General features: G+C 43.9%; 3 protein-coding genes and 1 non-coding gene across 32 annotated transcripts; all 4 read right to left on the reverse strand.

The window, feature by feature from the left end:
* Window positions 1–53,331: 53,331 nt before the first annotated feature.
* On the reverse strand, window positions 53,332–63,536 carry NOC4L (nucleolar complex associated 4 homolog). Its single transcript, XM_065646018.1, has 15 exons — window positions 63,437–63,536; window positions 63,213–63,333; window positions 62,998–63,104; window positions 62,202–62,309; window positions 61,549–61,698; window positions 60,840–60,939; window positions 60,504–60,538; window positions 60,350–60,400; window positions 59,803–59,914; window positions 59,118–59,178; window positions 58,501–58,611; window positions 57,095–57,258; window positions 56,274–56,356; window positions 55,551–55,664; window positions 53,332–55,248 (listed from the first exon to the last, which is right to left on the reverse strand). Exons 1-15 carry the CDS (start codon window positions 63,527–63,529, stop codon window positions 55,132–55,134), a joined length of 1,527 nt encoding a protein of 508 aa, XP_065502090.1. The 5' UTR covers window positions 63,530–63,536; the 3' UTR covers window positions 53,332–55,131.
* A 410-nt stretch (window positions 63,537–63,946) lies between these two features.
* On the reverse strand, window positions 63,947–110,894 carry EP400 (E1A binding protein p400). Of its 12 annotated transcripts, XR_010607075.1 has the most exons (55): window positions 110,818–110,894; window positions 107,638–108,991; window positions 101,511–101,598; window positions 100,985–101,092; window positions 99,910–100,289; window positions 99,358–99,657; window positions 98,420–98,605; window positions 96,894–97,034; window positions 96,724–96,802; window positions 96,390–96,442; window positions 94,899–94,956; window positions 94,136–94,225; window positions 92,840–92,947; window positions 91,894–92,087; window positions 91,537–91,714; window positions 90,774–90,910; window positions 90,217–90,386; window positions 89,571–89,745; window positions 89,030–89,166; window positions 88,353–88,539; window positions 87,206–87,372; window positions 86,211–86,365; window positions 85,446–85,679; window positions 84,207–84,371; window positions 83,208–83,375; window positions 82,560–82,651; window positions 82,116–82,396; window positions 81,171–81,373; window positions 80,900–81,069; window positions 80,514–80,710; window positions 79,926–80,037; window positions 79,110–79,253; window positions 78,689–78,847; window positions 78,350–78,433; window positions 77,635–77,766; window positions 77,470–77,514; window positions 77,209–77,362; window positions 76,545–76,786; window positions 75,844–76,017; window positions 75,554–75,601; window positions 74,422–74,558; window positions 73,808–73,864; window positions 73,612–73,690; window positions 72,858–73,028; window positions 71,721–71,766; window positions 71,519–71,628; window positions 70,686–70,890; window positions 70,021–70,184; window positions 69,555–69,761; window positions 69,058–69,253; window positions 68,331–68,461; window positions 67,533–67,694; window positions 66,729–66,806; window positions 65,605–66,445; window positions 63,947–64,049 (listed from the first exon to the last, which is right to left on the reverse strand). XR_010607075.1 is itself a non-coding variant. In XM_065646168.1 (54 exons), exons 2-54 carry the CDS (start codon window positions 108,958–108,960, stop codon window positions 66,173–66,175), a joined length of 9,228 nt encoding a protein of 3,075 aa, XP_065502240.1. In that variant the 5' UTR covers window positions 108,961–108,991; window positions 110,818–110,894; the 3' UTR covers window positions 65,224–66,172. The 12 variants fall into 12 exon arrangements, 11 of the variants coding, with proteins under 11 accessions (XP_065502240.1, XP_065502242.1, XP_065502244.1 ...); XM_065646168.1 differs by lacking the exon at window positions 63,947–64,049 and having other exon boundaries at window positions 65,224–66,445; window positions 76,545–76,780; XM_065646170.1 differs by lacking the exon at window positions 63,947–64,049 and having other exon boundaries at window positions 65,224–66,445; window positions 69,058–69,232.
* A 190-nt stretch (window positions 110,895–111,084) lies between these two features.
* Window positions 111,085–121,686, reverse strand: LOC135995444 (E1A-binding protein p400-like). 18 transcript variants are annotated; one of them, XM_065646754.1, is made up of 17 exons: window positions 121,358–121,686; window positions 119,901–120,070; window positions 119,419–119,579; window positions 118,395–118,675; window positions 117,432–117,906; window positions 116,238–116,433; window positions 115,657–115,768; window positions 115,154–115,246; window positions 114,601–114,673; window positions 114,125–114,253; window positions 113,648–113,692; window positions 113,357–113,510; window positions 112,613–112,846; window positions 112,281–112,451; window positions 111,694–111,824; window positions 111,508–111,568; window positions 111,085–111,288 (listed from the first exon to the last, which is right to left on the reverse strand). In XM_065646754.1, the coding sequence occupies exons 13-17, from the start codon at window positions 112,811–112,813 to the stop codon at window positions 111,247–111,249; spliced, it is 606 nt and encodes a 201-aa protein (XP_065502826.1). In that variant the 5' UTR covers window positions 112,814–112,846; window positions 113,357–113,510; window positions 113,648–113,692; window positions 114,125–114,253; window positions 114,601–114,673; window positions 115,154–115,246; window positions 115,657–115,768; window positions 116,238–116,433; window positions 117,432–117,906; window positions 118,395–118,675; window positions 119,419–119,579; window positions 119,901–120,070; window positions 121,358–121,686; the 3' UTR covers window positions 111,085–111,246. The 18 variants fall into 18 exon arrangements, 14 of the variants coding, with proteins under 14 accessions (XP_065502826.1, XP_065502829.1, XP_065502823.1 ...); XM_065646757.1 differs by having other exon boundaries at window positions 117,432–118,675; window positions 119,419–119,575; XM_065646751.1 differs by having other exon boundaries at window positions 117,432–118,675.
* LOC135995469 (small nucleolar RNA SNORA49) lies at window positions 116,918–117,056 on the reverse strand. Its single transcript, XR_010607122.1, has one exon. It is a non-coding gene; the product is annotated as a small nucleolar RNA SNORA49 (small nucleolar RNA).
* Window positions 121,687–121,896: the final 210 nt, after the last annotated feature.

Consider the following 121,896-nt stretch of genomic DNA (forward strand, 5'->3'; position numbering starts at 1 on the left):
CAGCAAGTGGAGGATCAGACTGAGATGTCCCACTTACCAGCTCCCTCCATGCGAGTGGAGACAACTTGTAGACAGCTCCGGTATTTTCCCATCCAGCATTCTAGCATTAAACATGAGCCATTTGACAGCAGGACGATACAGCATACACACAAGGGGCAGTCTCATGTCAGCTCTGGAGGATGCTTTTTCTTTCTAACTCACATGAGGGACACTTAGGGTGAAGAAACAGTCATATCACCACTTGAACCTTAGAAATCCTGTGTTCACTGAAGCCTCTGGAAACCGCCTGGCTCTGTGTTTTCCCCAGACCACATTAATCTTTTTCTTACACAGAACTGGCGAGAAATCGGTGCAATTGTCATGTCCAGGACCCAGGGGATGGCTTTCCAGGCTTGGCTGGCTGGTGCAAGCCATTTGGTGCATGGACAGGAGGAGAACAGGGCCTGTGGCTTTGCCTGTGCTGTTATGTTTCCACCATGCAAGCTCTGTCCCCCAAAAAGACCTCAGAGTTGGATCTTGGGACCCTGTGGTTGACTCTTTACACAGGGAGGATTTCAGTCTGTGTTGGCACGGGTTTTATGTCACGTTACATTTCCCGAGCTTTGCAGCAGGAGCATTGTATTTTGTTTTCAGAACACTGGGGCTGGCAGGTAATGCATGGTTGAGGTTACCGCCAGCTAGAGTCTGATGGAGGAAATGGTGGTGACAAGTGAGCGACCTGGAAATGCTGCTCTTTACAGTTCAGTGTGGAAATGAGCTCTCACCTTGAGTACCAGAGGCCCGTTGTCTCTGCACACATAGCATGCAGGTGATGAGAAGATGTTTAGAGGGAAGTTTGGGATGTTTGGGGTGCACACAGCAACTGCTGAAGGACAATATACATCAGATTTATGATGCAAGATTTTGCAGTCATCTTGCTGGCCCCTAGCTTGCTTTTCCTCCTCTATATATGGAAGGAGCAGCAGAGAAAGAATGTGTTGCATCTGTGAACCCTGTTAAGCCTTGAGTGTAGTGCGTGAATAAGACTTGATGTGAGGAAGCTGCTTTTTCTCAAGCCCGGTTTCAGTGCTCCTGGGGAAGGGCTGAGTTCAGGTTCTTGGTTCCTTCCCACCTGAGAAGTTATGGGACTGGCAGGTTCAAAAGGGGAAACTTAGTGGCCGTTTTCTTGGAAATAGCACTTTTAAAACCTTGTAGCTCTTTCAGAGTGCCCCAGAAGCACACAACGGTGTAACCAGGGACTCTATGAAATATTGAATCTTCCCCTTTTCCTGCTCGCTTGGCATGTGGAAGCACTAGGTGTGCTTGCCAGTAAAGAACCCCTCTGGAAGAAATCATTTAACAAGGGATGAAAAAGTGATAAATGTTTTATAATCGAGGTCCCATAAGAAAAAGTGAGTGTGAGGCAGCTCTTATCTGAGTGGGGACTGCCCGGAAGTTTTTAGTAGTCACTTGGCACTGGATTTCTCTGGGTTTGATGTAAGAGATTTCTTCTAGTAGGCTCGTTTTTACAGGAGTTCATCTCTGCAGCTGTTTCTGCTATAATTTATACAGATGCTATTATTCCTAAGCAGTCCTGTCCGCAATACTTCTGATGTTAAAATCTTTGTTGTTATATTCTGAATCAAAGCATCTATTTTTGCAAAGTACAGGTAATTCATGCGGTTTCACTTATCTGCATGTTGATGCAAGGAGCCTCATCTAATTAAAAAGCTGTTATCAAAAGTCTCTTCACCCCACAGACAGGAGATAAAGTTGGTTTACCGGCTTCATTTCTAAACTGAGGGCTAATTAATATAATTCTACTGATGAGGGATTTCTGTATGATTCCCCATGTGAACTGCGTATATAATCTAATGGAGGACTAGCTGAGCTTGCAATGACAGGCAAGTCATTTTTCATACTGGAGCAAGCCAGTATCCTTCAAATCAAATTGTTACTCTCTATTAATTACTGCAACATATTTATCTGAAACATAATAACTGGAGTGACAGTGCTTATTAACAGCTAGGCACTTGTAAGTATGGTGGGAAGATCATAAATGAGAATTGTGAGGAACACTAATGAGAGACGGGGGATATTCAGTGATGTGAAGCAAGGACTTTCAGTCTCTGGGTCCCTGGCTGCTGACACCAACATCTGGCCACAGCTGTAGCAATGTGTCAGCTCACGGTGCGTCTGTGGAGGCCTCCTGCCAGTTACGTATCAAGCAGGCTACTACAACACAGACGTTAAATTTGCCTTCTCGTGCCAGGACGCTGAGGGCAGGGCTGCTGAAGGCATTCTCCTGCTTACAGGAAAGAAAAAGATTTCAGGAGACGTGCAGCAGCTGGGGAGAGCTGCGGGTGCCAGGGTGTGTGTAGAGTTGTGCTCACATCCAGAGATGGGACGCAGGGGAGAACGTGTCGCTTGTGGAGATGCAGTAGACTTGCTGCTCTGACCTTAGGAAAAAGATGAAGCTGCTTTAATCTAATGATAACTAGATGAAAACTTGACTTGGGACATGACATGAACACAAATAGAAGACTTTATTTTTTTCTCTAGAAGAAACTTGAGGCTCATAAAAAGACGTTTTCTTCCAAACGCTCAAAAGGGCAGAACTTTAGCAGGCTGACCAGCCTCACTGTTGTTCTAAGGAAGTCCTCCTTTTTGGAAAATGTGTTAAGTTTTGAGGGGAAAGAAAAACTATCCACAGTGCTTCCCAGTCCAGGAGTGCATCACGATTTTCCTGGTGCTTCATTATTCAAAGGTCCACTGAAATCTAATCACCTAACCCACCTCTTCTACTTTCTAATCAGAAAATCAGCATGGTCATGAGCTCTAATCTGCTCGCTCCTTATTTCCCATGGCTAATGTCTACAGAAATTGCTACTGCCGTTGAACAGTTAGCAGACTTATCTGAACTAGAGTTTGTTCCATTACTACAGCTGTGAAATATCTTGGATGAAGGAAGAAAAGAATTATTCTCTCAGCAGTTAAATGCTGCACCACACGGCTATTCAGTCAGGTCACAGAGACCAGAATAACTTTTCAAAAACCAAATGGTTACAAACCACCATAAAATCTGCATGTGTTCAAATGTCAAAGGCAGCACCTTTTTGAAAAGTCAAGTTAATTAATACCTGTGATTTTTGTAGGAAATTAAATGCAGGAAGCATTTCTTTATACCTTGCTCCTGACTGAATGGCTGGAACTACAGTAATTGCCTTGTATCAGGAATGTCATTTTTCATTTCCAGCAGGTCTTGTTTAACCAGACAGCTTCTTAAATTACTGTTCATTGTCCGCTCTGTAGCGAAGCAAACCTTTCGGTACAGTTTTTCACACGTGGAAGCCTGAATCCAGAAGCTGGCTGGTGCCGGCTTTGGCCAGCGCTGGCCGGCGGTGCGGCTCCGGCGTTGTGGGGTTGTCTGTCCGCCACAGCGGGCTGCTGTGTGTCCGTCTGACTGACCGCAGGGCAGACAAGAACAGGAAAAACAGCCCCGCTTAACAGGCTTCAGAGGCGTTGGAGGTTCTGGTTTGACCCATCGCTTGGGCCCGTCAATAATTTTGTGATTGGGGTAAAGAGGGGAGAAATCACTAATATTCACCTTATGCGATAGATTAAGTCTCTAGAGCTTTTGGTGTTGTGTGGTTTGATTTTTTTTTTTAATTTTTTTTTTTGGTGTGTGTAGTTTTCTTTTTTTTTTTCCCCAGAACCAGGGTCATTCAGCTGTTAACTGACTAATGAAGGATATTTTTTAGGGACCTACAATTACCAGGAAGCAAATCCAGAGAAACTGGGGAAAAAGTACAATAGGCCCAATTCTAAGGCCAGCATAATTCCTTGACCACGATCGAGTTGCTTTTTCCTGAAAAGTAATTCTTACATTTCCATTTCGGCTGAACCCAGCACTAACCCATGTCCAGACGTACCCAGCCTTAGGCACATGGGATTTCCATGGGACTGGAAATGAGGTGTGGGCTGGTCTCCCTGAAGAAAGATTATTTCTTCCCCTCTTTCCAGTCTGAATAAATCAAATGTATTTCCCTGTATTACTTTTTATTATTTCTTTCTTTGATCCTTATGTTCTTCATATCCTGTGAATAGTTTGTAGACCATGTATATTTTTCTTCGCCATTGCTGAGGTAAGTTCTGCAGTATAGTTCATACATTTAAAACTCCTTAATCTGCATGCAAAAGATGTCCCCTTACTCCCTGCATATGTTCCAAGGTTGGGGGTTTTATTATTATTAAAGTCTAACATAATTCGCATGAAAATGTAAAATTCTGCTAATGCAGATGACTAGTGTGTGACAAATTTTCATCAAATACACTTTATTCATTTACAGATGTTTAAAGGAATGATGTGCTAAGAGCACTGAACTGCTTCAGTCCAGTGCTAAGCCCTCTGACAACAATGCGAATGTATAATTCTTGTGGTTGAGAGCTCAGCAGAAAAGTGTTCCCGTTAATATCTGGTCCCTGGCATCAGTGGGGCTTAAGAAATAGGAAACTGGCATATTTATTCACCACCTAAATTTTTAAACAGCAAACATTTTTAAAGCACTTGCTAAAATATTTAAGTCAGGCAAATAACAAGAAGATGATGGATGACAGGGAGAACAAATGCCTTGATTTATTGAAGAAAAGCGAATTTAAGAACTTGGTGTGAAGAATTTTCTCGTTAAACTGACTGATGATAATTCTCTAATTGAATTGTTCATAGTAGGTTATTGAATTTGAGAATCTTTAACGGAGTTCCAGCCCAAGGTTGTAATCTAAACCATCTAACCCTTGCAAATGTCCTTCAGTTGCTGAGATTGGTCTAGAAAGGTTTACAGAGCTGTCAGCAAGTTCATTCAAAATCAGCTGCTTCACAAGAGTGGATTAAGAAGAGATTTTAAAGTGCTAACGCTGCAACCTACAGTCTCCTTCGCTTTCTGCTGGGAGTGTGAGAGGGAAGTTGGGTTTCAGGCTTGTGACCTGTCAGGCTCCCAGCTCTCTGTCAAAAGGAGTTCAGCACCTGCATTTTTCAGTTAAAGCTCTTCAGTCCATCTCCCCCACACCCCCTGCCCCTTTTCACAAGAAGGATGCTAGCTTGAGATAAGTGCGTTGAATTCTCCTGGGAGGGAAGACGTATCTGTTTGTGAGGAACCCCAAGGAGCTGTCGGCTGGCTGACCCCAAAGAGCACTGAAACGGTTGCGTTTCTCCTGCTGCTCAGCATCACGCTGCAGCTGATGAGAAGGAGGCTTTAGTGAATTTGGGAATAATCCAGCAAAATTCAGGTTGGTTCTTTATGTTGCAATGTCAAGCTGTGCTTGGAATAGGTCATAAGGCTGGTGGCAAGTTAATGACATTCCAGGATCTAATAATAGAGGCGAACTGGAGAGGAACTAGGAGACAATGGAATTTTTGATTCAATGATTTGGAAATAATTAGGCAGATGACTTGATATTTTTGTGACAGAAACTATGACCCCATACGCTCACATGAGTATTCACATGAAGGTGGAGGGGCTTGCTTTGTGACCTTCCTTAGAGTGTAAAATACTTTATCTCTGGAGTGATGTTAGTCCTGCATATTTGGGAGAAAGTAAATCAGATATGACACGTATTTCGTAGGCTGTAAGCCAGCAGTTCAGTTTCTAATTGGCAAATTACATTACTTAAGGTACTTAGAAAAATCTTCCTACCAGAGTTATGACCTGTCCTCTTTTGCAATGAGACGCAGAAGTCACCGTGTTCATTGCCGATCTCCCCATAAGACGTGTCTCCAGTAAACAAGCAAATGGAGGAGCTTGGAAAGCAAGAGCATAACACCCGAATGGTTTAATACTTATCAGCTATTGACCCTGAATATCACCGTGTTGTCTTTTCAAGTGCATGACTGCACTAACCTTGCTGTGTCAGGAAAGTTTGTGTCCAATCCTGTAATGCATAAAGATGTCCTGGCAGGAGAAAGGCAATAGAGTTTCCTTGCTGCACTCCAAGTACAGCCTGTCATTATTTATTAAAGAGCAAGCAGCTGAAAATTCAACCATTCTTGACACTTCACCCTCTCCCAGCCTCATTGTGCATGTGGTAAATAGTCATTTGCAGAGAAAGACATCACCAGTCACTCCGAGGGAGCTGAAATAATGCCATTTTCCTTATTTGGGAAGGACACATCTTTTTATTCTTGTGTAAAAGGTGGGACAATGTGGTCATATTCCCCTAATGTTTGCAGGTCTCATTTCAGCATACCTGAAAAGGGAAAGTCCCAGCAGAAGTCTCTGGAGCGAGCTGTAGTTAATTGAGGCGAGCAGATGGCCCCGGCTCCGTGCGCCTGAGCAAAGTGACAGCGCCTCGTGGAGGGGCCGGGACAGCGGGATGCTTGTGCCTCTGCAGCTGCTCAAGCAGCGTCTTTATTCAGGCAAATGTTCTCTCGCCACTCATTGAATTATCTGTCTCGAATGGCCTTGGATAAGCTGTAAGGGAAGGAGAAAGATGAATCAAGATTTACATTTATAGTCAAGAAAGTGTAGAATAAGGTGGAAAGTTTGAATGTCAAACCGTTTAACTGGTCCTGATTGCCTCTGTGGGTGGTTGCTCTTATTTTGGAAGAGGAAAGGCTTTTCTGAATAAGTCTGTCTTCTAAAGGGATTAAGCAAATTCAATTAAAAATTTGAAATTGTTAAAGGATGAGTACAATCGCATATGGAATCAGTGTCCAGAGTAATTTCTGGCAGAAATATGACCTTACAAAGGCAAACGAGCAGGGTTGTTTCTCTTGTGTTTCGTGTACTCTGATTCAGTATACACATTCCTGATGCTGGAAATCAAATGCTTGGTTTGATTTTAATTGCTCATATGTGAGCTTATGTAGGAAGTGTTTCTCATTCTCTGAAAATTTTCCAGATCTTAAAATTGTCAAGAAAAAACGGTATTCTCATTTTTTCAAACAAGCAAAATTAAAAGGATAAGAAAGAGGAAGTTTGGGTCAGCAAAAACATTTCTATATTTCATCTCTTTCTTAGTATGAATTTAGTTCCTATTATCAGGAAAAAATCTGTTGCTGCTTTTTCTTTGTTCCATGGTTTCTCTATTTAAGTTGCCTCACAGTGGTTCCTTTTCACGTGTTTATCAATTTTTAACAATTTCCTATCACCATATTCATTTTTAAAACTTGCAGAATATTGCCGATAGAAGCACTGGCTGCACTCTTTCTAGCCTACCTGAAGAAACAGTGAAAACAAGTGTTATTTTTACAGTGGTGCATCACTTTGAGTCAATGGTGATCCAAAGCCAGTCGTTACATGCTGACACCTTCATGATTTAAAGGAGTCTAAACTAATTCTCACTTTGTAGCCCAAAACCTAAAGGGGGTTTTTTGGCGAAGGGTTAGTATCAAATACCAAACATTACTGTCCTTGGAGACCTTGTCTGCAAAAGTTCTGACTTGAGAGAATGGCCAGAGCTGAGTTACAGCCCAGAGCTCCCTCCTGCTCTGGAAATCAGAGCTGACCTGCCCTGGAAATGCTGACAGACCTGCACTGCACCTGCGATGGTGGGAGTCATGCTATAATAAAACACACCTCAGTCAAGCACATACAAACAGGATTCAATTCAGAACCTGATGCTTAACTCTGCATCACCAGTATTCTTTTTCTGTATTAATCGGACCAAAATACATACTGTTTGCATCTGTTAATACTCCAGAGCCTGTTGGATGACAGAATGCAGCTGAAAGCTCTTAATTCATGATTTGTATTTTGGTTTTTTGGGGAGGAGGGATTGGGCTGCTTCTTTTAACACACGGCAGTGAACACAGTAAAGCTCGATGCTGTGAGCTGGCCTGTTCTCCACTGGTTTGCTCAAAACAGAAAACCAATTTGGAAGAGCGGGCTCTACTCGAGAGCTTGTTAAATAGAGTTCGAGTGGATTGACAATCATTTGAGGCTGGTATCTGTTAAAAAAGTACCCTCAGTGAGTATTTATGAAATACTCATTTTCAATAAACAAGGAAATTGGAAATATACAGATGCTAATGAATGGGATTTCAGCTCTGTCAATTAATTAGTCAAATTCACCCCTGCTGTGTAATGCCTAATATTTTACAAAATGTGAAGCTCTCTGGGCCCTTCTAGGTGAGAGATCTGTTGTGCAGAGCACTGCAGCCCTGCTGGGTTTACTGGAGTTGTGCTGATCTACAGCAGCTATGAACCTTGTCCTACTGTAACACAGGAAAGGGGGGCGATAGGTGGGAAAGTATGACACGATGGGCTGAAGGTCCAAATCACAAAGCCAGGCAGCAAATGCACAAGTTGGCCCAAAGCCAACCTTCATGTGGGCTCCAGGTACCTTCATCCCGACGCTTTACCTGCGAGGTCACTGCCAGACTGCAGTTTGCAAGGTCGTTGGTGCTGCGGATGCTGACGGCGCAGTTCTGCTCCGGACCCTTGTACCCGCTGCTCTTTTCTAGGCAACACTCGTCAAACACCCTGGATTTTGCGGAGTTTGCAGGGTTTCGGGTCTCAGCCTAACCTGTGTCTCCCTTAGCTGGCTCAGGGTTGCTGCAGCTGTGCTGGAGATGGGGCTGTGTCCTGAGGTGGGGATGGGGAGCGATGCTGCAGGTCACCCCGGGGGACAAGCAGGGAGTTTAGGAGGTGTCAGCTGGGGAAAGAGAGAAACATGCTGAAGATGCAGCAGGAGAGAGGGTTTGCCTGGCACAGCCGCTGTTGTAGCTGATTTCCATGGTTCCTCTGGCAAATGCAGAAACGCTTTGGACAATTAGGAAGGATGAGGCTGCTCTGTTGCCATAGAAGAAGGGGATTTCCGTAAAGAAAGATCTGGCAGTTCTGCACAGCAGAGAAGGTTTTCTCAGCTGTAAAATTCCTCTGTTTCCCTGATAGCTGGCTCCCCTCCAGCTGAATTCTATGGGCAAACCAAGCACTCTCCCCATCTATGGGAGTTCCTGTGCTTCACCTGGTGCTAAATCATAACATCGATGATTTTTTTCTTTTTTTTTCTTTTTTTTTTTTTTTTCCCCCAGACTGAAATGCTGCAGCCTTCAGAAGAGAAGTGGTTGCTGTGGGGCAGGACACCTTCTGCAAAGCCTCCTCTGTTAATTGTGGCTGTGGTTCCTGTCTGAGAACACAACTGGAGCAGAAATCCCATCTGTGCACAGCAGGACCACGCCAGGGATGAGGAAATCTAGTTATGCTAAAATTTCTCTTGTTTATCTGTCTTCTGACCTTTGGTGGTATCTGCCGGCTCATTTGTCTTGCAGCGCTAACAGAAATGTAAGGAAGCAAAAGAAAAGCTGAGCACTCACAAAATTAAATACAGACTATTATTAGACTACCAAACCTGATTTTTCTTGCTGAGATGTCTCTTATCACTCTTTTACTCACTGAGGCAGGTCAAAACTTTTCAAACTAGGAAAATATTTTTTTTTATTGTCTGTTGAACCCAGTCAAGCCACAACTCAATTAACTGGATTGAGAGGGATGCTGGTGAGTTATTTGTGCACCTGGCAGTGTGTGCAGAATACTGATAGTCTGGGTAATGTTCTCAAAAATTCTTGATCAGCAGCATCTGGAGCAATTTTTTTTGCTTTGATGAGTAGGGAAAAAGAAGAAATCTATTTCAGTGCAGTGACAGTAGTATATTTACATTACAAAACCACGACTGCTAGGCATTACTGGAATTCAGCTGCCAGCATAAAGGCAGTGGCGTTCATTTAGTTTCATTTCCAATTATAAGAGATCCTGTTGTTGTTGGGTTTTTTCCTCCAGAATAAAAACCTTGCAGGCCTATCTTAATTGCAAAACCACATGGGCTACTCCCCACCTTGTCTGTCTATGGATGCTGTCATCTGTCATCCCAAGGATGCTGAGCTCGCTCTGTTTTGGGGAGAGGAAAGGCGGCTTTTGGTCCTCTACAACTTCATTTCCCAGCTGAGCGTGGAGGCGTGAGGCTGCTGGGAGGGCAGCTCGCCGTGGTACATCGAGAACATCCCTTCCCTCGCCGTGGGAGCCGAGCCTTTGGCGAGCAGCTCCTCTTGCTCGTGTAAACAGTGACATTTGCTAAGTGCTTCCAAACCGGCGCTTTGTGAATTTTCCATACACCTACCCAGCGTCTGATCCAGTTGTCACCGAAGCGAAGTCAGCGGGAGCCTTTCTACAAACGTCAGTGCACCAGCGCAGGTCTCCGGCTGTGTGGTCTGTACAAGCAGAAAGGTGACTGGGAGCTGGGGAATTTCTTAGGGCAGCAGGGAAGGCTGGTGCGGACAGACCTTGCAGGGCAGCCGGCCGGTCTGGTCAGTACGTTGCCTGCAGCTCCCGGTTCAGAAGAGGCCCAGTAACAAACATTATTCAAGGAAATTTGATGGGAACAGGTATCTTAAAAAATGAAGCATGCTAGAACAGATCCTGCTGTCAGCACAAGAGTGATTTTATTGAAAACACAGGGTGCAGTGAATCTTTCTTTTCAAGTTCTGCTCCAAACCCCTTACTGAGGCTCTCTCGGGCTGAGGAGCGATAACCCGACCCCTGCCTGAGCCCCCAGCCCTTTGATCCCCTGCAGAGGGTTTGGAGAGCAAAGGAAGCTCTGACACTGCAACGGGCACAAATCTCCTGCACAGGGCCCGGGTATCCTCTTCATTCGCAGCAGGAATGGAATATTTCAGCTGTGCTGCAAAGCTGCTGTTTGCTGAGCAGAGCAATGCAAGGATTGGGTTTGACACTATTAAGAAACTTCTGAATGTGGTAGCTCTGATATCTCTTCGGGCTCTGGCTACTATACAATGAAGTACGTGATTAAAACCAGCAAATGCCAACTTAGAATCTCTCTGGTTTGTGTAGGTCCTTTTAAATAGCAGAGTTGCCACTTGCTGAACATTTGGTGGGTATTGGTTGTGTTTCAATTCGCAAGAAAAATTAATTCTATTCAGACCTAGTACAAGCAAATTTTATTGTGCATGCAGCTGTTCAAGATTAATTATTTTATGAACCTTTGGAGGCATTGAATTTTAGATGAAGCATATGCATATTTTTATTATGCATACTTTTTTCTTGATCAGTTTTCTCTTCATTTGGTCACTCGTTTACGTGGAAGCAATGCGCAAAATCTGCATATTTCACTCTTTAGAAAGAAAATTTCATTTTAGATAGCCGTAATGCTTTTAGCCCACACATCCGTCAGTGCATTTTCAAACCCACTGATCCATTATACTCCACAACTTCAACTAACAAGTCACCTCAGAAAGAGCAAGGTTAGACCCCGAGCTGGGCTCACCCGTCTCTGCTCTTTTGAGCTCACCTAGAACTGTTTCACCTTCGGTGGAGCAGGGGCAGCTTGCAGGGGATCATGATCCAGGTCTCATCAGATGCTGTTCTCCCTGCTCTTTTGTTGTTTAGAAAAGGTTACAAATCAAAAGCTTTCTCTTTTTATTTTGTTCTTTTCAGGTGGCTAAAAGCTCTTTGTGTTAAAACTGATTTCTGAAAATTAAAAAAAAAAAAAGACAAAAAGGAGAAAAGCAATTCTGAAACAATGAGCAAAAGGGAACGTTTTTGAGAAGAGCAAGGTGATTGAGCCTTTTATATACTTTGCAGTCTGTATTAACTACAGTATACACGCACAGCTGGTCCAACCTTAGCAAAACCAGCAGGAGTTTTGGGTTTCAGACCAAATCCATTCTTAAGGGGACACCCCAATTTTGGCTCCAGATGACAAGGAACGACATTTCGTGCCACCATGAGCGCTCACCTGAGCCCAGAGACTTTACCCTGAGGCGTTACATGCCGAGGCTGTTCCAGTAAAGGCTGAACATGTTATTATTTGGTCTTTATACCAGATCCAAGCACTTACAAGGCTGTACAGCGACACAGATTTTAACCAAATCAGGCATGGACACAATCGCATCTCTAGTGAATTAGCTAAAACAGAAGATAAGGAGCGCCTGTCTGTTTTCTGGTAGCTGTTGATGTGGGACCTCAGAAAATGTTGGAGTGCCGCAGACAGACGGTACGCGATCCAGCATGAAGTCTGCCAGTGAGAAGTTAACCTGTCAACGTTTATTTTCATTTTTAACAAATCTGAATCAGCAGAGCAAATTTATACTGGATCAGTGCTTTGTGTCTCACAGCTGCAGCAGTTTTGATCTAAGTTGGATTTATTGTATCGGTGAACCATAATGTGAGTGTGCAGAAGATATGAATACAGCTCAGGGAACTGTATTTCTGTCAGGAAAACACACCCCTACGATACCTCACCCTGAAGCTCTTTGGCTATGTTGCTTTTAAGCTGATATCTGAGTCTTTTTCCATGACTGCCCTTCCTCCAAGTGAAGCGTCCACAGCACAGTGCTGTGCTACACAGAAATATTAGCTCTCCCTACAAATGGGATTATATAGCAAGAAAGAACTGTGTATCTATGTCAATATAGATTCTGTATAAATAAATAGACACAGGTACAAAGCTGTATCAAACAGCTCTGCTCTATTCTTTTGCAATAGCACAGATTGTTGCCGGCACCATCCAGCTGCTGTGTGATCCTGGCTGTGATGTTATGAAAAACCTGATATTGATCAAAACAAAGCATGTGGAAAAAAATGTGTCTTTGCAATCCTGTGCATGTCAGTATTCTGTATTTAAAAAAAAAAAAACAGTTCTGCATCACAAGACAAAATATCACAGTGAAATGTTTTGACTCCTTGTCATGGCTTTTTTTTAGCAGAGTTAAAGTCCAGGAAGTTGTACAAAATAATACCATGGTGTCCCTACGCCGGTATTTCTCCTTCTGCACCTCTAGAAGCATGAAGGAAAAAAACAAACAAAACCAAAACCACAAAGCAACTTGTCCCCGGCCCAGCGCTGCTGCGCGGGCTGATGCAAAACGCCCATTTGGGAGCCGCCGCGCTCAGCAGCGCTCAGCAGCGCCGCGGGCAGCTGGAGCGGAGTAAGGCCGTGTTCACAGGGACTTCTGCGGTACAGGTTTCAAGAGAGACGCATCTAAAGCTTTGCTTTCTGACATTCGAAGCTTCTGTTTTCTTACTATCAAAACTCTGCTTTTATCTATGAGGTGTGCATGAAAGAAAACTTTCAAACAATGACTTTTATGGCATCTGCCAATATTTTCATTTTAGCTTAACGGGGGATTTAAATTATTCTTGAGTCTTATTTTCTGAAGAGAACAAATGCACAGAAATTTGATTATATTGAGCCTCTAACTGCATAAACACAATACTAGCCCCAATGGACTAATTCCATTAAGACCTGGACTATCCATCTTGGAAGTTGCTCATGAATACAAACTGCCAAAGCTTCTGGCATTGCTGGGCTTGCAAAACAACTTGTACATTTTTGTGTCAGATAATAAAAGCTAGCTTTGTTTAGAGAGATATTAAAATAAACAGGTTTAATAATATCTTTAAAAACCTCATTGTTACTCTTGTGTTGTTTCTCTCTGCTTGAATGGTATTGTTTATTACAGCTGTATATTACCTTCAAAATGCCTCTTGCTCTGAACCTTGCAAGGTGCTGAATCTGTAAATACATAATCTGTAGCACAGGCAGGTGGAGAATTTGAATTCTTGCAATAGAAAAATCCATTTCAGTATTTTGCCTGTCCAAACTGCGCTCTGGCTTGCCAGTTCTTTAATTCTACCCATCTTTTAGATAACTCTTTCCTATCTAAGTAACGTATTACTGCTGAGGTTTGGGAGTCATTAGGGAAGATCTGCCCAATTAGCATGTTAATTGGGACCTACCCAATTTGGGCATAGGGAGGTGATTGTTTTATTAGCATTCTGTGAGATGAAAGAAAGATTAATGACTGTGCATGCACCCCTTGAGGGGTATAGAAGTAACACTTCTTTTTTGAGCTGTCTGCTGTGAGAGGAGGTGTTTGAAAGGCTGGGCTTACTAAGGGAGCTGCCTGCTGATTAGTTACGCCTGGAGCAGAGAAAAGTATAATTGAGTTTGTTTCTTGATGAGGAGGAAGTGATATACAAAGCAAACACAACAGAGCAAGGACGTCTGCTGCTATAAATACGTGAAGCCCCCTTGATAGATTGATATCAACTAAAGCTTTGGTCCCTTGACTTGGGTGACCTTACCGGTGGGCTGGCAGGACAAGATTCACGAATGGTATGTGCGCTATAGGCATCTGTATGTACTTGGGTGCCTCGCTGCTATGAGCGGGAAAGGCCGGGCTATAACCAGCAGGACTGAACCTCTGCCCGGTGCTGTGGTTTGTCGTGGCCACATCCTCCCAGCCACGGAGTCTGACCCACAGATCAATCCAACGGGTTGTGCTCAGGGCATTAAAATTCAAAGGGCCTGAAATAAAGTCATCTGGGAAAAAAGAATGAAATACCGTAGGCAGGAATCGTATTGAAATGGAAAAATAAATAATTATCGTAATAAATAAAAAAGAGCTCTGGGCAACATTATCTGAGACAAACGTGTAATCTTTCTTATAACTTTATGATCACCGTCCCTTCCCACAGCATTTCGCATTAAACTAATGAATTCTGCTGCAAGTGAAAATACTATGTGCTCATAATATGCTGAAGAAAGAAGCAAAGTGATGTTGTCATTGATCTGTCAAACTGTTCAATCGTTTCTGTCTAGTGCTGGATTTAAGACTTGTCCTGTCCTGCTGAGGTCTGAAGCAGCCCATGGCAGGTCACTCCAGCTGCGTTCTGCCAGGTCTTCTGCATCTGGTAACAAATGCTGGCCATCCTTTAAACCTTTGTTCTGCTGTTCTGTCTGGTCCTCACACACACATCTCCATTCGTATTTACTCAGGCCAATATTAAAATTCATGTTATAAATTGATGCAGTTCCAGGAATACTTGCTAGAAACAATACTACGACATCTGTGTGTCTGTTGGCCATGGATGTCTCCACTGTTAGATGACCATGAAGTACCACTTGACACAGTAAATTCCTGATATGAGTTTCCATTGCACAAATACAGACCTTAAGCTTTAAACATTTTACTTTGTTTTAATGATAGGATATTTAAAATAGGTAAATGTGCAGCGGATTACTTTAGTCATAGATTTTATTTTCATTTGTGATGCTATGTCATCCTTATCCATGTGAATGTTTCTGGATCAAGATTGTAAATTAATCTTTGGCTGAATTTTAATTTGTGGTATGAGCAGCTTATTCACCACGCAGAAAATGCAGAAAACAAGATACGTGTCTCTGTGCTTGCGTGAGTTCCAGCCAGACTGTTCAATAAAAACTCCGTACAGCAATGGTACGTGATAGTGACGTGGTTTTTAAAGTCACCCTGAGATGGAGTTTGCTATTTGTCAAACAACAGGTTTTTGATACTGGTAAAACCTGCATACATTATCTTTCGATACAACTAACAGTACCTGCGGGACACCACAGTTCTGTATAAAACAATTGATTCTACAGATATAAGCAAATTAAGTTTTTTGTGACACAGGGAGGGGTTTTCCTTTTAGTCTAAAATGCTCCCTGTTGAGAACTCCCACCAGGTGTGCTGCGCTTTCTGAAGTCATTAATGTAGATCAAAGAATAATTAGGCTTTGGCAAGCATAAGGGGGTTTGATTAATCAGACTGAACATCCTTTTATCTCATAATACCAACTGCCTGTTGATTGAGCATGGTGTGACCAGGTTTTAAGGAAGTACTTTCGTTATTATTTTCTTGTTGTACAAAATCACAGCGTTAAGACCAAGCAGAATCCATCCTTTTGTTTCTTACCCTTCCCAAAACTGAGGACTAGGAACAAGCGTTTATAGCGAATAGCAGGTCCCAGTGGAAATGGCGAAAGGCTGGCAGGAATTTGAAGCTGGTCTGGACTGGTGGCTGACACGTTCCTGCTCTCCAGGAGACAGCAGGATTTTTTCTTGGTTTTGCGGAGAGCGGCAGATGGTTAGTGACAAACGCTGGGCTCCAGTGGAGTCAAATGCATGAATCTAGCAGGGGGCAAATCTTTGCACTTATGGGATGGAATCACCAAGACTTTCACCAGTTAAGGTTTGCAGAAGTTTTTAGTATGTTTTGTGTCTGGTTTCCATGGAAAAGAAGAGGATTTCCTTGGAGTTCGAGTCCATGAGCCCAAGGAAGGTGGGAATTTGTACCTGTGTGAAGATTGACCTTGCAGTACAGTCAGATGGAAAAAATACCAGAAACATTTGTAAAGGGAATATTCTTGGGTTGGTCTCAGAAGAAAAACATCTACGTTTGTTGCTTTCTCTAAAAGGAGCCTCAGAATGGTTTAATGCCTCACTGCTTTCCACTAGTGGCAGCTCCCATGCCAGACAAGTTCCTATCACAGCATCCGTCCTTGTGCAGTGCACACGGAGCGCTGGCTTCCTTCAGCTCCCGGGGTAGTTTTGAGTTTAAATAAAAACAACGGGAATGATTCTTGCGAGCGTGAAGATGCCTTACGCAGAGAATGCTGCCAAGTGATGTAGCTGGATGCGCACAGCTTTGCTTGTTGGATACGTTTGCAGGAATTCGGGTTTCTTCTGCAAAACGGAGGCTCTGGGCTTTGCTCGGGGGGAGATGTTTGGCACAGGTGGGCGAGAGAGGCACTTTCAGAAATTTCTTCCCCTTCAACATGTTAGGAAAAGAATTGCCTTCAGAGACAGGGCAGAGAGAGAAGGGAAAAGCTCTTCTCTTTCTGCACTTTGTTCTGGAGCGACCGCTGCTGCCAAAGCACCGCGCTGCGGGGCTGGGGCCGCGGGGAGCGGCAGGTGTCAGCCCCGCCGGCCAGAGCTCCTTCCTGGGGCGCAAGGAAAGGAAATGGCACAGCAAGTCGACAGCCTTTTCCTAGCAATACTACATTGTTTGTCTTCTTCACTTGTATCAATATTTCAGTGAGGAATCAACAAAGTGTTTCCTTCCACTGAGTGCTGAAAGGTCTCTGCAATAAAACAGGGGAAGTAATGCCTTTATTACCAAAGTGCTTCCTTTGTCCTATTTGTTTCTAAATCATATTCACACTAGCTGTTTTACCCATTTTCTGCATCTCTGTCTGTGTGAAAGAAACTTGGGGAGAAATTACCTCGATAATGTCTTTCTAATCTTCCTTGTTTACAGCACACTTTTTGTTCAAAGTCATTATGACAGTCATGGAAGGTTCTGAGTATGATGCAGTTATTGAATTTTAAATGAAAACTAAATTGGCTGTGGTAGAGGGGAAAAATATTTCATAACACTGTAATTTTTCCTCAGGGTACAGTTACTACATTTTATTAGAAATAAGCAATTTTCACTATGTCTCCAAAATGTATAGAGCAGATAAACGTGAGATATTAATCTAAGGGAAAAAGGCTTTTACAGGTATTTAACACCAAATAGTGGTTTAAAGTTTGCATGTTTTCTACATTTTTCTGGTGTGCTGGAGAAGCCATTTACTCATTTCACTGAAAGAAAACATATCTTAGCTTTCTGCATTGGTCAAAAGGCTCCCGTGGTGTCAGAGAGATGAGGTTTAATTGAGCCATTTGGAGGTTTTTTCTGCTTGATTTGTGCATTTGGGAAGTGAGGAACATTATCTATATGTGGAAGGTATTCAGATGCCCACGTGGCGGCCAAACAAAACCACCTGCTGTAGGGGCTTCGCTCGGTACCCGCAGCGACCCCCGGGCATGTCCCACGCGCTGCCCCCCACGCAGGGACGGACACCCCGAGGTTGTCTCCGGGTGGTTCTGCTGGCAAGGCCAAGGGGAGGCATTTGAGGAGATAAATACAGGGATGAAATAAATGCGTCTTCATCCCGGAGCTGCAGGCGGTTGGCAGGTATTAATTTTGCAGCAGAGCTCTGTGAGCTGGCAGATGGCTGCGGGAATCGCATCGGGCACGGCACGGCCCGGGGGCTGCGGGGGGAGTGGGACCAGCCCCCCGCTGAGCCCCCGCGAACAGCCTGGTTCCAGCAGCATCGTTCAGCCGTCCCTCTCGAAGCAAACAGCCCTGCTGCCCTGGTTTCGTGTTCATTAGATTTGCTTCATTCCTTCGGCAGCTCTCAAGCTCTAAGTAGGCTGCAAATGAGAGCAATATTCAAATCAGCGCTCGGTGAATTCTCATTGACTGGTATTAGAGCTTGTTCAGCTTCGGCTCCAATTATAGTTTGTGTCAAACTGGAAGTAGATATGAATTAATTGTAGCAGAGGAAGGGGCGTGTTTTATGTATTTGCAAAGTATACAAATTAGTATGGAAAATGCATCCAGACATGGTTAGCGGAGTCCACAGTGTCACGGTTTAACTTGGCTCGGCTCAGAGCTGCAGCTCTAACCAGCCCGTAACATTGACATCGTTCTCGTCCTTTGCATGCATCTGCCTTTCTGCTACAGAGAAGCCAAACGCTGTGCAGCCTCTGTCAGGTTAACGAGCATGTCGTTTTCTCTGGTATCTTCCAAAACATGGACGGGGAGCAGAGCCGCCACAAGCAGTCGTGCTCCTGAGCAGCCCCACACAGCTCTGCCTGCTCCCGCCCTCGTGTGCCCGCTCGTGCTCTCCATGGGCTTTGGTGGCGCTGGCACGTCAGTGTCCCCTGCTTGCGCCTCCTATTCCCTTCGTGGCTGTAGATCCCATTGCAAGTCTAAATGCACAGAGAAGGGTAAATGTGGCAAGCAGGCACGGAAAAGGTTCCGCTGGAGCAGAGCCTGTGGGCTTGCAGTGAGACGCGGTTATGGAGGAATCACGGTTTGCTTGGCCTCAGGTTGCTTTGTGCTTTGGGAAGTAAAACCTGCATAGGCACTGAATGTAAAATGAGCGTCGGAGGCACATCCAGAGGCGTTTTGTTAGATCCTCACAGATCGGGTCTATTTTGAAGAAACCTGGGCTGGGGTTGGATTTTTCACACTTGCGCTAGGATGCTAAAATAGAAATTCAGGGGAGGTTTACAAGGCAGCTCCCAGCAAGCCTCACGCTAAGGAAGCTAATTCAATTTATCAGCACTTATTGGATGCTAGGATGAGAGACTATTTAGAACTGAATATGTTAATGTAAATCTCTCTCCAGACTAATCACAAGCAGTTATACTTTTATGATTTAGCCATGTTGTTTATGACTAATATTTACAGAAGATTACCAGTAGATTTTTCAATAAAAGCTTTTCAGCTAAAACTAAGATTATAACAATTTTAGAGATAATTGGACAACCGTTGAATTCAAAAGCTGATAAATATAGGGAGTTTTTCAAAACAGTATATTGCATGCTGACATAATGGCAGGTTAGACTTCCAGATGCATCGCTATATGATGAATGTATAGTTTGCTATAATGTTGTTGTTTATCGGTTGAAATATGCCCTGGCCTGTGAGCAAATGAAAGGGGTGTCCTCCATTTCAAATCAAATCAGTTGTTAAAAGCATTTTCTAATTAACAAGTCTCTTCAATTTAGAGCAAACAGCAAAATCCCTGATAGTATATTTTTCCCTCTCCTGTTTTTCCTCTTTGTAAATACGCCAGCACATTCTCTCCAGTTGCTTTGCTTCCCATGCAGCCTGTGTGGGCTTCACAAACTGAAATGGGGCAGAGATGTTTATTAAGAAGAACTAAGAAATTGTGATTGCAAAAACTTGGAGGAAAGCTTATGGTTCACATGTAAATTCTGAAAAAACCTTTTGTTCCTCCTTTCATGCTAGCATGTCATCCGTGGGTACCAGTGTCCCTCGGAGGCTCTGGACCCACGATCAGAAATGATCAGATTCTCTGGGTTAAATGAGAGGCTGGGTAGCGGCGACCAGGGTAACCATGAGCTGGATTCAGCCACCACACGGGATAGCGGTTTACCTTGAGAGGAACCGAGAGGTGATCTATGAGCTATGTAGAAAGGCAGAAAAGAGAGGTAAGCTTATGGTCATCATGCTTAAATAGTTTCACAGCAATCTGCATCAGCCTTGAAAAATATTTATAGTAAACGGGTTGAAAAAAGGTTGAAAATTTCTAGTCCAGGGGAAAACTTTAGCCCCTCTCCCTCTCAAACTGGGATTTTATAGCCTTTATATTTTGCTATCAGATTTGCTGTAAAAGCGCTTGAATTTTAGCACAGCTGCTGTTTCCATTAACTACACACAAAACCAAACTCTTCAGAATTTTCCTGCCCGTGTCCAGGTGCGTGTCTGCTCAGACAGTGTTCTGTAAGACTATCCTCCATTTAATGACATTTTAACTAACTGTTTCCTTGTTTTCAGCATGGTTTTGGCTGCCACCCGTTCAATCTTAGTTTTATATTTTGGACAAACCTCGCTGTAAATAGTGATTCAGCATCTACACAGAGAATGTAAATGTTGTTCTAATTTCTAGCATCATTCAAATGCCCACATAACAGTTATCCTTGTGAAAGCAAATTGGATCTGTCACGTCATCTTCTATGGAAGTCTAATTCTTGGTAACAAAAGAGATTGCAGCTGACAGATGGAGCAGCACACTACATAATTAAGTCTCCGGTGTGTGTCAACTGTGGCCTTTCAGACACAATTAGACTCCGACCAGTTCACCTATTAGGTACTTCAAAATAAAAAAAATCCCTTAGGTAGATGCAGAGGTTTCTCTGAAAAATGAACTCCAAAATGCACTAAACAGAAGAAAATAAGGTCGTCTTCATCGCCAGACCTTCCGGTGATAAAATTTGGTACAGCTCTTTAAATCCTCACTTCACCTCCTTTTCTGTTGCATTTGTTATGTCCTGAGTGTAGCTAACCATAAACTCTCCTCAGTAGGGAGGCTCATGGAGTCAGTGGATGGAAAATACATTTTCTTTAGAAAACTAGCTTCAGGAACCCCCAGCTGGGCAGGAGATACAATTGTGTTAGGTTTGTAACAGTAGATTGTAAAAGTTAGGGAAAACTACAAAACAACAGAAAACTTTCAGGAAAAAAAAAAGGTAGCTGGTGGTGTGTGATGCGTCCAGAACTGGAGGTGAGCCTGACGCACAGCCTTGTGATCCAGGTCTCCGTATCTGCCATGCTGGGGGATCTCTGCGTTTAGAATTTTTCTTCATAGAGTCACAAAGACAAATACAGAAGAGGCTTTAGGTAATCTCTTCCACTGCTCTCTGGATACATGGTTACACACCTTGCAGTATCACTTCTGAATACATGAGCAATACCAGATCTCAGGTTTTTCCTGTTATACCTGTATTTTTAACTTCCAAAGATAATTCCATAATTTCTAATATGCACTCCTTTGTTCAGTCTTTCCTTCTTCTCTAGAACGCACACAGCAATTGCCTGGTAATCATTATAACGATGCACCAACAGCAGCAAAAGCAGCTCTCAGAGTACAACTGGTTTTTTCACACTTGCTTTCCAGGTACGCTTTATTTCATCGAAGAGAAGTTCCATGCTGCTTTTCCTACCCTGGCTACTAATGAACATAGGCACAGTTCAGAAGTTTTAATTAAATAACTTTGAGAGGGACCCGCTTGACACAAAACTGTGTTGTGTGTCTGACTGTACGGAGTCCCCGGCGCTGCAGCCCTCCTGAGACCAGTCGCGTCGGACGCCTGTGTTTTGAATTGGCGTTGCCAGGAGGCACCAGGACAGCGCGCGCAGAGCAGAAGCACCCGCGCGTAGGGCTGCAACCACCAAAAAAGTCTCTTAGCCTTCTGTAAGCACGTCAGCCGACATCTCGGGTGTAAACACCCAGCCAGAAACGGAACGTGACGGTGCCGAGCATTTCGGTGCGCTGCGGTGTCCATCCCGGGCACGGCAGCTCCAGAGGAACTCTGAACCAGACGGAGAAAGACTGGTTGCCAAGAAGCAAGCCAGTCAAGTTTTCCTACACAACCGTCTTAAAAAGGGTTGGACTGCCTCATGGTTGACTCTAGACAAAAGCCTATTGAATGATTAGCTCAGGCTGGAGAGGCATTTTTAGTAGTTTAAATTAGGACTGGAGTGGGATTTATCCGCCCTTCTTGAGCAAGAAATCTCCAGAAGGGGTATACACTTCTGTGGCAGATCTGCATTTGGAAGGAAGCTAGGTCCTAGAGCTTGGTTTAGCTTTATGGTTTATACCAGGCAGAATTGATTTTAAGAAAAAAAAACACCTTTCCTTGAGGAAAAAAAATAAATAACTAACCTGTCCAGTTCTGGGAACTGCACTTGATGGTAAATTTGCCCTCTGACCTGCCTCTTTTGTGCTGCCCACCCCGATCTGACATAGATTTACAAAACCGATTTAAAGGCTCAGCCTTCTCATCCCATTTCCATGCTTTCCCCCCAAAGTAACCAAGTTACTATGCTTTCCTCAGGCAAAAAGCATTATCAGGAATGCCCGTCACTCAGTAAAGCACGGGTGGGAGGAAGCGGTTTTCCTTGTAGGCGTCTAAAGAATAGAAAAAGATGGAGAAAGGGTCTTGGTTTGGCCTGCTTGGCGACACCCTGTTCGCTCCCCCTCGGGCCCGTGCGTCTGGGATCGGCACCCGGCTTGGCCCATCCAGCCCTGGCCCCGGCGGGCTGTGCTGCCGGGACCTGGTCCGGATCCTGCACGCTGGTGTAAGGCAGGAGGAACCCCACAAGCAGCGTCCGGGCACCGCAAATCCAACCGAAAGCCGTAATAGCCACAATACATCAGGCAGAAGACCTGGAGAGAGAAAATGCTCTTATCTCAAGCATTGAATTTACAGTAATTAACAATTGTAAATGCAATTGCAATATTTTATAGGCTGTACTTCCTATGATAGCGGAGAACAGAAGTTAATGGAAATACACTTGATAATACTTGTTGGCTGAAGGTCTCACATTAGCTGATCTAGTACCTCCAAATGCACACTTAGGTAATAATGCAGTAGATGAATCAGGGAGGAATGAGATTATTTTTTGAGAAATAATAAACATGTTTCTCACTAGGCTCAGCTGGGATATTACTGCTGTTCATACAGCCAAGTGGTTCGTTGGAGAGATGAAGTGCTGCGAATAAACTTGTTCATTACCAGAAACCTGACAAATACTGAGCTGATATCATGTCAACAACCAGCTGGGGATAATGCATTTCCTCTCCTTCTAATAGATTTTTCCTTACATATAATCATAAACAATACTAAAAAATTACAACGGAAAAAACCAGCCCCTGGAAGATGTCAGTTCTCTGGGATCTGCAGTTATTTTGATTTGAAGTATCAGGGGCAGAGAGGATGAAAATAATTTGGTTTGGGGATTATCTACATGCAGAAAGAAACTCGATAATCACTTGAGTGAGGAGCTGCTGCATTTGTTTGCTGCCCTCTTGCCGAGTGATCATCGTTCAGTTCGGTCTAACGATTGTTTCCAGGGCTGTGGGGTGAAGGAGTGTTCATTAAAGTGCCTCTGCTCCCCTGTTTCAAAAGTGTCCGCATCCCCTTAGCAGGGCTTGCATGCTTAAAAGGCTTCTTAGGCAGATCTACAATATTCACTGACCAACTCATAGTGTTATTTTTCCTTACAGGAACACAAACATGTTAACAGGAAGGTTTAATACACAGACTAGCTTAGTCCTCAGAAAAGGCTTAGTGCGTCTTCAACACAACATAGCACTTAATGGCACATGTACAATTATGTTTTATAAAGATTTTATAAGAATAGCCTGAATAATATTAATGACGTGTGAACATAGGTGGCAAGACTAGATTTATGTTTTAGGCAATTACATTTTATAAGCTGAAGTAGGGAACAGAGGTAATTAACAAGAATAATGAAAGCACTACCTTGCCATAAATCACTGTTAAAAAGGAGTAAATAATAGAAGACAAAGGGATTATGAGTCAAGTTCAGTCGTTATTCATCAATTTTAGAGCAGGAGGGTGGGTTTAATTAGTGAAATAGCATAGCGCTTGTTTGGTGCTTTTCAAACAATCTTGATGCTCTTTTATCAGGGGAACAAACATCTGATTGAATACAAATGACAGTGATTGCCTTCTCCACGTTTCTAATCAGTGCAGGAAATTTCATTTCACCTTCCTTTTAATGAAGCAAAGGGAGCAATTAGTAGGCACGCTGGACTGGGGAACTCAGCAGTCCTGATTGCAGACAAGGGGAAATGTCTCCCTAATCTGCCAAAGGAAAACAGCACCCACTTCTCCAGCAGTTTCAGTTCTTTATGACTTGTTTAGTTCCAGTTTTTAATTTGCAGTGCTTCGTGGATCAGAAAGCAAATCAGCCTCCACTGGGAAGACCCTTATCTATTAATTACTTTTTTCCTCTTCTTATCCTAGGAGAAGATATTTCTCATGCGGAGCCACAGAAGCCGGTCCTGGATTGCAATAGCAGCAGATGTTATTAGGACGCTACCAGAAATCTGAGGCGAATGGTCTCAATGTGAGCAGCTCCGTGAAGAACACAGCATCTTCTCCACGTGTTTTCTCTGCAAGTCTTGAGCAAGCAGCTCACCTTCAGCTGAGTTTACTCTTTCTCCTCATTCTGTTTAATCTTGTGAGAGGAGCAGCTGGATCTCTGCCCTGCAATGGAATTTTGCGGAGCAGAAGTGTTTGACCTTTGCGATGTGTGAGATTGCAGAAATGACATATGTGTAAGATACGGCTCTAGTGAAGCTTCGCAGAGGGATCTCTGGGGAAGCCACATGCCACAGTGTAAATATGGATTTTCCCAGGGCTAAACAAAACATTTAGCAAAGTTTGTAAACATCTTGTCTTAATATTGTAGCTGTTTCTTGGAAAGTTGTTTTGTATCCTGGTTATTCCTCTCAGGGCTGAGCAAATATGGGCTGCAAACCTGGCTGACCGGAGAGAGGGCTTTGTCATCCTGATCAGCTTGGGCTGTGCGTGTGACTGACTTTACAGGCTGAGGGATAAGAGAGCTGCTACTTGTAAACGCATCTGATCTCTCTTTGCTAAGAGGTCATGCTGCTGTTCTGATAAGGAAAAGCAACACCAAGTTGTTTCTCCATTCACAGAACACAAATCTGTTTTTGCAAGCGGTTTGCCAGAGTGTGATATAAATCAATATAGCCTCTTTACCCATCCCTAGCTAGGGACATTTCGTTTGCACTGGCTGGCTGTGCAGTCTAGTCCGAGGTGAGCGGGGGATCTCTTTGCAGTGCTGAAGATTTACTACAAGGCATCATGAGGGACGAGTGTTCCACTGCTGGGCAAAAAATCCGAAATATATGTGGTATGTTTTGCAGAGCATTTTGTAGAGCATCCTTTGACTGAAAAGTAATGAGAAATGGCCTCTTAACTGTTATTCATTATTGCATATGCAAAGCTTGTGAGCCAAGTTTAATTAAATTTTGTAAAGGCATATGCAATAAAAATGAACAATTAGTAGCAGTGAAGGATTCTGATCTGAATCCGTAAAGACTTCCCTCATCCCTGTAGCATAGCGAGAAACAAAGAGACTGTGTAATCTCAACTCCAACATCTATAGAAAGGGAAACATCTATGTTTCCCATATTGCAAGTGGGTAAATTCAGTTTACCTGTGTTTGCCCTTGATTACACGTTGCTTTCTGTCTGCCTGTAGACCTCAGCATGAATGTCTGGTCACCTCCAGATACTGACAAAATGCTGCATGTCACATAGAGCATGTCTACTAATGCAAATCTGCTAAGCACTTACAGAAGATTTGTTAATCTGTATGAAGAGTTGTATTGCAGCATGGTCCACCCTGCGGGCCATGAGGAGAGAGGCGAAGGATGGAGGGATGGAGAGCTGAGCTGAGGGGAATGGTACCCGTTCAACCCTGCAGATTGCCTGTGCTGTATCATCAGCTCTGGTGATGCTGGGATGAGAGTAACAGTGTAGATCCATTGCCAAAAGGCTCAATGTTTCCCTGTGCGCTCAGTCTGGGAAAAATCTCAGTGGTTCACAAGCTGCATTGTTTGATCAGAATCATGTTGGAGCCTCAAGAAATCAGACTTTCCAAACCTTTCTAGACCTAACTGAACAGAAACTCAGCCTGAAAAAAGTATTTTGTGATGGTTGAATTCAAAACAAGCAAACAAAACCAAATAAAAACACAAAGATGAAAAGACAGAAAGTATTCTCATCATTAGAGAAAGTCAAATAAAACTCTGCACATCCCTTAACTCTTCACGGCACAAAACTGAGGTGCAAGTTTTGATATTGGGCTTCCCACGTGTCCTCGGCTGGCGTGCAGTGCTATATTCAAAAAGGAAAATATAGACAGTTAGCTGTGCTTCTCAGAGTCTGGTCTAGGCCAGAGATTTTTGTGAGCTTGGTGTTTCTTGCAAAGGGATGAGTGCAGCTCTGCCACTACAGCACTGAGGGAGCGTCTGTCCTGCAGCTCGAACCCTCCAACATACACTTGGTGCAAACCCGAACTGCTTCGGGTGCTGCTGCAGTGCAATGGTCCAGAGACAGCCCAATACACCGGAGCAGCTCCGGAGGGTGTCCTGCCTGCTCTAGCACATCGTTAGAGCTGATCGAAACTGGCCAAGAGAAGCGGTTCCTCTGGCAAAACACTGATTCACTGAAAGCAAAGCGCTTCATGAAAAATGCTTTGGTTTTGAAGGGCAATAACTTTCAGTTCTAAGCTTCTTGGAAAAAAACAGAATAATTTTTTCTTTGAAAAAATGTTATTTGTTTTTAGTATTCGTACTTATGCAGTATGTATGTGCATGTATAGTGCACAATGTTCAGAAGTTGTTCAATTTCAATGACGGATTTTTTCTTTATCGAAACACAGTGTTTCAGCTGTCTGAAAATAAATCTCAAATATTTTAAATTGAGGCAAATATATTTCTTTAAAAACCCTAGAGCAAAAGAAGATGAAAAAGTGGCAGTTTCATGTAAAACACAAAGTCTGATTTCAGTTCAGCTTTACAGATAGCACTGCCCATGTATCTGTAGCTTCAGAAAATATCTTCATGTGAAAAATACTCATGCAAAACTGATGTTGTTGCATTCCTACCTCTATAGACCTGAACCTCTGGATATAGGTGCATTGACTACTTTGAATTTCAGAACTAATGGATAAAGGTATAATAAGAATTTTCCTGGAAATCCTTGGGTTTTTCATTTTGTTGGAGGCATATTCTTGTTCCTCATGGTGGCCTCCCTGTCTTTGTATCCAGCCTTGGTGAGTAAATCAGAGCTATAAAACCTTTCAAGGATGCCACTGAAAATCAAGAGGAGAGGGGAAATCTTCAGAGTTTAATTGTGGGCATTTTTAATGGGATTCAATGGAGCTGGGAGCTGGTTTAGTTAAGACTGGTGCAAAGATCCTCTGTATTGACAATTCACTGTATGAGCCATAAACTCTTCAGTCTATGCATATAGAAGATGAAAGGACCAATTACTTATTGAGGCATTAAACACCCAGGGGACAAAGATGCCTGTCTGGCAATAGTAAACATATTGACTGAAACCTATTTGAATTTTAAATTGCCAAATGTCCCAATTTTTGAAAAGCTTCCTATGATAACCAAGGTCTGGAAAGTCAATTGAAACTTAATTCTCCTGGATACCTCATGGGGGAAAAGTACATGAATCCGGGTAGATTCAATTATTTAATTTTAATGAAAAAATAGATAGCTGCTGCATAATTTCCTTATAGAGTGCTAGAAGGGAATTCAGCTCCTTTTTCTAAGATGTTATCCTAGGAAAAATGACAATAGAGGTCTGCCAAACGTGTGTTGCCAAGAGGTTTGTGTCCACGGATTTTCTGCTGCTTCTCCCTAGATGTTTTTCCTCCATCTGGGACCAGGTCTTTCCGACATGCCAGCCGAGGCTGGACTGGCGTTTGCTCCCTGGCCGCAGATGGTGTTTATAAAGCATTACACAGGGGATCTGTCAGCGGTGCTGTACATCCACCCGTTGCAGAAGGACGTGTTTGCTGTCTCATCCATCAGAAAGACTCTCATGGAGCAAATCAGCCACGGGTCGGTGCTGCTGCTGTCAGTGTTGGGCCAGTAAGGTGTCCTGGGACTGTCGTGAGGACAAAGTGAGTCCTGAGAGCAAATGGGGAAGAAATCTGCTCGCGTCTGCCCAGTATCCTCACTCTGACCATCTTCTTGGGGTGTTCTTGGGGCAAGCCAGGGACTTGCCATGGTCTCAAGACCATCAGCGATTTGCTGCAAGGCAGCTGCTCTGGTTGAATGAGAAGTTACAACGAACTCTCCCTGACTTGAACTACTCTCACCACATTCATTAGTAAAAGAGTTCATTGTGATTAATGCCATTAAGCTGAATACCAGTGATGTTCATTGTTTCTTCTGTCTTGGACAGCATTGCTCAAAATTTTACTTTACGTGAAACCATGAAAACAATTAATGCAGTGTAATCATGGGTATTTCTTGTTGAATTCATTGTCCTTTTGTTTTTCCTGTCATGTCATATACAGAGCAAAGGTGCACAGCAGCAGCAGGGCTGTTATCAGAACCTCAGAGGAGTTTATCCTCTCTTTCATACACTCTGCACAAATGGAGCAAGCATCCGTAATCATACCAGTTGGCTGCATGTGTACTGCCGAGCAGGGAGACGCCTTCTACTCCATCGCTGTTCTTGACCTTGGCATAATAAGACTTTTATCGGATACAGCCAACAAGAACACCACTCGGTGCTTCTGTCTGAGTAAAACTGGTATTTGTTGTTGCTTTTGTTCTAATAGCTGCTCGTTAAATAAGAGAGGACGTACTGCTGCACATCAGCGGCATTCAGCTGATTGGGAAAGAGATTTCGTATCTCCGCCTTTGCCTCCGGTGGTTTCTGTTGGGATTCCCATCATGCAGCCATTTTTCCGTATTCCATTTTCTCTCTTTCTTGGTCTACAGTCACAAATGAAGGCAAGCATTTATCACTACAGCAGCTTTAAATATCAAATACTTGATGAATTTACTCTCAGCTGGCCGGAAGCAATACTGTGATTGCAGCATTTTATAATCATCAAGGCTTCTTTCTCTGAGCTGAATTAATTTGCATGAGCAACGTGTTACAAGCCAAGTTGCTGGTATCTAACGTGTGCAAGCAAATTGTGGGAGAAGACTCTTGCAGTCTGTGTTTCCTTGGGGTAACTTGACTTTGTGAGATGTTTTAAATGGGTGGGTGAATATTTGTCTCTGGGGGAAGATGTTTAAAACAGATGCGAGGAATCCAAGCCCATGTCTGACAAAGGCTGCAGAGCCAGGCTCCGTCTCTGGCCACACAGGCCATTCCTGTTTCTGACTCCAGCCATGGCCTGACATCACAGAAAATCCCACACAAGGGTTTGTAATGCTAGGTCAAAAATAAAAAGAGAAACACTTTTCTTATATAAACTCAGTCTGTCATTCAAGCGTGCTCAAGAATTCTTGATGAGTTAATTGCGCACCAGCAGCTCAGCTGTCTCCTGTGCTCCTTTACGCAGCCAGAGGCTCCTGATCTGCACACGCTGGCTAAACCAACAGAGTAACCCTCAGCTTACCCTTCTCTAAACCTGGTATTTACACCTGCATGGGCTGGTAGCACGTGGGTCTGGAAGGATGATTGGGTGAGCGCGTGTTCTGGCTCCTTTTTCAGATGGTGGAAGGTTTCTGTGTTGTGGCTGGGGATGAACTTTCGTGCCTGCAGCAGGAGCTTCAGCCATTCCTTTCCGCGAAGGTTCTTAAATGCTTCTGACAATTACTTCAAGTGGAAGGCAGTGTTTACCCTTCCCAGCCTCAATGAGGTTTCTCCAGCTCATTGTGATGTTTATTGCTATATTAATTGCTCGTGTACAAAAGCTTGTGGTGATGTGCAAAATTCTAATAACAGATCCTAATGACCGCACCTCCCTCTCCTTCTCCGGTCTGTGCCTTATTGATGTTTTCATTAAACCGTCCAAATCGCAAGGCTGGATGCACATACCAAACTGTTTCCTTTTCGTCAGAGAAAAAGACAGACTCTAAAGGAAATTGGTGGTTGGAGGATGCCAGACAACTACCTCTGAAGGATGAACAAAAGCACCGGGAATAATCACGTAGGGACTGCCAGGAGGGCCGGCGGCGGAGCGGCTGTGCCCTCCTGCACAGAGCTCACAGACAGCCAGCTGCCGGCAGGACCCGAAGAGGCGTTTTTGCATTTTTGAGAAACTCATCTGAAAAATCGGTCCTGATCTTGTGGGGATGTCGGGAGACCCTCTCATGGCAACGGAACACACTGTTTTGGAGAAAAAAGCATATGGAAAAATCTAGGGGTTTAGATGCTTTTGTGTAATTGTAAAGAACTGCAACACACGTGGAAACTAATTTACTGATACTGAATGTTGAGTTCATAAAATGCATTCGACCTTTATTTGCCTGTTCACCAGATCACCCTTTATTTTGTTACTCCTTTGCAAAGAATCCAGCATGAATTTGCATGTGTGTACAATCAGTTTCTCCCACGCTGACCGAATGTTCTAGGTGTTAACACATTTAACTATTTTCTGCAGTTCGATCTTGATCTAGTGATCAGAACTTGCTTCTTTTTTTCAGGTGGTTTATGTTAGAACTCTGTAGAAATAATTGATTAAATTTCAATTTATACTCAGAATAATAACTGACATGGTAGTGAATGTGTTCATTGATATCTAATTTGGTGTGGCTAATTTCTTCAATGCCAGCTAAATGCCTGGGTATTTCTTATCACCTTAATGTATTATCTGAATCTTGTTGCACATTTGTTCAGTGCTTTTGTAACTATGACTTAATTACATGGCAACTGATTTTATACCGTGGTATGGAAGGATTGCTCCTCAGACAGCTTCCTCAGATAAACAATGGATAATTGCCATGTTCCTGCTTTAATTAATGTAAATTATAAGATCATTTGAATGATCTTGGGTCCAAGCTTGGTGAGGCACAGTTCACTTCCCAAGTGATGCTGAGCTCCCACAGCGCCTGCTGGAGTCAGTGCTGTCCGTCCGTACCGGCTTCCCTCCCATCACACACAAATTAGGACTTTTGTATGTGAAAATACTGTCCCTCCGTATGAGGGAATGACACATAGATCACGACATTTATATTTTTGCTCATTGTGGCACGAACTGGCTATCCCCATGCCTCAAAAGATGTGTAACATGTTCTCGCACTGCGTGACCTACTTAAAGCACGTGGGAGTCAATATCTATTAACTTCTCTCTGTTATATCAGTCAATTCTTCATCCTTAAAGCAGTTGTTTCCCCTTCCCCGCTGCAATATTCATGATCGCCGGGAAAAAGGAACTTTTCTCTCCTCTGTCCCCCAATGTTTTTTCCCATTAATATGGTCAAGTCAGAGCTGATTTCCAAACCTGAGCCGAGACAGACAAGTGCAGGAGGGGACACCGCGGCGTCCCCAGCTCTCTCACCTGTTAGATGAACAATTCGGACCTTCACACAATTGTTCTCTCCCTCTCTGCCAGTGGGGCGGGCAGGGGACAAACGGCTTTTGTCACAATAGGTGCTTTGTACAGCACCAAGAGGGACAGAAAGTGCCGCTGTGCATCACAGTTCATGAAGCGACGGAGGGAACACGCACAGAGTCGGAGATGCTGGGGAGAAAAAAGACGAGTGATCCTTCAAGATACTTAAATAATGTTTCATGACTCAAGTGAAATGTTCTCGTTAGGCCCTCTGGAGGAGAATTTGACATTTTCTGTGTCACCTGCAAGATTAAAAAAAAATGCTGTTGGCTTCTGCATTGTCTCCTGAAAGGCACAGGGGCTGACAGAAATGTAATTAAATTACCTGCAGCATTCATCTGTTGTCATAGCAGCCCTTGCAATGAATATAACAATAATTTCATCTACAGCTTAGCTTAACGCAGCTGTGCCTAAGCCAGCCCAAAGGCAATTTTCTGTCCCATACCTGGCAGAGGGACTTTGAGAGTTCCCAGTTTGGTTTCACCATTTGTGGTCTTCAACAGGGAAAAATCACAGATTATGTCTTCGCTGCATTCATCCAACTTCAGACAGCACCCATTACCTGTGGGTGTTCTCATGTAATTCAGAAGGTCAGATTAGATTATTATATTTTCTTCTAGCCTTAAAAATCTCAGAAGGTGAAGCATTCATTAAATCCAATTTTCATGACTTACCTTTCTTTGGATATGGCAGAATTTGTCATTTGTTTATAACTGTAAGAAATTTCAACAAAACTCACTTCACTTACTGATATTCAATTTTGTTTTATTTTTTGCTGCTCTTTATTTACTACTTTATTTACTTCTTTCTTCCATTATTTATCACCTTTCTCAGATTGCCACACAATTCAGATATGTAGGAGTAACATTTCCGGGGAACAATTACAAACAAGTCAAGAATGGAAGAATATGATAAATTAAACACACAGCACCTGTGACAAATCTGTGGCTCCACCTACTACACCTGGGAAATATCCCCTTCTTTTTGCTCCATTCCATTCCTGTTCGGCAGCTTTAGGGAGCTGAGGTTCTGACTGCAATGACTTGGTTTTATCTCACATATTCAGGAATTCACAAGTTTGAGAGGGTTTAAATACCAAGTGAAAAAAGGCTAAGTTGTGTGTGGGCAAGATAAGCTGATCCGCAAGCTGGGGCTCCTGGTGTCCGCAGAGTTCTTTCCCCCAGGTGGTCTCCGCTCAGCTCTGAAGCTTTCTCTCTCTGGAGCAACTGTGCGTAATGACCTTCCCAGGCTAAACAGTGCAAAAATGAGCTGCTGGAAACTGCTTATGTGTTGTCATTTCACTTTTCTTCATATAAATAGACTTAATAATAGATCCACATGCACGGTACTTTCCCTATGATGCTCTTAAATGCTTTACACAGGTGCATATATAGTATTTATTCCTATTTCACAGGTGCCATAAGAGGGATGGCGGTACCAGAAGAGCACAGCTGCGTCTGAAGCAGGGGTAGCAAGAGCGAGATGTGCCTTTGCCACATTGGCTCATACCACACAGCAATTTCTTACAGTTTGGTAAGTAACGAGTCAAAATCAAAGGCGATTCTCACATCAGGTTGTATGTCTGGACGTGTGTCCATCCCTTTGGCCTGACCCAGGGGCAGGCAGAGAACAGCGGTATTCCTCGAGAAAGATGGAAGTTTAAAGATCCAATAGCAAATGCGCTGAAGGTCATGGGACACAACAAGTTAATAAACTCGACTGGATAATTTAATTCAACACTAAGAACACATCTGTGTGCACTGAGTAGTAGGTAAGAAGTTGACGTGACAAGATGGGAAGGCTTTGTTATCCTCTTGTCTTGCCGGGATTTGCTTCAGTTATGCCAAAGAATGTTACTTCATTCTTGCTCTAATAACACTGTAGAGGAAATTAAATTACCCACATATAACAAAAGTGAACTGATTTTGACATCTCTTCCAGGCAAACCTTCCTCCGTATTAGCTCCTAAGTGCATTCTCCCTCACTTAAGGTCTCATGCATATGTATGATTATCACTCATAGTAAATATAAGCACTTTGCAAGAGCGCAAATTAACTGCAGGCTATAATGGAGGTTGCCAAGAGTATTTTTTATTGTTGACTGTAACATGAAATCTACAATACGGGTACAATAATGAATGGATCGTGAGACATGGAAAATAATCCCATCAAAGGATGGTCTGACATCAGACACCATAACAGCAAAACTGATGTCACTAGGACCTTGAGCTGCTTTTATTGTGCTTGTATTTTATTTCATTTCATTTTAAAAGGAGCTTTGGTTTAGCTTGGAATTTTTCTTTCTATTTTATAACTCATTGATTGGTGAAGAGAGCAATTAAAGGCTGTAGAGCTAAAAAAGAATTAATTTTCTTTTTTAAGGCTGATAGACCTTAGCCTCTGGTTTCAGCTAGATTAATAATGGTGGGTTGTCTCTGATGCGATGGCTCTTTCTTAACGTTTGATTGCTTTTTCGTTACATTAGCTAGGTTTTGGAAGGGGTTTTTTTAGCAAATTTAGGCTCCAGAAATAAACCTCAGAACCTTGAAACTGAGGGTGAACCCTGCAAGGCCCATTCAGTGGCATCAATGATCTGCTCCTGCAGGCTTTCATCAGGAGGAAGATAACACATCCCCAACACTACAGCATTTAAAACAACAGAGCTTTATTTTTAAAACCCATTACTTTTCCCAGCCCGTTTCGAATGCAGCTCTCAACCTTTGTTCTTTCAATAAAGCAGCCTGTTACTTGACCCTTTGCTGAGCTCCATCCCCAGCCCAAGCCCTGTCCTCGGTCAGGTCTTGCCCACGCCAAGGGCTGCGCGGGAGGCGTTTCTGTGCGCCGAGTTTCGGGGTAGATGCACGTGATTTCACTGCCCGTACACTGATGTCCTGGACAGCGAGAGCTGGTTTTGAGATGGACATTCCTGCAATATTTTCTGCAATTTCTGTCTTGAGCCTCAGGTTCTTGCTATGAAGCAGGGACGGAGTTCTGGGGATGTTGCTGGGCTTTTTGTTTTAAACTCTGTAAAAGAACTAAGGCTATGAGGAGAGCTGGAGCAGGTGATTGCCCGGGTGTAGCAGAGGGGAGTGGAACAGCCCTGACTGCCGCTTCCTAAGGATCCCAGCACTGCTGTCCTGGGAGCAAGAGACACGTCCTCTGTCGGCCAGCAGAGAAAAACAGGCAGCGTGCATCTTACAGGCAACGCGAGGAGGGGAGGAGGAAGGGGGTTGAACTTTCATTGCAAATGGCAACATCCCCTCCACCCATGATTGAGTAGATGAGAAAAATGGGAGAAAAATGGAGACAGATGCCCCCGGGTTAACTGTAAACTTGCTTTGCTGGAGTTTGGCATCATGGGCTGCTCTGCAAAGCACGTCGCACGGGTCGGCTCGCCGGGTTTGAACAGTCGCACGGGTCGGCTCGCCGGGTTTGAACAGTCGCACGGGTCGGCTCGCGGGGTTTGAACAGTCGCACGGGTCGGCTCGCCGGGTTTGAACAGTCGCACGGGTCGGCTCGCAGGGTTTGAACAGTCGCACGGGTCGGCTCGCAGGGTTTGAACAGTCGCACGGGTTGGCTCGCGGGGTTTGAACAGTCGCACGGGTCGGCTCGCCGGGTTTGAACACCCCCAGAATTGCACATCCGAGGGCTGAATCGTTCGGCTGCAGCGTTCAAAGAATAACTCCAACTAGCAAGCATTATATAAGACATTTACAAAATAAATGAAATATAGAAACTAATAGAGAACGAAATTTCTGCTTATTTTACCCGTCATCGTTTTTTTTTCTAAAGCAAAATGAGCCTGGCACACAGACAATGGGAAACACGGTGTTTTAATGGCACTTACGGCATCTCAAAGGACCATTCAAAGCAACGAAAAACCTGGTGATGTCCTTAAAGACAGCAGATGGTTTCTTCAAGGTGAATAATTTTATTGTTTATTGCCTGCTCTCTACACAAGGAATGACATTTACGAAACTGCTCAAAGATGTGTTTTTCAAAGCACAAAGAAAACATTTGGGAACCAAATTATCTATATCAGTGACTGCGTCATCACCAGAGCTTGGAGTCTGGCTTAGCGGTATGTAACAGATTCGGGCTAGGACTGTAAGACTGAACTTTCAGAAAACGCGGGGTAGGGACCAGGTTTCTGTTTCACAAACATTATATCTGCAATGATCTCTAGAACGGGCTCAAAACCTGGAGAGAGGAGGGGAAAGAAAAGAAAAGGAAAAAAAAAAAGAAAACCACACCACCCCCCAATCTGAAATCTGCAGTTGGGCAGTGGCAGTGCTGTCGGCCGCTGCACGTCGGCCGCTGCACGTCGGTCGCTGCACGTCGGTCGCTGCACGTCAACCGCTGCACGTCGGCCGCTGCACGTCGGTCGCTGCATGTCAACCGCTGCACGTCGGTCGCTGCACGTCAACCGCTGCACGTCGGCCGCTGCACGTCGGTCGCTGCATGTCACTCACCGTGCTGCAGGCACGGCGCTATTTCACACTTGCACGCAGCTTAGCCAAAGCAGCGTGTTAAAAGGCTGAAAGTACGTTGAACACCAAACATAAGGTGGTGGTTGCACTGTGTTTCGTGGCTCAGCGGCTTTGGTGACTATGTCTTCGTCAATGGACGGCGGCTGAAGGGACGTGTGTTACAGCAGGGACGTGTGATGGGCTGGTTCGGGTAGGATACACCTTCTGGAACATGGCAAGGTCCAAAACCTCCTCCAAAATGTGGTTGGTTAAGTCCATCATCTGGGTTTAGATGGAAACAGGTCCTGCGATCCAGGTAGTGATTGATTTAAAAAAAAAAAAAAAAAAAAAAAGGCGAAGGGTTCAGGCACAATCTCAGAACTGAGTGCTTTTCCACGGCATATGAAAATACAGCCTGTGAGAAAAAAGAAGTGTTGTTATAAAGGCAGGTGATCTTATACGCATCCTTTACTATTTAGCTTTTTGATTTTTTTCAGGAGAATGAAATACCATTCAAAGGTTTTCCTTTTCCAAGATATCTCAAAGGTTCCAGATCTGGCCAAAAAATCTAGTATATAGTGCAATAACACCCGGAAAGTGTCCTGAAATCTTCTGTATGCTTGTGTTCAAAATTTCATCAGTACTGAAGATTTTGTATTAGGACAAATCTTCCACTTTATCTTCAAGGTTGGGTTGGTTTTGGGGTTGGGTTTTTTTTGCATTTTTCCTCTTCATATTCATATTCTCCCTTCGATCCTGTCCCAACAGCTATCTGTCACTTTTCCAAGAAGTAACAACTCTAGATAGAAATTCACGTGTGACCTTTTCCGCAGGTAAGAAAGTGCAAAGGTTTGAGACTGTCCCTCCCTGGTGCTCCGAAGCCACCTGCTGCCAATGGTTGGACCGTTTTCCGCAGTTGGATTTAAAACCTGTAAGGTAGGCACATGCTTTTTGCAGTAAAAAACCCAAACAAATAACACTTCTCTGAAGGCAGAATAATAAAATGTCTATTTATAGTTTTTTGTTTGTCTTTGAACTTTTTTCTTCTCTTTCTTCTCTTTCTTCTCTTTCTTCTCTTTCTTCTCTTTCTTCTCTTTCTTCTCTTTCTTCTCTTCTCTTTCTTTTCTCTTTTCTTTTTTCTTTTTTCCTTTTTTCTTTTTTCCTTTTTTCTTTTTTCTTTTTTGTCTTTTTTCCCTTTCTTTTTTCCCTTTTTGTTCTTTTTTTTTCTTTTTTCCCTTTCCTTTCCTTTTTTTCCTTTTTTTCCTTTTTTCCTTTTTTCCTTTTTTTCCTTTTTTTCCTTTTTTTTCCTTTTTTTTCCTTTTTTTCCTTTTTTTTCCTTTTTTTTCCTTTTTTTTCCTTTTTTTTCCCTTTTTTTTTCCTTTTTTTCCCTTTTTTTTCCCTTTTTTTCCCTTTTTTTCCCTTTTTTTCCCTTTTTTTCCTTTTTTTTCCCTTTTTTTCCCCTTTTTTTCCCCTTTTTTTCCCCTTTTTTTTCCTTCTTTTTTTCCTTCTTTTTTTTCCTTCTTTTTTTTCCTTCTTTTTTTTCCTTCTTTTTTTTCCTTCTTTTTTTTCCTTCTTTTTTTTCCTTCTTTTTTTTCCTTTTTTTTCCTTCTTTTTTTTCCTTTTTTTTCCTTCTTTTTTTTCCTTTTTTTTCCTTCTTTTTTCCTTCTTTTTTTTCCTTCTTTTTTTTCCTTTTTTTTTCTGCAACTCCAGACACAGCAGGAGCCACGCACCTCAGGAGGGCGAGTGTATTATTTGTTACATTTGCAGACTATTTTTTTAAATTAAATTCCTCAGAGAATGGGTGTCAGGGGTGACCACAGAAATTCAGACCCATCTTTCTATTTTTTCCGATACACAGATGCAGCCTCTTTTGGAGCAGAAAGTCTGGGGCGAATTAATGGGCATGTGCTGAGAGAAACCTCAGAGTTGTTAAATGAAAAAAAGCCGCAGGAAGGCAGGGAAAATGCAGGTTTGGGGGTTCTTGCTTTCCTTTTTACCAGTTAGCGCAGGGGGCCTGGGGCGGGGGTTGGCAGCTGGAAATGAGTGAAGCAGAATCCAGCCCGATACAGGTCGCGGGTGAAAATTAGTTGGGGAAACACTCTGTTAAATCCAATAAGCTTACGCACGATGTCTAAACCAGAACTATCTCACCATCAGAGTTATGTGCAAATTAAATGAGAGCAAAGAGAGGGACCTTTGCACTCAAAGTCAAGAGGTGTTGCCGGGAATGTCCGACGTCCCTGGCTCTGCTGCGGGGGCGTTGGCTCTTGGTTCCGACGGTTCTTGTCCTCCCTTTGTACCTCAGCGGACTGTACGACCGAATCTGCCACGACATTGCTGACTATGTGGTTGGTTCGTTGGGTGTTGGGTTTTTTGGTTTTGTTGTTTTTCCCAGAATTGAAAATTTTGTGGCTTTAGCAGTGAGAAAGGAGGTAGCTGGAAACATTGTGTGGATATATTAAAATGCCAAAGAGAAGAAAACTCCTTTCGCTTAGTAAGAAGCTGTTATAACTAGAACTTCTGAGCTAATTAAGGATGAGGAAATTTTGGCTTCAGTGTCTGACCGGTGTGATTTAACAAGCTGCCGAATAGCCGTGGAAGATAGAGGAATCCCGCGGGATTACAGAGAAATTGCGGTGCCGGTGCTTCCGTGTCCCGCCCGTCTCCCAGATTTGGGGTCAGGTATCGCAGAGCAGGGAAGGCAGCAGCTTTGCTTCGGGTCAGCTTCGAGATTCACTCGTTGGTCCTCAGCAGCCCCGCTAAGCCAGAGCTCCATTCACCAGCGCACGCACGCTCTGGAAACGCGCACGTTGCCTTTACCTTCTTGAAATCGTCCAAGTCATTTTCCTAATTGACTTACAACTGTTGTAATGCGAGAGTTTTAACACCGTGAATAAAGATAACATATGATTAGATAAGCAGTTTAAAAGCTCAGAGGGCTGAATCGTTGCATTTATTAATTGTGCTCACTTTTTACAAGGGCATGTAGTGACAGGACAAGGGCTGATGGCTTTAAACTGAAAGAGAGTAGATTTAGATTAGATATAAGGAAAGTGGAAGGTGTCCCTGCCTGGGGATCATTTAAACTGGCAATTTAAACCATTAAGTCTGATTTTTTTTTTTTTTTTAAATATGTGTGTATATATATATATACAGACCAGTTTCTAGTCCAAACCCACGTGCGTTGCAGGAGCATGGCAGTCTACCTTAGATGCAGGGCTAAATCTTCATGTCCTTCCTCTGTCTGCAGGGAAGGGTGAGGGTTTATGCTTTGATTTGTTCCTCTGACTGAGACAAGATTACACTGAGCTGTGAAGAAGGACTCAGGTTTTAGCCTTGTGTACACATTTTTTTAAAGAAGTGGCAAATTAAAAGTAATGACTTGGGCATTGCGTGTTTGCACTTTCAGCTGGCCGTAATAAATCTTTACACTGAACTGTCGGAAGTATTAAATCACTACACAGAAGTTTGTGCTTGTTCTTCACTGCAGAGACAACAGGATTTTAATAAACAGTATATTTGATTAGGTTCAGCAGAAAAGCCAAGGATAACTAAGTATTTGTATCTGTCAGGGATTCAGCAAGGATCCTTGTAATTCACCTTGACTGCAACAGCTCTTTGATATTTTTGAGTGTTGCTGGGGGAGCGTTTCTCTGAGTCTCTGTGTTTGTACTGCTGGAAACTTACCTGCACGTAGACAAAGACTTTTGGATTTTTCCCTAATACATTGTAGAAAAATACAGAAATATTAATATCCCACCCAAAGTTTGTGATCCGTAAAATGAAAGTGTTTTTTCTAGAAATAATGGCAGCCCGGTATCAGTGCATTAAAGCCAAAGCAGTGTAAGTGATGGCAACAATTCTCACCGAGAGGGCTGGTGGAGGACTGGGATGCTCTCCTTGCCCTTCGGAAACGCCACTTGTTCCTCCGTACCCCCATGCAACTGTAGAAGCGTGTGATTTAAGCCACAGACGTTTTGCGTTGCTGTATTCAAACCATTTTGCTATTGACTCCGAGTCTGACTGCCAAGGCTTGTGTGCAGATGCTAAATTCTGGAATAAACCATGTACAGCAGCGCCATGGCCTTTCAAAAAAAGACATCGCGTCTTAATACAATGGCTTGAGCCTCGGTAGAGAATATGATAGCACAGATAATAAGTGCTTATTATGATAAATGGAGTCACGCTCCTCAAAGCAGCAGCAGCAACTCATGAAAAAAATAGCCAAGGAAAATGAGACTTGATGGGCTGAACTGGCTTGATGAATAGTGCTGATATACAGCCACCAAACTAGACTTGCACTTTGACTTAATTTTAAAGTTGCTTAATATTCTCATGATATCTGTAAAACGTTCCAAGACAGACTTTACACTGCTTTAAACATATTAGTATTTATGTTCCAGCCACAGAGAAAAGGGACAGAATATGTGGCCAGTACTTAAAATGAAATAAATGCTCAAAATGAAAGGGGGCAAGGAAAACTGAGAGCTTTTGTTTCAGAATAATGACTGTCCCAATGGGATAATTAATTTCCCTTAGAGCAGCTTGCCATTTTTCAAAGATATTATACTTATGCAAATTTAACTGTAGAAATATTATATTGTTGTAATTTCTCCAGTGTGATGCAGCTCTAATTACTCACTGCTCAGAGCATGAAAAGGAAATAAAAGACGAACAACAAGTTAATTTTTATTTTAAAAACAAAGAAGAAAGAGAGGTTTTAAAAGAATAAAAACAGCCCATCATATCAGACTGGGAGCACAGATACATTTCACAGAAAAAGGAGCTGCAGTCATCCCAGTGTTCCCAAAAGAACATTGCCAGAGGTGAGGAACAGCCTGGAAAGAGGCTCCTGGTTATTTACACCAGCTACAGAGGGATGAAAGAAGCACACCCCAAAATACGTCACCAAGTGCAAGAGCTAGTGCACTGTGCTTCTGTCACCTGTTTCTTTGGATTTACCTTTAATCTGGCTATATATATATTAGTTATGACAAACCTCCTCCAAAACTAAGGATGCTGCTGTGCATGTGCGGCTGTTTGGCTTAAGGCTGCTGGATCGCGTGTGCTCCCCGGCACCCACCTCCAGCAGACAGCTCATCTTTAGGAAAAATAATTCATTTTAATTAAGTTGAGGGATATCTATAGACTGAGTATGAGAACCCAAACTTACTATTCCTGATGTACAGGACATCAAGGTTATGGTTCACACTGGAATTTAACTCATAGTTCATCCACATAAGCTGCATGAAGCAGGAGGAGAGCCTGTAAGAATACACAGATTTGACATTTAAAGCCACCACCGAGCCTGTGTGTAAATTACCCACGGTTTGGAATATCCCGGCTGTGTCTGTGCTGCTGCCGGGGTCACGGTCACGGGGCCGGTGCCTTTCCTCCCGTTCTGCTGGCACACCTTGTGAATTCCGCAGCTGCAGCAGCCAGGAGGAGGGCTGCAGCTCCGAGTGCCGGCTCTGCTCAGTGCGCCGGTGCCTCTCGGGCTCCAAGCGCAGCCTGAGCCTGCTCCACAGCCCACGTTCAGCCAGCAAATGGCTGAGTTATTGGCCAGAAATCCCTCTCAGCTCAGAACAGCCCCGCGCCGGCGAACCTGCCAACGCTGCACGACTGCAAAAGGCGGGTTCCCCGGGGAGCTGCTGCACCGCGCTTGTTTGTTGAGGTGCCGTGAGTAGGTCACGGATGTGGCCCCTGTACAAAGGCAGCTAATTAAATGTACAAATCCAATGAAAATAAATATGCCACTTTAATATGCAGGTCCTGCTGTTTCCAAAGATAATAGGATGTGAGTCGGTTGCTGTAGCTACCACGATAATGGCAAAGAAATCCACGCCAGCCTGGGGAAGAAATCACATCACACCTAGTCCTGCTCCAGCCTGGCTTGCCCAGGCTGCTGCCTTGGCTCTGGCTTTGTGGGTTGTGCGAAGACATTAACTCTCTTTTGCCTTATTTCCCTATTTTTTTTGCCTTCAGTACTATTTTGTTCACAGTGACTGATGGCTTTGCCCGGGAGCTGCTGAGGGGTTCACTGTGCGGTAGCATTGATGCTCCCGCTGCTGTATCGTGTTGGCGTCCACTGGTGTTACTGTCATCTACAGATGAGAAGCGACTGGGGCTTTGCACACCAGGCCAGGACGTGCTCTGAGCCCCGCCAGCCCCCAGCTCTGCCCACCCCACCACGGGGTGGCTGGGGAGGGGACGCAGCAGCCAGGGGGTTTATCTGCTACACTAAAAGCCAATACTGAGAAAAGAAAAAAAATCTCATTAGTTGGCTTTTTGTCTGTTGGGTCACTGTACATAGCAAGAAACATACCAAAAAGAAAACAAATATATATCTATATATACACATATATATATATAAAAGCAGCAAAGTTGCAACTGCACTCAGAACTAAATTTCTCAAACCAAAGGGGATAAAATGCCACCTCGCGATCACCTTTTGGCTTTCTAACCAACACTGTATTCCAAGCCAGATGGGGCAGGGGTGATAAGGAAATGAGCAGAAGCCTCGTCCTGCTGGCAAAGCCAGGGATGCACGGCAAGGAGCAGCGCTCGGCAGCAGGGACGCAAAGGCTGCCCCTGCCCTCACAGACTTTCACAATGAAGCCCCAGACACAATTTAAATAAATAAGTAAACACTTATTAGAGACAAGTCTAAAGGCCACAACCCTCCGGCTGCTGCGTGAAACCCCAGCCAGGGCAGGTGTGCAGCTGTGGGCAGCTGTGGGCAGCTGTGGGCAGCTGTGGGCAGCTGGCGGTAGGAGGGGCGGCATCAACAGCTCATTTACAGCTCTCAAAATAAAGTGCCTGAACTCTCTGGTTGGTCACTTTGCCATCACAGTAATGCCTCTGAATCCAGTGGGCGTGGGGAAAACAAAACCAAAAACCAAACACCACAAAAGCAAACAAATTAAAAAGGCAAAACAAAACAGACTCCCTCCAAGTTTTTTTGAAAAAAAAACCTGAAAAGATACAGTCAGATGCCAAGAATTCATGTTTACAGAAACTGCATCTTGTGTAGGGCATGAAATCAAGCACATCCGCAGCACAGACAAAAATTAACCAGCAAACTGAACGCCATGATTCAATTCTCACCTGACAACGGCTGTAACAAGGGCAGGAAATGGAATTCCTCGACTCAGTTGTCATGACAATGCTCTTGAAAAATATCTGCCATGGGCTAAACCCTCCCTGCGCGTGTGACCAGAGCGCACGGTTCTGCTCGTCCATCCCGCCACTAACGCAGCGTCTTCTTTCAGATCAGTTCCAGGACTGAACAATCACAGTCCGGATGCGAAGGCAGCAGATACCAATGGTGCAGTTTGGAATGCAGTTGCTATAATTAGTTTTTGAAATGAGCACTGCATTGGGAGCTCCTCAAGCTATAACATTAGACATATAATGGGCTAATTGCAACATGTTCACATTGTATTTCTTTTTACTCCCATTTTTCATTGCTAATATGCTTGTTAAATAGTGACAAGTACAAATGTTTATAGCAGAAAAATGAAATGCAAATGCTATTGCCATGCTAAAAAAAAAAGTTTAAAAAAGAAAATTAAAAAAAAGATAAACCACTCCAGTGTATCTCTACTGTATCTTTTTTTTCCTGTTACCACTACTTCTGTGCTGGTCTTAGGAATTACACTTCTAAGATGAAAATGCAACATATTCCTTGGAATATAAACTGTGATTAAAGCAAGAAAGTTTTGGTCTTATTCTTAGAACTTATATATATATATAAAATATATATAATAAAGCAGACAATGGGAAATAAACTGGGCATCTCTGCTGTTCAGTGTCAGCTTTAGTTTAGAGAAATTTAAGAGCTAACTAGGCAGCAAGGAAAAAAAAAATCCATCCTTTCATCCGTGAGATAGATATCCTGCTAATTTACTTCCCCTCATTGACTTTGCAGCAATTTTGTCATTAATATCTCTTCCAAAATACTGATAAGCTTTACTGGTATGTGATTTAGCTATTGGTAGTATATTTATTTGTGAAAACAACTAGAGGGAGGGAGAGAGAGGACAAGAGTGAGTCGGCACCAGCAGGAAGGGCCCTGGGCGGTGACGGCGGCTCAGGCGGCTCCAGCTCCGCAGCCGCGCTCTGGAAACCCTTCACCCCGTGACTTTTGCACTTTCTCATGCACAGAGATGGGGATGCAGTTGGCACTGGCCTGGCGATGGGGAAGGGGTGCTGGGGAAGCAGGTGTGTGTGAAGGGAAGAAAACCCCACCAACTTAAAACACATGAAAAATATTTTTCTGAGGAGCCTCTGGTTTGGCTAAGCTCAGATTATAAGACATGTGAGGTGACTGCGGGAAGATGCTGGAGCAGGGAGGGAGGACTGGAACCAGAAATTAAACTGTCAGCTCAACAGAACACATCAGGAGGCAAAGAGGCAGCATCTCTGGGGCTGTGAATGTGGAACTGCACATGGGGCACCGTCCTGCTCCTCCTCCTCAAGGTCTAAATGCCTCTTGCCACCTGCGAAGGGGATGAGCCGCCGCACAGACATCCCGAGCAGCCGGGCATCACTGGGCACTTACCTGGAGCACCAGCAGAGGACGGTGGCTCTCGGAGAAGCATCATCAATCACATTAGATGGTGTATTTCGGTTTCGGTGTGAAAGGCAGCCCCAGGCTGGGACGGTCTCAGCCCAAACCCCCCCGCTGCCAGAATCCCTGCGCGCCCGCCACCGCAGCGGCACCTGCAAGAGGGAGCAGGGCGAGGAGCAGCCTGGCCGGGCAGGACCCGCTGCTGCAGCTCAGCACGACCCAGCCCGCCGGGGCGGCAAAACCACACAAAGGGACAAACGGGATCAGACGGCACAACCGGCACACGTACAAACACATTGCCTTCAGTGAGTCCGTTTTCAAGGTCACAGCATCACGTTCAGACGCAGCACAAGCTGGCCTGGGACAACAGAAGGAAACAATCCATTAAATGCGCCTCTTGATGTCCTCTCACCCTTGCTGGCGAGCCAAGCCCAGCACTGCCAGCTCGGGGAATTAGTCATCGGAGCCACATAACATGACCTGCGCGCCATCAGCGGGACAGCAGGTACCTGCAAGCATGCAATTTGCCAGCCATCAAATAGATGTGGCTGGCTTGGCAGCTCCCAAATTACAGTGCAAGTAGGAACTGAAGGTTTTACAGGAGAAATTATTATTGTCAGGGTTTTATGGAGAAAATAACCCCGTCGAATGTATTTTAAGGTAGTAGTTTAGACAGGAGCATGATAACATCATAAACCATAAGAGGAAAACTTGAGGCATTTAGAAACATCAGAGAAAAAACAAGAGTGAATTACTACTCTCTCACCTTTCCTAGTTATTTGTTGTCTTAAATGATATGTGTGTGCCTGTGTGTGCATTTGTAGATATATTTCTTTAATTCTTTTTTGATAGATCTCACAAAAGGAAGAGCTCAGAGTGTTGCTGTATTAAACAGCACCAGACAAAGAGCACAGGTAAGTACCCACATCACTGCAGAAGATGAAGGATGCTATCACACAGCAGCCCATCCATCTGCCTGCAGCCACCAGGGCCAGAAACATTCACTTTGAAAACCTCCCAGCCCTCCCAGCAGAGCCCTGCCAGAGCAGGCACACACCCCCACAAGTGTGTGCGATCTGTTTTGGGCTCTTCTCAGTGGTCCTTCATCAATCAAAACCAAAACAAAAGCCGCATCAGTGCAGGCTGAGGAGCGGGGCGGGGGCGCCTGGTTCGAGCCGAGGGTGCGCGGGCAGCTCGGGAGGACGCACCCGCGTGCGGAGCGGCCGCCGTGCGCAGCGACCGCCACAGGAGCGGTTTGGAGCTCCCCTGAAGCTGCACTGCCCAGTGTCACCCCACACGGGGACGAGCCTTTGCTCTGACGCAGCACTGCCCACAGCTGCTTCCCAGTTCAGCTTTCTGAGGAACCAGGGCTGGAAATGGTCACCACGTGCATTTCAGCATGAGGCAGCCACCTGCCCCACAGAGCTCCAGGAAAAGCTTTCTAGCTCAGCTCCCTGCTCTGCATACTGGCACATCACCAAAAGCTTGTGTGTGACAAAAGAAGACACGAATGAATGTCTAAAATATATTTAAACAATTTTCTAGGAACGTTTTTCTCTCTTTTTCAAAAATATGATCAGGACACACTATTGTTTTGAGACTCTAGCCCAACATTTTCGCTGCAAACCACAAACCAAGTGGCAAGCTGATGAATGGACGTGGATTTCAGTGGGACAATGCTGATTTCCATCATTTAGAGGTCGGTCTCTGGCTATTTAGAAAGTGGGTCTCCATCAGAGCAGCTCCAGGGTATCCTCATGGTGTTACACACCCTTCCCAGCAAACCGTCAGCCAGGAGCGTGAGTTATTTCGATGGCTACATCCCTTCAGACAAAGCCTCACCATCTGCTCTACTCTCTAATTACAAATGCAGAAAACATAATTCACAATCAAATCACATAAAAAGGAGAGAAAATGAGCAATTAAAATGCACATTCTGCCAGGCAAATCAACCTTCCCTTCACAGCCCTGCTGTACCCACCACTGCTCTTGCCTGTTAGAGCAGGATCAGAATTGGTCCCGGACCACTGGACACTCCAGTCCTCCTGGTTTCTCTGGCTGCAACCTTCCAGGCTTCATCTTCTCATTTCCTCCCTTCAGCTCTGATCTGCTGTTGTATTTACTAGGGACTTGCTAACCCTTGGGATAATTTATTCAGAGGGAGAGATTTACCTTTCCAATCTACAGACATATCTTTGTTATTAATATTTCCTGCTCCCTGCCTCTCTTCTGGGGTCCTCATGGCTCACAAGTCAACAAAAACTTGAGGTTTTTTGGGAAATAAGCAGGGATTGATGGCAGTGCCTTTGCCAGCCAACCCCCCAGGCTGAATTCTTCTTTGGTGCAACGTCGCTGCACTTAGTGAAGTTATCATCCACTCTGGAACGCGCATACTGAAATGTACATTAATATTCAGGCACCATTTATACTCTATAAGTAATTCAAACCTACAGAGGCAGTTACTTGCATGTTCAAAATTCAAAGCCTCCTTCTCTGACATCAGCCAGTTCAGAAGGGCCGAAATCCAGCTCTGAGGCTGGAGTGAAGGGGGGGCCTTGAAGAGGGAAATTCTGCTGGGGAGAAGCATTTGACCGCTGTGCCTTATCCTCATATACCTGACCCGTGAGACGGGAGGACAGGCAGCTCTGTCAGTCAGTCCGTCCATCACTGACGCACGGGCTGTCAGGAGCAGCCTGAATGCCCATCAGGTCCATCCCAGAGGATCGGGGTCGGCACGCTGCAGCGGTCCGGAGCAAGGGGGGAAATCTCTGCTCTGTTAATTGAAAGGAAAATGTCACTCAAGGAATTCAAAGCTCTGCATCTGACGTGTGTACAGAGCCTTTTCTCGTGGCACACACGCCCACTCCTGCCTGGTGGAGAAAACCCCCTTTGTGAGCCAGCACCGCAGCCTGACCGTCCTTCCCTCCCGCCCGGCTCAGAACCTGCAATGGCTCACTCTCTTTTTCTGGCAGCGCTCGGGTTTCCCTGATGGGATCAAGGAACACACGGTGCATGGTGTCTGCTGTTCCCTCACCGTACAGGTGCTATATGGCACGGCCACGGGACAGGAAAGGGATGGGGCTCAGCAGCCTGGACGCGCTGGCAGCCCCGCTCGCAGGCGGCAGAGCCCCATGATGTGCCATTGCGGGGCCTTCGTCAGCACTCATCTCGTAAAGCAAAACTCCAGCAACAAGTGGGCTGCCATGGGCCCAGGCTGAGGGGGATCCCTGCTCAGGTCACACTGCTAAATAATTTCTAGTTTTCCTTTTAAAAGCCTGCTCCAGTAATCTTCCTGCTCTGCCTGCCTTCAAAGCTGCACCACGAGATCCTCACTGGCAAGGAGAGCACAAGGCTCTGATGTTATTTCGGAAAGGTTTCAAGGCTTTACAATAGTTTTACAATATCTTGCAACAAAGTGGCAGATGGGATTCTGGACTAATCAATACCCTAAGCAGAGCCAAGTGCCGGATCACTGATCTGAACTGAAAGAATAAATAGTAAATCAAAAGAATACAGAAGTACCATCAGTTCCGTAAAGGAAGAAGATCCGTAACTTGTTCTGTGAGCAATTCAGTTCCCAGATTTGCAAGTGCCAAACTGCAGCTGAACTGTAGTTATGGTTATTATACAGAAAGAGACATAAAGCTGTAATGTGGATCAACACATTTTATAAAAGTCATTCAATGAAATACCGAGTCCATGCAGCTAAGCTATTACCTTTCTACAGCTCTGAAAGGTTTACTGTAGTTTCAGATTAATCTGGAATTTTGTTATGTAGTTATTTTAATCTCACTTTACCACTGCTTGGAGTCCTATTATCAAAGTAAGCTCATGTTCAGATATAGCACTGATGAATAGCGTTAGAAACAGCTAGAACAGAAAGAGAATCCAGCTCTGTTTGCTATACTCAGTACAAAACCATCGCTAGAGCCTTTATGATGCATTAGGGAGTGATAAAGGGGTAGTTCCTACCGGGTGGCTGGGATGAGCGTTTAATCGGATGTTCTCCTCTCGTTGTTTGTCTGTATGAGCATCTCTCACTCATCACCACATTGAAAGCCAGAAGAGACCATGAGACCACCTTCCCTGCGCCCATGGCAGTGTGGGGCACTGGTCTGACTTTACAAACTCTCATGCATGTTTTGCAGAGGTGAAGTCCGTGTTCGGGCAGCAGGATGGGGCTCGGCCGCCCCAGTTCCTCAGTGAGGAATTCAAGGGAGCATTAGAGACAGTCAAGTGCTCTAAAGTACAAATTTACATCCCATCTCCCAAGGCGTTTAGAGCACGTATTTAAGTGCTCTCCTGAATCAGAATCTTTTCCTAAATTGGGACTAAAAATCTTTAGAAGATGGTTTAAAAGCATAAGGAGGGAATGCCACATGCTTCGGGCAGAGCCAGGACGGCTGTTCTGCAGCAGAACACCACGGGGTCCGCAAGCGCAGCCTCCGCTCCCACGGGCCCCGTCACCGCAGCCGGTGACACACGGGTCCCCCGGACCCAGAGACGTCGGGGTTCACCCCATCGCAGCCTCGAGTGCAACACCGGAGGGAAAAACCAGCACGGTTCGTCCAAAGCGCGATCGTCTCCTTCCCCGGCCTCGCAGCGCCCGCCGAGCCCCGCGGGAGCCGACCCGGCGCAGCCGGGGCACCGGCCCGGGCCCGCCTGGCTCTCGGCGATTTTTCTTTCTGCTCCTCCCTTTTCAGCCTTGCCGGTGGCACTGCAGGAGCCGGGCCCGGCAGCACAGCCCGCACAGCCCGGCCGGTCTGCACCGTCCTCTAGTGGCCACCAGCGCCGAGCCACTGGCCCAGGGGGCGGCAGAGCGCTGTGCCGCTTTTCCTCCGCCTTCCCCGCGCACCGAGCCCGGACCGCCCCCGGTAAAACACCGACTGCTGCAGCCATCCCGCTCGTCATCGGCAAGACTCTGGTTTCGCTCCTCACCCCGAGAGCAGAGCCGGGGAGAGCAATTGCAGCTGTTAATATTTGTTCCCCCCTTTCCAAGGCCGGTGTCCATCCTGTCGGGCAGCCAGCCCTGCAGAGCAGGAATGGGGCGCTCAGATCTTGGGGGGGACCTAGATGGGAAAGGCCACCCGACGTGACGCGGGTCCTGGGCCAGTTCTGAGCCTGCTGCTCTGGTCTTTGTGACCTGCTAACCTGACAACAGCCAACGGGACTTCCCACGACAGCTCTCCCGCCCCTCCTCGCTCCACGCTGGCTTCAGCGTGGCTCCAGGATGAAGAACCCAGCAGGACCACCCTGCACCAGCACGGGTCCAAAGAGCCGGATCCCTCTGCACACATCAGACGTCCTGAGACCAGATGTCCTCACCAGTCACTGCATCAAAACAGTGGGACACTGAATTGGTGTTACAGACTCTTCTTTCTGATCCCTATCTTTCAGTTTCAGACCCGAGTTTTTTAATCTGTTTTTCTCCATGACAGCACATGCTACCAGCTTCTAGAAGCGGAGGCTTTTCCGCAGTCTTGTAACAAGGAGATAAGAGACTGGCAAGGGATGATGCTCCTGCACAGCAATCGCCGACCGCCCAGCTCCGTACAAAACCCCCAGGCTGGCATTTCCCTGCACACGAGGCACTGACCACGCCGGGGGCAGCCAGGAGAAACCCCCCAGCTGCCCGGGTGCTGCACAGAGCACCACGCAGCGGGGTTCCCAGCTTCACCGGCCGGGGGGTGCAGCCTGACAGGCCCCACACCAGCAGCTCAGCCCACCAGGACCAAAGGCCCCAGGCAAAAGCGCAGCAGCACCGCCCAGGGGGGAGACGGGGGCTCCAGCCTCCCGCTCTCAGGCAGAGAACAGGGAGGATTTTTGCTGGGAAAGCAATCCCTGCTGCTGAGTATGAAATAAAGAGAAATTTTGAAGTAAATCCGGCCATAGATCTCTTGATAAGCCAAAAGAGAATAAAAGCTCCCATCACTATTTATACTCAGTTCCTCAAAGATAATAGCTCATTTACTAAATGCCTTTGAGAAACTAACCCTGCGGGCAGACACGGTCCAGAGGAAACGTTTCAGGCAGGTAGGATGCTTCAGGAGTCATCCTAACAAGGGACAGCTCCACAGGAGAGGACTGTGTCTCTGCAAGGAGCCACACGCAGCGGCTTGAGCAGCCGGAAGCCCAGCCCTGGGATGGGGTGCAGAGGTGGATCCCGTTCCAGCCCCCGCTGGCTTCCCCCAGCCTCGGAGCCGCCCCATGGGGCACGTGAGGCTGGGGAGGGTCAGACGCCCTTCGAGCACGAATCAAACAAGAGCACCGTGCCCACCCGTGGATGCAGCCGCGCACACAGCTCACCGGAGCCCCGTGGCACCGGCTGGGGCACCGCGCGGCCGCAGCCGCCCCTGCCGCCGGCCCGCCGGCCGCCGCAGAGCTGGGGTTCCACCTGCCGCCCTCGCCCTGGCCTTCCCCTGCCAGTCTGCGGCTGTGACAGCAGCAAATTGCACCCACAGCTGCTCTCAAGGCTCGCTCAGCTCCAGGAGCCGTTGCCCAGGTGGCAGGAGGACCTTACCTGGGCAGAGCAGCACACCTGGCAGAGAGACCCATCTCGTCACCAGCAGATGAGACGGCAGACTTTCCACGTGGGAAATGCAGTTCTTTGTCGCCAAGCCCCTGTTTCTGGTCCCTCAGCACGTGATATCTCCCATTCCAGCTGAGATAACTGAAATGTAAACGCTCGCTCCCCCAGTCTGCAGGAAACCGATGCAGGCAAAAGGGATGTGATGATTCATTCGCTTTGTATCTCGGCACCCAACACTCTTTCCCCAAGAGCAGCACAAGAACACACCTTGCCACCCATCTAAATACTTGATAAAAGTTAAATACAGCCACCTGTGATTGATGCTTCTCCTCACATAAGCACTCCAGCCACAATCTGGAGAATGTGTAGCATTATTAAAGCATCGATTATCTTTAGCGCAGGCAGAGCTGCATTAGCAGGACTGCAGTCTGCTCCTTTTGATAAGGTTTGCTTCATTCGTCAACCTGGCCATGCACCGGCCGGACTGCAGCGCCTTTCACCAGCTCTGAAGAGAAGTTTCCTCTGTTTTTCCTCCTTTTGGCTCTCGCCATGTGCTCCGGTTCTTTTAGTGATGAGAGCATGGCCCAGGGGCAGGGCTAAGAAACTGCAGAAAAGCAGTTTTCATTAACAGACCTAAAATTTCCTTCATAAACTACACTAAGATAGACTCTTGGCTTATTAATAGCAGTAAATCTCCAAGTCCAATAGACTTCAGTGAATGAATATTGATTATGATAGTGCTGGAGAAGGCCAGTGTCAGTTGAACTGAGATCCCGTACCCGTCTTTGTTTGAGCAGAGCTGTAAATTACACAAGAGCTCATTTGTTTTTCAAAAGCAAGCGGTGGAAAACGCCCAGGGCTGGGAAACCATCTTGATGCCAACAGCAGCTGGTCAGAGGGGACGGGGATTTCCTACCGTTCTTTTTTTTTAAGCACTTGGGAACCCGTGGACTGGGCCCTCCTATTTAGAGATGTAGGTCTACACGCCCCTCCACGCCCCAATGAGTATCTTAAAAGTGCCAATCTGAGCTGATTAACAGAGCCCACGGTCACCCGGACCCTTGACTCACCATCGGGCTCTTGCTGAGCGGCTCTTTTACCTTCAGGCTGAGATGACTTTGAATGGCTTTTAAATGAATGAAAGCTCAGGAAAAGAAACCAAGGGCAGTCCAGTGGAACACAGAGAGACCTTATCACTATCCTCTGGTGGGGAAATGAGGCACTGACAAGTGGGGAGGATGGGGAACTGTGTTAATGTTTTGGTACAATCATCTTCTCTTCACTGAAATAACCCAACAGCAACAAAACCCAGTACCGCCCTCTCCCCACACCTGATATAAATCAAATAATAACAGGAGTGACTTATGCACTCCCTGCCCGGTCCTTCAATCTGGCCTTCCCGTTAACACACGCACTGATTAAAGCACCTCTAATCTGCAGTCTGTGGAGACCTGCGGAGCCGGAGCAGCAGCGGGTGTGCAGCCTGATAAGCGCTGTTCGCTCAGTGCAGATGAAACTTTTAATATTTATAACTGCTGATTTTTTTTTTCCCTGATGCCTCCTATTGAGGGGAGGAAGGTGAAAGTTTAAAGATAAAAGCTTGATGAAAGGCCAGGTGGAATGTTTTTTCCAAGGACAGGCAGGGGCTTAAAGCAATCTCCACCTAAGGGCTGGTTTAAGGATGCTGCTTAGGCAGGTGTAGGCTCACAGATGGGGGGTGAAGGCTCTAGAAGACCTTCCAGGCTTGTCTAAAGCACCCAGGCTTTATTTAAGCTTTAAACTTCTCTGAGCTGCCTGCGGTTTTTGCCTCGTCTGCACCAAACACAGCGGGGCGGTGCCTGGGACTGTTGGCATTACTGTGAAATAACTAAGTCAGACCAGGTCAGGTGCACATACTTAAATAGAGTGCTAACGGCATTTCCAACTCAGCACCGAAATACGCCGAGAGATCTGAAAACACCGTGTCAGCCCAACCCCGTGACGCAGTGTCAGCCCAAGGCCCAGCGGGAGCCGGAACAGCCAGCGCACCGGGAACGCGCCCCAAAAAATAAACCGCACCTCGCTCCAACCCAGTCTCCTTTAACTGCGGTACAGCGTTCAAGATCCACAGCTGGTGAAACATTGAGAAGATGCCAGTGCCTTCGCAGTCCTCCTCCTGGGAAAAGGCAAACCCTCCCGTTCCCAGGAGCGTCCCCCTTCAGCTGTACTGATATTTTAGCCAGTGGTCCCTCGGTCTCCCAGGGCTCTGCCCGCACGGCACCACAGGCTGCTCCCCGGGCAGGGTACCGGGTACCCCGCTTGGTGCCAGGGGACCCCGGGGTGACAGATGCCCAGGGTTTGCAGCCCTTTGGATGCTGTGCTGGCACCGATCCTGCTTACCCTCCATCCAGATACTGGAAGCCAACCAAACTCCCTCATTTCCAACACCACCAGACCTGGACTTGCCCCGCGCCCAAAGGGTTTAATGTTTTGTGCATTTAAAAGAATCCTGACATTCCCGAGTGTCGATATTATGAAAGACATGAATGACACTGCCCAGCAGTAACTTCTGACAGATATAACTGGGCCAACCTGAGTAAAACAAAAAGATGCAAAGTTATTAAATATATATATTAACTCATTTCACCTGAAAGATGATAAACTTACATACTTCTTTCAAAGGTAGTTATGTGGTCCTCATTAGCATCAGAGCACTTCAAAATGTTTAATGAACACATGCATACAACGTCCATATGATACAGGAAAACGCGTTTCAGAGCTGAAATACGGGCTTGGGTGAACCTGACCTGAGGCCCCTCAAATTGTAAGTTATCTCAGCCATTCCGCCTCCCTACCACAGATCCCAGAAATCACAGGAAAAAGAAAAGCAGGCTGGCCAGGGAGGAGACAGGATTGCCTTTTCACAAAAGAATAACCAAGAGTAAGACTTCTTTAAAACAACAAAAATGCAAATGCTGAAAAACATTCCAAGTGAATGCAAAAGCATCAGAGAAAAGAGGCAGAGCTCTGTACACCGAGGACACGGCCACTGTGTGGGAAGCACGCAGACAACCGGACGAAGAAAACACACCCCTCAGAGTCTCCAGGACAGCTGCAGTTCTCCTTGACTAAAACACACTTGTCTGCCAGAAATTACATTTCTTGGCCTTTGCTTTCTTGACTGTATTCTTCTCCTCCACAAAATATGATTTCGAAATATGCAAGCAGAATTAAAGTCTAATGAGATAACAGTAAGTTGTTTAAAATGATTAAGAAAAGAAGTCCTGAGTGAATTAATCGGCATTCTTAATAAGGAGTTTATCTCAAACTTAAAACCTTGGGGAAAAAAAAAAAACTATCAGAAGGAATTTCTGCATGACTTCTGGAACTATATGAAAAATCCAAATTAACAAAACCACCGACTGATCAGTGGACTAGCTAAAACTTGATTAGCACCTGGATACACTCTGGCCACAGCTCCTACAACACTTGCAGGCTGCAAGCAATACTACATTAAGCTGCTTATCATTCTGAAGCAAAAAAAAAAAATCCAGGATTAGACATACCGCCCACTGCACATCATTTGGCCTCCCTGGCTACAGCAGTCACCAGGATTATCTGCATTTCCAAAGCTCATGAGCATTTTGGCTTAAGCAACATTACAGCATGAGATGGATGTACATGCAAGAACATCAGCAACACTTCATAGATGGAATTATTGAGCATCCTCTGCCAGCTGGTTTTGACAAATCAGAGCTTTCACTGCCTCAAACAGGGGAGCGTGAAGACGAGTGCACAGGAAGCTAAACATCCATCTGAAGATGCGTGTTTAAAAGTGTATATAAAAAATATAATTGGAATACCATCAGGTGTTTACAGCTATGTACCAAAGTCACTTGTACAAACAGGTTGTCAGCTCTAGTATAAAAGTAATACGTGAAAAATAAGAGCAGTAGAGACTGCAATTCCCCGCAGCCCTATGGAACGGCAGCCGATGGTCTGTCAGCGCAGTCGCTGATCACAGCCAGCGTCAGCAGCTTTGGAGAAAACGCTGGAATCCCAGCAAGGAACAGGCCCAGAAAACTTTGCCCTGACCAAAAATCCCTCCCAAGTATCAGGCAGCGATATGCAAGCATGAGAAACACGGAGCGGCAAAACAGTCCATCCATGGGTAGCGGCAGAGGGCACTGAGCAAGGCTGCACCTTTCTCAAGGGTCCAGCTCTCGTCGCATGGAGATGCTCAAAGGCAGAATCGCCCAGCACAACACGTGAGCTCTGCGCATGTCCTAAGATCAGTCAGTTGTGCAGAGGTGTTTATAGGAGATCACGTCAATCTAAAGCGAAGTGCTGTGCAAAAATATCATTTTTCTTCCCAAACAAACCTCGTATTTGCTCAAACTCCAGGGGCACATCAGCAGCCTTTTTCTTTACTTCTTTATCAAAAAGCTACAAAATAAAAAATAGGATATTGGCAAAACTCAGTACAAGCTTCTCACCCTGGCAATTCCACCGCTCACTCTGACCTCTTAAAAGATCCAGCAAGAAACCTTTAAGTAGCACCCAGCCCTGTTACCACTGCTGCCTCACGCACCATTCTTTAATGGATATTCTCCCATTTTCCCTGGCCCTGGGTAACCCAAAGTCAGTCTGTGCTCCTCCCCAGCAGCAAGGCTGACACGGCTGCAGTGCCCAGGAACCCGTCTCCTTTCCTCCAGCTCAAACCACCCACGAATGCACAGCAACCCCACCTCGTACGCCGAGAGCTCCAGCAGCCCCGAGATGTCATCCTCCAGCTCAGACAGCGACCGGTTCAGCACAGCAGCTGCCCTGGCCACCTCTGGGTGATAATGGTTTTGTAAAGTCTGAAAAAGCAAAACAAACAGGAGACGATCTAGCAAGTACAGCCCCTTACACAAAACCTTTGTAGTATTTAAACGTAAAGGGATAATCCTGACATTACGGTTTTAGAGCCATCAGGAGTAATTTAACCGATTTCAGCCTTCATACACCATCCTACAAATGATCCAGGTGAAAGGTGAATGCTACAATCTTCTCCAGCATTTTTAAATCCATTTCTACAAGATGACCTAGCTGTACCCAATTAATTTCCATCAGTGCTCAGCAAGTTCCTCTCTCTCCTCCAAAGCAAATAAAAAGCCTCAAACACTTTCAGCTATTTAGCCTGTTTCAGCTGTTAACTGCAACTTTTCAGCTGCACGGTCAGTTGTGTGCGCACAAGTCACCTACTAATTAGCACGTACGATTCCTCCAGAGTGTGGAATCCTTTGCCTCTCATGCTGGGATAGAAAAGGATGCAGAATAAAAGATGAGCCAGAAACTCATCTCACTTGCAAGACATACGCCAGGAGTTTCTTCCAAGCGGGACTGCCCACTGCCAACGCGTGTTGAGGATGCGGGAAGGCTGCAAGAAGCCCACGCCAGATGCAGATGTTCCTTTTTTGCTGACATACCTGAATCTCCCAGAGACAGCTCTCCAAAGCCCGGCTTTCAGATGGCTCCTCCTCCTCCATAACATACGGATCTTCTGACATATCTAAAGAAATAAGAGGTACAGAGCTAACAGCTCCTATGTGACGTACACACCCACAAAGGGAGCCCAGAGCAGTGCTGCGGCCAGAGTTGCTCTTTTCCAAAACATGTCGGGCTCAGGAAACGCTGACGGCCCCGCACGGCTCGGGAGGCACTCGCTGTTTGCAGCACTACAGGTTCATGCTGAAGAGCACGGGAAGCAGGGCAGAAAGAACTGGAACAGTCTGATGCAAAGGGCATCTCAGGCAGCTTCGAACGGTCACAACTGATGTTCGACACTGGTCAGCTAAATCGCAGAGCGATGGAGTAAAAACTCAGGAGGCTGCTGAGGCCCCAGTGGGATCACCGACACAAAACCACTACAGGCTGAAATCAAAGAGGTCTCTGGTCTCTGCAATCATTTTTTTTTCTCATTTCTTGGGATGAACAAGACCAGCTCGGTGTCTGGGACAGCCCCCGCAGCGTGTTAGCGTTTGTAAGCCGCCTGGCTCTGCGTGCGAGGCTCAGAGCGGCGGAGGCCGGGGAGCCGACTGCGAGGGCTCAGAGCAGCTACACAGGCAGGTCCTCACGGTCAGAGAACTCGCAGGAGCAGCCTGCGGCCTTTGCACAGCTCGGGCCACTGAGGGATCCTTCTAACCCTCAGAACTGGGCTCGGGATCTCCCCTCCTCTTCCACGTGAATCCTGCTCCTTATGTTGTCTAAAGGCGCAACGCAGAGCTCCCCTGCCCACCTCTCCTCTTACCCTGCGGCCCGCCAGGTCTGTGCACCAGCACTCTGCACGCCGGGTGCCTCCGAAACAGGTTGCAGATGAAGGGGAGGACCATGAGCAGAGCCTCGGGAGGAGCCGTCAGGGCCAGCCGGGCCAGGCGCTTCAGGAACGCGGCCACCAGGTAGGCCGGCAGGTGGCTGTTGAGAGCAGAGAGCAGCGTGAGGGAGCCCTGGCACCCCAACCACGGCACCTCAACCGCCACCTCGTTTGTGGGGTTTGTGGGGGCTACGGAGTAAAGAGAAGCTGCGAGAACCCTGGTCTCAAGCAGTAATATGGGGTCTAGTGCGCTCTCTGGAACAAATCTGGGAGCGTTTCCATTGAATCCATGAATAATCTCAAATCACCCTGCGGTTCAAGCCGACGCGTGGCACCGCTCCAGGCACCCGCCGTGGCCAAGCGCAGCTCTCGTACGCGGCCGCTCATGGGCTTTATTCAGTCATTTCATAAACTTCGCAGTGCTTGGCCAGGCAACCTTAATTATATTCTTCAAACGTCATTTTGTGGGTTTAATTAATACACAGGCCACGGTGTTAAGCATACGTAATGCTTCCAGGACTAAAGTAAGCGGCGCAGCTGTTAACAGGAACATAAAGCTGCTGTAATGTAAATGTGCAGGATAGCTGTTCTTTTTATGGTAAAAATGCAAATTTCTAACAGCAATCAGCGCATTTAAGCACTTTCTTCTGGTCAGATGAGCCAGATGAAAGATGACAATTTTCAGCTACGCCTGCAGGCTCAGCAAAGCCGCCCGCGGGACAACATCAACCAGACCCTGGCACCCGCTCCAAAGCGCACTCGGAATACAAGGGGTTGATATAAGCGCCTAGTGCTGAAATGTAAAGAGTTACTTTTGGTTTGGTTTATAACATGTGATGGCAACTATATGACCAGCTGCTCATCTAGTTTCTTCCTGGTGTACAGGGAATTGACAGCATCAAGACAGTGTCAATCGCTTTATCTTTCAATGTTACATGTCTGCAAAAGGTCATCAATTTATCAACAGCTTTATGATCTATAAAAAGCCTGCAAATGTTACTTTTCCATATTCATAGACAGAAAATCATCACTTTCAGCCAAAGGTGAATACACATCAAAATACATCCATAATCATTTGCAGATCAAACTCAGATAACTAACTGCATTTTTACTTTCTGAAATTGATGGCTGTGTGGCAAATCTTCAAAAACAGCACACGAAAAATTACACAACACTATAGGAACAGTCTTGGACTCAGTTTTCTCTGTAAAAATGAGTCTAACCCAGTAGTCGCACTGAATACATTATATCCAGACACGTGGGGGACTGTTCCAGAAGAGTCTCTGGCCAACAGAAAAGCAGGAGGAAAATACGTGAACGTACATAATAAAGAGGCTACTTACGACGATGACAAAAACAGATCGAGCAAATGGAAAAAGCGGGCTCGGTACTTCACGTGATATATGGAAGGGTCTAAAAGACTGTACAGCTTTTTGTAAAAGTCAGGATATTCCCTGTTAAAAAAGGAAAAAGAGAACATGCAGTGCTGACCAGTGCTGTACAATGGGACCACGCTGTGTCTGAAGGTTGCTGTGCTTTCATTACAGGCCACCCCACAGCCACCGCTTGGAAACGAGCCGTAAGGTGAATTTACGGCTCTTGCAGCGCTCAGCCATCTTCAGGACATGAAGCTATGTCCATCGACTGCAAATGGTACGGGATCCAGTGGCAGGCACACCAGAGACTACAGCTTCACCGTGTAACCAGATCAATAGGAATCGATTTTCAAGTGCTGAGCAACCACAGTCTGCACAAGAGGATATTTGGGCTCAGCTGGAAAAAGGTCAAGCTATCAAAAGAGCTCAGTCTCCAAGCAGCTGAGCCTCTTGTGCAGAGTTTGGCTTTCTCACGGAGAAATTGTAAAACCTGATGGTGTGGAGAATCTATTTCAGTTCCTTTTACCTAAAGATACAAGTGCAAAACCCCATGTTCCTTTAAACGAGATGCTCTTTTCACTTACAGATTATGCTGATGAATCAGAATAAACAATCCGTTTAAGGCCAGAAGACTGATTGCTCCACCTGTAAGAAAGCAGGCAGGTATCAACACAATAAGAAAATAAATACCAGCTTTGACTTGTTTCTATGATAAAGCCTTCCCACGAGGAACACAAACCAAAGAGCACCTGAAATCAGAGCCAGCACGATGGCTGTAAGGTAACACAATTTCATCTAAAACCATCCAGAGGCTCGTAAGTCACTTACAAAGATTAAACTGCAGTTTAGAAGAACAGGCTCTGAAGGACTGAGAGACACAAACATGCTGCCCTAATCCCTCAGGAAACCCCCGCTGGGGAAGTAAAGGTCTCCTCAGAAAGGACATTTCTGTAGGAATCTGCACATCCTGAGTCTGGATGCAGCCCGGGTATCAGCATTGCTGGCTATATTTAAAAGAAATCACTCCAGTATACTACTCTTCCTAAAGCCTTAATTATGACCCTCCTTACGTACGAGGAGAAACGACACTAGCAAACACAGGTCAAAACATATCTCACTTTCAGGGACAACGGCGTTCACGCGAGTTCCCTAGCTGCATCCCAGCCCAGAGCCCATCCGTTTCATCATCCTGAGTGCAGCAGCCCTCCCACGTCCACACGTCCCACGCTGCAGAGCCTCACGAAGGCTAAACAGCCCGTTTTCACTCACCTACGCCATAGGCCACTGTCAAGAAGTCTATCATGAGGGTGGGTTCGTTCATGTAAGGCAGGATGGAGTCGTGCAGAATGACGAGGACTTTCTTGTAAAGGCCAGTGGGCAGCTGTGGAGGACAAAACAATACAGTGAAACAAGAGAACTCAGAGAGCAGCAGCAACCACGGCTCACAAAGGCAACGCACAAGCAAAGGACAACACAGAACGGCTGGTGGCAACAGTTCCCAAATGTTCCAAATTAAGTTCTTTCAAAGCAGTGGGTGCTGAAAACTAAAAGTGTCATCGCAGCTCAGGGGGTAAAACTGCAGGAGTGGGAAGTCACCAGAAAACCAGCTCGGGAACCTTCAGCTCGTGAGCAGAGGTCGTTCCGCTGCAGATCACTCCTCATGGGCAGACTTGGTCAAGGTGGGAAAAAAAGGCTGAGAGGAGAACAACAGCCCATGTCTGAGGCCGAGCTCCTGGCAGGGGAACGATCCAACAGAAACGGTGCTGGGCTGTTCTCAGCCAGCACTGAAAGCTCGTGGGGTCCCACTAACGCTCACCTTGTGCTTCAAAAAACTGAGCCACATCTTCTCAAACGCCTGCTTGTGTGCCTTCAAACAGAATTGCAAACAGCGAGTTAAACACCACGGTGTAGATAAAGCTCTATTTTCAGTAGATACCATTTCAACCCCCAAGCATCAAATGAACAGTTACCTGCAGCTTCGACACTTTCAACTCCTCCCAGTTATCTAACAAGAAAGGGAAAATGGATGGTGAACTTGAAATGGATTTTTCAAAAACTTAAATGACCCTTTTTTACCTAGTCCTTTGATATCCTAAAAATTTAGGCTGAAGTCCCTGTCTTATAAAAGGCTATGACAGACCCCACTGTATCCTGAGGAATGTGCATTTTGTAGGACTGTTTAGAATCACTGTGATCGCAGCAGCAGACAGTTTTCGTTAGCAATCAATAAGAAAGTCTTTACACAATAAAAACCCTAAACGTGATTTTCCTTGTCATACACAGTTCATCATGTGGAGCTTACTAACCTTGCTTCACCAGAAATTTGACCATGTCAGACTCTTTGTTCGGCATGTTAATGGGCGAAATGAGGGAAAATACGTTCTGCTGGTAAAACGGTAACGGCCTCTGAGAAAAAAAGCATATAATCAAACATGAAGCAAGTTCCACAACAGACAGTAAGACGCTGGACTTCAATATTGTCCTATTTCCCAAGCAGTTAATAAATTTAGGGAAGAAAAAGGAAAGGAAAAATACTGACAGCTGAACCACATACTGGTGTATTCTCTATCGCTGCCTTGTCCTGGAGTATGACTTGTTTGCCTGACACAAAACCTGGCTCTGAACTAGTTCTGGTTTAGCAGAACTGGCAGAACCAACTAAAGAAAACAGACTCTTCTTCTGCACCAGAGAGAGAACAGAATTAAAATTTCTGTGTGTGGTACCCAAGCTGCAGATATTTGAGTAAAACAGAAGCTAGAGCCCAAACCAGAAGGATTTGCAAGAACAGCAGGATGTGTGTCCTGCATGACTTCTAATTTCAGCCTGAAGATGGTCTTAGCGTAATTGATGCACATTGTGAGCAAGAAAAAAAAACCAATGCCTTCAAGTGGGCACAGTCATTTCTCTTGCTTCTAAAGTCTGTCCATATATCACTAGCTCCTCCCTGCTTTACGCACAAGATCCACATTTCAGAGCAGTTTATCCAGACCCACCTCAACAGTCACAATTTAATACCTCTTTTGTCTTCTGCATGACTTGCCCAATGCTCTCGGTGACCGCCTTCGTCACAAAGTACCGAATGTCGTCATACTCCATATATTCTTGAAAGCGAGAGATCAGGAGAGAGGCGTCCTCGTTCAAGGGAAGCAAGCCATCGACCACCACCTACGGGAGGTTTGCCAGGCACAGCAGCAGGTCAGTGTCTCAGAGTGCTGAGGCAGCCGGGCTGCGACGGCTGGGGCGTCCCCGTGCTTCTGAACGGCAGCAGCGTTGCGCTTGACCCACAGCAACGTCCACCAGCCACCTGACGGGCCCTCCTGACCTCAGAGATGGGCCCCCTCTATCAAAAAGTGTCATTTAGAAATGACGCGGTGGCTGAGCGAAGGGCAGTACCTGTCCTCTCATCCCGCAATCCTCGCAGGTGAGGCCAGGGACTCCGAAAAAACACCTTATAAACACTGAGGAGCGCAGCTCGACCCTGTACGAGGCGGTGGCTCCCGCCCCCGCAGGTGCCACCCTGGACAGAAGCCGGCGGTGTCTCTAGACCAGCCCACCCGCATCCCACCCAAAACCTCCTCGCGGGAACGCAGCCCTGGGGAAGCTGGGCAGGCGGGCCGCGTGCGCCACCGCCTCACTGACCGGGAGAGCTGCTCCGCCGTGCGCCTCACCTTAAGGAGCTCACGAGGAAAAGTTAAACTCCCTTTCCACTCTGCTTTGATCAACGGATATTTTGCCTCCAACTCAACAAACTTCATGAGGGTGCAGAGTGCCAGTTCCTTTTAAAAAAAAAAAACAAAACACAACAGAAAATACCCACCTCAGCAAGGGCACCAGGGGTCAAACTCAAAGGAGGCAACTTCTGAAAGGTGGAAGAGTTAACTGGGACGCTCTTTGCCGAGAAAGCGGCACGGGCTGGTGAGCGGCGGCGAGCCGGAGCACGGCGATGTCCCGCAGCACCGCGACGTCGCCCAGCACCGCGATGTCCCGCAGCACCGCGACGGCGCACAGCACCGCGATGTCCCGCAGCACCGCGACGTCCTGCAGCACCGCGGCGTCCCGCAGCACCGCGACGTCCTGCAGCACCGCGGCGTCCCGCAGCACCGCGATGTCCCGCAGCACCGCGACGTCCCGCAGCACCGCGATGTCCCGCAGCACCGCGACGTCCCGCAGCACCGCGACGGCGCACAGCACCGCGATGTCCCGCAGCACCGCGACGTCCCGCAGCACCGCGACGGCGCACAGCACCGCGACGTCCCGCAGCACCGCGACGTCCCGCAGCACCGCGACGGCGCACAGCACCGCGACGTCCCGCAGCACCGCGATGTCCCGCAGCACCGCGACGGCGCACAGCACCGCGACGTCCCGCAGCACCACCTGCCCTCCCCCAGGGAAACGCTGGAGCGATAACTGCCCCGCCACGGACCCCGCGGGGGCCGGTGTCCCCGCAGCGGGCTCGGCACCCACCTGGACCGCGAAGGCGTCGTGGCCCAGCAGCTCCGCCAAGCTCTGCAGGCACTCGTTGTAGCGGTGCCGCATCCAGATCTTGTACTTGTCCTCGGCGCTGCAGCTCTCTGCGGGGCGAGACACGGGCCGGCCCTGCAGCTCGGCGCACCGGGACGGGCCCCGCCGCGGGCGCTGCCCCCGCACACCCCGCAGGAGCCGCCCCCGGCCCGACTCACCGGCCAGCGAGGCCTCCTGGGCGGGCAGGTCCCCCACGAACAGCTCCCCGCGCTCCAGCAGCGCCCCGAACAGCCGGCTGCACGTCCTGCCGGCGCACAGCACCTCGGCCTGCTCCCGGCCCTGCGGGACAGCGCGGCGCTCAGCACAGCCCGCGCCCCGCGCCCCGCGCCGGCTGCGAGCCCTCCGCCCCCGAGCCCTCCGCCCCCGCCCGCCCCGCCCGCACCGCCAGCGGCTCCAGGATCTCGAAGACGCGGTTGGCGTTGCGGCGGCTGCCCAGCACGGCCTCCAGCGCGGCGGCGAGCGCGGCGCCCGCCATGCTGCCGGGGAGCAGGAAGGGGCGGCGAGCAGGAGGAGCCGCCGGCCGCTCCGCCCGCGGGCGGGGCCGCGGTTCGAGTCCCGCTCCCGCCGCTGCACCCACCGCAAAACCGCAGCTTTTAGGGACCACAGAAAAGTTTGGGTTGAAGGGCCCCTCCCAGCTCCCCCAGGGCCACCCCTGCACCAGGGACATCTGCGCCAGCTCAGGTTGCTCAGAGCCCCGTCCAGCCTGGCCTGGGATGTCTCCAGGGACGGGTGACTGGGCCAGGCTCTCACCGCCCTCAGGCGCAACAATTTCTTCATGACGTCCAAAAAAAATTTCAAAAAGAGGGGATGGAAAAACCACCCGAAACCCCTCCTTTCCATGAAGCAGTTACAGAAGGGCAGGCAGGCGGTGTTATAAAAATGTACACTTTATTACACCTTCAGGTAGGATACATCACTATTCTTACAATCCTACTGGATCAAGTACAAATGCTTGTGTTCATCAGTTATTTACAGGTTGACTTCCTAACACACTCCTGGGAGAAAGACACATCAGAAGGAAAAAAAAAATAAAAAAAAGAAGGAAAAAAAGAAGTTATTTTTTTCTCATTAACTGACCTAAACAAGAAACAATTGCCTCTTTAGACACCAAATCAGACCGGCACAACGATGCAGCCCACGGTTTCCCCACTTTTCCAAGTGTTTCCCCCCCACCCAAATTTCATGCACATAATAAGAGCTAAACACTTAAAAGTAAGTCTGGGGCTAACTAAGCAATATTTTTGGATGAGCAACACTATACTGTACACAGGGTCAGTCATCTGTTACCACTGCATTTGCTTTGCATTTTAAACTATTCCGTTGCCAATGCTGCAGCTTCATGGCTACTAATGAAGTTCAGGTAATGGCACAAGCCAGCAGTTCAGCGGGGTCGGGCAATACGACTGCACAAACAGCTTAAAAAAAACCAACAATGCCCCTGTATTTGCAGACCTGAGGGTCCAAGAAAAAGAGGATGCAGGAGAAAAGAGGTATAAACTAAAATAAAAATTAAGAAAAAAAAAAAATCAGGAACGCTGCCAGACCCAGCGTTGGCAACCGCGACCTCCCCTGCCCGTGCTGTACCTATTCTGGGGAAATCAGGAGCTGACTGGGTTTCTTTCTTGTTTAAGCCATTTGGATTGCCAGGTGCCAACGGGTGTTACATACAGAGGTAAGAACAAAAGATATGCTTTCCTTGCCTCTAAATAGGCTCCCTGCCTAAAAGAGTAAAAAGATCACAGAATGGAAAAATAATTTTAAAACCATCTCAGAAAAGGAATGTTATAACTTTGTCTGAATTTTCCACATCATGCAGCTTTATGGCCAAAGTAAAACAAATCCATTCGAGCCACCAAGAGCTTTTTGATTCCTCACTCAGTGCTGTTTGCAAACAGTCTGGTTTTCATCTTACGCAAGAAAAGTAAAGAAACCCCCCACAGTCCTATGCAGGTTTTTGCTTTTTTTTTTTCTTTTTCATAACAATAAGGCAAACTGATTTGGAGGAAGAGGCCACGCTCTATTCGCATCCAAAATATCCACCTGAAGATACATTCATCATTAGCTTTAGTAAAAGAATAGTACAAAAGTTAGATCTTATTCTTTACACAGTTGAAGAATTAAGTCTTAGATTTAATTTCCCTTCTCCCCCTTCCCTCAGCCCCCCACCCCCCGAGCCGAAAGCTGAGTAGAAAGAACTGAACATTTAAACGTGTTGCAAGAGCAGAATGAAACTGGGAGATTAAATTCTATCAGTTGGAGAGCTTCCTTGACAGAAGTCCCATGAGAAACAGCTGTGGATCATTTGTTTAGCCGTATCCACCAAACCTTTTACCAAAAAAATGGGCTACACTTTAATACACATCTACTATCAACACAGTATTTACTCAGTTCATGCCTAAAATATCCATTAGCTTAAAGTGAAAGATGAGAATGAGGGCACAGGTTGGGTGATTCAGTAAACTGTACACAAAACTACTAACAAACATTTTAAAAGACTTACAAAAATGGAGAATGAAACTTTTTTTTTCCTTTTTAATTACATATACTTACAGGTTTTCACATTTATTGGCTAAACTTTGCAGGGAGCACTTCAAAGATGAGTTAGGTCTTCCAGAGGTATCTACCTCAATGGGGAACCCCACGCAGCTTTTCTACAGCTGGAAACACTTGGCTGTGTCAGCCCTGCTTGGATCTCTGAACGGCTTCACCGGGATATCGAGCGCACGTCCAAACTATAGCAAAGAACTGCATATTCCCACAGGCAGTTTATGGAACACTAACACAGACGGATTTTACTGACATTTATGGCATATTGCCATTTTACTTTTGCGAAGCTGGGCAGAATTTAACTGTAAGCAATGTTTGCTTTATCTGGTTCGAATGAGCACAGAGAACACTGGCAGAATGCGTCTTGTACAGATTTCGAGTGCTAAACAGTTGCTAATATGCTGAAGTTATGCAAGCGCTTCCATGTTTAAATGTTCACCAGCAAGAAACTTTCTGCTAAAAAAAACCACAGAGGTGGTTCGTCTTCATTTGGATGTTTGGAGTAGCTTCTCACTCGGCTGAGCAAACTAGAAATGCTGTGTTTCCCCGTTATTGCATTTAAATCATCGGTTCAACTCGGTTTAGTAGGAGCCTTTAATCTGACCGCGGGCGTCCTCATTTGGACTTTTGCTTGCTGATTCTGGGCTTCGGATGCTGCTGGTGTCTGGGCTGGATTCTGCACCCCCGGAGCCTGAATCTGGGGAGACGCTGTTGTCACCACCTGCTGCTGGATCAGCTTCTGCTGCACGACCTGCGCGGTCGCAGTGGTTGCAGGAATCACCTGGACCTGCTGCTGACCTGCTGTCGTCTGGGAAAGTGTCACGGTTTGGGGTTGAGCTTGTACCTACACAGGAAGATAACAAGACAATTACAAAATCATAGCTTGGCATTAAACTGAGCATCCACTACATTTCTGCTCTACAGTGAGCATCTTACTTGGTATCAGAGCAGATATACAGCAGCTGACTCAGTATTCACACAATTCGTTTCTATAGAAGAGAACTTGCTACATGCTTCAAAAATACTGCCTATGCCACACATACGGTGAAAAATACACACATTCCAAAGAGATGAGCTTTCAATAGGATTGTGTTTCTAGTGCTGTATTTGACAAGCACAAAACCTACCTGTTGGGAAACTGAAACCATCTGTTGAATGTTGGCAACAGCAGCCTGTTGCTGGACCACTTGGGGAAGTTTTGCAACCTGTAGTGACATGAAATAAAGAAAGATTTGGTCAAAACAAAAAATTGCTAATAGCAGCAACACACTGTATGTATCAAAACTGCTACCAAGTGAAAACCTTCCCCAAGTCCTGTTCGTGGTAAGTTGGACCTTGGCATTCTCGGTGATACTGAACTTCCATTAAAAAACTTTTTAGATCAGTGTACTGGAGAACTCAGCTAGGAGAGGAAGAGGAAAAGTCATATTTTCAGTTTTAACTGCAACAGACTCACTTCCTCCTAACTATATATAAAACTGAAGAAAGCACAGAACTTCTAATGGGTGGTATTATCTTCAATATACTTTTGAAAGAGTCAGGCCTCCAGTTCCTCCCCTGGATGACACTGATGCCGCAGGCAGACACCTGCAGCTGCTCTGCCCGCCACAGGCTGGACTGGGACACGGCGCCAGAAAACATGAACAGCTCTGGCTGAACTGCCCTTAGGAAATACAGTACGGAATTCCTCGTGTAATAAAAAGGAGGGACAATTTATTTCTTTTAAGGAGGAAAAGTGAATTTATGGCTTAGTTCCTCTGACCTGCTACAAGACCATGTGTTCAGCACCAAAGAATTTTATTACAAAGTCAATTTAAACAAATGTGTGACTAGAATTAATAGAGTGGGTGCTAAAATGCTACGTCACCTGTCATCTCTACAATCCTCCAGTCACCGCAGAGTTTAAAGCTGTAAACCTGTGTTACCTGTACCTGAATCTGGGCCTGCACTTGCTGAGTTCCACCTGGTTTCTGGGTTTGGGAAATTGGAGTTGTTAAGAACTGTGTTTTAATGGCAGGCTGTGTAGTATAAGTTACTTTTTGTTGCTGTGAAGTCTGCTGTTGGGTCTGGACCGTAACCTGTTGAGCATTTATCTGCACAAGAGAAAAAAAAGCATCAATTACTACAAAACACATGTATTTTAAAGAATAGGCATGTAGCTAACAAGACTAATTACATTTAATTATTGAAACAAAATACTCCCAGGATTAGTAATAGCAAAACGAGCACTAAGCAAAAGCTTTCATGCATTTGTACAAATATTATGAAACATTTAAAGCATTTACTGAAAAGGTTCATGCACAGGTACACTTCACACGACGACGCACTTCCAAAAAACCACATTGGTGGCTGATCGACAGCAAAGCCCACGAGAACGTGACATTTCAGGAGAAAAGTATATTTTACACAAATTATATTGTAAACAGTGAAAATCTTGGGGAACTTTCCACATTCAGTTATATTAGAAGTGACTAAAGACTATCTTAATCTTTATTACCTAAAGAAGAAAACCTAGTTTGGGGCATGAGAAATCACACCAAACCACAGTCTTACTTAAAGAAAATTAAGCACCTGACAAGGTACATGAGAAACTGTTCTCTTGAGGTATGGTTAAGATCCACCCCCAGAAATACCAGCTGACTCTGTAGGACTGTCCTCGTAATTCAGAACTGAAGCTTTTCAACCACAGAAGCATCAGGTAACCCAGAGGGAGAGCGAACAGCAAATACCTTTTGCTGCACAGCGGCTTGGCCCTGTGCCACCTGCGGCTGGATCGCTTTCTGCTGCTGCGCTGCTTGGTGGTGCTTGAGTTTCAGAAGCTGCTGGACATGCAGCGGCTGCGCAACAACCGTCTGGCCTCCTTAAAATCACAAACGTAATTAGAACTGTAAGAGTCTTCATTTTGCTGCTTTGTCCCAGTAATCACAGCTCGCAAACACAGATTGTGCCTTTTATAGACTTACACGTCTACATAACCTTGAGCACTAATAACCAACCGATTTTCATGGGAATAAGACACATTATTTTGACAGCGTTATCTAAGGGCATGAGTAAGCTAACTTCACGTTCTAACAATAATCTTACTACAGGAAAAATTCTGTCCACAGTAGAGGAGACAGTTATGAAATACAAGTGTTTCTATTTCCATTCTGCATTTAAAAAAAAGATGAAATTACTATATCTTTCTTTTTAAAACTATATCTGCTCACCTACTCTCGTGCACAGATTTTTTCAAAAACTCAACCATATCTGGCTAAAGAATCACGCTAACCTCCAGATTACAAGGAATGAGTACAATTCTCTTACCCCATTTTTGAACCAAACTGGAATTCAACCTCTATCACTTTAGTCTCTAAAAAGCCTGAGTGTCCCACAGAAGACATTATTCGAAACATCCTACCTTCAAAAAAGTGGGATTTAAAATTTTGTGGTGCTTTGGCAAGTCTGTTGCCATACCTGCTGCTTTCTGTGGCTGCCCAATAGCAACACTAATGCCTGCAACAGTGACAGGGAGCGTGGTGACTCCTGCAGACGAGACAACAGCAGCTGGAACAGACACCACCGGAGGCTTCGCCAGAGCAACCTGGGCTGTCTGCGGAGTCTGGGCCTGGATCTGTCCTTGTGCTTGAAGCTGGGAAGCAGGAACACGAGTCTAAGCAGTAAGGAATGAAGATTATTGTACTGGCACAAAAAATGTTTGCTGCATATAACAGATCATTATAAAGTGATAGTTGTAAATGTTTCTAAATATAATCGCTCCTTTACAGTAAAACAATTCAGAGAAGGTATCAGTGGGTAAGTACAATTTAAAGCTATTTATGTTACAGCTGTATCTTTTGTACTAAGTAATGCAAAGGGCACTCGTGAGTGCGAATGACCAGTATCCAGTTCATTTAAACCAGCAAAGAGAATAAGGTTTTTAAGGCTGTTTTTGCAAAGTAAAGACAACTTACAAGACGAGCAACTTGCAGGTTTGTCACAGTAGTGCCTGTGAGGACTGCGCCAGGACGAGGTGCCGTAACAGCAGCGAGTTGCTGAGTCTGCTGCTGCTGCTGCACTTGCACTTGTGCTGTTTGCTGCTGTGCCCCTTGCTGCGCCTGCTGCCCCGCCTGCTGCTGCGGGAGCTGCAGCTTCTGCTTCTGCAGCTTGAGCAGCTGTTCCTGCAAAGATAACACACTGCCATCATTTCTAATCTGTTAGGTGACAAGAGGAAAAAGAAAGGTAGATGAATCTGAAGTGTAAAGGAGAAACATTCTAAGCCAGACTTTAGTTAAGAAATGAAATTTTAGTAGGATCAAATTTAGGAAAGAGCTGCATTTCAGTCTAGCCCAAGAAAACAGGATACAACACACACTGCTAATGGTGCTTACAGCAACAATGAGAGTAACGTGCCACGTTACTCCAGAAGCATTTCCTCACCTGTGACAATTTGCCTACAGTTTTTATTTGAGCTGGAGACTGGGCTTGCGCCTGCGCCTGGATCTGCGGGACCTGCACCTGCGCCGCCTGCTGCTGCTGCTGCCGCAGGAGCTGGAAGTGAGCAGGGGTGATGGTTTTGCCAGACAGCTGGACTGTTGGTGTGGCTGTGAATAAAGACAGAACAAAACGCTCTGAAGATTCTCAACATTCTATTTAATTCACTGATTTCACCTGAAAAGCCAAACTGTTAAATGCATATTTTTCTGCTCCAGCATAGTTTGTGGACTAACTACAAATAACGACACATTAGCATAAACATGATGCGAAAGCAGAGGAAATAATAAAGTATATGCTCCTTTCTTCACAATGCTTTTTAGACAAGACAGTCAATTCTGATATTTTATGGCTAGATCATTAATGATATTTTTAATATGTAATTCTGGGGGCCAACCAGCTCTCTACTGCAACACTTTATCCAAAAATACTGGAGAAAAATGTAACCTGAGCACCAACAATAAAGCGAGTTAAAAATCATAGCATTGTTTAATTGTGCTGCCAACAAATCCAGACTTTCAACACTGTGGGGCTACAGTGGTGAAGCCACCTACAAATTCTGGAGCCCTTTATGTACCCTTGGAAAAAATCCCTAAACGCGAGATTATTACCTGGTGTAACTTGAGTCACCAAAGATCTTGTCTGGGTCTGCACAGGCGTTAGGTTTGTAGTCACTACTGCGGATGCTGTCACGGATGTCACTGCTCGAACGCCCTGGGTAGACGCGATGGTCACCAGCTCTGTGGAAGCAGCGGGTGCTGCTGCAGTTCGCTGCTGGGTATGGACCACCTGTGCAGCCGCGGTGCCTCCCGAGGTCTGGAAAAGAACAAAGTCTCTATTTCTCACAGCTTCCATACCTCACATACAGCTACGGAACCTTCTGGAAATGGACTATATAATTTTAGAAACAAACATCAAAAATACAAAAGCATTGCAAAAGCAAAGATGGTCCAAATCTTTCTAACGTATCTATCTCTTTGGGTATGTCTCAGAAATCAGCATCTGGTCAAGTCTTTTTCAAACAGGCTGATCACCAAACCCTTCACTACATTATAGAAATTTGATTTTACTTCCTTTCAATTTTTTGTTTTATCTTCCATAGCCTTAAATTATTAAAATAATAATAAAGATTATAATTAACAAAGCATAAAACAGTTACACGCTGGAAATGATAACAACATAATACATTGCCTGGGACAGCACTCATCTATGAACTATTTTTAACAGCAGGATCTATCAGATGCTTTGTTCTGATAAACTGTTCCAGTGTGTTCTGATATTTTGGCAAGAGAGAGGGGTTTGATACAGAATCACATGATGCCCACGAAATTTGCAAAAAGCAGAGTTTCTGATACCATGGCAAGCTGAAGAAGAAAACACATGCACTGACAAAACCCGCAGCCAAGATCAGTGCGGGGACGCAGCAGTGACGGGATGTACTCACAGTCAGCGTTCCAGGTATAACCGGTGACGCCAGCCGCTTGTTGATGGGCTGGAAGGTGGCAGCAGGGACTCCAGCAACCGTATTCACAATGACATTTCCACTCACCGTAGCTGAAATGCAAGCCAAGATTAAATATGAGATTCTCAAAGCAAAAATCCGAATGTCCTGTCATCTCCAATGCCTATTTATAAAGTCTTCTTACCAGTCTGTATACTTGTCCCCGTAACTGCTGTTTTGATTGTGCCCGCCTATTTAGAAGACAATTGAGGTAACAGTTCAGAAAAACAAGAAAAGAAAACCGAACACAGCTCTTATGCTACTATGCCATTTAACACAATGCTGTATTCCAGAAGTGATAAAATAAGAAAAACACAATAAAATACACAGATACTTCTGCCGTTGTTCATTCATTTTACGTATCAACAAGTGATGTACGTATCAGGATTCTGCCACACTAATGAGCAATTGGAGACCAGCGAAATGTTTGGTAAACACCATTTTGACATTCTTGTTAGCAGAAGGAGGGAGCAAAACATGAATATTCCTCTGGCACACCACAGCCAGCTGCTCACACGTGAACGTCAGCGAGCAGGAGGTGCACAGCACCTCCTCCCGGTCAGAACCCCTTCTCTGCCTGTTTCTGTAAAAGCTGTAGTGTCCTTGCCCTTCAACAAGCAAACCAGAGTCACTACTGCCTGCACACGTTAGTATGCAAACTGGATTGGCTCTAAAAACAAAAGCCTCAGACATGTCAGACTCATTAAAATGGACTCTAGATTTAAATAAACTCCGAAAATTTTGCACAGATTTGCAATAAAGCAACCATGGTAGGTCCGGTAGGATGCAATGTTCCACTTGCCTTGCAAAGGCTAATAAAGCTACTTTAAGAGAGCAGCTCTTACAGTTACATTCTCTTTATTGTCCCAGTTCTCTGTATAAACACTGTTCACTGACTGTAAATGTATTTGCTCAGACTTTGATTAAATTAAATTAAATTAGTCTAAACTGCGAAAAGCCAAAAATCTTTGCAAACGATACGGGGTTTCTCCGCCTCAGAATGCCAAGACCTATTGCTACAATGGTACGAACCCAGTCTTAAAAAATGAGCGAAAAAGAAGATACCCAGCATAATCAGGAAAAAAGGAAGGGGAAAGGGGAAAAAGGGAAGGGGAAAGGGGAAAAAGGGAAGGGGAAAGGGGAAAGGGAAAAAGGAAAGAAGAAATAGCTTTTATCTCACTATACTGACCTAAAATCCTCACTTTCCAGGGAAAATAAAACACGTGGGTATTGTACACACAGAGGTTACTCCAGCAGAGGCACCAAGCCCTCCCGTTCTTACCAGCACGGCTGTGTTGGCCACAGTGGTCGCTGCCGTCTGCACCACAGCCTGCGGCTGCTGCACCACCTGCGCCTGCGGCTGCGGCACGGGCGGCTGCGGCTGCGGCCCCGCCGGCTGCGCCTGCGCCTGCGCGCCCGGCTGCTGCTGCGCCCGCTGCTGCTCCGCCAGCGCCTGCGAACAAAAGGGTGAGCACACAGTCTGCAGAACAGCGCGCCGAGCAACCAGGGTGCGTGTCTTTAAAAAACAAAACTACAAAGAAAACGCCTTTAATTCTAAGGATGTATTATATATGTGTGTGCAGGGACAGCATACAAATCTGTCTTCACTGTAACTCTCTAGCTCCGATTATACGACCTAACTAGTTTCAAACTACAAGCTACATTCATGGTTATACGGTTTAGAGCACAAGTGATTACCAGGGAAGGACAAGTATCTCTTTTTGCGTAATATAAGAAAGGAGACTACATCACGGTCAAGAATAAAATGGTCAAAATAAAACAAGATTTTTACTTGCTTTTAATACGTTTTCCAAAAAGATGCTTCTAAACAAGTATGAATGTGACATCCAGGCCCAAGGAAAGGTCCCACTTTGGACCCTGGATTTCTAAACCCTGGTATATGAACAATTTGCGGCTGCTCGTAACATCTACCGTCCCGTCAAACTTCTCCCAGGAGGCAGCTTTTCTCATCCTTCCTCTGCTGTCTGATTTTTCAGTCCCTGCACTCCTACGCGCAGCTGAGATGGAGACCGTACCTTTTTCTCTTTTGCAATACGTTCTGCTCGGAGGGACGCAACTTGAATTGGAGGAAGTGGCTTATCATAGTTGATTCCACTAGAAACAATGATAAGACAAAGCACACAATCATTAAAAATAAATAACTGAAAGCTAAAAAAGAAAAATAAGCACTTTTATGCAATTCATAACTCCTCTAGGACAGAGGGCGCCCACCTTTCTGCAAGCACTGATGCATGCTTGGGATTCTTCTGGAAAGGATTCATGCCAAGTCTGAAATTGAGCAAAACTGTATTACTGGAGACAGAAAAAACTTAAAAACAATATTTAATTTCACGTGTTTTAGCAGATGACACTGCAGTTTTGGTGAAATTTTCATTATATCCCAACTAGTACTGGAGCCTGCATACAGATAGACATTTTAAGAAAGACTCAGAGTGAATATTAAATTGATAAGGAAAAAGTCATTGCAGGAATATACATAGAAAACAATGTATTACAAACAGCACAGACATCAAAAAGTTTACAATTCAGGCAAATGAGATGTGTAGTTTATAAAATAGATTAAAAAAAAACAACAACTGGCCACTCTTCTGCTTTTAATTGCACAAAACAAATGTATGCCGTGAGTAAATGCTAACCCAAACATGTGAAATATGGAGGCGTTCCAATAACACCAGGCCAGGACACAAGGAATGAGATCACGAACAGAAAAACAAACCAGCAGCTTGAACAGAGTGTAAAATAACTCTTGGTTGCAAGAACCATTCAGAACAGTTTCCAGGCCATCTGTGGTGATGGGTTGATCAAATGATCCCAGTTAAACTTACAGAGGTTTGATGGGTGGGCTTCTTTTCCCTGCAATCATTTTCATCATCTCAAAGTGATTAGTATAAAGTTGCGTGTGGGTGGCACCCTCATCTTGAGCATAGATCTGATTGGTACGAAGTGGACGACTGTTTTTAGTCTAAAAAATGAAAACAAACCAACTTTCAATTGTGAACACACCCACACGGCATTTTGTCTACGTATAAACACATGGTGCGCTTGTAGGTTATTTAAAATCGTACTCCAACATAGCTATCACAGACTGGTTTCTGCCTTGTGTCACTGATAACTTACTGTTACACAAAATTCTATGGGAAATATGTAAAGAAAGAGCAAAATAAGGAGCGGTTCTCACGGTCACACTGGCATCAGCACTTGGGGGACATACCAAATGGCAAACTCTAATTTGAAAAAGAATCTTTGCTTCAGTTTAGACTTTGCAAGTTTAATTCGGTACCCAAACCAAAAGCCCACGAGTTTCTAGTGATGCACAGCGCACACAAGGGAACGGAAGCGCCGCTGCCCTGCTCTCCCGTCCATCCGGCACAGCAGCCTCGCTGCCAGCTGCTCGGAGCCTGACTGCCCGGCGGGGACACACCTGCTCCTTACTCAGAGAAGGGACTACGGTCAGAAGCTCTACATTCTCTACCCAGTTCTGTTACTACATTGCTGTGTGGTTTGGAAAAAGCTGTTTATAATCGTGGAATTTATTTTTGTTTCTCTAGTGTACTACCGTCCTCATCTACTAAAAGGTGCTGCAAGCATTAAACTCACTATATACTTGGAAGCCACTTAGACCCTGGCATGAAGTACATTCCTACAGATCTTAAGGAACATCCTAATAATCAGGATAAGTTACGTCGTGGTTGTTAGGTGGGCAATTGCCCACTAGAGTTTAAGTGAAATCACAAACTTCTTGCATGATTTAGAATTTGTCTACCAAATCCAAAAGGTGAAGTCTGGTGTCAATCCACTGTATCAACAAAGAAAGGAAAAACAAATTTGGAATTTTAATTGATGTTTCAGAACTCAAGTAACACTCAACATGGATCTCATATGAATTATCTGCCCACCTCCATTGCTGCTAAATACCACAGTGTCTAGATTTGATTTTGAAAGAATACCAATGCACACCTTATAAATACTTTTTGTCTTCTTTTTAGGATTAGCTTCGTACATTAGCTGTAAAATAAGAAGGAAAGTTAGATGATCTTTTGTGGAAGATTTTTGTTCAGGTGCTTTTTCTTTTCAAAGAAATCACATAAAATAAGTGGAAATCCTGATGAGGATAATTTTATAATCTTTTTTAAGTTATTTATTTACACTGTTGAAACATTTAACAAAAAAAAAGTGTTTACGGAGATAAGGAAAATAACTCTATAAACTTAAGGTAAAAAATGATGCATCATTCTATGTAAGCTCACCTTTCCTTCTTCCCTTGGAATAATGACATTTTCGTATCTGTTTCGGCATTGTTTGGGTGAGCGATAGACTCTGCTGCACGAGTTAACAACATCACTAACCAGGTCCCAATTGGGAGTGTGTGCTGGCGATACAACAGCGAGATTTAAAGGAAGCTCCAGCAGCTGCTTCACTGCCTGCAAGAGATAAAGGTACAAAAGCTTCAGATGACAAATCATTCCCATTTCCGAAGCTCCCCTTATCTGCATGTGTCCACACACCATTACTACAATGATACGCGCAGCTTAGGGCTCAGGCCCTGGGTTCACCTACATTCACAGAGAATAAATCAGCATAAAATGCTATTATTGCAGACTGGCGTGTGAGAAAAGCCTTGGAGACTGGTGTGAGAGGAGCAGAGAGCAGCTCTCAAAGGTGGGGAGAACCTCAGCTGCGTGATTCAATGTTCAGCCAGCACAACCAATCTGGAACGCGATAGTAAGCAGTCTCTACACCAAAAAAATAACTTAATAATGCATTCTGTAGTTTAACCTTTAATTTGTCCTTAGAGGAACACAAATGATAGGCAATCTGTTCTGAGTTACGTCAGCAGAATGCCAAGCTAACCATTAAGAAAGAGATGAAGTGCAGAAAGAGCCACTTCTGAAATTAGAAGCAAAAATACAATAAATAACGACAGCAGAAAGCGCAGGTATCGTCTGACCTGCAGAAGTGCCCAGTCTTCACTGATCAGCCACTCCGGGTTATCCTGCCCAGCCTCAGCAGCTGGTTTGACAAGGGTCGGCAAAGGCTTTGCAAACTGTGTTTGTTGTTTCAACAAGATGTTTTTCTTTTGCTCTTTGCCCTCTCGGCGCATTTTCAACATCCCTGGAGTTGCTCGATCAAAAAGTGAACGAGGTGGAATAACTGTCTCTCCATGACGTTGCTTTTTCTTCCTACCTGCAGCTAAGACACAAAAACCCAAACCATTCTTGGTCAGTAGTTACCACCATTCTTTGATTCCTCTGCTACTTAAAGCCGCAAAATGCTCCCACGTGTGTCCGGAGTATTCCCCACTGCCTCTTAAAAGTGTACTGGCAGTAACTAAACAGAGCCTGGCATAAAGTAAGATGTCTTTGTCCTTACTCACATAGTAGAATGTCTGTTTTCTAAAATTGTCCTTTTAAAAACACGTATGTGTCTAAATAGAAAGACACACTATAAAAACTGGGGCTTTTATTGCTTCAAGACCATGGTGAGACAAGAATTTTTATCTCTTCAAACCTGCACATTTGATCTTTACTGGACCAGATATGCGGGAGGTATGAAAAATCCCAATTTTTCAAATGTTGAGCAATAAATCAGAGCAGCTTTGAACAAACACTCACCAGATGGATCTGTTTTGTGTCGTTTACGTTCCTTCCTGACATACACTGGAGGCAGCTTTGACTCCGGAATCGGGGTGGTGTCGTACATCAGGCACATAACAGAGTCAATGTAGATATCGTTGTCATCCTGAGGGGGGGTGGGAGGAGTCCAAAGCTGCACACAACAAAATCTGTAGTTACTGCAATATTAACTCTCCACAGATCCTTATGTTTTCAAAAATAAAAAGCCTATTTAGGCCGCCTGGTGTTACTTTGACTTACTGGCATTATTTCGGTCTGTCCATCTGGACCTTCATAGACATATTCCTACACAGCAAAAAGAGAATTCGATTCAAATGATCCAACTGAACTCTGAAGGAAACCGTATTCTCAGAATAACCATTAAAAAATACACTATTAAGAAAAACAAGACTAATCAGGAATTACTTTGTTGTACGCATCCTCCCGCGTGTAGGTCAACAGTTCTTCTTCATCCTCCCAAAGCATTTTTTGCTCTTTTTCCTTTAACTCCTTCATATGCTGGACTTCCCAGGCTTTCTTTGCAGTTTTCAATTCCACCTAGATGAAAGTCAGACTCCTTATAAACTTTATACAGTAACAGACACTGGATTAAAAGTTATCAATTTGTGGTTTTATGGACAAACTCCTTGAATTTTGACATTTTCAGCCACAGAAATCTTAAAAGAATTTTTTAGATTTTCACAATAATTTTAAAAAGACTTTTTTGATCTCTGTTGAAGGTCTTTAAACTCTCAAAATAAAATCCAGAATTTCAGTTAAATAACCAAGACAATCAGAACACGGCTCCTTTACCCAGATAAACAGGTTCACTGAAATTAATGACATTTTTTTGCCTACTATCAACAGGGTACAACAAGTATTTGCTGAGGTGTGCTGAAGAATGTCATTCCCATCGTAGAAAAAATAAATTAAGAACTGATATCTGCCTAAACCAAGAGAATCCCAAAATAATAAGCCCTCTGCAAGGCATTCTGGTGTTCATAAAGCAAGAGAGATCACAGAAGTGCCTACAGTATACCCCATGTCACTGGAGAAACTTCCACTTCAACACTGAAAAATCTAACCCCGATCATACATACCGTGACAGAACAACACGGAAAACAAAGAGTCGTTGTTTTACCTCATTCAACCGCGGCTCATTCTCATCAACTGAAACGTGGAAGAGCTCTAAATAATTCAAAGCATACTTCTCAATTGGAGTCAGCTGAGAGAACGTATCAAGGAAAAAAAAAGGTTAGTATTGATGTCAACCAAAAGAGAGTGTATCAAAGCTCTGCTTAGCACTAATCTCCCTCTCTGAAGGCTTAACATGTTCAGTCAGCAGGAGATTTCCCATCCATTTAACGGGAGTATCAATCCCACAGACAACAAAGCTGCTTTAAGGCCAGACTGCAGAAAAATTGAAATGTTTGAACTAAACATTACTTTATAACCAAATATGCGCGGAAAGTCATGGTACCTGATCCACAACAGCAACTAACTCCTCCAGTTGTGAGGGCTCTTCCTTGTATTTTGTCTCGCAGAGCTCTGAGATTAAAGGTTCAATGCTTGACTTGGGTCCTATTTCTCGTACACAATCGTTTGACTCCTCATCCTCTTGTTCAATACTGTTGAGGGCCTTTCAGAAAGACACATTTTAAAAATAATGAAGACTCCAAAAATATGGAAGGAATCTCCCTAAGAAGTTCACTGAAACCCAACACAAATTTCTGGAATAAGTCTCTGCTGTGGGCTTTTGGAAGTTTTGTCACAAGGAAGATGACAAAACAACATAAAACTGCTAGCAAAAGAGATTGATAAAATTTACCCAAATAAAAAAAGACAACTGTTCAATACTACTGTTGCAAAGCTGCATTTTTAAGGTATGTGTTAATAATTACCTCTATGAATGGTCTTGCAACTTTAGGAGAAATATTTTCTGCTGGAGATGGCTCTTGAGAAAGTACTACAAATTCCTCTGCTTTCACTCTAAATCCAGAATCCTCCATAGGAGAATGAACCTCAAACAATTCTTGAATCGTTTGCTTAGTAAGTAGAAGGAAAAAAAAAAAAAAAAAAAAAGAGAAGTATATTCAACTTTCAGGACTACCTTATTTTTTTATATAACTTTGAACTAGGCCCAGGTTCAAGTGACTTTATAAACTATGGACTGACTAAAGAAAAAATAAACCTCTATCTATTATTTCTGGAAAATCTCTTCTGTAACTCTCCTGCAGGACAGAGCAGAATAAAGTGTTAACAGTTCACATATAGGAAAGTGAGAAATACAGAGTCTCCTCCTGCCCCACCGTCCCAGGAGCGCCAGAAGGGACGGAGCAGCTCCAGTGCAGTCCCCATCTGCAACTTCAGAGCAGCACTGGAGAGCTGCACCACTACATACCCAAACCTCACACTGTTAAATTGTTGAAATCTTCATCCTTACAAGCTCTGGAGAATTTTGCAGAAGGGAGCAAGAAAGAGGAATGTTTTAGGGGTCCCACAGGCGATGCCTGTGCATCACTATGTGACTAACGGAACAAAAGCAGACAGACAGTAACAGCCAGAGTGCAGGCAATCATGAAAGCTAACGTGCTTTCCAATCAATTCTAGCCTAAACAGATCTCTGCTACACTGTCATTAAATACTTCAACACAGATGCTTGAATGTATTAAACACTGCAACACCGGTGTTTGAACGTACTTTGAATGTTAACTTACCTGTGTTAAAAAGGCCATTGAATAGTCATTTCCCTGAGCAGCTACTTCTCTGATCAAGTCCTTGGTGCCATTTTTCAAAAGCTTTTCTTCTACAGAATTACCACTGACAAGCCTAAGGAAAAACAAAATAATAGAAATCTGACAAGTCATTTCCAAAACAGCTTTCAGAAACAAAAAGAGAAATTGCCCTTAGAGAATAACACCAAACTCTTAAAATGTGGTGGTTTGTGGGGTTTTTTTTTTAGTTCTGGTACAGGCCCAGAACAAAACACATACTACCACCTCTACTTTAAAGCTTTCTTTGAACAAGTAGTGTAATTATTAAAAACAAAAACGAAACAACAACACAGCTCATTTAAAATTAATACCATGTAAACTAGCAGACAAAACCCAGGCAGGTATGACTCGTTCCTTACAGCTGGTGGTGAGACCGCATTTTCATATGATAACCTGGTACCCTTTTTATTGAAGTGAGACGAAGTTTTCAGCACTGTTTCCTCTTTTTTCCATATCATAAAAAGTAGCACTATCTGAATTAACCTTACATTAAAGCATGTTAAAAAGCAGTCATTGCTCAGTAACCATCACCTGTATATATGGATATCTTTACATCTCCCGATTCTGTCACACCATTCCTGAGCCTTTGCATCCATCACTGGGTTCAGATCATTGTCATAGAACACAACCGTGTCCGCCTCAACAAGATTGACACCAGTGGAACGACTGTGAGAGGAAAGGATGGCACAGAAAATGCGCTTGTCTCTGTTGAAAATCTTCATCAGCTCCTACATAAACAGAAGAAAAGCAGAGAGTAAATAAACCATACACCAAAACAAAATACCAAACTAAATTCACGACAGCCTAATAAAAACCAGACAAAAACAAGTCAAGTGTTGCAAATTGAGTAAGAAACAAGGGAAAGCCTGAGCAGCACATATTGCTGTACCAGTGCACAACCATTAAGGCAAATTTACCTGCCGTTGTTCATGGTTAGCATATTCATCGATCCTCACAAATGTGAGGAAATGGAAATTCAGGAACAACTCCAGTATGTCCAACATGAGAATCATCTGTGACAAAATCAGCACACGGCGCCCTTCAGATTTCAACTTTTGAAGCAAGACAGCAAGAGCTTCTAGTTTTCCTGTATTTCAAACAAGAAAACCAATAACGGATTGATATAGAAATTCCATTCCTGTGAAACAGGAAATTACTGGACTATTATCACTAAATGTCCTCCTTTACCTGAGTCATACTGCACCAGCCGGAGGTCAGGGAACTGCAGCAAGTGAGGAGTTGTAATCTGTTGCAACTGATGCAGATGTGGAGCTGCCTTCTGCTTCAGACTGTGCTTAAGGAGTTTCAATCTGTGACTATACGAAGGGGGAGGATTGGCTACATATAAACACGGGGGAGCAGCAACAGCAGCTGGCAATACGAAGAGAGCCCTGTGAAAAGCATCAGAACAAGGGAATACCAGTTTTAAAAGTTACATACAAAATGATCATCTGCAGGAATAATTTTCAGTCTGTCAACCATGCGATTTTACACTATTATCTAAGGACTTTGTTAAACTGACTTAGTAAGTGCTGCCTGTCTTCAAAGTGTTAACATCCTCTACAACCCTTGATCTTTTTGCTTTGTTTTGTCTGCTTTGCTTTTGCTTCTGTCAAGGTGTTTGCACTGTGACCATTGTATTCATCACTGGAGTTCAAACACAAGAAGCACCCATCATACCAAACTTACTAAAAGCAATTCAGAAAAGCTTGAGTTCTTCTAATCACATTTCATGTTTCTAGAAAACTGCAGCTATTGCTCTGTATACAATCCACTAAACGTCAGCTTTAGCTAAACCAGCTGCTGCCTACATCTCTGTGTCTTAACTCTTGTTGGTTGGCTCCAAGAGGTACCTACTCAGAGGTAAATCCAAAGCATAAGAATGTAAGCTGAAGTATGGTCAACTGAATCTGGGCTTGGATTAGGAGCGAGGCACTGAAAACTCTTATGATAAAGATCCTAAAAGAAACAGAAGTGACCGCTATTTTTACGTTCACACTGCACACCATTTATTGCTGAATATATCAGTCTAAACCAAAAAGGCTCATGAAGAGAAACAAGGTTTTAAAGCGTTTTTTGAAAAGGAGCTTTTAAGAGATAAATAAATGCAGCGAAGGCCAAGTCCCACGTTACCTGTTAACAACATCCTTCAGAGATTCTTGCTGCTGAACCAAAGTCAGGATCATTTCTTGCAAGGGGTTACTCGTGCCTGCGGAGGACTTTGCGGACAGGCAGCAGCGGACAGAGCCGGCCCAGCCCCAGCCGCTGGCCCCAGGGGACCCGGCACTGCTCACAGAACACACGCTCAGCAAGTCTCTGCCGTACATTGGAGCCCGCGAGCAACGGCGCTCATTGCCAGAAAATATTCTGTCCAGGCGCTCTTTCAAAAGCCGGTTCTTTTCCTCGTATGTTTCCTTTATCAAGAAAATTTGGAAAAAAAAAGTTTTTTTACCTATTCTGTAATCATCAAAGTTCCTAATTAAGTCCAGCTTTGTAAATTATAGCTTCCAATTATTACACGGACTTAGTATCAATTCTGAAAAGTTGTGTTCCCATAAAAAAATAAAAATCAAGTACCTGCGACTGCCCATGAGTAGGTGCTGCTTTTAACGCTGCTCCCATGTCAGCAGATGACAAATTAGTAACTGCAGTTCTACCTGGAATACAAACTGAGGATAAACCTTGTGTTTATACATTTATTCTTCTGAAGATTGGTTTCATTTATCATTTTGAACAAGTAGACATTTCATAGCTGTAACATGTCATAATTGTAGACAAATTTTTAGTCTAAAGGGAAAACAGTAGCTTGATTAGATAGAGAAGCAAAGAAAATTAGATAAAAGCAAAATCAATGCAGAAAAACAGGAGAGAATTGCTAGACATTCTCTGTCAGTATAAAAATTAGTCACCCTGATCCTTCTTTGAAAAAGTAACAAAGTATTACAAGCTCACTTCTTCCCACAAAAATCTGACCTAAGACTCAACTGGTAAAAACAAAAATCCATATATTTAATACAGTTTCAAGCTCTCCCAGGTTTGCACTAGAAAATTATCTAAAACTCCAGTACACATCATGTACAAATCAGAAGGATTTGCCTCACAGTTTACCTGCTTCTGAACTCAACTTACAAAATTATGATCTATAATAATTTGGAGTTACATACCAATGTGTTTTTAGTGACTGAATATTTAGATAGAGACGTTTCTTCAGGCTACAAAACCTACCTTGCTGTGTCACTGCTGTGGAGGCTGGGACACCTGCTTGATGCTGGTTTCCTAAAGCGTTCAGAGCATTCTGAACAGTTCCTGCTTGGGACACCGTCTGCATGACCACCGGACCCTGAGGCCTCAAATACTGCTGACCAGGTGCTGAGACTATCTGAAGAACACTTCCTGCAACGGAGGATTGGACCAAAATAAGGCTGAATAGAGTGCAAAAGGATAAATAGAGTTCTCTAGCAAAAGATGCTCATGTTACAAACTCATCGTAACTGTTTAAAACTGTGCTAAATTTTCCCAGAGAAGTTCATTATGCCAATCTGATTTAAAGTTCTATAATATCCAACAGGAGGGAAACACCTAAGTCTTCATAGTGAAAGAGGAGTTTCACCTTGTAGGGGTATCATTCTAAATTTAGGTATTTTATACGGAACTCAGATGAAACCAAATTGATCAAAAAATCCTCATTTAGCGTTCCCTCTATTTATTGATGTTGGCCCCAGAGAATCAAGATTTCCAGGTTCTCCTGAATTTGGCAACACACATACCACCAGCAAGGGAAATTCGAGGGCAAAATATATCATAGGTAGAACATTTAGGTCAGGGTAACAGTTGAATCAAAACCCAATCTTGAAGTGTTATTTACACCATTTCAGAACAAACCAAGAACATCTTCAGTTTTGTCTGTTTCTGCTCCTCAGGGAGTTTATCTGAAATAATGTCGCACCTTACTTTAGCTGTATTGCATACATGTAAAAACAAATTCAATAATAAAATATTGAAATACAACACAGAAAAAGAAAGTCACTATGTCTTTCATTTGCTAGACATTTATTTTTCAAAACAGACCTACCTTGTGTCTCACACAGAACACAGGTAGAGCAGAACAGCACAAGCAGTGGGGATGGAATGATCTCCTTAAAACATAACAACGAGGAACACACTGCACACGTCAAAAGATGAGCATTCTAAAGAATGGGAAACTCCCTGTTTTGAAGTAAGTACCTTGTAACTGCAAGGGCTGCCCTGCAGTGAGCTGCCGAAGCTGACTGTGCGATAAAGTGAACTTGTTCCCTTGGAACTGCAGCGTCACGGGGGTCTCTGGCTGAGCGATTCTGCCTTGTGCTCCTGCTATAGAAGCCAGCTGGGCTATTTTTACTACCTCACCACCTGTGAAGGAGGGAAACAGGCATTACAAAAATAACAAAGCAGAAGGCAAGCTGTTCAACATTCACAATTCTAAGTTTTGGTTAGTAAACTGGTGCTGAAGCGCCTTCCATGCATAATTATACTTAGTGCATCAAAAGTGTCATATAGAAGTTAAGCAGGTATTGCTTTCTATATTTGTTGGACAAACTGGAAAAAAAGCTGATTGTTTAAAGGGTAAGAACATCAACATTTTAGAAATGATCACTTTCATTAGCAAAAAAGTTAAGAGCTACCTGAAAACTCATGTGACACTTTGTAACAGAACAAGTATAGACATTAAAGTGATTTTCACTGCCTTTCCAAGAGCACGAAGGAAGGTTTAAGGAAGAGACAAAAATATTCACACACGTGGCACTGTAAATACACATTTGAAATGGCCTGAAATTTGCCGATGAAATATGATTTATATTAAATGATCTGCACTTAGACAAACCAAAAAGCTTTAGAGTGACAAGGACCAAGCTTTTTGTGATTTAAATGCAGAAGTTTAGAGGCATTCAAGCATTAAGTTTTATGACATTGAGAAAATATTGGCGTGAAAATGTAGCTTTTGTAAAGGCAGTGCATTACCCCAGAGATAAAATTAATACATCAGTGCTCAGTACTCTATACACATGCTAATAGGCAGTGCACATACAACCTTAAAGCAAAGCCTCATCGCTTTTCTCTGCCTAACAGCTGCGACGTTCCTCTCCACGAGAGAGGCCTTTAGCAGATGGATTAGTGTTTAATATGAAAGGAATAATTAGGATAGAGCTGAAACATTTGTTCTGAAGGAAGTCTTGCCAGCAGAAGAAACATGCAGAAATAGGAGATTAAGTTGACACCACTAATGTATGTCCACAGCAATTCTATTGTTTCTTATCCAATTTTCGATTTTCCTTGGTCACAAGTGACATACTGAGCAAGGCTAATCAGAAGAGTGAATAAAAAAAAAAAGAAAACAACGATTCTGTACACATTTTAGGGTGCCTAGTAACTTAACCTCATTGTAGTACAAAGGTGGGAGAAACCTTGAAAGGGGAGGCCACTTACTAGGCAACCGTGCCTGGGCCTGGGAGGTGAGAACCAGCCTCTGCGGCAGCACAGTGTGGGGGCCGGGCTGCGGGGGGGCCGCGGGCTGCGCCTGGCCCAGCGGGGCCTGCGCGGAGGTCTGGCCCCGCGGTTTCCCGGGGCTGGCTGCGCTAGTTGCTGTGCTGAAGGTCGCTGCGGGCTGCTGTCTTGGAGCACTGGTGGAAGCCTGAGTTGTCTGAAACTGTGCTGCTGCGGCTGCAATCGATAAGGGTTGTGTGGGCAAGCTGTTAGAGGTTGTTTTTAACTCCGCTCTTTTAAACAACCTGCATTAAAAAGAAACCTTTCCAACAGGATATTAAAACGGCTACAGGAACGGTTTTGTCCTTACGGACTGGGATTTCTATCCGCACCTTTTACTCCATCCTACTTTTACAACATTATATATATGTGGAAAGCATTGTTTAAAGGTTAAACAAAATACACAAAAGCACTGTAAATTCCCATCTTTGATAGAACATTACACATGATCAGGTTTTAAATACCAACTGTGCCATATCTACTCCATACGCTAACAGTTAGGTTACACAAAGCTTAGTTTTGCATTATACTGGCAGATCGTACTGTAGAAACTAGTGGGGAAATTTACTGGCAATTAGTCTGTTGGTATTTTTAAGCCATTAGTATTCTAGCCCATTACGCTAGAGGGAAAAGGAGTCCTATCAACAGACTAACTTGTATCATCTCTGCACAGGTTCAAGGTAACCAGCCTGGCACTAACTCTCTTACCTTGATTTGAAGACACCGTAGCGATGGGTGACCTTCCTCGCACTTGTCCCTGTTGAGTCACCGTCGCTGTGGCCACCGTGCGCTGGACTTGTGTGCTGGGGAAAACCACAGTCCTGCCCTCTGGCTTCTGACCGTACTGAACGGCTTGAAACAATCTGAAAAGGATACGAACAGTCAAAGTCTACAGGAAGATCAAAATTTGGCCTTTAAAAATAAACTCTGTCACCCAGGGAAAGTATAAACTGATCACATCAGACGCTCATCTCTTTCTTATGGATGGCTGAAGCTGGCAAGACTCATCACTTAAGCAAACTTCATGCATGGACATTCTATAAAGTCATTTAGCTAAGTCCAAGAAAGAAGAAAACTTCATTGCTGCGCATCCAGTTTAATGCAGGATGCATCAGAATTACAGCAAACAGCTATGAGAGTCTAGCCCAATATCTGGAAAAAGAACAGGGCTCTCGTATCATTTCCAGAGAGACGTGAACACACCAAGCAGGTCATCAGGAGCTCCTTTGCATCAGAAAAACAGCTCCACGTTACTTTGAGATCACTACTTTACTAGCAGAGAAATACTTCTAAAAATTTACTGCTATAAAACTCCATTATGTCTCTTAGAATGCAGCAAGCACAGCTAACACTGTAAGCCCAGCTTAGTCTTGAAGAATTATCTCTGTGCTAATTCTGCAAAACAACACTCACTTGCCATAAACAAGGACTCCAAGAAAAAAATTCATCTGCTGGTGAAGTAAAATCTGTGGTAAATCCATAAACACACTTCAGATAGAACTGCATGCCTCCAAAAGCTATTAAAATAGAATCTCTGTTTTCAAGGGTAAACAAGAAAGCACCAGAATAATACAGTGCAAAGTCCAGTCTGAGATTTTGTGTGAATTGTGTAACCGGAGGTGCAGACAAAACTCTGTCAACATCCCAACAGAACTGCATTTTCTTCCATAATTCTAGTTTAAAAGGAGGGCAGTTGCACATACCTGCTGGGTTTGAGCTTCACGGGGTTGGGCCTGGCCGGCGGGGCAGGGGAGCTGTAGATCTCTTCGATCAACTTTCTAGTAACCTTTTGTTTTGGCAACATTTGTGCTTCATACTGAGTCATTTTGTTTTCCATTCCAATGAGATCAAAAAGAGACAGGTCTGATTCCTAGCGATATTGTAAAATAAACTTTATTTTATGTGGCGACCCAAACAGTTAAGCCCTCTCTATGCTGAATTCACTTTCTATATTTTACTTTTTAACTTGAAATGAATGTGAAATGAATGCTGTAAGTTTAAAAAGTAAACTATTGATTATTAGCCAAAACTGTCTAGAAACCTTGGAAATATATCTTAAAATGACAGTCCCACTTTAAACATCAGCATGGAAGAAAAAGAACTGCAATCATTACCCAGCCAGGGAAATCAAAGCAAGGCACATTTAACAGGTCTTCATGTACCATAATTTCCAAAGAATCAAGCAGAACTCTTAGGAGGTGTTTGTTTACTATCGAGTTCAAATGCCAAACTATAAAGGCATGTGTATAATTTAGGAGTAGAAAAATACGAAGGATGGAAATAAGATCAACCAAAAAGATCACCTCATCTGCTCCATTACTCGTACTTCTCTCTAATGCAATTATTTCCTTTGATTATCTCAAAGAGAGGGATCACTTCTTTAAAGGTAACACAAATAGCGGTATTTCAAATGGCTTGACAGAAGTGTACTAATCTAGTGACTAAATCAGAGTTCTTACTCTTATGTGAAACAGAGTAAGTCTTGCTCTCCTTTAGCTACTGAAAGCTGAAAGAAAATTACAGAATGACATAAATAAGCACCGTGCTACCCGGAGCGTGTTCCCTGCTGGAAAATTCCTGCAAACATGAGTATGATGAAGCAATGTTAATTTCTCTTTGAACAAGTAGTTAAAGAAAAATTACTGATTACAAATCACCTGAAAAGCTCAGGCTGCTATTCCTAAAAAAGAGATGCAGCAAGTATGCACTTGTCAAGAACAGCTATGGAACAGTCAATTCCTTCCATCTATAAACTTCAGGTAGACTTACGATGTAGAAAAAAACAATATTAAGTACTGAAACTCTACAGGGTCACTAAGAAAGAAGAAAACAGTTAACTTTCCTACTCACCTTCCAAATATCCCTCTCCAGGGCACTCAGTACCAGAGATGCAGTTCTGTACTCCAGTGTTTCCGATACGTACGAGGTACTGGAAAGCCGGGGGTTTATCAGATCAGGGTGGTTACAAATTCGCTGCAGCTGCATCAGGACATGCAGGACACTGATGAAGTGTCCACTTTTGAGGGCTTCTTGGGTTCTACCAAATAATTGATACAGAAACACATTAATGTAAGTACAAGTTTCATGGAGATGTCCCTGAATCAGCAAGGTGAGAATGTGCAGCACAGTGCGTTAGGCAAAAGGCTTAAAACAAGCTTAGATTTTACTCAGGTCTTTCTAGAACCTTTTATGTAGACGGTTCCACATGTAAATGTGGAAACATGAAACACTTTGGGCTTTAAGAAATAAAGAACTACTCATTAGAGACAAATCTTAAAACAAAATAGCAGCAAACCTGACCATGACACTTTGATGTTTAGGTTCCAGAGGTAAATGCATGTTTTGGATTAGGCCCATAGCATCACTTGCCTGTAATTTTACTTTACGATGTAATCATATTCTAATCACTAGTCATTATGGAAAATTTCAGAAAAAAACCTAAAACATTTCCAACATCATCATCATTTATCATCCTGCTTCAGCACCAAAAATGGCAGCCTTTCTTATTTACTATTTTAACTCCTTACCCTGGCTGTAATATGACATCTTCATACATGGCTTTTTGTCGACTAGAGAGACGACACTTTAGCACATGTTCGTATTTCTTTGTTAGCTGCTTTTCAACGTCTCTCTTTGATCTTCGCAAAATAAACGGCTGAATCATCTGAAACAATTCGTAATTGAGGGAAAATAATATTTCTCACTTCAAAGATGCAGTTTTACAACAGGAAGCTGAACCTATTTACACTTAACACATTCGATGGAATAAACCTCACGTGCCACATATAATCATATTGCCATGCACACAGTTGTACAGCAGTAATTTGTCCTTTCATTTCTGCATGTTATGCTTCAAAATCTGAGCCTTGTATTATTTTTAAAAGAAATTTCCACACTATTCTGGTAGCAGAAATCTCTGCTTTCAGCAGGACTTTCTGTCTGAACTGGACAAAGTTTTAAGAAAGGCCAGAAATTTCAAGCTGAACCACATCTTTTGCTTTCTTCATTTTTTTTCCTCCAACAGCTTAACTACGGTAGTAGGACAGATGAGAAGAAACGACAACATACTCTGTGTAACCTGATGACCAGTTTATGGCAATAATCCTGGTTCTCCTCATTAGCTGCCTTTACTGGAAAATCAAGATAAGGTCTGGAAATTCCTGGAATCAGGAAATGCACCATGGTCCACAACTCCATCAATGTGTTATGCAAAGGAGTGTCTATCAGAAGCAAACGATGCTGGCTGTGAATAATAAAAGAAGATTTTTAACTGATACATCATTTTCATCATGATGAAAAGGACACCAATACTCAAACACTGTTTACTCTAGCTTTAGGTTTGTGAGATACACAAAAGAAGTAAGTATTGCTAACAAAATTAAATCTAGGACAAATTCTCTTTTTAATCCTAAATATAGTGCCAAACTAGCTTCCTCCTTGCAGAGCATCAGAACATACAGGGGGATCTGTTTGGGAGCACAAGTAACAGCAAAGGACAATTATATTGTTACAACAGTGGCAACAAAAATATCCCAAGCATGTTTCTGAATCCTGATTGTTTCAACTAAAGGCACCTCTGTAGGTGCATGTTGCATAGGAATTGGGGCAGGCCAAATCAAGAGGGTTTTTATCAGTTTTCTGTCAAGAAGGGAACTGTGTGACAAGAAGAGAGAAAACCCCATTGCCAACAAGACAACAATTCTCTGCTCCATACCTGCGGAGACTGAAAAGTGCCTCCCAGTGCTTCTCAGTCATGTTCTTTATTTGTTGCATCTCATCGACTATTAAGTATTTCCATCGCATTTTCATAAATGCCGGGTGGCCTTTGAAAAGCTGTTTGTAGGAAGTGATGCACACATTGAAGCTGTTGGGTTCTGTCCATTCCTGCAGAAAAGGAAAGAGAGGATGAGACAAAAGTTAAGGCAGAACTCTCAAGTATCTTCTAATACAACCAGCCATTTTTTCCACTAAGAACAGAAAGATGCTGTGACCCAAAGCATTCTAAAAGACAGTGTTGCTCTTCAAATTATAGTCAGTTCAAAAAGCTGGTAAAGTGTTGCATGTATTGCTCAATAGCAAGGGAGTTCCAAAAATGCCTTTAAAAATCTAGAACTTCTAGGTGTGAACCTCTTTGTAAACCAACTTGCAGTGTTAAAAATGTCTCATCTCCCATCAGCATGCAAGGAACACACAGATAAATACAGGTCAAAGGAAGAATCTTGCCATCTAAAATGTTAAATACAACAGGGTAAGAGTTGCAAAATACAGTACCTGTCTTTTTGCCCTAAGTTCCCTTTGGCTGCCAAAGTAGAGAAGTATTTTCAAGCCTGGGCACCAGCGTTTCAATTCCAGCTCCCATTTCAATATGTTACAGCTCCGTACAACAACAAGGTGAGGGCCCCAGTTACCTACAGAAGTGGAAACAGAGCAGTTAACAGTAGAGACTGTTAACTGTTACTCCCGACAATTCATGTGGTTTATATTGTCCCCAATTTTTTTAAGTGCAGCGCATCATTAAAAGTGCAATCCAATAACAACAGACGTATTTCAATGACTAATCTAGTCTCTATTATTTTTCAGACCTCAGGTACCCGTTCTGCACCTAGTATCCATTTTTCCCTCAACTACATCAACTGCTCGAGTAAGAGATACCACCCCCACAACAAACTTTGCCTTACTTATATTCTTAGACCATCCTCAGTACGCCACCACTATTAGCAATATCTGAGATGATACGCAAGACAAACTTGTCCAACTGTTTGTATTTACTCCTTGAATTTAACTATCTATGGCCATCTGGTCATTAAAAAATTTGTAAGGCTATTATATACTAACAAACTGGCTTCAGAAGAATTTTATCACCTAGAAGGTAACAGCAGACTGATCAAGCAGCATCCTTGATATGAAGACACCCCTAACTGCATTAACTAAAGTCTGGTACAGTTCAGCAGAAAAAAATGTGACCCTAGGCTACAATTCACAAAGATAATGCCGGCCCAGTACCCCTCTAAAATTGTTAGGCAAATGAACCCACCTTCATTACAAGCCAAGTGAGCAAAAAAGGCAATAATTTGCACTGTTTTTCCAAGCCCAGCCTCGTCTGCCAGGATACCGTTGAGATTCTTCCTGTACAGCTTTGCCAGCCAATCCAGCCCGATCTTTTGATACTCTCTGAGAGGCCCATACAGCAGTGATGGAGTATTGTATTTTACCTGCAATGTAAACGATTTTACATTTTTTTCTGAGTTAAATTCACAAAGCATAACCATTCTGTAGTTCAATAACTAGAAAATATTTAGTGTAGTTTGTTGCTGAAATCTGCAAAACCATGAAAAAAGCGATATTTATGTAAAAGTAAGCACACCGGCTAGCGGAAAATAGGGAGTCTTACCGCTGTTGTTATCCTCGAGCTGCCTTTAGGTAACAGCATTTCTGCTGCAGCAGCAACTTCTGAAATGTCTCGCATGTTCTTCTTAGGAGGACTCGATCTGTCCAGCCCCTTGTACTGGTCAATGCTGAGCAGGGAGTCTATGAGGACAACTTCCTTCTGGGGACTCTCCCGATCAGAGATGTGCTCTTCCATTTCTATGGGAGAAAAAAATGACATTGGTATCTTAAGTATCGGTTACGCAAAGGAATCGAGATGGCCAGAATTCAGACAGAGCCTGAAAGGAGGCGGCTAACTTTTCGACACAATTCTATGTTTTTCAGGCTACTCAAGCTAAAATGAAAATAGCCTACCCTCAGAAACACATACGTGTTCTGGATGTTCACACTAGCCAGACTAACACGACCGGTAGCTTTTCACAACTTCTGGGGAGGTTCTCTCATACTACCTAAACCTATTCTCTAATATGTAATTCCATCATCACTGCAATACAGAACAGATGGCAACTGTGTAATACTAGCTAGCTACAAAGAGTGCTGTTTAATTCAGTGTAGAGAGGCTCTTCTATGGCTCACTGTTGTTCCTGAGCATCTCACACATCTCGACTTTAAGACAGGCAAACACTACTGTCTTTTCATAAACAGAAACAAAAAAAAAAAAGGAAAAAACTCTTCACAGACCACTGTCCAAAAATATTCAGTAATAACAGGAATAAATCTAAGTTTTCTAATGATCATTCCAAATGCGTAGCAAGAAAGCCACTGTACTTTCCATTCGTTCTTGTATATAACATTCTTCTTCACTTAAAAATAATTTTTAAAAAAATGCGATTCAATCAATATTTGTTTTCCCCTAGTATAAGATGTCTTTTAGCAGAGACCTGAAGAGCTAATCAATTTATTTCACCTTTTAAGGCAGCACAACTTCTTCTAAACAACAAGTGATTTACCTTCCTCACTGCTGTCCTCTTCACTATCGGGCTTCGGCTGGGGCCAGTGAAAATTTTCTGCAAAGGCACCTTCATACATCTTCAGTAAATCTTCCAGAGGCAATTCAGCTGAAGGTCATTAAAGGATGAAGTTTAAAAATATCAAAACTTGTAATAATCAATACCATTGTTTTTAATCTCATTACTTCTTCGCAATTGTATAAAGCCAGTTCTCTAATCAGAAGTTAATTGAAGAAGTAATTATTAGGTGGATGATGGCAATATTTATTTCATGACCTCGATTACGGAGAACACTTGGCATGACACCAAGCAGTCTGTTCACTCAGCTTGCCTTGTACCACACGACAAACCCACCATACAAACCAACAACAAACTGGGGAGGCAGGGGCATCAAATCCAGCCCAGTGGTGGAAAGACAATTCAAGACCTCAAAGTTTCAAAACTGAGCTGCACCTCAACCCCACTGAACAGTATCTCCATGATCCCTTGTCTGAGCTGTTGAAGCGGGAATGTGCACGCTGACAGTGGCCAATCCATCAGGAAACATCCTCATTAGGAACTTGGCTGACTGGCCAAGAGTTATAATCCCTCCAGCTGGCCAGCTGGCTGCGGCCACTAAGCTGCCAAACAGACCAAACAAATGGATTTGCAAACTGCATATTAATTGCGGGCTTGCCTCTAAAAACTGGCAAGGTTTTCACCATGATAAGTGAAATGATCCCTATGGGATACTTTGCACACGTCAAGCTCAGCAGAGCAGTTATTGTTACACTGCTAATGAAAAAGAGCTGCTGGCCAAAGCACTGTCTCGAAAAACCCCTTATCTTCAAGTATTTATACCCCCCAAAATCAGCACTACGGGGCCCTTTCAGACTTATGAGGTGGGTGACAAAACCCTTCTGAGATACTCGAGACAGTTGACGATTAAATGTTCATGTTCAATCTTATACGCTTCTGCTTTTAAGTATTTATCATGCATTCCTAGAACTTAGGCTGAGAGTCTTTTGCTGTGAGGTTTTACAGAAATGCAGAGCTTCAGCCTTTTTCTCAAGCTACCTTGTGTGATAACTAGATAAGTATATGGACCACTTTATAAAATACAGATATCCATCATAATTCCAGAAACTAACCACTATAACTTTACAAACAGAAAAAAAAAATACGGATTACATATGGCAACATCTGAATGCATTCAACTCCTCATCTATAATGCTATTTACAAACACAATAACGGCTGCACGGTTTCACCTCTTGTTTCTGAGCGCACCACAGGGAGGAATCAAGCCACACGCCTACCTTCTTTGGCTAGGTTAGACAATTCAGTTTGATGGTTTATGTTTCCTTCTATAGCTTCTTGTTCTTCAATTGTTTCTTCTTCATCTTCAACTAAAATGAAAACAAACGCTAACCGTGGCATTCAAATCACACAGTAATTCAGGAAGGTTGTAATTATATGCCTCTGAAGTGTACTAGCATAGATTATAATGTTAGTAGGATTCAAAAAGAATGAGATGTATGGAAAACAAGAAAATTTGAGAGAAACACATAGAACTTAAAAGAAAAGTGAAAAGGAGAGAAGCACTTCTGCCTCAATCTTGAACTCCTAAGTGTTGGTTGACAACGGCCACCAGAGACAGGTCATTCTGTAGCTTTAAACTGGGGATTTTCTTTGTCAGAAACACGACACAGATGCCATCACCAGAAAGGAACTAAAGTAGATGGGTTATTCAGTCTGAAATCCTCAGAAGTTGTTTGAGACCACTAGTAAGGTTTGAGAAACAAAGGAACAAGGACAGAAAAAATTAAAATCCACCAACAATGATGTCCATGTGTTTTTGGGGAAAATATTTTTTTTTCAAATTTTCAATGAAGCTCTTTCAAGCAATATTTACTGTCTAATTAACTATATAATCTATCTAAGAAATGGAGGAGAGCTGGTATTTGGTTTGTGAAAAGCACAGCACCTATGCAGTAACAGACTGAAAACCTGTGCTTTCAGGGTTTTAATACACGACTTCTGTACTATGGTATAGATGCACAATTTTGAAAAGTGACTTACCTTCCTCATCAGTCAAAGACGTGCTTGCCTTTCTTTTCCTTCCAGATGATGAAGAACCCTAGTATTAAATAATTAAAATATGTGAGGTCATATACAACAAAGTTAGGGAAGCTTTTTGTTTGTTTGTTTGTTTTAAAGAAAGCAACAAGCACCTTGCAATCACAACAGCATTTGCTAATAGACACTTAACAGCTCTTAGCACTTTCCTGGTCACACAAAACCAGATACTCTGCTTCTGTACTTGAGGACAGTGTGCAATCAGCTACTTTGTGGTTCAAACTACTCAGGTCTAGCTGTGGCACATAGCCTCAGTACGCTCCTTCCCTTAAAAATATTAGTGAGGCACAGAACTTTTACCCAGGCTGGAATCAAGGACTAGATTTTCACTAGTCACTAAAGCAAAGGGACACAGCCCGGCTCTCAGCTGGCCAGCACGCTGCAGCACGGGTCAGCCTGGGCAGATTCCCACTGGCAGATGGTGCTGGCCCACACTTTGGCTGGTAAAACACGCTGAGGCTTGTTCCTAACCGGAAAATCCGCTGCAGGCGTTGCGCTTGGTGAGGGGGAGCACTGCAGCAAGTGCGCATCAGCTGCGCCGCTCCAGACGGGCAGGACCTCACAGAATCACAGGATGTCAGGGACTGCAAGGGACCTCGAAAGCTCATCCAGTGCAATCCCTCCGCCAGAGCAGGAACACCCAGATGAGGTTACACAGGAAGGTGTCCAGGCGGGTTGGAATGTCTGCAGAGAAGGAGACTCCACAACCTCCCTGGGCAGCCTGGGCCAGGCTCTGGCACCCTCACCGTGAAGAAGCTTCCCCTCATATTTAAGTGGAATCTCTTGTGTTCCAGTTTGTACCCATTGCCCCCTGTCCTATCATTGGCTGCCACCGAGAAGAGCCTGGCTCCATCCTCCTGACACTCACCCTTTACATATTGATATCCATGAATGAGGAACAATCCCTTGGCCATTCTTTCCCAATTGCACAAATGTAGCCAAGGAGTCCCAGCACACATTTCATCTCAGGTGTTTCATTCAGTTTGATCTATTCTGTAACATACACCTACATCTTCCAGCAGATAAATCACAGCTGAACAGACGCAAACATGTTTTCATGCCCCAAAAAGTTTACCCCTGGTTGCGGTAGATGAAATTCTTGCCCAAAACAAAGTCTGGCAATTAATTTGTACAATTTTTGTGGTCTTGCAATCTTAGAATGACTAATTCAAAGCCATTGAGTAAGTATGAATTCTTCCTTTACAAGACATGTATCAACTGCAATCCACTTCCCCACTAAAGGTCGTGGTTCATAACCAGAAAAACTGGTAAATGTGCTTATGACAATATGTTCAATTGCCAGTAACTACACAGAAATCTGCTTATCATCATCATGTATTTCAGGAAAACATTTCGCAATTATCAAAATTTTTTCACAGAAGTAGTCGTATTTCAAGTAATTCGATGAGTTTTTGAAGAAACAGAAAGACTTACCATTTCACTGTCTTTTTGCAATAAAAGGTCTTCTCCAAGTTTTGTATCCTTACCTGGAAAATTATTACACTTGATGTATGCATTACTCACTTAGCAATTGTATGTTTCTTATGTAAAGTTTTAAATGCATTCAACATAAAACACAAGAAACATTAACAAAATCCACCACAAAAAGATTAAAAAAACCCCATAACTCATAGTAGAGATCTGTTCACAACCAATTATTAGCATCTCACAATTTATCGCCAACAGGATTAAAACCCACTGAGTGAAATTATGTAAAACTATAGCACAGAATTTATACTGCATTTCTTATGAAAGGGAATAGTATTACCTTTCCTTGAAATTCTCTTTAAATTCAACGCTTTTTTCCTTTTCTCTTGAAATTCAATTTGTAGTTTTATTTCAACGACCTGAAATGTAAATTAAGTCTAATATAGCACTTAAATTTTATAAATAAAAACCAGTATGACTTGCACAAGTATTACTGAGTTGGGATTTTACCTGTTCAATGTTAGACCAGAAGTATTCTATTTCTCTAGCAATTGATGCAGCAATTCGCCTCAGTTTGTTTTGTTCTTCCCTTTTAGCTCGCTCTTCATTAAGTTTCTTTTCTTCATGATAACGAGCCACAGTTCTTACCATCTAAAATACCATGAGCGAGAATGGATTAGGTTACCTCAAAATAAACATCATTGCGCTACTTAAGATTATAGTGGTTATCAGCAGGCAGGTGTTGACTACAGCTTTACACAGGTGGTGCTTCCCTCCAATATTTCTAATTGTTACCATGCCAGTAAAAAAAAAAAAAGACATGAAACTCAAAAGGAAAAAAGAAAATACAAGAATTACAACTACACAATCAAGTAAGAAACAATTGACTACTGTCTCTCAATAAAAAACTTAGGAAAAAAAAAAATCTACTGACATTAGCAGCAAACACACAAAAGAAAACTTTTTTTTCAGATGAATGAATTCATAGAAATCACACCACAAAAAGCCAGAGACCAAAGGTAAAATGACTTCAAAAAGAGTGTACATACATGAGTGAAAGATCAGTCAACGGCTGTTAAAGACTGACTCGATTGCAAGCGTTAGCTCAGGAGGGCCCTAAAACATTGATTCCAGAAGCCGGAGCAAACTGCCAGGGGCAGGACCAGTTCAGATCTGCCCTGCCCGCTTCTCCTGTTCTTACAAACCATCGGCCACAAATGGAACAAGTGCTTCAAATCCAGATTTAAACTATCTTCAAAATGCATATCTTAATTTTACAAAATAATACACCTACTTCACTACTTTGCTTAAAAGGGAGAGACTACACAACAGAAAAGAACATGGCAATTTAAACTGACGACCTCCAGTTGCTGTCTTCGTTATGTCACAAACATATCAAATGAAGGCGCACCATTGCTGGAATCCACAGAAAACTCTTGCTCATTGTAAATAAACAGATTGTACATAGTTCATCTCACACTACCCCAATTTTCATTCCATCACTGACTCAATTATTCCCACTGTGCTGCTCTCCTCCCCTGTGGAAACAGTTCTCTACCATGTTTCCACTGCTGGCCTTAGAACTCCGTGGTTTCTCCTTCATCTTTTTCTGAGATTAAGAAAGAAGAATTAGACAGACAACCACACACAATGGAAGTTATTTACAAAAGTATATCTTTACTCTTCATTGAGAGGGGATAACTGGTTTGTGAGACAGGCATGATAGCTGTACTTTTTTAATACAACATAGTCAACATATTGACTGGGTCCCCTAAACAAACCATTTGATTTCCAGAGGAATAAAATCCACAAAATCCAAAACTACTACTTGCACCCACAATCAATACAATTACCTATGCTGTTTCAAAAGCTAGAATATCCAAAGCTAACAACATGGCTTCTCATTTAAGTTAAAAATTGATGCCTTATATTCCCATCACTTCTATCTGTAGACAAAGAACGTTTAAATAGCTTTGCTGCCAAGCTGAGTGATACCGAGATCAATTGTTCTAAATCAAAAAATGCTTTTCAAGTACCTTCTTAGCAGTTGCCATCTTCCACTTTCTTTCTTGGGCAAAATCAGTTGCCATCCACTGCATTTCTTCCAGCAAATAATCCCAGTGAGATTTTGGCCTTGGAGCCTCCTGGAGTTTAGGCAGCCGCCTCAGAGACCATAAACCTTCCTTTCTCAGTTCTGCTATTCGCTGATGGATTTGATTTTCCTTAAAAAGAAGTACGTATAGTTACAAAGAAGCTGCAGAATGCGCCTAACACACTAGCCAAATAGAAAAAGAACAATTGGTCCCACTCCATCAGAATAATTGACAGCAAAAGAGGTGTAACACCATGACACGTGCATTACAAAAATCAAGTTTGAACACTGTATCAATGAAAAAATTACTGGATGAAAGTCAACATATGCATAAAGAGAATCACAGTACTTGAACCTGTATTACAAGAGGTATTTTGTTAAATAACAGGATAAAAAAGGGTCACTGGGCAGCACAAAAAACAAGTTACAAGACGTAGGCAAGCTGCAATCAGACAATCCTTTTTTTTTCACAAATTGACGCTGCAGATGTATTTATCCACAGAAGATAAATATATAGTCATTTTTAATACTGCTTGATTTTGTGAAAAAACAAGTTCTCTATGATGTTCTGGATAAATAACCAAAACATCTCCAGTTAGCTATAAAAAGAAATAAGGTTGCAGTCACCTCAAATGGGTAGAGAGAATCAATATAATAGAAAGAACACAACACCGGTATGAAGACCAATAAGTCATCCTCAACTTCTCTGAATGCCCATAAAAGCAAAACTCAGTATGTAAAGCAGACTAAAAAAAAAAAACCCACCAAACATCCCACTCCCCTGAAAAATAGCCCCTTTTCATTACTCAAACACATGGCTAATGTCAGCTGTACTTGTGTGTTAACTGTTCATAAGTTCCAGGGAAAACCAAAAAGTCTTACCAGCTTTACTTGCTCAGCAAGCTTATCTTGAGAGTTCTCCTGTGGCAACACTGATGCGCTCTGAGCTGGACTTTGTGTTTTCGGTGCTGCTGCGACTGCCAAGCCCGGGGGTTTTGATGCAATAGGAGACAGGGACTTGGTGGCTGGAGAGGTCCTGTTTGTTTGCACTGGGTATGCAGAAGGTGGTGTTGTACCCGAGATGGTTGCTGGTGCAACGGATGAGGTAGGCGGTAGCGTATTTGCCGTAAGACGCTGAGAAGTCTGAGCAGGATCTGCAGGTGGTCGTGTCAGAGTCACAGTCTGCCCAAGAAACACATTTGTTAGTGATGAGATTAGGATTCAACACTTCATCTACACTACAGCAGAACATACAGCAGACTTGAGTTTACTTTAATAAAAAATTTACACTTGTGTTTTTGTAAGGAAAGCATCTCAGTGTCCTGTGGAATTAAAAAACATTAACATATTACATATATTTTCAAGAAGATAATGTTCTCAGATTTTGCTGGGCATTGAAGCAAACATACTTTCACCCCAATAAAGTTCACAAACCTGCTGCTGTATCGTAGCTTGTGGCTGTGACACTTGGTTCGGTGTCTGTCCTTGCACGTGGATCGCTGGTGGCACCTGCTGCTGCAGCGGGGCCGGCAGCGGAGCAGAGCCCAGGGACACACTCTGTGGCTGGATCTTCACCTGGATCTGAGCCTGAGCTGGAGCTTCCACGACCTGCGGTTGCTGCTGGGAAAGCTGCAGCGTGGCCGGGAGAGCCGTCATGGGGCCGCTGGCCGGCTGCAGCCGCCCCGGCAGCTGCGGCGGAGGGGTGTGCAGGCTGGCAGCGTTCTGCACCGGGGGGCCTTTGGACGGGTCGTACTGCTGTTGGCTCTGCTTCTGCCCCGTCAGCTGCACAGCCTGAGGAGTGGGAGGCATTCCACCTGCAAAGCAAGAGGAAACACGGTGCTGATCACATTAAAACATCCAATGCTCTCTACTGATATAAAGAGGAAATCAGTTGCAAATAGACTAATTCGTTACTTACTTTGCCACAAGACACCATCACTTGAAAATACCACGTCACGATCACAAAATAAACCACCGTTACAATAAACAACAAAATATTTCATGCACAAGACTGCAACTAAAATTCCGAGCAGAGCAACTACCAAAAAAGATGTCATTAGATGCCTCCTGAATGTCTTAAAAAAAAAAAAAAAAGACTGGTGAGCTAATGGAATTTAACCTAAGATAACAGCATCAAGTCTAAAATTTAGTTCTTAACACATTCACTCTAATACATATTCTAAAGCTTGGCATGACTAATGAATAAAAATTTGTCATGATGTTGCAAATTAAGAGGTTTCCTTTTCATAAATCATTGGCTCAGTTCCAGAATTTTCTGATTAACCATTTTGCATCAGCACCTGTGACGTATTTCCATGCCCACATGCACCTTCGGAGCCCGTCACTCAGCTCCTTTAACAAACCAGGCATTGCATACCAACTATTAATTTACATGGAGAAGTGCGTGGTGGGACTAGGATCTTGGAAGGCTGGAAGCCCAAGTTTCTAGTCCCATCACTAACATCTCCTTGTTAAATTAATGTGCAACTGGCATGTGGTGACACAGTACCTTGTGCCGTTGGCATTAGCTGTTGAAGAGGAACTCCTGAAGCCACACCCGGGTGCTGAAAAACCATCCCATGGCGGCCCACTTCAATTCGTGGTCTCTTAGACGAATCTGTGATATTCAAATTCCATTTATGGCATGGTATAATGGAATGGGTTCAATTTTACAAAGCAAACTACTACACATGCTTCCGACATCAGCTCAGAAAGCTATGACTACTAGACATGTGTAGCATTTAGGATGAACATGCTCCAACGGCAGAGTCCCTCTCACTTCAAGTTGGCCATCTCCAATCTTCTCAGCCAGAACAATCAACCTAACAAGGTGTCCATGCCTGCCAGATCCAGCCCTGCGCACTGCGATGGAGTGCACCCTTCACACAGCACCGTTCACCACAGACAGGCCTCGGGACGTGGCAATTCCCAAGGTGAGGCAAAACTGTATTCCAAGAGTTACAAATCAGTGGGTTCCATTAACTGTTTGGGAAAAAAAAAAAGGACCGAAGCGAAATTCTGTCAGTGGGACATACCTGCTGGTGCAAGTGCCTGCTGTCTCTTAAAAGCTTCGATTTCAATGGTGTTCACAGTCCCCGTTACTGGAGTCCCTGTATGCGTTTGCTATTGGAAAAAGAAAACAAATCACACAAGTTCAATCTGTAGATAGTGTGACTTGCGAACAGATCTACACAGGCCAACACAGAACAAATCCTTCAGAATGGCTGTACAATGAAGAAAACAAGACTCGTTCAATACCTGCTATAAAGTTTTGGATGTCCATAATGCACAAGTATTCTTTGTCGAGTTTAGGTTTTAAAATAGTAACTAAACTGATGAAGATGGTTATATATAATACATGCCTACATTTTTTAAAAAGTAATCCTGAACCCAGGAAAATGGGATATGTAAAAAATAAACGTGCCCAAAATTTTCTTTCTTTTTTTTTAATAAATGGAAATTTTCATTAATGGATTACCCTTCATCATCTACATAATGCTGCAAGGAAGTCAAAATGATGTATTCATATAGTACATAACTGCAATAAAAAGCTGACATTACAAAAAGTCAACATTTTGACTTCATTACAGGATTAATTAGAAGGGAAATTAGATGAGGAAAGAGAATGTACATGTAAACTGTATCATAACTAACAAGACACAAAGTAAGAGTCAATACACTTGTGACAGCTCATCCTTTTCACTCTGTGAACCATTAGGAACACACAATTAACTCTGATCCTGCAGACAGTTGAAGCTCACTGGAGTCCCCGCCACTGGCACTCAGAGCAGAGCTCCAGGGTCAGCCTCCAAATATTCTGCTAAGACTCAGAAGATGGAATAAAAGAGTCTCAGCCAATTTACACAAGTTCCAATTCTCGTTTTCCAGACGCTAGTCTTGTACTTGTTTGCACAGCTGGCAAAATGAGTATCGTCGTGAAGAAACTCGATGAGGAGAAACACAATATTGCCATAAGGCTAATAATGACATCAGAGCTCATCAGAAATTACTTTTGTCTGAGGATCAACATCACACAGCTATGAATTAACAAGCCGAGAAGAGCACAACCGATATGGAGATGGTAAATAAATCACAGAGGTTTGACTCAGCAAGCTGGAGTTTAGCTTCAGTAGGATCACACAGTGCAGGAAAACTTTATTTTAAAATTACTACAATCAATACTGGCAATGATGACAGAGAACATATCCTAGGTAATCCTTTCGGCACCCAGCTCAGATGGCATACTTATCTACAGGATTATTAAAACAAATAAGTTTGGATCTATGATGATTTCCGTGCTTTTTGGGCCCTCGGCACTACTGGCAAGTACTTTTTAACATCCACCAGTGGTTGTGCAAGCCCAGTTCTTTTCAGTGAGTTTCCATGTCACATTTTCAAATTCCCCTCAATATTTGGCCATGCTATGCCAAATATTCAACTATGAAGTTTATTATAAGAAAAATAAGGGACCAAAGAAAGGGCTTAAGAGATCCTATCCAAAAACACAAAGATGGGCTTTATCTGCATCTTTATGTCCTGAAAAAAAGATCTAATTTAACATTCAAGTTCTCTAAGTGTAATTTGCTGTTGGTGAGAGTCTTGGCCATATTGATGTATAGTAACAGTTTGCAAATGTTGTGAAAATGTATTATGACAACATAGCAAAGACAGCAACTTCCCCAAAGAATCTTCTAGTTTATTCACAGGTCTTTTCTTCTCTGGTTTTTAATAGAAATTCTACCACTGTAAATCAAGCCTAAGGAAGTAAACTCCAGTCTATATTTAAATAAACCGTAGCAATCACAATCCTGCATCTTCAACGATTCATCCAACAATATTAATAAACACAGCCAATGTCACCTAAAATGACTGGGTTTTAAAGACTCCTTTTGGAGCTGAATATCTCTCATGCCACTCCGATTCTATCAATAGCTCTGAACTAATAACATTTAATCTCTTTGCTGCTGTGAGGGCATTCGTGGCCACCCTAGCAATAGAGCTGTAGCCCTGAGATGTGAATTTTGGTTTTAAGAATCTCTGATTCATATTCATCCCTAATGGGCACGGTTCACTGTCATATTGCACTCGATATGGATTAAGTTTGCAAATGCTTGCCTTCTCACAAGGCAGACGTAGCTTATTTCAAGTCCAACAGCCAGCAGCTGGCAGTGCATCATACACTTAAGCATTTATAGAATTTTCAAAATAAGTCACAAGAACTTATTTTGTACAATGCTACTGAATTAATTAACAAATTCAGCTTAATTGCCATTTGCATCAAATGGTTTCTGGGACAGCTGTTTAAGAAAGTATGTTCTCCAAACTGCTTCAAATGCCATTTCTTGCAGCTGCACTCTGCTCTGGGTGATTGCATACTCACCGGTTCAGGCTGCATCTCTACTTCAGAGTTTTTGACTGACATTTTCTTAAGAGTTTGCCTCCCAGCTCTCTGCATTAGCACCATGTCATTTAGGTCAGACACTTCAAAGAGCAAAGATGTTACATCTTTATAAATCTCAGTCACACACCACTAATAGTAGACTAAAACTGTCCTAACTTTAATTAAAATAATGTATTTCTCTGCAGGTCATGATTATGCAGCACACCCACAATAATCATTCTGAGTGCTGCACTTACGCACTCAAATTTGAATGATGATGCTCATCGGGCACATTATTTCTCTATAAACAGTTACAACGAGAAAGACTGATGGAAAGAGATGATACTTTGTGTTAACAATTTGTGCTAAAAGGTATTATCACAATTACACAGAGAGTTCTGCAGGTTTTATCGTGTCTCTGTTTGGTTCTCTGAAACAGTGTAATACTTTCCAAAGTACTTCATCGCTGCCGTAGTTACAGCTTGATGATAACCCTAATCACTATAATCAATAACCTGATATAGTATTACATATTTTAAAGAGCTTAGATGAAGCCTAACAACCTGAGGAGACTTCCAAGACATGTCAGTGTTGGCCATAACAAAGATCTCTCAGTGCAAGGCCGTAACTATGCAACTCACTTGTAAAATATCACAGTGCCCATCCCATGTGTTGTACACAGAAATACAACCCATTTTACACTCCCTTTAATTCCCCATTTCCAAACCTAGATGAAGGCATTGTGGACTGCACAGCATCCAGGGTACGGCAGAGTCATTCACCCTGGAACACCTGCTATTCAAGCATATATATTTGAGCTGAAGCTCAATATTTTAGTTGCAGAGGAATTAGGGTATATTACTTCTCAGGGTATATAAGCAAAGATGTCTGGGGAAAAGAGATTTGAAGGTAGCTGCATAAGTCCATATTAGCTTGAATTTAAAGGTTGCAACATCACTGATCCACAGAAATTTTAACATTTATTTCTTTCCTTTGTCAAGTATTCTCTTATGAAAAAAAAAAGGTAAAAAAGCATTTACATAATAAAAACTTCAGCTTCTTCTTCCCAACATTTATGGTAGAGCTAACGGAAAGAGGTTAGATATTTTTTAAAAAATGTGTCAGAGAGTTATTATTGTTCTTTAAAACATTTTGGGGGAGGCAAATCCAAAACCTTCTGTAGCCATACTCAAAACCTTTAACAGATAAGGAAAAAAAGAAAAGAAATTTAGAAGAAATCCACAGTTACAATGCCACAGACAAAAGAATCCATATTATCACTATGCAGAATGCACAAATGAACCAAATGCATTAGGGAAACAAAAGACAAACAAACCAAAGTGAAAACATTCAAGCTGAAAGTTAATGAAATAAGCCAGCAACCTGGAGACAAAGATTTAAGTTCCTCAAGACTTCATTCATACTGATGCACTTGAAGATTGCAAAGGTTTTTGTTTGTTTGTTTGTTTTAGATGATAAGGGATGGGCTCTTGGGAAAATTCTAATTCATCTAAGAAATATCAAATCTGAATGAAGAAAAAAAATCTGGGATGAAACTACATTTTAGAACCATTGAAAAGTACCTGAAATGGTTGCTGCTGGGATGAAAAAGCAGCAGAAACATTTGGAGGAAGCTGGGTTGCTATAGCGACAGGAGTACCAGTCTGCCCATCCTTTCCTGTCACAACCTTTACCTGAGAGAAATATTTGGGGGAAAAAAAAAGAAGGGAGAATCATTTTCTTTTTAAAAGTTTTTCTTCTTTTTTTTAACTGTTCGACACACTCATTTTGTACTGATGGCACCTCACTGAAGAGGGGATTATAACTAAGTGACCATCAGCACCGCTTGGTTTGAGCACTGGCCGTTTTTGAAGAGTTCTGTCTCACTTTTAGTAGCAGAACAGCGTATGGCCTTGACTATTTACAGTGACTTCTCATCACTGGAAACCTTTTCTTAAATCCAGTTAACATGAAAGTGTGTTTGAAATTGAATGATTGCTGCTCCTAACGGACAACAAATTAGCATGACAGACAGTTTGAACTTAAGAGAGCTCCAACATTTATTTAAGCAATGAGCACAGCCACCATTCGCTCTCCCTTGAATTCCCAAAGGGATCCACCTTTCCAGGCAAGGGATGAAGCGCGTTGCTTTAGCAGAAAGTGATAAAGAGAGGGGAGGGGGAAATAAAAGAGAAGACGACAAAACAAAATACAAAGAAAGAACATAATCAAAAGATGTCTTAATCTTTCAAAAGGATTCATCATTTGAAAACACAAAGATTTTTGCTGTTGGACTTTGCAAAATTCTTCAGCAGTTCGACAGACAAGCGGCTTTCACAAACAAAGACTATTATCACAAGAAGGTAGTGAAGACAGCAAACTCCAAACCCCAAAGACAGGGGGGTAGAGCCTCAACTGATGTAAACTGTAGTAGCACCACTGACTTCAACGAACCTACACAATTTACACCCACTAAAGGTCTCTCAAAATGTGTGTACTGTAATTAAAAATACCTGGCATTTCAGCTGACAAACACGCAAGCCAACGAGAACACCTGAACAATTTGACAAAATACAAACCAGGCGAAAAAAAATACTGAATAACCTTTGTCAATAAATTACAACAGGCTAGCTTTTATGTTACTATGTATAGAAATAAATGATTCTTTCAAAATTATCAATAACTATTGCAAGCAGAAATATATTTTTCCTAGTCGAGAAGTTAGGATCACAAAACAATGAACAAATTAAACTTCAGCTGTTACACTGTTAAAATTTCCCACCAATTCCAACTGAAGGTATGATCGCTAAGGATTCACACCTAGGAGAGTCATTCATTTTCACTGAAGACAATCATTTCTAACAGATATTTCAAACCAATATGAGTTTCTTTATATAACAGGCTTGGTTTGGTTCTTTACAAACTGGCAGCTCTATACTCATATGTATTTTTACAAAGTTTAAAAGGTATTTCTGAGTGCCACTGACACAGTGGCATCAGCTGTATCTCTGCGCGGGACAGGCGCCGCTCCAGCTCCGGGGGCTGCAGGTCGAGAGCTACACGAACAGCTACAAACGTGCACAAACGGCATCTGTCCCAGGCAGGTGCTTTTCACGTCCTTTGCCATCAGTAAACAGTGAATTCAAGTGAGTAATTTTAAATCTTTGTGTAAATAACGAAGTTAACTTGTTAATGTCCAGTCTGTAAGTGCTATTTGTTTAATACTTAGACAGCAATACGTGCACAGAGCTCCGAGACACCCTAAGTGACCCAACTCATTACTATGGACCCCTACATGTCATGATTCACATGTTCTCTCTGAGTAATTGGATTACTTCAGGGTTTTTTGTTGGTTACAGCAACGTTGAACTTCACTAATATCTATGGTTAGAAGTCACAGGAATCAAATAAAGGTTGACCTCTTATAAGAATTCTTGTTTATTCTTTTTTAGCTTGTGTAATTTTAGTAAGTGAAATTTAATCTGTGATTCCTATTCATATTCATTCTGATAGCTCAAAACAGCTTGCACAGCAATGCCATCTTTATTTGTGCATTGGCTTACATACCAACTAGCACAGTGAAAGCTCCTTTCACCTCTGTTTTTCAAACACATCTACCACCACACTCAAACTGACCTGTCAAATCGCACAACCTAGCAGAACTTAGTTCATCAAACAAAAATTCTTTTTCAGGTACTGTCACATTCTCAGTTCTTCACAATCCAGGTGCCACAACTTCATCCACAATTTTATTGCAAAACATTAATCAATGGATTTCCTACCTCATCATTGATGACCTCAGACTGTTCTTCTTCTTCTTCCTCCTCCAGATCCAGGTCATTTTGCCTCAGGTATGCTTGCAGTGGAACACAATGTTTCTTCTTAAAAGCTAAAAAGTCCATCATATTCCCCTGAAGATGTTGCAGGAAAAACAGTTCAATCAAACATTCCTTAAAAGTTTCCTTGAGAATTTCCATCTGCTTGTGGTGATGATCCAAACATTGTTTCCTCATCTGAGCAGTCTCTTGGTTGGCAGGAGGAATCTCCTCCAATTTTTTAGGTTGTTTTTTCACTGCTGTATTAACTGTAGGAGTAAGAGGAAGACTTGACAGCCCCTGTGGTACCGTGGCCCGTGAAGGACTTGTGGGAGGGGGTGGTGATGTCATTCCAAACGCACTAGGTCCTCCAACTCCTGCTATCAATCCACCAGAAGTCCTGTCATATCCAATGGGTCTACCCAGCTGCTGGCCTTGAAGCACTTGCTGCTGCTGTTGCATCAGTTGCCCTTGGATAATATTGCTGATTTGGGGTGGCAAGCTGGTAGTCGTGATATGGCCCGGGCTAGTCAAAGATTGCATATTTGCTCCGCTAGCTACAGGACTCTGAGGACCAAGATGATGAATGGTGCCACCAGACTGCGAATGAGGTTGTGAAAGCCTGCGTTCCCTTACCGTAGCAGCTGTCCCAGAAGATGGAAGCTGTACTTGTGCTGCAGCTCCTTGAGCAATCTGGGCAATTCCCGGTCCTTCTTGATAAACAAAGTGACCACCGTTTGAAGGACTCAAGCTGATTTGTCTCACAAGCACACTAGCGTCTACAAACCCTCTCGTAGGGCTCTGGCTGCACATTCCCAAGCCAGGGCCCGGAGTGCCGGCCCGAACGTTTGGTAACGTTTGCACTGGCACAGGGTTAGGCTGTGTGGGGCTCTGAGACTGGACTTGTTGAGGCAGCGGTGACGTGACTTGAATATACGATGGGGATCCATGTTCAAACCGCCTCTGCTGAGGACTGAACTGGAAACTCGGGGACGTTGGGTTTGGAATCGGCAATGGGGTAAGTGTTATCTGCTGGTTTCCTGAAGCCACCGGTCCAACATTCTGCAGCGTGATGTTCACATTCTGCCCAGCCACTGGACTTCGACTCATGATAAACTGCTGTATTTGGTAACTGGGGGACTGGGGTGCAGATGGACTTGCAGAAGGTGCGAAAGAAGCTGCAGGAGACTGGGGTAAATTTGCCTGTTGCTCTTCTCCCTCACTGCCCGTGAAGGATCTGGACCTCTGGAGCTGGCGCTGGGCATTCTGAGGACCATTACCATGGTGCATTCTCACTGTTCTAGGGTTTTTACAGTATGCTCTACAGAAATACACAAAAACAGAAATTCAGGGAAGTTAAAAATATGTCTGTAACTGAAACTATTTAGTTACAATTGCGAAGACTACCTTATAGTAAGAACTATACTACACAGGTTATCCTGTCTTTGCGGTTACTTACAATGTTCTATATCAGCAGCCTGAAATCCTCCTCATCACAAAAGCTACTTAAATCCCTCAGACATTTCCCTAGCTAACAAAGTGCTGCTGAATAGTTTACAAATGACATGTTCCTCTTAGCTAGTTAGAATGACTTCAAATAATTCAAAAAAAAGTTTGTCCCTTTCTGCAGAACTTCAAGAATCAATTCTCCAAGATCAGAAATATCTACTCTATTTTTTGTTCATTATTCATAATGTTTCAGTGCTTTTAATGCCTAGTATCATGTTCTCAAAAACACAACGGTTGCTTAAAATGTACTGTAGGTTTTTCCAACAATAACTAAAAATATGGTAATAATGGACACAGACTATTTAACTTTACGGTTTAGCTACTGAAGAAAAAACGTGTCATGAAAAATCTCACTACCAAATTATCTAGATGTTTGAAAAAGCATTGTCCCTGACACTTAACTCTGCCTTTTCTTTTGTTCAGATCACTAACCCCTTAAAGAGATGAGAATTAAACCAAATCTGCATTTAATTTAAAATGCCGGTTATTGAGCAAAGCTACTCCAGAAATCCCAAAACGCTCTAGCTTTGTATTTCAATCATTGATAAAAACTAAATTCCAGTGACGGGTAGATTCAGTGCTAGGTGTCATTCAGCAGTAGGAGGAAAAGAAAAACGAAACCTGATGGGTTGGGTTTTGTTTTGCTTTTTTCAAAAACTCTCTCATATTTTCAAAGCAACAGTTTCTTTTTTGGTGTTTCGGGACAAACACGCATACACATACGCAAACACGCGTCTCTGCTCCCAGCTCGAGTTGGTTACAAGTGGCAGCAGCACAACACGGCAGCGCTGCTGGAAAGGACGGAGCTCCAGCGGCTGCCGCGCTCCCCGGCTGCGGCTCGGGCGGGCACGGACCCGCTCCCCCGGCCCGGGCACGGACCCGCTCCCCCCGGCCCGGGCACGGACCCGCTGCCCCCGGCCCGGGCCACCTGCAGCAGCTGCTCCAGCCCTGCGGACCGAGATCCCGAGCGGGCCCAGCGCTGTCACTCCCCGCGGCTCTGGTCTCTCTGGGAGCTCAAACCTGGGAGAGAACCCTCAGCAGAGCAGGAAGGGAAAAAAACCACTCCGCTCCTTACAGGCACCTTTTCCAAAAGATTTAATAATACTTCGTGGTATTGTGACTCGCTCGTAGCGCTGAAACCAAACAATTAAGATTCAAGCGATACCACTTATCGCCAGCAAAAAGGTCTTATTGTTTTAATTAGCTATACCTCCCTAACATTTACGGCCCAAGTGAAAACAGTTAATTAATGACACGCTGATAAGGAAGCGTCACGAAGGCGCTGCCGCTGCCCGCCCGGGACCAGCGATCGCCTTTTGTGCGCGAACCCAACCGCGCCGAGGGCCCGCACGGCGGCCCGGCCCGGCGCACCCCGCGGGCTGCCCGGGGCTGCCCCCGCCGAGGCCCGCAGGGGCAGCGCCCCGGGAAGCGCCGGCGCTCCCCGCCGCGGCGGGACGCGGCCCTGCCCGCCCCCGCGCCCCCCGCCCAGCGCGGGGAAGGCCCGTTCCCCCGCGGCCGCCCCCGCCGCCAGGACCGGTGCCGCCGGGCCTCGGGCCCGCGGCCTGCGGGGCTGGCGAGAGGGGAAGGCGGGTCGGAGAGGGGCCCCGCGGCCCCCCGAGCCCGGCGGGCCCCACTTACCGCGGGCGCCGGGGCCGGAGTTTCCATTCGCTCCTCACAGGAAGCGGGGGCGGGGGGCGGCGGCGGCGCTACCAGCGCCGGCAGGAGACAAACCGCGCCTCCCGCACCGCGCATGCGCCGCCGGGCCGCCGCCCGGGCCGCGCGCCGCGCCTGCGCCGCAGCCTGCGCATGCGCGCTGCGTCCCGCCGCCCGAGCGGCCCGCGGGGAAGCGGCCGGGTCCTAGCGCCGGTCGTGCGTCGGGACAGGGACCTCGGGCACAGCACGGGGAGAGGACGGAAAATTAACTTTTATTGTAGCGCATAGTACACAGAGGGAGCGTAACAGCCGTTCAAAGAGCGATTTCTGTCAGTAGCGGTGGCAGCGCAGGCAGTCCTCTTCAAGATTTAGTGTAAAAACGCGCAAAGAGAACTTTCCTCCTCCCAGGATGCGCTAGACACTGCTTACCTGGAGCACGGGCAATAAAACAGAAAACTAACCTGGTGCTACTCTCGATTACAAAAAATACCGCCCAAAAACCTGGGGAATAGTTCAGCAGTAACGAAAATACAGCTTCTACCTGCCGAATTATTTGGTTCTCACACAGCAGAGATGTCACTGATTTTAAACACTAGCTACTGGATGTTTCCCGCACACCGAATCCGGGCTGGGTGTAAACTTTATTTTTCCTGCAGTTTGCCATCAGGATCTCACCTCTGCCAAAGAAGGCACCGTGCTCTGGCACTCGGGACGTGGTTCCTGGAACTTTCTGTGCCTAAAATTAAATTTTAGATGAATATTGGTTACTAGCTGAAAGTATAGGGGCAAAACTAAAAATAAGTGACAGAGTGTACAAAGATGACGGTGTTTAAAGTTCTACATAATTAATCACACAGAAACCTGTCCGAGGAACTTCTTTTTCTAGCTGTCGCTGTCGTCAGCTCAAAGCGGTTCATGTAGATTTGAGCACGCTCAGAATTCTGCTCTTTAGCACAGGCTTGTCTAGCATGAAGATGATAACCATCTGTGTTCTGGAATAAAGAGAAAGTGAAGGCTTAGTTACCATAAATAAGTAATCATAAATGCCTTGTCTAAAAAATCACAGTTTACAATAGTCTTCACTGAAGACAATTCACACCCTGTCACTTGAAAGGTAAAATAAATAGCTTCCCTGTCTTATTTCTAATACACCGATAGTGCAAGACGATAGATCCAAGGTTGTATCATCATCACAGCAACAGGGAAATTAAAATTCTTAAGTGCACAGAAATGATAATAAATATAACCTGTAGTAGTCACACTGACAGGGGAAGATATTTACTAGCATTTGCTTGTATACCAAGCTACTCAAAATTTGAAAAGATAGTTAAAATTCTGCTTACTAAGCACTCACGTAGTCCACAAACAGCAACGAGGAGTTTAAAAAAAAAAAAGCAGCAAAAAATTCAAGTGTTCACAGTGCAATGCACATTTAGACTTAAACTCACCTTTCCTTCCATGCTTTCAAATGCTTTTATGTAATGATTTTGGCATTGCTTCGGGGAGCGATAAGCATGGTTACAAGAGTTAACGGCATCGCTGACAAACTCCCGGTTCAGTGTGTGTGCTGGTGACACAACAGCAAGGTTCAAAGCCAGCGTCCGAAACTGTTCCAGCGCCTGGAAAGAAGAGAAAAATCAAACCAGTATAAAGTTTCAATTAAATGCTCTCCTTGTCTGCACAAGATGGATAATCCTGTATTAATCAAGGTCTATGGATGCTGTAATAAGCTTCCAAGTAAAACATTTTTTAAGTCAATAAAAGCGAAGCACCATCTTACTTTTAACAGCGCCGAGTCTTCGGCAATTAACCAGGCAGGACTGTCTTGCGCAGTGTCAGCAGCTGACCTGATGGGAGCTGACAAAGGTCGCGCAAAATCCATTTTCTGTTTTACCCAGAGGAGGCTCCTCTGAGCTTGACTCTTCTGTCGCGTTTTCAGTATTCTTGGAGTCACTCGATGGAAAAGTGAAGGTACAACCATCCCTCTGGCAATGCCTCTTTCTCTCCGCTGCAGCTGATTGACAGGACGGAGGTATCTCCAGTGAGAAGGGAACTTGTGCGACAAGATCATGCCAGAAAACTGATTGCTGCAAATGATCTGACTAATAATAAGCATTTTGCAGCACTTTTCTGACTGCAGGTACCTTCAGCCTGTGGTGCACTAGTACACTATCTGACTCGTTCTGTCATTTTTAAATACCTTCTGGCTTCACGAAGAAAATAAGCTAAAAACCAGATCAAATGGACACACAGGAGCCTCATTGCTTTACTCCTGTTCATAGAATTCACCCATATTTCTGTTCCTAATTCATAATGACAATACCAAGTTTTCACAGCGCGCTCCCCTGCTTACACTCTGAACAAAATTGTTTGGTCTCAGTGATATCAGTCTGAACAGAGATGATGGTACACGCCTGCCTGAATTTTTAAACACAAACTAAAGATAGTCTTGAAAAAGAGTTTTCATATTGTTTCACACAAAAACGTTACCAGACCTTCCCACGCAATTCTGAATCCAACTTACAAAGCAGATCCGTTCTCTGGCGCTTCGGCGCCGTCCCGCCCGGCAGAGGCGGGAGCTGCGACTCTGGCATCGGGGTGCTCTTGTAGGTCAGACCCAGAACTGAGTGCAGGTAGACATCATCATGATCCACAGGTACAACGGGGGGAGTCCAAAGCTTTAAAAAAAAAAAAAAAAAAAAAAAAAAATCAGATCAGGGAAAAAAAAAAAAAGAAAACCAACACAAGCAATAGTTTGCTATTAATTAATTTTAGGTAAGGTTTCCTTCAGATGAAATGAGAGCTACTGACTTACAGGCATTATTTCTGTTTCTCCATCTGGGCCTTCACAGACAAGTTCCTGTATGAGAAACAAAGAATTTTTGATACCTCAGTACACCATCTAGCCCAGAATCCAGCATTTACAAACACAAGCTTGTCTGCAATAACTATAATTTTCAAACTACAGTAGAAAAAATATTTTAATAAACGGCTTTTAACTTTCAATATTTTTCTCAATCTCTTATTTAAGTTATTATTACTTTTATCCATAACTGTGCAATTCCACTACAAGTCAGCCTGGCAACCCGCAGCCCTCCTGCCGAAACAGCAACCTGCTGTTCTGTAGAATTAAAACTGTCCACGGAGCGATGGCTTCAATGTCCAGAGCGCAACACTTGTGCGAGGGCACAAGAGCAGCGCAACGCAAACCTAACACACGTACTCACACAGCTCAGAGTCACAACGTGCACATTCTTTGAAAAGCAGGGACCTGCAGATCCCTCGGTGTTACCGTGTGATAAGCGTCTCGTCTGGCGTAGGTTAAGAGTTCTTCTTTCAGTTCCTGCTCAAGCTTTTCTTCAGCCTCTTCCAGCTCCTTGGCATGCTGATGTTCCCATTTCATCTTCGCAGTTTTTAACTCCTTTTAGAAAGCAAATTTGCACACTTTAAAATATTGCCACTTTTTACAATAAGTATGCTAACAGCAGTAAATCACTGCTGATGTGATTCTCACCTTTTATAGGCCAACAGTCATAGCAAAGTGACTTAAACTGAGTTTTCATTCTTGGGTAAGGCACTCATACCAGTAAAGAGAAAGGGAAATATGTCTACCTGGTAATTAGGAACCAATGTATTTTCAGACCACAGTCACCTTGGGCAAAAATTCAGTGCTCATAAACAAAAGGGAAAAAAAAGAAGTCCGATAACAGTTTGTGTCTTCTATTTTGTGTTTACTAATTCCTCAGAAAATTAAATATAGTCTCTTACCTTGTTGACTTTCTGACTCTGAAGTATGAAACAATTCCAGGAAACTCAACGCATACTTTTCAATTGGCTTAAGCTGTTCAGAAAAACATTTTGACACGTTGCTAGTTATTTAGCTTTTGCATTAGAAACACATAAGCAGAAAAAAGACAAAGAGAATCTAGCAGAACTTCTGGAATGCTCAGAAACATAATTTCGTTTAAGAAGAAACAGATCCGAGGCCTTTAAGAAAAAAACCAAATATCCAGCAAAGCACAGGACTGTGAAGCGGTTTTGTATCACAAGATACAGTTCCATTAACTGCACTTCACAATCCTCAGGAGAACATTTGGCGACTTAAATGTTTCATATGTGAACAGGTCTACCAACAAGCTCAGATCACCTCCCAGGATTGTTTCAGGATATCAGTTTGCACAGAACAGTTTCATGTAAATGGGGTGGAAACCAGGTACTTTAAGAAAGCCATTTGATTGTTGCACGGGAAAGTACATTTCAAACATTCCTAAAGGTTTCCATAAAACAAGCGAAATGCCCGTACGCGATGCACAGAGCTCACCAGCTGCTCCGCCGCTCCGGACCCGCGTCAGCCCCGGCCTCAGACCTCTGTAAACCCACTGCAATCCTCTCCTCCAGATTCGGAGCAAAGAACCTGATGGAAACATGTTTTCAAGTATTTGATACGGCAATACGTGATGCCAAAAGTTTTTTATTCATCCTAAAATTGAGTTTAGGAAAGTCATATTACAGACACATTTGACACCTTTTGCTGCAGGAGATGTTGTTTTCGTTTGATTAAAATAATGCCAAAAATAGTGTGAAATTATCATTGGAAGTAATACATTTTTCTTTCTAGGTGTTTCTATCTTCTGATTTTCTGTACGAGCTCACGATTCAATATTTTTACTGATTTTAACTGTGATTACATACCACTGGCCCCCAAACAACCCTGGAAATAAATATAAAACTAGATTATGTTTAAAATTCTGACTCTGATCTAGTAAAGCACTTACTTTCTTACTTATCATTAAAGGACTAATCATGTTTTTAATGTTACGGTACCTGAGTTAAAAAGTCTGTTGAACAACCATCTCCTTGAGCAGCTGCTTCTTGAATCAAATGTTTAATGCCTTTTTTCAACAACCTCTCTTCGACAGAATTCGCACTTACAAGCCTGTAAAACAAAGAAGCTCGTTCAATCCCGTTCCCTGCAAAGCGGGGACACGTTCTGAAACTCCGCCGTGCCACATCTCGGGTTCCTCGCCCACGGCCGTGAGCACCGAGCTCCCGTCTCAGACCAGCGAGAGACACATTTCGTGTTGATCAAGGGCAGGAAACACCCGCAGATGTTAATGTTCATTTTGACTGTCGCAACGCAGAAATCCGAATGTCTTACAAGATGAAATGGGAGGGAAAGATGGGAGTAGAAGATCCAGGGAGGGGAAGGACAGGGTTTCCATTTTCCCCTTAGTCTTGAAGGAATGACTGTGTCTGACTGATCCCGTCTTTAAAGGGATCTTAAAAGACCAAATGACTTAAACTAAATGCATGACCTCAAGCAAAAGTTCTGGTTTCACCTAAAAACATCTTCCTTCTATTTTTCATTTTAAAACACTTATACTATTTCTTAGTGCAAAAGCCACCTGTATATGTGAATATGTCTGCCTCTCGCAGTTTTCTCACACCATTCCTTCGCCTGTGTCTCCATCAGCGGATCCGAGTCAGTGTCGTAGACACAACAGAATTCGCATCTATGTGGCTGACACCTGCGGCAGGAGTGTGGGAAGAGAGAATAGCACAGAAGAACCGCTTGTCTTGGTTGAAGTTTTTTATGGGTTCCTAAAATGGGGAGATAAGCAACTTAATTACAAATTCACATTAATAAAGCATAAATCTCTAAACAAGCTTCTTTAGAGAACGAGAATACCAGAAAAATTGCTTTCTTATTACTACCCCAACCTACGTGAAGCTTGCAAACATTTCAAGTGATCTGACTGCCCACATTAGAGATCTACATAATTCAAAATTAATTTGTGTACCATTCAAAGTATTAATTTATGCTGCAGTCAAACAGACAAAAATCTAAAGGTCTATTACGGTGGTCACGTTATGTCCTATGACTCAGCACACCAGACCGGGTTGTTAAATTCCGTGCGTGCTTCAGCATTTCTCTTGCCTATTGACTATTGAATCCCCTCCGTCGCGCTGCCTTGTGCTGCCTTAAGGCAAAGCATTCCTTTGTGGTTTTTACTGCTTCTGACAGAAAGCACAACAACAAAATTGGAAATAAAAAATCAGAAAATAATAACTTGACTATATTGTTAATGTTTGCTCAAATTGCAGGCCCCAGAGGATACTGTGAATCTGACTGGGGAGGGAAACGAACACATTTTCAATTTATCCTCAGGCAATGCCAGGGCACTCTACAGAAAACAGGAGCCCCTGGAGTAAGGCTGAGGAAGCGCCAACATGAAGACAGCAACTACACCTAAAGTATTGACAACGTAGATAGCTGCAGATAATGGAAGCAAAGGCAATTAATCAAAATGCTATAGTGAAATAAAACGTCTGCGTTTCCAGCACAAATTACTCATAAAGGTAGGACAACTAGTGGCATACCTCTTAGAAACACCCTGGATGCCTCAGCAGATAGTGCTATGACTGACATATTTCATACGTAATGACATACTTTGCGCTACACCTCCAGACATAATTTGCTTAAATAAGTAATGAAATTACGCAAATGAATTTTGCAACTGTCTCAGCCTTCCCTTTAGCATTTGCCCTCCCGCTCTGAGCATCTCTTCACCGTGAGCTGGAGGAAGAGCTCCTCTTACCAGGTAATGCCAGCCTTGAGCACCCCTCTCGCTGACTCTCATGTACGTGAGAAAATGGAAGTTCAAGAAACGCTCCAGGATATCGAGCGTTGGGACCATCTGCGTGAAAATCAACACGCGATCTCCTCTTGCTTTCAGCTTCCGAAGCAAGGCAGCCAGAGCTTCCATCTTGCCTGCTTACAAAAGAAGAACCTGAAGGTTCTGCAGGTAGCGCTTGATAATTAGAGACAGCACATTGGCCCAGTTATAACAGGTGGTGGGTTTTTTAACACCCGAATCACGCTGCACCAGCTGGGGATTGGGAAACTGTAGAAAATGAGGTTTTGCTGTTTGCTGCAGTGAATGGAAATAGGGGAGTGTCTGTTCCTTCAGAGTAAACTTCAGAACCTTCATTCCATGGGTATACGTATAAGGAGGGTTTGCTACACACAGACGTGGAGGAGCAGCAGCTACCGCTGGCAATACGCACAGATCTCTGTAAAACAACCCAAAACTTTAATGGACACATTTTTAACAGCTTGGGCTACTAGCTACTCACAACCAGTAGTAAAGCAGATGTCTGCATGGAAGCATGAAGGACCTGGCTAAAAGTAGTTGATAGTAAATCAGTAGATGAAGTTTTATGCTAACATCCAGTAAACAGAAAAACACTCAAAATCAGAACACCACAGGAGGAAATTACCACTATCCATAGAGTTACCCAGATAAGCCGACTTAAAACTCCTACTTTTTTGTAAATATTCAAACAAAAAATACGAGATACGTCAAAATAAAGTAGAATTGCTGTATAACTAACCACAATTGCCATGGAACAATTAAGAGTTTTAAAATCTTAGAATGATCTAAAATTATACATCAGGGACGCAAACAGATTCTGCATAAGGGAATTTAGGCTGCAATAAAGATAAAGCAAGGCCACTTAGCACTTTTAGCATTTGACATAAACAGATTTGTCTCAGTTACCGAGTAACAAGGTCCTTCAGGGCGACCTGTTGCTGCGTCAGCGTCAGGATGAGCTCCTGCAATGGACCGTCCGGAGCCTCTGCAGCCCCTGCCCACGGACGGTGACCTGCGGAGCTGTTCACCCCGGCACAACGATGCTCAGAGAGTTTTCTTTCACCCATCCAAGTGCAAATTTCCAACAAGTCTCTGCCATACAGGGGGGTTCTGGAGCAACGATGCTCGTTCCAAAAATAGATTTTGTCCAGGTGCTCCTTCAGTTGTCTTTTTTCTTCTGTGATACCCTTTAAATTCAAAATTCTGTTCTGAATGTACTTTGACCAGACAAAGCTCATGCAAAAAAATAAATTTATGCAAAGCAAGTCGAATATAAGGATAATTTAGTTAAAGCAAGAGTTCTATGAATGACTATGAAAGGAGGTGTGAGCAGGAGAAAAGCTGGTGACTAGAATACTGTTTGTGACACAGGGACAGATGTTAGGTTTGATACTTTAGTGAAAAATAAATCTGCTTTCCTACGCTGTGCCTACTGCTGAAAGTGTAATGGGACTTTCAAACTACCATTGGAGAGTCCACTAGTATAGATAGAAGAGACAAGTCAGTTGCAATATTCCACATGCTCTAAGTACGAAAGGTTTGACTATTTCAGCAGATAGGCACACAGGACTCTTGTAAACTATACGTTTTTCATAATCAAGTATATACTTTATCATATAAAGAGTTAGTGTTGTACCTGAGTTGGACACAAAAGTGTAGATACAGATTTAGATTTAGTACTGGAGTCATCCACTGTCATGTTAAAAAATTCATTTTTCCAGGAAAGCAGCAAGACAAGAAAAATATTTTAATGAGGACAAAAAATTCAGTTTCACAGATAAATGATATTACAATATGAGGATATCGTAGCTTCTAGCATTTTGATTTCTGAATAGTATAAAAGTTAAAAAGAAAAAAAAAGATAAAGAGAAAAAGAGAAAAAAAAAAAAAAAGAAGAGAAAGAAGTGAATTGAACCATGTAGCGCCTTACCTTGATTGTTCAGGGACTGTTTACCAATAAGCCAACAGAATTGACTGTAAGACAAGGTAAATGTTTTCCCTCTATCTGCAATGGCACAGCTGTCTCTGGCTGAGCAGTCCTCTCCTGTGCTCCAGCCCTGGAAGCCTTTGGGCTCCGTAGTGACTTGCTGGCTGTTAAGAGAAGACAAAAAAGGTACAAGGTTTAAAAATAAGAATTTTCTCAGTGTACACTGCAGGATTAGAATGCATATAGTGTCCCCTGTGCATATAGTGTCCCCTGTTTCCATCGAAGGGCAATTTTACTCCAGACATAACTCTCAGTTCGATTTTGTGAGCTAATTCCTGTTAGAAAACTGCAAATGGAACTTGATATGTGAATATGCAATGCACAGCCACATTCTGTACCACCTTATTTCTTCCCCAAATTCAAGCAATATTAAAAAAAAAATAGAGCAAACCGGAAAGAAGCAGTTTGTTACATGTACAACACACCTTTCCTACGCCAGTTTTCTGCAAATGTGGCAGGGGGTTGTCGCGTTTGTGTTTTCTGGTGATGAGCTGCGGTAACTGCTGCTGTGTCCACTGTCTGCGGCAGCTGAGACCTCGAGAAGTCTCTGCTCCTGCCCTCGGGTGTCTGTCCGTGCTGCCCCGGTGTAAATAACCTAAAAATTAACAAATCATCTTTCTACACATGCAAAAAAAAATACGTGAGGAAGTTGCTAATCCCTTCTTCCTAATACAAAATCAAGCTAAAAAGCAAATAGTTATTTTTAGTCAGTAATCCGAGCCAGAAGAGTTCCCCAGCTGCAGAGCATATGGCAGGAGCGATTCCGCTGCTCTCAACACACAGAGGAAACACAACACACCGTAAAATGCAAAGTACGCCGAAGGCTCCAGACTTTTCTGAAAGATCACATGGAAGGGCACAAGCAGGAGAGATCTCCCATACCCCTTAGTCATCTTTGGCGTCTGGAGACAGCACGAAAACTCTTCGAAAGATGCTAATAAGGACCAAACTTCTCCTGGAGCAAAGTCTGACCTCTGGCCAGGTGCGATGAGTACACAGAGCAGGGGCTCTACCTCCTGCATCTCCACACTGTCCGGATTTAAAAACAATCTGTGGTTGCAAAAGCCGGCTTCACAATAACCGGTTTGTGTGTACTCCTTCGGGGAAACTGGAGATGTCTAAATGCTAAAGAATGAGTTCTTTTTCTGCTCTACATATCTATATATCGGCTATCACTTCCAATTCTTAAATTGCGTTACTGACAAAGCTCCCATCCCGCAGAACTGCCTCGTAGGACCCGTGCAGCACATTGTCCCGCTGCCCGTGACGGCCGCGGGTTGCACAAGCCGTGCTGGTCCCCAGCAGCCGGACTTCGCCCTCGTCTGTTCGATTGGTTCTACGTCTGCTTTGCTCTGATGTATTCCACAACAGAATTACGTTTGCTCCAAGGCTCAAAAAGGAAACCCCCCAGCTGCTCCTCAAAGAGAAGAGTCAGCGGTAAAAACCAATGGTCAAAATTTAACAGAACACCACCTTTTCTTCCCACCCTCATCCCCCTCCCAGCCCCGCCTCCCAAGATTTCTTTAAGTGCTTTGCAAGCACATTTTAGGCTTAAAATTAATTAGAAGGAGAAGATTCAATTCTTCTGCTTAGGAAACTCTACAGCAGAAGTCAGTTCCACTGTTTGATGAAAACCACAACAGGCTTCGACTCTGCTGAGTCGGTGAGGAAAGATCGCAACTGAGGCTTCAGGAATGAAAAGAACCTTTATAACAGCGGTAAAAAGCAGCGTGCTTTCCTTCAGAACACTGCCACACACGTCAGTTTGGAAACAACAGACAACGAGACAGACAAATGCTTCTGAATGAACCTCTCTGCCCTCTGTGTTACTCATTTTCACCTCTAGTTTAAAAAATAAATCAGTCCCTGGAAGCCTGCATACCTGTTTGCGTTGAGCTCCACCGGCTCGGGTCTGGGTGCCGAAGGAGAGCAGTAGGTCTCTTCAATGAGCTTCCTCGTTGCCTTCAGTTTGGGCAGTATTTGTGCTTCGTAGCGAGTCGTTTGGTTTTCCATCCCAATCACATCAAAGAGAGACCAGTCTGTGTGCTTAATTTAAAAACCAAATAAACAAAAACCCCAAACTAAAGAAATATTCTACTACCATTCACTTGCAGTCAAAAAAAAAAAAAAAAAAAGAAAATGGTGGTAATAATATAATACATTATCTGAGAATTATTAAAAAGCTCAGAGCTGATGGCAGAACGAAGCCAGAACGTGGAGGAGCCGAGCGCCATGTGGTTTTGCAGAGAGCAGCTGCTGCTGCTTTAAAAGGGTTCAGCAACCTACACCATGAAAACAGAGCTTATGCTCATGTTACCACGAGCCAAAACCAGGACAGCGCCCTCTGATTACAAGCTCTGCCGTTAATTCAATGCTCGTAATGAAAACATTTGTCTTCGTCGAGGTGGCATTCCACACTCA

Source organism: Caloenas nicobarica, chromosome 16, assembly GCF_036013445.1.
Source record: "Caloenas nicobarica isolate bCalNic1 chromosome 16, bCalNic1.hap1, whole genome shotgun sequence".
Lineage (NCBI taxonomy): Eukaryota > Metazoa > Chordata > Aves > Columbiformes > Columbidae > Caloenas > Caloenas nicobarica.

Excerpts from the sequence above, each read along its gene's own strand:
- NOC4L (XM_065646018.1), bottom strand. The coding sequence starts at position 63,529 with ATGGCGGGCGCCGCGCTCGCCGCCGCGCTGGAGGCCGTGCTGGGCAGC. Across the intron at positions 62,310-62,997 it reads ACGACGCCTTCGCGGTCCAG|GAACTGGCACTCTGCACCCT; the intron begins GTGGGTGCCGAG and ends TTTTTTTAAAAG. Across the intron at positions 61,699-62,201 it reads TTCCTCGTGAGCTCCTTAAG|GTGGTGGTCGATGGCTTGCT; the intron begins GTGAGGCGCACG and ends AACCTCCCGTAG.
- EP400 (XM_065646167.1), bottom strand. The coding sequence starts at position 108,960 with ATGCACCATGGTAATGGTCCTCAGAATGCCCAGCGCCAGCTCCAGAGG. Across the intron at positions 76,787-77,208 it reads ACACAAAACAGATCCATCTG|CTGCAGGTAGGAAGAAAAAG; the intron begins GTGAGTGTTTGT and ends TTTGTGTCTTAG. Across the intron at positions 70,185-70,685 it reads GGTGACTCAAGTTACACCAG|CCACACCAACAGTCCAGCTG; the intron begins GTAATAATCTCG and ends CTTTATTCACAG.
- LOC135995444 (XM_065646759.1), bottom strand. The coding sequence starts at position 112,813 with ATGGTTGTACCTTCACTTTTCCATCGAGTGACTCCAAGAATACTGAAA. Across the intron at positions 112,452-112,612 it reads AAGACTCGGCGCTGTTAAAA|GCGCTGGAACAGTTTCGGAC; the intron begins GTAAGATGGTGC and ends TCTTCTTTCCAG. Across the intron at positions 111,569-111,693 it reads AAAAGAAGTTCCTCGGACAG|GCACAGAAAGTTCCAGGAAC; the intron begins GTTTCTGTGTGA and ends ATTTAATTTTAG.